At 34.4% G+C, this 144,179-nt stretch overlaps 6 protein-coding genes across 6 annotated transcripts; 4 read left to right on the top strand and 2 right to left on the bottom strand.

Moving 5' to 3' along the window:
* The first annotated feature begins 60,442 nt into the window (after positions 1–60,442).
* On the top strand, positions 60,443–85,518 carry LOC132544694 (cholesterol 7-desaturase nvd-like). The gene is made up of 6 exons (XM_060208328.1): positions 60,443–60,893; positions 76,339–76,527; positions 81,954–82,141; positions 82,380–82,625; positions 84,873–85,046; positions 85,328–85,518. The coding sequence occupies exons 1-6, from the start codon at positions 60,443–60,445 to the stop codon at positions 85,493–85,495; spliced, it is 1,416 nt and encodes a 471-aa protein (XP_060064311.1). The 3' UTR covers positions 85,496–85,518.
* An 8,437-nt stretch (positions 85,519–93,955) lies between these two features.
* LOC132544651 (eEF1A lysine and N-terminal methyltransferase-like) lies at positions 93,956–108,333 on the bottom strand. Its single transcript, XM_060208275.1, has 14 exons — positions 108,313–108,333; positions 107,412–107,578; positions 106,751–106,979; positions 106,267–106,475; positions 104,742–104,865; positions 104,483–104,601; positions 103,183–103,320; positions 101,679–101,865; positions 98,834–99,014; positions 96,949–97,089; positions 96,284–96,369; positions 95,580–95,715; positions 94,628–94,744; positions 93,956–94,270 (listed from the first exon to the last, which is right to left on the bottom strand). The coding sequence occupies exons 2-14, from the start codon at positions 107,501–107,503 to the stop codon at positions 94,002–94,004; spliced, it is 2,028 nt and encodes a 675-aa protein (XP_060064258.1). The 5' UTR covers positions 107,504–107,578; positions 108,313–108,333; the 3' UTR covers positions 93,956–94,001.
* A 257-nt stretch (positions 108,334–108,590) lies between these two features.
* On the top strand, positions 108,591–112,210 carry LOC132544690 (uncharacterized). Its single transcript, XM_060208322.1, has 4 exons — positions 108,591–108,679; positions 109,756–109,877; positions 111,082–111,182; positions 111,671–112,210. Exons 1-4 carry the CDS (start codon positions 108,662–108,664, stop codon positions 111,778–111,780), a joined length of 351 nt encoding a protein of 116 aa, XP_060064305.1. The 5' UTR covers positions 108,591–108,661; the 3' UTR covers positions 111,781–112,210.
* Positions 112,211–114,949: 2,739 nt separating this feature from the next.
* LOC132544686 (surfeit locus protein 6 homolog) lies at positions 114,950–119,503 on the bottom strand. The gene is made up of 5 exons (XM_060208309.1): positions 119,417–119,503; positions 118,517–118,761; positions 117,847–117,918; positions 116,437–116,586; positions 114,950–115,920 (listed from the first exon to the last, which is right to left on the bottom strand). The coding sequence occupies exons 2-5, from the start codon at positions 118,704–118,706 to the stop codon at positions 115,277–115,279; spliced, it is 1,056 nt and encodes a 351-aa protein (XP_060064292.1). The 5' UTR covers positions 118,707–118,761; positions 119,417–119,503; the 3' UTR covers positions 114,950–115,276.
* Positions 119,504–126,726: 7,223 nt separating this feature from the next.
* On the top strand, positions 126,727–127,944 carry LOC132544664 (alpha-(1,3)-fucosyltransferase C-like). Its single transcript, XM_060208288.1, has one exon. It carries the CDS (start codon positions 126,727–126,729, stop codon positions 127,942–127,944), a length of 1,218 nt encoding a protein of 405 aa, XP_060064271.1.
* Positions 127,945–131,374: 3,430 nt separating this feature from the next.
* LOC132544665 (uncharacterized) lies at positions 131,375–136,016 on the top strand. Its single transcript, XM_060208289.1, has 5 exons — positions 131,375–131,407; positions 132,771–132,845; positions 133,829–133,949; positions 134,451–134,570; positions 135,400–136,016. The coding sequence occupies exons 1-5, from the start codon at positions 131,375–131,377 to the stop codon at positions 136,014–136,016; spliced, it is 966 nt and encodes a 321-aa protein (XP_060064272.1).
* Positions 136,017–144,179: the final 8,163 nt, after the last annotated feature.

A 144,179-nucleotide genomic window follows, 5' to 3' on the forward strand; every position in this document is an offset into this window, starting at 1 on the left:
CCTTTATCACAATTTGATAAAAAATATTTCCTTTCGAAATAAAAAGATTAAATGAACTAACCAATACACAAAAGGAATTTGCACTGATTAGATTTCACGTTAGGTCGTATGAATGCGATGAAAGTAAGACCAGCAGGACACTGACGCCCAATTACAGCTCTTTCCACGTCCAAAAACACGTTACTTTTTCATCCTTATTGGTTTTAAATGAGTCAGCTTCATTGTCAAGTAGTACACTCTCCCACATAAAATAACAGTTTTGATAAGAAATGAGAAATCTTTTCTTTGATAAATACCCTTAACTGTGTTGTGTTGGCTGGTTTCTCTCAAGGGGCCCTTAGAGAACAGTTAGGTTGATATGAATAGAAATTAATTTATCCTCTTTGATGCGAATATAATGGCTTTAAAATTTGCAGGGCTAGGAACAATAGTTATTTTAGATATTGCAGTATACAGATAATTATATATCAAACTGTTTGCTACAAGTATTTACGCGGCAGTCTTTGTCGGCTTCTTTGCACCTTTAAACTTCGTCTCAAATTGAAATGGAAAATACAGACATATCAGAATTTTCTCTCTCTACAACACTTTATCTTCACACGAAATATAAGATACAAACATTATCCGACAATTTAAAGCAATTGTAAAAGTTATTAAAGAGGGAGATGTACTAGATAGAAGATACGAAAAATTAGACAAATTAGTAGCAATTACTCTGATGTATCACTGCTTGCTATTGTATTCCCACACCGACAACCTGTTTTGTAGTAAAACAGTTTTAAAATGCCAGCATTGCCTTCGGAGATTTCTGTTCCAATCTGGATGGTGAATTGAATTCTTATAGTAAAACAGATAGTTGTTAATTGTAAATTGGTCTTTTAAACGTGATAGATGATGATTCTAATACTCAGATTTTTTGCTTTATTAACGCACTAATGTGCAAAAGAACGATGGCTAATGTTGTGTGGGTTCCTCTCTCCTAAATCACAGCTATTAAGCAATCTCGTTAGTGGAATCGACAACTTTAGTACACGTGACATCCTGTGAATCATCTTCTTCATTTTACGGCCATATGTCACCTCTATTTCTAAGAAGAAGTTTATTGAACATGTTTTCACCATGAATAGTTCGCTCATGTCATTTTTTATATAAACTATATATTTCACTGTTGTGTTCAGTGTTACGTTTATACGTATGTGGTAACACACCATGTGTGTTGTTTATGCGATAAAAGATACCAAATTTGCATGCGGTGTTATTGTTGCAGTTGTCAGGTATCGTTAAAGCGTCGTTCCCACGTTTTGTGTCAGCATGGGGACATGCTAACAAAAATTACAATGATTTGATAACAAATTGTATTTTCAGTTAAGGGGGTATAAATTCCTGTTGTATTAAAAGTCATTTTATTAGCGTTATGTATGATAATTTGACACAAGTTTTTCGTTTTTAAGATTAAAATTGTTTGATCATACATCGATCCATGGTTACATAATTAAATGTAGAAAGGCATGTTACAGACACGGATCATGATCAAAGGCTACATTATATATACGATCCAATGACATGGTCTGCTACAGATTGTATATTCTTGAAATTTGGTTCCACAATTTGATCTCAAGTGAATTTTTCATATTATGGAATTGCAATAAGGATATGGAACCGATTTTTGTCATTTTTGGACTTATTAATTTTATAGAATACGTATGATGACATTTTCTTATCGGCATGGTTTGTTTCTGGGATAAATCTTTAAACTTTTTGCAGTGTGTATTTAAGCACCGTTGTACTTATTGATGAATAAATGGAAATTTAAAAAAGTGCTGTTTACCTCTGTATATGTTGTTCGGTCTTCAGTACTTTCAAAACAAATTGTGTTCTTACATACGTTATTATGTCCTCTTAAAAAAAGATCTCTTTCCATTCATATAATTAGTTTTAAGCGGAGAAAAAATGCTAATGAAGCAGTCAATAAACTTAGTATGTAATTGAATTATGTTGTAATATTACATAAATTGTAAGAAGTTTTGTTAGTATTAGTTTAATTAGTAATTGTTTTGAGATGGTATCCGTGAGATATTGGCACGAATGAGTTTATGCTTCAGCTAATCCACACATAACAATAAATCCATCCATTTAATCGTGTAATAAATACCTGGTTTTTGCTACTCGTAGCAAGTTTAAATGCTCAACGTTTAATGTTTTTTTCCGCCTCAATCGGCTAGCTGAGAATTTGGATTGCATAACAGCCGTGTTCATTGATGGAGACGATTCTAACGTTAACGTTTATGAGATCGGAGAAGCGACTGATTTTTTTCTCGATTTGTACAGAGATAACTATACAGAAAAGCTCACGCGTGCGCTTGGGTGTTACATTTTATATTCCATGTAAATTTAGATGCGACACGGTCTTTATGTAATTTCAGGGTTTAAAGGAGCATACTTCACAATAATATTATCAAAGCAGACACGAAGATAACTGGTTTGACTAGAAGGCAAAACACCTCATTTAATACCCTGTGGTTTGACTTGTGGTTCAATACATTCAATTCCTTGTGTCGCAGCAATTCCGTCTCGCTACCGTCCGTAACATTATCACGAAAAGCAAAGAATACCCATGAAAGGTTTTTGGCAATAAGCGTTAAGTTTTGTTGTGGTAATGATTGTTGAAAGTATATACACTAGAAAACAATATAAAAAACTTCTTTTTTTCTGCTGCAGGCATTAGATCATTTGTAATACGATACATCAAATTTAATTTATCCTTCTTCCCTATTTTCGAGTTTTTTTTTTCAAGAACATTTCTACTTTCATGACAATGTGGGGAAATGATACTGGGATTGAAAGATAAAACATAATTTTTGAAAATACTAATCTTTATTTCATTTGACAAGCTCAAAACTACCGAAAACTGGAAAAGTGAAAAATGGCTCAATCCACGAGTTGCTGTATAACATTCACCCATAATCAACACATATTCACACAATATCCTAGGAATAGAAACGTACTGAAGCATTTTACTGGTTCTAGGATTCGAAGAAAGGGATCAACTTTGTAAAGATTCTTTTTTAAATCTGCGCTTCATGGTGATAAAATTTTGTTGACAGACATCTAGCAAAACATTTCATGAGATAAGTATATATAAACACAAATATCTCCTCTGATATAACTTTGAGATTTATTTCATATTGAATTGTTAAGCCTGATTTTCATACATCCTATTTCTTACCGCTGACCATAGTGTAACCCTTCATCTACTTCCCAATGATATATACACGACATCAAGGACAGTGACCTCCTTAACAGAAGAAATGATGTCTATGTTTTTATGAGTACCTAAAGATATATGTTGTTATATAGAAGCAAAATGTTTTTCGACAGTTACAACATTTTAAACCAATAACAATACTAGAAATGTAAAAGGTTGGGTAATCATATTTCCCGGTGGAACAAATTACCATACTGAAATTTAATAATAATAATAAGAAATGTGCCTGTGGGCGAAGAGCTGAGGCAATCGTCAATATGATCTCTGTAAAACTTATTTTTTATTGTCGAATTTCTTAAAAATCGCAAGTCAGGCTAGTGTTGTGAAACGAATGTCGGTATGGAAAACAACGAATATTCTAAATGATGACAAGATCAGAAAGTACATTGCATATTACAGAAAGAACGGTGTGTTTGTTGTTAACATACACCATAGGTTATTCTAGTTTCCACTTCTAGATAAACGAAATTTCATAAAAATCGCTCAAAAAACGGTTGTTCTAAAGTAGTTTTCATTTTGTCTTTGAAAAGTATTAAATGATAATTATGGATATCATTTAGTGGAGCCGTGTCGGTATTCAGCCGCGTTCATAGCCATCAATACGACGGGAGATCATTCATAGTTTGTTATTCATATTTTTTAGGCCAATTCATTCACATCGAAGAACTCGCTACAAATCGTTCTGAACAGATTTTTTCAAGCTTCAATTAGAACAGAAGACATGTGCTGGCTGTATGAAATAGGTTAGGCTGTAAAACATAATATAGACCTAATTGCATTTATTGTGATACCGCGATAGACTTTACGACATATCTAGCCATTTCACAGAATTAAGAGAGATCATCTCAGTCGTTAAGGTGTGTCAGTGCCATGCACGGTGAATGAGTGTATTCCCGGGATGGTTAGAATTCTAGTACTAATTCTTCATCAATTAGTAATGAGAGTATGTAGAATCATTCCTTAGAGTTGAGAGCAACCAAATCCAATGTACACCATTTAAAACTAAGCGTTTTAGTCAAAATGTAATCTGGTCCTGTATTGTCGCTTTTGTTGTACGGAAAGTCAAGCTTTATTATACCTCGCACACAGCTATCCAGTCAAATTATCCTCTATCCTGTACACCCTTTATCATCCAGGTCCGTTATCATCATAAATTTACTCGAGACCATCATATATATCCATATATATATGTCCCCTAAATTCACTTATATGATGTAGTTGTTCCAGTAGCATGAACAATAGCTTTCCCAAATGACACAACCTAAATCTCAGCCATCGGCTCGTGTGAAATACAATCCAGACTGTTGTTATAGCACAAACACCTGTCTATTTACCTATAATTAGAGGTATGTCAAGCAGAGAGAATAACAAGAAGATAATACTAACATATCAACAAAATTATAATCCAAACTAAAATTCAATAAAACTAGGGCAAATGTAAACAAAAGAAGCATTAACCCAGAAACTCCCGAAAAAGGTAAAAGGAGATTACGTCAAGAATTTCTGGAAGAGTAATGTCACATTCGGAAAGTAGAACAAAGTATACCACAACGGAATTAACAGGCAAACTAACGAGCATCAAACACGTCCAACTTCATATCGCAAAAAAGTAATACAGTGTTTCTTAATGAGATCGTTATGACGACAGTGAAACTTCCACACAATTCACAACAACCTGCATCTTTTGAAACCTTGTGTTACGCGTTTGTCCGTCAGATGACGAAAGGAATTTGAAGATAACTGACTTCAAGGAAAATAATAGAAATCAATACAGACCAGATGTGGAGAAAATTTGACTTTAAATACAGATGGTTAATTTGTCCATTCACAATATAACTGAATGATTAATAAGATAACTGGACAATGCAGGAAACCGAATTGGATATTTTGTCGTGAATGGAAACGAATAATTAAGTTAAGCCGAATAAAAAAAGAAGGTCTACAGCTTTTCCTGTAAACGTATCTACAGCGTATTCCACTTACAACCTAGGGTAGACATCATCTAGAACCTTGTTAAGGAGGGGGCAATATCTATCTTTGCATAGATCTAGCATATAATATCGAGCATTTCTATATGTGATGATCTTCCTGAAATAATATCTTATTTTCTTTTTAATGATAGCTTTATGGTACATGAATACTCGTTGCATACGTCCATCGGGATATGGAAATATATAAACAGGATGGGTCTAATGTGTTGAAATGATCTTGCCTTTTTGTCAACGCCAGAAGACTGTCTAGTATCTTCCTCATTATCAAAACCACACGAATTTCACACATAAATATATCAGTACTGTAGGCCTAGACATGTGACTATTTACACAAAAGAAGTCCCTTTAGTACAACAGTGGCGTAGGAATTGTGATTAACCATTGGATCACATAACACTAACACTTTGCACCCCAAAGATTTACCATTGCCAAGATGTCGTATTTACAATATCACAGTGTAAAGACTTACATTGACTTAAGTACTTACATAGCGACAGGACTGATTCCTTGTCTATAGTGAGTTGTTGGCGCACAGCATCCTGGCTAACCTTTGATATGATCGTTTTTACCTGATACTACCATGGTGTTGAAAATGTGATTATACAGCTGTCCGTTATACACATGAGAAAGTAATTTATGATTGAATATTTGTTTTCGTCTGCATTTTTCTTGACTTACAGTTTAGATATTTCGTGGTCTTTGCAACAGACAATTATCCTTTACTACTCCAAACAGGTCAGTTAATTTTGCATTAATTGACAAGAATTTATTTCAGCTCAATACATTCCGTTTCTTGTCATTCATTTTCATGACATGGAACACGTTGATATATATATACACTCAATAAGATTCTACGCTTATGGTAATTGAAAATGAAAACACGAACAACATTTTGTCAAGATTTCGTTTGGAACATTTCCGATAAAATATTATTCTACAAAAGTTTTTAGTGACATGAGAGGCCTCAGATACTACGGTGTGATGAAATGGCAACGACAACCAGGATTTACTAGCACACTAGATGTCATCATAAAATTACAAAATAATCTTGACGCGTTACCACTTTAATACTGTAGAAATACTGATGCAGGTGTCTTGTCTTAAGACGCACAGTCCCAAAAGTCGAGAAAACTAGAGGCTTAATTGCTGGACGATTTACGTTTATGTCCACAAAAAGTGCGTGTGACTGGTACGGAAGGCTAAGTATTAATGGTAGTATCCCCTTATTGTAGGTGAATTTCGGTATCACGGCGTTTCATTGTCTGTCTTCCTGCTCCTTAGCGATAATGACACGTAGTGCGTCTCACTAACAAATGCCTCAGGAACCCTATAGTGCTACATCAGAAATGCCCCTTACCTTTTTCATAACATTATACATTGTAGCATGAAATGAATTCGCATGCATTTGTGATGCAGGATAAATATGAATGTTTTTTAAATTATGTCTGAAAAAGTTTTTTTTTTCACAAGCCATTTAGTTATTATTAATAAGATAGACCATCGTCCGGCTGAATGACGTTTTTTCCCCTGAAATATATGAATGACTGGATCATCATATAGTATCAATGAGTTCCAATTTCTAACGTCCCTCACTTCATCATTAGGTCATACGTTCTCCAAAAGACAAGTGGTTATCAAAAAAAAATGTTAATAAGTTTAATGTCTGTTTCTGTTTTTCACAATACTTAGGGATACAGGTTTAAACATCAAATCAAATATGATAAAGGTTAAATCAACTGTTATGGCGCTGGTTATAGACGGAATATCATATACAGGTGAGAATTCACCATATCGTTTTGTTCTGTAGGTTTTTTGCATATCAAGTCTATACACATACACCTCTTACTTTTGTCGTTCTGTTTTCTCTTTTCTTTGTTTGCATTTTGGATGCCAGTCATAGGATGAAAGGGCTAGGTGATTGTAGAGTAGATCATTGAATGTTCCGTCATCTTATTATCAGGTGACACTGTAGTTGGTTTCTCCTTAGATATATGATATACGATATTATGTCATGATGTAGAAGGATATTTCAAGCCTATCATTCTCCCAAACCTGCGGAATGAGATCACCTCCATTATAACGAATCAATGTAAAACACTTGATTTTGGCTTGCGTCATAACAAAGAGTGAGTGTATGATAAAATAACACTAGGAGCAGTTTGTTAGGTATTTCTTTCTTGTAATTCTCGAATTCTCGACAGCTAATGCTTTGGTACATAACGATTATCTTGATGGTTAAATGGATAGTACTTATTGACTTTTCCAACTCAGTAATCTCAACGTCATTTGTTCTACTTAAAGCACACAGCTCAATGTTAATAAAAGATTTATAATTCATTTATACTATTGGTGGAAAAATGATCAGAACACATGAAAGGGTAACCAAGAAACACGTGACAGAATAACACAGGAACACATGACATGATAACACAGGTCAGCATGATCGGAAAACACAGTAACTCCAGACTAGATAATACAGGAAAACAGCTCAGGATAATACAGGATCTAGGGACATATAATACAGTAAACATGGAACAGGATAATACAGACTTACGTGACAAGATAATAAGGAACACTGGGCTAGATAATACAGGAACACGGGACAGGATTATAAAGACACACGCATCAAGATAATACAGGAACATGGGGCATATAATACAGTAACACGGGACATGATTATACAGACACGCGCAACAAAATAATACAGGAACACGGGACAGGATTATACAGACACACGCAACAAGATAATACAGGAACATGGGGCGTATAATACAGTAACACGGGACATGATTATACAGAGACACGTGACAAGATAATAAGGAACACTGGACTAGATAATACAGGAACACGGGACAGGACTATACAGACTCACGGAGCGGGATAATGCAGAAACACGGGGCATCTAATACAGAAACACGGAGTGGGATAATGCAGAAACACGAGGCATATAATACAGAAACACGGAATGGGATAATGCAGAAACACGGAGTGGGATAATGCAGAAACACGGAGTGGGATAATGCAGAAACACGGAGTGGGATAATGCAGAAATACGAGACAAGATAACAAAGGAACGCGGGGAAAAATAATACGATGAAGTAAAAGGCAAAATAGTAAACAATTATTAATGTTTCACAAATGTGTAAGTGATCTTTCATTTTAAAAGAAAATAAAAGATATGTAATAATAAACAGACCATTGATTAAAATGAATTAAGATGACGACCATGTTTTATTTGTTTTCTGAATGCCTGCTAATGGGAGCCATTTTGCTGGAGTTAATGAATTTGTACAGAAATTAATTGAAATCATGGAGATAAATGATATCCGTTTTCGCAGAAATTTCTCTTGATTGAATTTAGTTAATGTGCAATAAAAACATGACTATTTAAAATACTGCAGGGTGGATTAAAATAACAAAATAATAATATTATGTGTAAAACAATTTATGACTAGTTGGCGAGTAGCTCTGGGTCTTCATCGTCTGGAAATCCAATAACATTAACAAATAGATTGAAGTCTTTTAATTTCATTTGGCAGCGTCGATGGTTGAGAATTAATTACAAATTAAATGTAGCTGCATTCAGTTTGGATTTGAATCTTACGTGCGAACTTTAAACACAGCAGCAAAAACATTTGTGCCAGTTAGAATAGATTGCGTTTTGAATGGAAATGTACATCTACAAGATAATTAACAAATAATTGACATGGAGACCCATGAACGAAATGGAATATTAAAAATGACTATTTTTAAAAGAAATCTGACAATAATCAGTTGTTTGTGGTCAATATTAATGAAACAAAAATGCATTCAATGACAGTATCGTACAATTATCGTTTATCAACAAGTGCTAATCGCCATCTTAAAGGCAAGAAATCGTGTCTCTTGATAAATATTCATCACGATTTGCTTCTGCTGTTTAAAAGATTTATCACAGTTTGAACGTGTAGCGTCAATAGCATTACAAATTTAAGGTCGTAAGTTCACAACTGGGGTCAAAGGAGAAAGAAAATATGCGTCATATAGACAAAAACCCCGGCGGAACATAACATATTCTTGTCCATGTGCGGCGTTTCCGTGTCAATATGTACTTTTGTGTCACTTTTTTTTTTTACTTTTTTTTCATCAGTTGTGATGCAGAAACTCAATGTTTTAACCATGTCAGTGTTCTTTTCATTTTTAAGTCTTCTTATAGAAAATCATCGTAAAAATTTACGTTTCCGCGGGTAAGATAAACACTCTTTAAATGATTAAGGTCTTGCTTCCGGGTAGGAACAATACAAATTCCAAAATTTAAAGTTGAAAATTAAGATTTTTTGGAATTATAACTGTATAACTTTATTGCACCATTGCAAATTACAAATGCCATATTGAATAACTGTAGGCTTATCATTATCATGATTATCTCAATAATAAACAATAACGTTTACACCCAAGGACATTAATTGTCGATATGTTAAAAATTGAAATATATTTTATTTTTTATTTCAACACAGGAACCGTAAAAAATTGACACATAACACTGTGAAATCCACGACACCTAAATGTCATATTAAGACAATTATCTTTAAGGCGAACGCTGGTGCTTCGGGAGAATTTATTCATTTATTTACTTTTTTTCGGAAATAGGGAACATATTACATAAAATATCAATAACTGTAACTGCTTTTGATGAATGTGTGAAAATGGAATCATTAGTATGTTGTATCTTAGATATTTCTAGAGATTTACCATGTCATTTATATGACGAAAAAAATTGATGGTAGTTTTTCGCGATTAATGTTTTAAGAATGCGTTCAAATTCAGGCAATTTGCGTTCTATTACATACTTTGATCACCACAAAATTTGATCAAGAAGGAAAAAGTTTATGAAAACTACAAACGTACTGAAAATAACTTATTTGCATATTACAGTGATAATGGCATATAAGAGCGAAATTAAAGATAGTTATTGTAATTCTAGACAAAACAAGACAGAATCGCATATCAACTCCAAAAGATAACATAGCATCTCGTGATACACTAGATTAAGTTGCAAAATTTGCATGGGATTTAATCTAAAATATATATTATTGTAGAAGTAACATTATTGAAAGTTTTCATAAAACACTTACCTTTGTAAAAATAAGTAGTGATTAATGATAACCACAGAGTTCTCTAAAGTGAGTCCTTCTTCAGTGGAAAGTCCTTTGTAACTGTCTTCCAAGAGTCCTACTAGCTGACTATGAGTCCCTGTTGTGTCTTACGTTTCATCTCAATGCATGTTTAACCGGTGGCAGCTTAATGTGTAAGTCGTACAAAGCTGGTCGTCAACTCCGTAGTTTTATACTGCCTCCGGAAGGCGTAAGGATATATCTTCTCCGTAAAAAGGCACCCTGTGACGTTGTGATGCTACCGATAACATGTGATTTCCGTCCTAGCAAAGCATGCATTGGTAATACTGTGTAGTGATATCTCCGCCACGCTAGGATTGTATTGATCGAATGACAAATTCTATACCCACCCCGATGATAATACAAAAATAAATAGTCTAATATTATTCATGTCGTTTGAGAAGATGACTTAAATTAGGGATAAAAGTATTTAGTTCATCGAGTCGTTAGGAGTTGTTTTGTTAAAACGCACTGTTATGTCCGGTTACAACACTTTTTTGTTTAATTTAATCTTAATTCACGTATTTTATGCAGAAATGTGAGTTCAATTGATGTGTCAAGGGAGCACTTCAACATTATTTAAAAGGTTTGTCCTTGGTGTTCAGAGATATAGCGTTGTAACTGGTTTTAAATTAAATCTTAAGAACATCAATGGACATTTAGGTAAAGTTCTCCTATATGCAGACATATAATGCCTGTGGTGATTTATCAAAGTTACTTTGTAAACATTAAGACACCTTTTTCCTCTAAAATCCCTACCATAACTCTGTATAATGTGATACATTAAAGCGTCTGTTTCTTACTCGTTTGATCCTGAAGCTACCTCTTTATCGTATCACAGTAGTTACAAACGATCGACAAACCTGATAACACCCTGCCAATATTTATCAGATTCCACTTGGAAACTGCATTTAACCCTACAGATTATGCAACGAAAATGTATTGTTTAAATGCATCACACATTTCAATACAAATTAAGAAAAATAAACTTAATTTATTTTACAACAAACAAGAGTAGTGTTTCTAAAGCTAGCGAGGGGTCTTATGGTGGGAAGAAATACCATACCTTTTCTCGTCCGTTCTGAACCCAGGACGCCTGGGTAAAAGACTATTACGTTATCAATGCGCTATCCGACTACGCAATTAAGAATTTGATTCATCAAATTGGTCAAACAGTTTATCAAACTGCATCATACAAGTTTTATTTCGTCCTCCTATTACTCGTCAATATCAATATTAATGTCACAATATAGATGATGACGTGTATTACCATAACATTCGATACTAATTTTGACTTTGAGATAGTTATACACACTTTAGCTGTTTGCATTCGGAAAACCATAAAATATATTTTTGAAATGAAGTATATCTACTTTGAAAAATGTTACATTTTCTTTCATTCGCAGCATAAAATGCTTAATGAAAGTGATAGAGATATCTAATCAACTGTAAAAAAGTCTAAATAGATAATTTAATTACAGAACATTATCGTACCCAAAATTGCCATCATAAAGCATTAAGAGTTTTAGATCCTACATCGTTTGGAAATATCAAAAAACACATAATATATCAATACAGGACTAATGTGCAAAGGACATGGAGTAACAATGCCATTACAGAATTCTAAAATGGTGTTCGCTATTTACATATATGCGGTATTCTATGATGTATCTTATAATATTTTCTAGTATATCATATCGTATAGATTTGATATCTAAATAAAGATTTTGCTCATTAGATAAACCAGTCATTTTAGCTGACCCCGCGATGACAATAAAACATCACAATGATCGCACGAGTAATTGCATTAACATTTTTACTGCTGTCGTTTCTCTTTATTCATACCAGGAAATGTTTCCTGATATTGTACTTAATATATCTTTAGTCTGATTCCGCGATAGTCGTTCTGATGGTATTGATATAAGGAGACCAAAAAGAAACTGAACTTCATTTGCCCTTGAACAAAATACAGGACAACAGAGTGAAGTTGGATATTGTTTCATAATGGTGGCGCGTAGTCATGATACGATCGTCCAAATTAAGAAAGATCATAAAACATTGATTGCCGAGGATACATATACAACTTTAATAACTAGATACACTAGAACAGCAAATACTATTCTTTATTGTCATGATTTCATGATAAAATGGTTTCTAAGAATAGCTAATGTCCTAAACAATAAAATGATATTAATCAGTAGATGATTATAATGTAAAAGATAATAAATATCAGTATGTCTATGTCTGTATAAATGATGCAAATAAACCTACAACCTATTGCTGAAAGATGAAATGCATGTATACGAACATGACTGCCATTCGCCCTTTTTTCGATCAATCTTTAATTTTCCTATTCACTACCTACGTTTCAAAAGTTAGGCCCTTAGCATCACTGACTGCTGTATGATGCAGTTTAATTCATTATCTAATTATAAAAATGTGTTGAAAGATGCTATTCTCTTGTGTTCCTTTTGGTTCATTGTTCGTAATTGTAGGTCCCAGAGGTTTGTCGTAACCTGCATGTCACTTTTTATTACCTTCATATAGTAGTACAGTTCAATATACACATGTACTTGACGTCCTTCAGATATATAAAACATATAAATGATATTGAATTGTTCATCTAGATTAAGACATTATGTTTGATTAAGTTTGACTTATATTATTCGGCTCCTAAGTGATACTCCCTTAGCATCACTGACGAATCACACCCATGGACGCAACAGTTGTACACTAGATTTTAATTCATTATTTGGATCTGCTGTATCTGGTTCTAATTTTGTATTGAAAAGTGCTTTTCACCCCTGTCTTTGGTATAGTTATACTGGTATTACTTTACGATCTTATCTATCTAAAATTACAAAACCTGAAAACTTTTGTCTATATTTTGTATCCGAATTGTCTTAAAATATCAAATGATGTACATTGATGCAGAGAAACGTCGAGAAACTGGCATAACATGAAAACGGTCTGCCGGCTATAGTGTATGGACGACACGTGTCTTTTTTCTGATGTAGAATCCTACTATCACCTTGTTAAATCAGTAGTTAAGGAGAACCTATTAAAACTTGCTACTCGGCCCACACTAAATGTGACGTGGGTCTGGCATGACAATGTACGCGATAACGACCAGTCCGCTGCCACAGACACCCAGGTCTCAACGATTGGTTGAGTTTTACACTTAGGCTAATTGAACAAAAGGTAATAACGGTTGCTTTATGATGTGATTTCACTTAACATTGACTAGTGACCAGTATCGGCGGATCAACCAGGTGATATAATGGGTATCCGATTAAGCTTTATCTCTGTTATCAATGGTTCCGTATCTGCTTTATCTGCTCTATCGTGAAAGACTCCAAAACGTTATGTGTTAAAATGACGCTCCAAAAATGCGTGGACACATTTTAATATTGAACCATATTCACATATCCGTTGATTGATGAATGACAGTGAACGACCCGGGATGTTGTCAATTGACATAGCGATGCATTCATTCAAAAGGCTTAAAGGTAACACTTACAGTCGCTTGGGTAGTTCTACTTATCTTTAAAAAAACCTCTGCTCAGTATACGTAAATCAAACGGAATTTTCAGAAAGTAAATTGAGTCATACAGCTCTTTCTTTCTCTGTAGATGAATCAATGATATTGGGGACTTAAACTATGGATACCCAGAAGGAGTTTAGAGCATTAAAATTGTGACAAAAGAAATATAAAAAGATAAGTGAAAAGATTAGAAATTTCAACAAAATCAATATGTTTACGTTAACATATTTGAGGAATGAATTTCGGATAAACAATAATTGTACAAAGTAACTTATTCAGAACATATGTTATATTGTTACGGGATCTACATTAAGAAAGGTTACATGTTTAAATTACATGTATAGTGTACTGTATCAAATTCTATATTTATTGAATGGTGCTGTTCACCTGTGTGTCATTTGAACTATATCCGTCCAGAGATAATTCAATAATTTGAGAAAAGAATCCTCTAGAAATTTTCAGAACTTTCCTTTGTTTCTTATAATGATGAATTGAGTCTTGCATAAAATACTATACATATTTTTGTATTGTGTCAGCGTTTTAGTTTTAACATATGCAACTGTCTGAATTCCTGGCGGTTGATTTTCTTGAAACAGATTTAACTCACACATTTACCCTACACAAATGTCTTAATGCCTGGCGGTTACCTTCGCAAAACAGACAACATCCACACTTTCACTCTCCACAAATGTCTTAATTCCAGGCGGTTATATTTCGTGAAACAGGAAGCTTGTATTCATCAGGTGTTGAATAACACTACATGTGGTGCAGCATTCCTTTACACTCCAGGAACTTATATTTGTTGGGAATCCTGATTGGTTTTACTTAAGACTCGTAAGGTAGAAGAAGCATTCTTCATCAAAGTTCACATTTCAACAGTTATATATATTGATAGAATGTAAACACGTCCTTTACGGATAAAATGTTAAGTTATTGAATATTCAAAATCCTTCTCGCTTTCCTTAATTGAAAACTCTTACTTACGATGAATCACTTTATCAGTTCCAACATTTCATTTGATGACATTAGCGAAAAACTTTTTTTTTTACATATACTGTTACATATGCATTGAGAAGTTCAATGAAGAGGGGTCAGGTTACAAACGATATATCATCTTAAAACAACTTACAAATTACCTTAACAGATTGGCAGTAATATTCATATATGATTTAAAAATGTAGATAACTAATAAAAAAAATGGTTACCTGAGTAATGAAGGATGCCGTCCAATATACTTACTAATGCGTGATATTTGATAAAATGATTCATGTTTTCTTTCGTAAGAAGAATGCAGGATATAAACAGTGTTATTTAAGGACGAACAAGCTGATGTCGTTGACTGGTCTTATGATATTCATTAAGTTACAATTTAGATGACAGTGAGGGCTACGTTAATGAGAACATTACTAGTATCCCGATGAGGAACGAGAGACAAACTGGCTCGAGTTGCACACAACATCAAAAGTACACTCGTTTCCTAACCTTTACAGACAGTGGCTAATGGACTGAACTTTATAAACATCGGCTATATATTGAATTAAAAGAAACATTTATTTTGATATAATGCGCCATTTGCTGAAACTTTTACAGCTATCTTCGCGTGAATTTAAACGTTATGAATCGATGTTGTCATCAGGTCAAAAATCCATATTTCACAAATTTTTATGACAAAAATAAGAAATGAACAATAGAATAGTTAATCAGGCTTCATATGGGATCGTCTCTTAGATATCATCATTGTTGTTATTGAACCGATGGCAGCATATTTAACAATTTCGAGAGAAAGAAGATGTTCCATAACAACAGGCACTACTATAACAGGGAAGATGTTCAAGAACAATTAACACTACCATAACAGGGAAGATATTCCAGAACAATGAACACTACTATAACAGGGAAGATATTCCAGAACAATGAACACTACTATAACAGGGAAGATATTCCAGAACGATGAACACTACTATAACAGGGAAGATATTCCAGAACGATGAACACTACCATAACAGGGAAGATATTCCAGAACAATGAACACTACTATAACAGGGAAGATATTCCAGAACCATTAGGACTACTATAATAAGGAAGATATTCCAGAACCATTAGGACTACTATAAGAAGGAAGATATTCCAGAACCATTAGCACTACTATGAGAAGGAAGGTGTTCCAGAACCATTAGCACTACTATAAGAAGGAAGGTGTTCCAGAACTATTAGCACTACTATAAGAAGGAAGGTGTTCCAGAACCATTAGCACTACTATAAGAAGGAAGGTGTTCCAGAACCATTAGCACTACTATAAGAAGGAAGGTGTTCCAGAACCATTAGCACTACTATAAGAAGGAAGGTGTTCCAGAACCATTAGCACTTCTATCGTAAGCAGGGTGTTCAAAGACATTCAGAAAAAATGTGAACCTATCTCAAAATATAAAATGCACAGTCAAAGAAATGTTCCATGTCTCTACATAGATAATTTAGATAGATAAAAGATGGCATTTGTTTAATGATACAGTCTATTCAGTTCTACATTATAAAATTCTTAATTCCGTTTTTACTGAAAAGGTGCTACTCACAAATGTATTGAATAAATCAGGTGATTGATGTTGTTTCTATACAATTGACATCAATGAACGAGTTTAAAGACAAACTATGATAACACAATATCAGACCAATGATAAAGTGAAGCGTCCTAGAGCACGTGTTATGTTATCTCAGCCGGACAGGTGATTTCACCTTAAGACACTTGGTTTACTGATACGAACTTTACCCTACTCTATACTGTCAGACGCTGTTATTGTCCTCCATCCTCACCTTATAATGCAAATAAGTGACAAATACTGCGTTCTGACAGATATTTTTTATTTATCAACAACTCCATATGCCAATCTCCATTTTTTGATATATGAGTTCTATCTAATATGTAAAATACCAGTGGTTGCATATGCATGTCAATTGTACTAATCAATTTTATTGAAAACTGACAATTAGCCACAAATATTAATTGAGAAACACAGTGTGACTGTTAGATGGTCGATGGAATATTTTCCTATTGAACATTTGTGGAAATATATGGATAGAAGGGTTGGAATAATTTTTAAACTATTAACAATCATCACTTAGCCCACTTGTGATACACATTGCATTACTCACGAACGTAACAGGATAACAAATTACATGGAATTTGAAGTAGTGGTAATAGGGTAGGATGACGAATGCAAAAATGTTAATTGGTATTTTATAAATTTGCTTTTTCTGGTAATCTTAAAACCTATGCTACAATGTCCTTGACATCCTGTACCATGCATTTTAAGTATATAGGAAAGTCAAGTTCGACTACAAGTAAGGCATGATTCAACATAATATGAATGTAGAAGGTATCAGCATAAACCTTTGTATTTATATACTAAGTTATTTGATGCGTTACAATAAACTCGATATTACGTTTAGAAGAAGATTTGCTTGTAGCTTATTTTTGACGTCTTAGTTGGCGTCATAGTACTGTTATTGTATCAATAACTGGGATACATATTTTGATATTGCAGATTTATCTATCTTGGGTGTACCTGTGGAATTCTGAGGATAGATTTCAATAAAATTTACATGGATCATCTTCACAAATAACACTTGTAAAATACATTTCGAAATACATGTTCTTTTATCTTAAAGAAACCATTTCAGATAAAATTACAAAATCAAATCAATAAATAGAAAACAGATTCGTGAAAAGTTAGATTTTTGAAAATGCTATTATAGAATTTTCGAAATTTTCACTTGTTGGGTTGCTAGGAATGATAAGTTTTACATTACTTTTTCTCGTTACCCATTATCATTCTGCAACAGTTAAAGATAATCCTGAACATATTGAAAAGTTATGTTTAAATCAGTAAATATTCAGTAGAAACACAACTGTGAAAGGCTTCAAATTAGGCCACACGCTTTCGAGTAATACAGCGATCAACACAAAACTCTCCTGTATAAAAGCATCGATCATACGACGGACAGCGTACATTATTTGCTTGTACAAAAGACACACAAGTCAGGGGGTGTAGGGAAGGGGATGGTTTGCTTTTAAAAATGTTAATATGTGATAAGTTCATGTACATTTGTAAATTTCGTTTATGAGACACTGTTTTAAATTAATTATTGAACTATTGGTGATGATAACTTTGCTATAAAAAATCTGCCTTTTTTGCATATGTGAAAAATTAATACATACCTTTTATCAGATAATAGTCACAATAGTTCGATGTTTGTATAGTTCAAGAAACCATCGAATCTGGAATGGTCCTCAGATAGATTTGGTTGTGGTATTAACTCATACTGCTCTCCACTTACTTGTGTTGCAGAATGAAGCGGTGTTCCTGGTTTTTATTTTGTATGTTTATGTAATTTTCGGAAATTCATGTCAACGAAATCTATCTGCATTGGGCCAATCTGTATCATGAGGTACATCCAATAGTGAAAGTTTACAAACGAACAAACTCTGGAATGTGATTTACAATAATACTGGAAGTTTCAGTTATTGTTTTTTTCCTTCGGAAAACATACATCATTTTATTATACAAGTGTACGTGCATATGGTTAATACTTTTAAGTCACGTGTTGCTATTTTGATATATTTGTAGAATTAGGAATGATGGACCTACCTTCAGTTTGACTAAGTAATGACACGGGAGCATTTGCTCCAATTAGGTTAACATTACACTATGTTTAAATCGGGTTACACAGAACGTGCATTGTAATACAAGTACAGCAGTTAAGAACGGATCAGGGACCTGAATGCTTTAGGTGGCTATCAAATAATTCGTCATTCGGAACAATGAATCTTGAGTTTAGCCAGGGGGATAAACTACGTCCACCACTGGCCTTTTCTTCCCATGTTAATTCCTTAATTAATACTAGCTAATAATTTGTTTTCTGTAATATGATACAGATTCTGGTAAAGAAAAAGTTTGCTTGGATTAATTAATGAGACTTGATCAATATTTGAGCTTCCGTTGTTATATTTTGAAAGACCATGTGTTCATTCACTACCGAAGTTTTAAATGGAACGTTTGATTACATGTGGGTGGTGTTTAAATGATTTGTTTAGTATTGAAGGTTTTGTTCCCATTATCACGATTATCGTACAAGACTTATCAAGTTACCTCACAACACGAAGTTTCGAAAGGTATAGGTTATCTGAGATTATATAGGGCCGTGTATTGGTCGGATTTCATTGGTAAGAATATTTTAATTCATTGTACTATATGAAGTTTGACGTGTCCGATACTCGTTAATAGGGCCGGTAGACCCGTTATTGTTTACCTTTTTGTCATTGTTTGATATAGCGAAGGTCGTTGATGAAGCAGAAGACGCTTAACTTTCCGAAACATTTAGTCTTATTTCCCTTGCACCTTGGCGTTTTTTGTTTTTCCTTTTGTTCATATTTTGTCGTAGCTTTTCGAATTAGAAGTTTGAAATATGATTCTGTTGAAATCTTTTTTTGTTTGTTCTTTCTTTCTTGTTTTGATTAGATTAAAAAAGTGAACTGTTGCTAATTCCGTTTTGAAAAAGCATACTATATTCAGTGTAAAAGCATAAATACAATATACAAATATACCTTGTTTTATCTCCGATTCTGTTTTCGTTTACAGTGCTAATCAATGGCAATACTCATTTGTAACGCAGTCTAATAAAGCAAATTAATACTTAAGGTAGTTGCCCTTGAGAACGTCACTTTATTCAATTGTCAGAGTGTTTTTATAATCCATTAGGATTAACAATTAAACAAAGTGAAACTACTTAAGGGAAATAAGCGTCACTACAGAAATATCAACATATCCTGTGTATTTCAGCATAACAATGATGACGACTTCATCCAACAGATAGCTGGAAGAAACTACTTCCTTTCACACGTTAAAAAATACCTTGTCAGTCAATATTTTGTTTTACTTTTCAATATTCTATCAAACAGACTGAACCTATAATCTCTATAAAATTACTTCCCTTCGTCACGTTGTTTGCACGTCGTCGTTTAGTGTACAGCAGACTTCGTAAAATAGCCGTTACAGTATTTTGTCAAAAGGATAAAAGTCATGCAATACTTTTGCCTAGATATGATAAGTTTTAAACAGGACCGTCAAAAGATATGCTTGAGTCTAAGAGTATTATAACAGATATTTCAAGACATTTGGTCAGTAGTTAAAATTAGATTCGATAAGATATTATAAAATTCTTGACAGGTATGTCAGACACTTACCTGAATAGTCACATTGTCGATTTAAACGAGATCATTCCACGTAAGTTAGAACGATCAATAGACATCTAAGGATTGTGGAGGGATGCCGGGACCATCGTTAATTATGGAAATATCTCATGTTGTATCACTTTGATGTCTAAGGTCAGGAAGGAATATACTAAATGTACAATTATCCAAACGGCGATGTTTTTTTGTATCTCATTCGTTTGACATCTTAACAAAATACATCTGGACCCTTTGTTAAATATAATTGAAAGAAACTGTTCTTTTATTGATAGTTCCTTGAAAAAGACACATTTTCAATTTAATCAATTGCAATTGCAGCTGGATAATTGAAATAAGGGCGTATGTACTTTTGCAGTGCTATATTCGTCTTTTGATAATATGTTCACACAATTTAAATTGGCGAAAACAATTTTTATACTGTGGTTTTTGACCGTATTCGAAGGTTTTCATAAAGTCACAAGTTGATATTGATTACTTTGTCGCAATATTTTTCGTGGTGATCATCCAAATATTTGACCTTGTGTTCCTCGAAGTGCTTTCTACGATAACATTACATAATATTTACAAGGATTCTACCAGACTGACTGGTCCCGATTGTGCGATCATTCTCTAAGTTAGGAGGTCTGGAAAGTCGACTTGCACATTTGTCCGAAAATCTTTATCGTCTCATCAATTCCACAGTAAATAACCAGTAAAGAAACCACTAGGGATGATTTGAAGTTAGAAGAGGACTGTTAAGTCAAAACAATATATGATGCATACGCACCTAAGGACTATAAACCTCAAGTAGACTCATAAAATGATGCACCAGACGTAAATAGACTTTTCATCAACCAAGGTAAGGCCATCAAATTGATAATAAAACCGTCTGATGGAAAGTCATCTTATTTTTTTTTACAAATGTAGTATTGGAATATTCCGTCATATTGCTGATCTCCTCCAATGCATTGTTCTATCTCGAAATGTCCCGACATTTTAAAGTCAGCTGCAGACACTAACACTGGTGTGTGTCCAAAAGTAACCATATATCCTCCCGTTTTCACGGGCTTTGACAATGGACCTATCATCGTCCGCGAGTCGCTGGTCTTTAAGACCTCCGAATTTATAAATCTAACAAACTCGACATCTACAGTTCCGTCTGGTACTTGAGGATGAAGGGCATTTGCACACCTAACCTCGTCTACGCGATTTTTTGCGAACTTCACCATACATGGGCTTAGGTCTTGTCCGAATGTGTAACTGTTCGGAAGTCCTGCTTTCATTGTTGCCAGAAACTGACCTGTTGAACATGCCGGGTCAAAAAGGAATAAATCATCACGTGCTAGAGAACTCAAAAACTTGACGGAAAATTCTCTAAGGAAGACTTCACCTTCTCCAAGTTGTAATGCCAGTTTCTCGTCAATTTCCCAACCTTCTTCTGGGCAGTGAATCTCGGTCTTCATAAGAGTATGAAGAGGTGGAAACGGAAAAACAATCTCGATATCTCCGAGACGATTGCTGACGACGTCATGCATATAGAACCTCTTTTCTTCGGATGTCAGAGGATAATAGTATACCAGGACTCCATCTTCTTGCACGCGTTGATCTATGAGCACTCCGAGTAGCATACCAGCCCTCACGTGACTGCAGTGAAGTTCTCTTATTTTATTGGCAATCCATTGATGTGACAGTAGACGACGTCCCACCAAGACGTTGTTCTCCGCGCGGCGCCAGCACTTTAACGTAAATACACTCTGAGGTATTTCATCAAATTTTTCAAAGTACATTTCCGGTTTCCGCTCACAAATCTCCAACCAGTTAATGCTAGATGCAGACGGGCTTGCCATGTCTAGGTGGAAGGTTTGGTAACGCTCCACCTCACGAAGTACGAGCTTAAGATTCCGTTGGTCGTGCCCTTCCGGAAGACTACCAATGGTTTCCTTTAAGATAGTTTCGGCCTCTGTCCATTTTCCGTCTTTGACACAGGCTTGTGCCGAGTACAATTTTACACGTGTATTTTTATCATTGACATCTCGAAATACTCCATCAAAACTAAACGACTCGTCTCCATCAGTGGCCGTCTTTAAACTTCCTCTCCTTTCTTCATTCATTTTCTAAATTAAAATTATATGTCCGGAGTTCAAAAGAACAGGCTGTGACTTTGTTGGCGATAGAGTTATTTCACAGGATAGTATGGAACAATGTCAAGATATCCTAACTTACTCAAACGTAATCACCGCACAGTGTTACTACCGTACATATACATCATTTCTTACATCATTGGGAGACAATCACCATACTTATATAACAAATAATGATAAGATCAATGTAGGGTATCTACTGTATGTACATGTGGACACGAAACTTGATAACACGAGGTCACACAGGTGTTAAGTGATATAGATTCTCGTCAACGAAACAAGAACATATATAAACGACATCCAATATACGTACCTACCTCAGGATACAATTCTGTGCTTCTTTCTTAATAAAACCATCCTTGTATGGTTTTTACTTGGTTTCCGAATATGTTTTTGTATCAGTTCAAAATATTTCCTCTCTCCTTTTGAAGTCTTAAAGCCATCATTTTTATCAATTCATTTGTACGATGACGTGCAAGTCGATTTTGGGTGTGTAAGAAAGTAAGCTATTTTTATATACATATTTCCAGTTTCACACGGATAAATTAATGTTTACGCAAATTTTGAAAAATGCTGTTGATTTTTAAACTGACATTCGTCTGAAGTTTATTCACATTGCCATATGCAGGTATCTACAGCGTTTTATTTCGTTCTCTATCGGTTTTAAATGTGACGACAAATACATATGTAAAACAAGTATAATATAACCAACATGCAATTATAGACTCATCCAGAGGGTTTTAAGGTATTTTACGAAAAATAATTATAAATAAACAAGCCCGCTAGAGATGTACAATTACATTGTGATACATATAACAACTTATACTGCACGAATATCAAATCGCTATATATCTTTCCTTCGGAGAATTTTCGTCAGTTTGGAAATGTCAATAGAATGTGTTATAAAAGCTTCTATTTTATCTACATGTATATCGAACAGTTATTTCTCAATGTTTAAATTTATGTATCCGTATCTATAACGCTATACTTTGTAATATTGATAAACTTTCTAGATGACCTTGGTCAGCAATCATGGACAGATACAAGATATAGAAATTTTCTCACGACACAGTTTGATCAATAATCCTTCTATTTCAAAGGAATATTCGACACAAGTCAAAGGTTGTTACTCTTAGTATGAACTTTGTCGATATATCTTACTTTTGAAATGATCTGGGTTCTAATAAATTCTTAAGTTACAAGAATATTCGACCGTTGACGTTTAGGATTTTGATTAATCAAATTTCCAAAACTCAACTACCCCATTTCATGACTAGCAGCCATCTGTACATTTATCTCCTTCCTCTTCTTTTTCATTTGAACACTACATGAAAATGAAAACGCTTTATTTTTTATCTTTTCTGTTTCAAGACCTTTGTCATAAAGTTATTCGCAAAATACATTAATGGTATTGATAATTGCAGAAGATTAGAAATCACAAATAGATTAACAAAAGTCCTGTACGTGTACAAGTACGTATTGTTTTGTTCCACGTAAAAAGATTAAGACGGACAACCGCTCTTAAAATATGATTAAAATACATATGTTTTAGTACACTGCGTCATGAACCCATAAAAATAGAATATAATCCTCATTAGATTGTCGTTTTGTTCAGTTGAAAAGAAGCGGACATCTCCCTTATGGCCTCTCGAATGAGATTAAGTTACACACATATATATATACACCATTGTTTTCGAGTATAAATGGTTTCCCTAAAATCATTGTTTGAGGTCACTGCTACAAAGTGTTTTGGACATTAAAGCTATCAACGAGTTTCGTGACTGCTTGGACTTCCGGTTAGTGGTTAAATTCTCTCAATCAGACTGGGATGTTGGATAAAAAGAAAAAAACCCACCTAACTATGTTAGTATGTACATATAAGTATGCCCAAGTTGAAACGAATCCTGATCAAACATTCACATGACAAAACCCCGTCTCGTACATAAAATGTCATCCTTTTGAAATGGACGCCAAATTGAACATCATAATTTAATACGTTGAAGAAGAGATCTGCGATTTTAAAGAAACCATTCAAAGCGAGTTATCTAACAGTGTCACTCTACAATTCCAATTATTAGACGTACTTATGCAAATACGTTTCAAACAATATGTATGATTAGTTTCCCTTTAAGGTAATGAATTGTATCTGTCAGGGATGGCTCCATTTACCAAAGCTTGTAGGAACTTCAGCGGCAAAGGTAATTACACTGGAAGTTATAAAATACAAATTGATTGAAACTATATAGATAAACTAATTGCGGTCGTCGAGAAGTATTTTAATTTCCGTTTACAATAAGTCTTCGAACTAATGAACAATATTTCTCATTGTCAGCCTTTATTGATGTTCGGGTTACAACCGGTACAGTGCCAGCTTTCTGTCGGATGATATTTTTGTTTTAATTTTTACGCCACCCCCGCTTCCCATTATTATGATTAATTCGTTCATGTTCGCACAATACTGGGTTTAACTTTATTCAATGATGAGAAGATAGGGAAAAAACATGGAAAATAATAAGAATGATGTATTAAACGACACCAACATAGGTTTGTACAACAAATAGCAAGAAAATTCAAGCTGATTCATCAGAGAAAATACGAACTTCTTTTCCGGTTAGGCTTATTTATGAGGTCAGGTTTTATCGTGTTTTAGGTTATTGTGGGAATACCCCGAACTTGACTTTCCAAAACACACACATAAATTGTACTCTGCACAAGCTCCGTCCACGAAAATGAGACCGACACTATATAAATATAACTATCGTGTACTGATAACATATAGATAAATATATGTCAAATGATCAATTTGTGTTGGAAAATGTCAAGTATTACCTAAAATGTGTAGTGCTATTGATTTACTGAAACATTTAATTCGTTAATCAGATGACTTAATAACCTCTTTACGGCAAAAAGCTATGAAGACAATGCCGCATTAATGATAAGAATAAGGAGTGTCACCTATGCATAACGAATGATACTGATTGATTATACAAAATATATGTAACACGGTTGGTCAACTCTGTTATCTAACCAAATGTAAGCATCAGAGCTCATACTGTAGTAGAATAATGGTGTAAGCAGAAAATACAGCTAAAATGTGTGTTTGATTTCCACTGCGCACAGTCGTCCAGATAAAAAAATAGCTTAAAGAAGTAGTTGGTCATTAGCAATGACAAAGGCAGGTAATTTTTGGCGATGAGAAATGATATTTGCTCGTCGCAGTGTCAGTATTTATTCTCCTTGATGTCAAAATTGGTCATTTTTAATGTCAAATGTGTTCAGACATTATGTCACACGTAATTTCAAAAGTTGATCACCAATGTTGGTCACTCGCGATGTCAAAGGCTGGTTACTACCAATGTAAAAGGTTGATAATTCGCGCTGTCCTCCCGATGTCAAAGCTTGGTCATTCGCGCTGTTAAAACTTTGTCTCTGACGATGTCAAAGAACATCAAGAAAATACCAACATGGCAACATAATCCTTATCCAAACTCAAATTCAATAACACAAAATATAAACAAAAGCAAGATTTACACGAAGACTCTGGAAAACATACATGGAAATAAACACCAGGTATTCCAAAAGAGTACGCGTCTTCTGCTTCATCGACGACGCCCGCCATATCAACCTTGGTCAATCCAAGGGAGTGATGGCACGTTCTAAAATGAGAACTAAGTATCAAACAACGGAACCAACAGTCACAGTAGCAAGCAATAGAAAAGTTCCCAATGAGATCAACATTGCGACTATAAAACTTCACCATAATTTTCATCAACCAGCATCTTTTGAACTCCTTTGTTGCCAGTTTGTCCGTCAGTTGACGACTTCTTGTACAAAAATTGTGATAACGGGTACAGGCCCTTGAATATCGAATCACCTGTGACCGGTAAATACCATAGGTTGGAGTTGCAGGGAACCGCTATCCAGAAATGGAAAATTCACAATGAGGAAATTAAACTTTCATGGGTATGTCAATAGTCTGTTGGAAGAGCTTACTACCAAGCAGATCATTTTTATGATTTCGCCTCCGTATATGTCTTCTTTGATTTTGGTATGTGTTTACAAAATACGCTGTAGTATAGTTCACAACTATATGTTTATACAGCCGTTCACCTTTCATGGAGTAGGAAGCTCTCAGAACTAGAGAACAAATACGTTCCGACAGTATAAAATGTTGGTGTACAGGGTGGAAAAATCAAGTGTTCTTATAAAAGAAATGCTTTTAGAAGAAAGTGTTAAGATAAGTCAACAGCTCTTAGAATGGTGGTTAGTAATTTTGACAAAGGACTGGTGGAACAGCTAGACAAGCCAACAATAAAAAGTTGTTTACGTGGATTCTTGTGAAGTTGAGGGATCTAATATCAACGTGGGAGGTCCGTGGCCTTATCATTTATTGGCATTCTAAATGATTGCAATACCGAAGATTAGATAGTATTTTGTTTTCTGAAAGATTGCAAAATGTATAGGTTGGGTTTTATTCATTTCATTATCAAGCAAGCCCAGTTCGTTTTGTATTCAGGAAATGTATTATTTTTTGCAGAAAAGGATCAAGTTATAAGGTCATCTACATTCAGTTGCTGCAGTGTTTGTTTGTAGTTGGAAAGTTTGGATTAATGGGCTATGAGTAACTGAAGGAAGTTACAGGGGGCTTCTTATATGAAAGTATATTAAAATGTTTGCTTCAACAGACTTCTGTTGTAAAATATTGCTGATGTTTATACCTTCAATCCCTTATTTACAAACTCGACTTTCCTAAATTAGCGAGTTGTTGGAGGATTGCACCCATTTGTACGGACAGGTTTTAAAAGCCTGATTTGTGTCACATTATCAATAATTATATGAATACTCCAAGCTAGTTTCAATAGGTCACCAGAAGCAGTATTAGCTGAATTCACCTGAAGTTTTCGCAGCACTGAGAGCGGAAGTGAAGATAATGTTGTTCGAACATAATGGACACCTGGTGGTTTCTGTAAAGTGAAACGTGACGGTATATCTGCAAGATTTATTGTAATGCCTATGTCTGTGGCTACGATTACGTCTAGTTTGAGGAGTGAATAAAAGCATAACGTTAGTGTTACTGCATCAGGGAATGAATAAACTGCTTACAGAGTCCACGCGGTCATATCAGTCATATGGCGCAATAGTACCAACCAGTCTAATAAAGTATTCCTCACGTTGCCTACGGAAGGGTGTGGTCAGTGTGGGGTCATTTGTACTGTGGTAAATTTTATCCAAAATACGGACACTCATCGACAGTATAAAATGGTCTGAGAGATTGAAATGGTGATACAACATTGATTCTCTCCGCGGTTCACTGCTGAGCGATGCGCATTAATTTGTTGCCTTAATCGTCCTTTTGTTTCACCAACATATATTAAACCACACAGAGCGCACTCATAACCATAAACAACGTTGGGAGTTTTAAAATTTAGGGGCTCAAAGCTTCTGGTAGTAATCCTAAGACACATAAATTGTACATCCAGTTAAAAGTTAAATCTAGTTAAATAGTGGATGGTTGTAATAAGTTATATATATATATATATAAATTTATCACATAATTAGGTTGTTATCAGTGTATTTGACCGTATCATATAAATTATATATATAACTAGTTACATGTACCTTAGCACAAATTTGATTGGTCAGCCTTATCATAATTCCAACGGTTTGTAATATTACTACGCGTCGTAGTACTACAACTCGCATCGTAGTAAAATCAAGGACGACGCAATATTGTCTCAAGTGGGCAAATCCGTTTAAATTGACAATAATTATTGTGTAGGGTGACACTTCAATATCAACAATTGCTTGACGCACAGAGATAACAAATATCTTTTCAACATATTTAATGTGATGATGTAACCAATATCATAGTAATTTGCAATTTCGTAAACTATATAAAGTCAAAATCATAATTTGTTTTGTTTTTATGATTTTTTTTCCCCACCAATATGTAGAGCAAGACCTACTTGGAATGGCGGACGCATACCTTAACCGATTTATCGGAATTTTTTGATGAACAAAAAAATCGTAATATTTTATTTTGCAATAAAAAGTATTTTATATTCGTTTCCATCATTTTATATGAGATTTCATGAAACTTTTCTCGGGGAGACTCGCTTCATCAGATTTCATGTGAAATGAAAATTAGTTTGCGATCCTATATATTTGCGATGTTCATTACTCCCATATTTTCCTAATTAGTCAGCACGTGGACAGAATACTACCAATACGTGTGTCTAATTTTAGCTATCGCTTTAATATTTGTTCCATCTGATTGGTCCACAGTCTATCCGCGTTCCCTTGGTCATTGTTTTGATTTATTGGTCTTTGAAATGCTCTTCGCTGTTGATATAGATTCCTTCACATTTTGTATACCATAAGGTTTTATTTCTTTTTTTCCCGAAAAGAAAAGCATCCCACTTCGTGTACGTCACTATTAAGATAAATCATTTGTCCGACAATCTTTAGTACCTCTGGTTGAAGAATCCACAATGTTTCTCGTTCCATTGCCAACGCTTGACAAGATACCTTGGGTTAAGTGCCATGAATGTGTAGGTAGTGGAACTACTCATGTCCAAAATCACTTTTGAATGAACTTGAAATGTTATTGGTTCAACTGTAAATGAACTTTGGATGGAGACCGATATGAATAATAAAACTTCAATTATAATTTTTAGTTCGATTTTTATTTTTTAATCAAATCCTGCTGAGATTACTAGCATTTTAGCCCTTAGCACATCACAGATGAGTTTTAGGAGAACGCTAAATATAAGGCATACAATTTATATAATGTTTTCATATACAAAAGTGCTAAACGTTGTATTTTGAAAAATTGATTGTTTAAATAATGTTAACACTGTTGAATTAATAAAGCGTTATATTTTATTTGATAAAATGTCATAAATACACCAAACATTTGGTGCTGCCGACTTGGATTTTTCACAGCCATTTTTGCTTTACATGTATCCTGTTAGACATTTGTTTATTTGAGATAAATCTACATAGCAGACAGATCATCACACACGAGTGATTGACTTTATAGTGTCATTGTGCCAAGGGCGTAAACCCTTGACGATAACGAACACAAACAGACACATATAATCGCTAAGGGTTCCCTGGGGAGGATAGCAGTATTCTTCGAAATCTGTTATATTTTTTCTATGCCCAGTAGTCAAAAGTTGTCAATGCCCTAGGAGCACCATTCTGCTATAATGGAAGTCAATTTTCTCGCCGTGATCATGGATGTATGTTATTTTACCTCGAGAAATAGCCCTACACATTTCATTAAGGCGTCATTTTCATGACTAAACTGTAAGGTAAAACCTTGGCATATGACTTAGGCGCAACGTGTCATGAAAAGAATTTCTATCTTCTACATTGACATTGTAATCATGAACTTGCTTTCATATCCGGATGCAGAGTGGAAGACAGAATTGGTTTGATCAACTTCCTTCAAACACATATGGGTCAGTTGAAGACTTTACCTATTCAAGTGAAGAAACTTATTGTCTATTTTACGGTTCCAATTCACTAAATTGTCATGTCACAGACTCATTGACATCACTCCAAGACCATTGTACTGACATGGTAATGGACCTATCAGACAAGACAAGCTTTTTACATCATCAGCATTAGTGTTATGTGTCAGGCAGGCAGCATCGAGTACCTAACTATGCTAATAACTGCGGTAGGTTAAACTCTTCATACAGAATATAAAACTAACACAGGCGAATGGTCACTTAGGCTAAAAGTCATGTAGTGTCAAGGGACAACGGTCGTCGCTAGCGATCATGTGATGTGGCCAGAAAACAATTATTTTACCTGATATGCAGAAACAGGTAAGGCAGCTCGCTTTCAGTCAGTATATTGTACTACGATGAGAGATCCTGACTGCTGATTTAGGGATGCAGATATAGCAAGAGAGACATGTTTTTGACCACCTTTGGAAATATTTCATGTCCTTGCACGATATGAAGATTAATATTTTCATATTTTTGTCTCTATTGTCACTTACACGTTCCACCCGTATAACATTAACACGAGGATGATTCTCCTACGAGAAAATACCGGTCATCTATCGTGTTGTGGTCGATTTTCTTTATTTTAAATCACATTCATCTAGAATTACTTTTTACATCTGGTTGCAATTTTCCAATAAAGTCTAATTTTGCTGAAAATTCCGTGTTGGAATCTTAGAAGAACTTAGCCTTTTGGTAAACGTACAAAAACATTCATCATGCATTTATCTATGTGTTTAACAATGTATTGTGTAAAATTAATACATAAAATGTAAGTGTCTTTTGGGTAAGGATATATCAAACGAAGGATATTATAGGTTATTGATATAGTGTACTTGATAAGACTCACACAACGCTCGATTAGATGTAAATACAATTTCCTACAAGACATATCATTTATTTTCAGATTTGATAATAATATCGTTTAGTTCCATGCAGGTATATAATAAAAACGATTTACAAACTTATAAATGTTTGTATCGCATTCATCCAGTTTATTATAGATTTCTCAGATTCTTTTCAAAAATAAAACAACAATTTGACAATTCAATGAAGGATTATATCATAACTAATCATTAAGCATAACAGCTCGCGCGACATGACGTGACGTGAATGACAGTTAACTTGCGCCATTTTCAGTCATTTGGAATTCATTCATGAGTGAGCCCGTCACATTTCAAACGGAAATATTTATAGTGTCACGCAGTGGATGGAAGAACTCCGAGAGCACATACGGCACCGGTGGTTTGTTTATATCGTTGGTCGGGAAAGTGCCGTTGGATTAAAAGCAGTGTTGACTCTGAGAGGAGCAACTTGGCTTACACATCTAGCTACATTCTCATCTAATTCATCATTCAGAAAATAATTTTTGGCATCAAAGTTAAATCCAAATCGAGACTGAATCCCATCTTGTAATCGTAAGTTGGACAAAAGATTTATAAGTAGACGACATTTTGATCTGGTTGTGTGATATATTGTTGCTTTCAGCCCGATTTTACCCCTGATATATCCGTTATTTATTGCTTGTGTAAATTGTAAGATTTTCAAATATTTTTTTTATATAGAAGTCCGTTTTTTACCTCTACACCACTGAATGATAGAATGACACCAAGTGTATATGTAAAAAGATGTTCCCTTTATACGAAATAGAGGTTCCAACAGACCCGCTACAAGGTAGTGTCTTGTCATTTACTTTGCCATCATTGTCAAACGGGCTAGTTTTTTTTTTGTTTTTTGTTTGTTTGGTTTTTTTTATAGCGAAATGATTCCGTACAAACAATGAAAAAATAATTATGCGATAGATAAGTTGTATAATGATTTTTGGATACGTAGAACAACACGTCAGATGATATGAGACCACTAATATGTAAAGATGTGTGATTCGCTTGATTAACATTGGTTAGCAGTTGTTACACTTATATAACAATTTGTACAGCCGAAGTGCAAGAAAACAAGAAAAAACTACATACAATGTCGTAGTCTTACCTTCTTACATGATCTTGAGTAAGTGTTACATGTATGTGAGGTAGTTATAGACTATCTATAAAAGGATCGTTAACCCTACAGATGATATAAGGAAGTCTTTATCAATGTCTAATAATAACAAATATGATCGAGAAATATGAGTTATCGGTGTGTGTATATCAGTGCGGGGGCAGTTGGCCGGTAATGTACTCCTCCAGCACAACCTGTGACGACATAACGATCACGCCCTATTAAGATTAATTTGTATCAGCCCCAGTCTACAGATACCGATCCCATTCTCAAAACACAACACGTTTTAAGATATATCTATGACGTCATTTACACTTTGTAAAACCAAAAACGGAGTTTCAAACAGGCGTTCTATCTACCTCAATATACGCACAATGTACATGTAGTTAGCTAGTAAAGTGGCAATGTCTACTCGGTAAGGGCATCAGAACAAATCCACCCACCACCGCAATTGGACGAGAATAAGTGTAAGAAGCCGCGGGTGTATGGCGTATATATTGCCGCCTACAGACTATACAATCTATCGATCACTGCTGAGATCACAGTATCAGAAGGACAAATACATGATAGATTCGTTAAAAAAGATAACAAGAAGATATCAACAAGTCAACGTAAACATCATCCAAGCTCTAATTAAATGAAACCAGGGGAAATTATGAACAAAAGAAACAATTACAGGAAAACTCATGAAAAAAGTACAATGAGAATAAGACCAGGCAATCCGGAAGACGAAGCGTTTTCTGTTTCATCGACGAAACTCGCCATATAAATCTTGGCCAATCCAGGTAAGAAATTAGAACAAAGTACACAACAACGGAACCAACAAACAATCTAACCATCATCAAACACGTTCTGGCAATTTTGAACCATTGTGTTACGATTTTATCAAGTCAGTTGACGGCTTCATGACACAAAAATCGTGACATTGGCAACAGGGCCTTTAATATCGAATCAACTGTGACATGTGAATACTATAGGCTGTAGATGCAGAGGTATTGCTATCCAGAAGTGGAAAATTCACAAAAGGGATATTGAAATCATCATGTTTATCATACAGCTTCGTGAAAAGATGGTTTCGTTGTAGAAATAGATCGAGATAACCGGTGGATGTAGAAGGGTCTGTGTTCTTGACTTCCAATTCTTGCAGGTATATACGATGGCCATGGCAAATAAATCGCTTGACATTTAAAGACAAGATGACATCACTATATCGGAAAGCCAAATAAAACGACTTTGGAGGGTCTTCTTTAATTTGGACGTATTTTACACGATATACGCTTCAGTATAGGTCACAGCCATGCATATTTACCGCCGATATGGAAACGAGAGCTCTCATAACAAGAGAACAAAGGTGTTTTTCCAGTTTAGAATGGAATATGGTGGTGTACAGAGTGGTAAAAAAACCAAAATATTCTTATAGAAGAAATGTTTTTAGATATGTTGATGTTTGTTCCAAATCAATGACGCTACAACCATGTACGTTTACCAAATACAATGTCATGGCAACATATCGCACTATAACACGACTACAAATGCGCTTATTAAATACTAGAACAAGCGACAAACATGTCGGTACCCGCCTCGATCCTAATTCCATTGACAAATGCTAGTATATGATTAATATGTTCTACTTGGTAAACTGAACAACGATCATAAAGGTTTCAAACACCTTGTTCCTGGACTCAAGTGAACACTTTGCTTAAAAAGCCATTAGCTTCCAACATGTACACTACAGAGCGAATTTCCGAGATTACGACGTACAATGATCGCCACAAACCCTCATTCATAACACTTGTTTTAGACTCCTAGAGCGCTTTTTGGCAGTAGTGCACTTTAAGTAAGATATTGTAGACTATAGAGACGTGTATTAAAACGTAAACGGTGAAATAGATCTTGGATCTAATGGAACAGGAAAATTTATAGAGAATGTTAAACTAGATTTATCGTTGGTCACTAGTTACCGTAACATTTCAGGTGAAGCGAAACACGCCATCTTTTTTTTTGTTTTTGTTTTTGTTTTGTTGTTGATGTTGTTTGTCTTTCAGAGTATGTTCATTGCAGATTTTAAAAAAACACCCATTTCATCCCTGTTCGAAAGAACTTTTTAATTTTTCCTTTATTCATTTTTCCAAAATAGTCAGTTTAACCTTCAAAATAAAACTTCCCCATAATCGATATCTTACACGAAAATCGTGGTATTGGGAACAAGCCATTGAATATCGAATTACCTGCATCGTGAAATCATTACAAATTGGGGAAGCGGATATATTGCCATCTAGAAATGGAAATTACACTATTGAAAATTTGAAATAATAACGTTTAACATACAACTTGATGAAAGCTGTTCCTTAGCTAGAAGAGTCTGTCGTGCCCTTGATTTTCAATTCACGTGAATATATACAATGGAAGCTAGGGAGAGAGTCCTTAAATTAACCATTGCTGTTGACAGGACGCTAAACGATCTAAAACTAAACAAACACATAACTGACATTCAAATGTGTCAAATGGAACAGTCGGTCACCTGTCAAGGTTGTCATGGCAACAATAACGACGAAGAGAGGGCTTTGAAACACCACACACTATGCATACACACATATCTTGCATATTACTGTCTTCCAATTACGTGCATTTAAGTAGTCTGTTCGTCATTCATTCATTTATTTATTCATTCATTCATTCATGCATGCATTCATTTATCCATTCATTACTTCTTGAAAAGATTACTGCGGCAAGGACTTGCCAACCAACTACCCAGTTCTTACACTTACAATCCAAAGTTTTGTTGCCTTCTTATTAAGAAGACAGATTTTCATAGCAAGAAATAATTCGGTTATATTTGTATCGACATTGGTTCGACTAATAAATAAAACATGTCATTGTGTTCCTGGTCATTATCGTAGACATGATCTGATTGGTCAATTTAAAAAATCACCAAGAGAAATCTTGGCATGTAATCGGTCGATCAGTTGACGGTTCCAGTGTGTATTATGCAGTACCAGGCCGAGACCTGTACATTAGTAACAATATTCAAGTCATGATGAAAATTACGAATTTACCCGATGTTGAACATAAGGATGATGTCAGTCGGTACATCCGTAGTATTTTTCATTAAGGGCGGTATATCCTCTTCATAAAGAGGCACTAATGTACAATGATGCAGACAAATTTGGATGTCGGTCCATGTACATGAAACGATTAGACCAATCATCTTATGTTCGTAAAACAAGAACGGATCTTGCCTGCATTTTTTAAAAAAAAATCTATTTTTTACATAATATCGTTTTGAAAAGACCTTTAAGACTGTTAATTCATTTTCCTTCCGTGTTTGATACATTAAGATATTGCATTCCAACTAGGATCAAATAAGTCTTGAATAATGCTAATCCTGCATGTTCACTAGTTGTTTTCGCTTAGTGGGTGTATTTGGAGTAGGAATCAAGACTTTGGTGGTATCTTTCATTGATCGGAAATATTGGAGATAGATTATCACTATATTACAGGAACGAATCAGACAAAAGTATTCTTTTGATGTCGACTTTGTGTTACACCCACATATCCATGATGTTATTTATCTGTGAGTTGATAAAGAATGAAATACACAGACAAAGCCATGTAACGTGAAGGTGAAAACAATATCAATTAATACCGATAAAACGACGCCGTACGTGTCATTGTTAACAACTGCTTTTTTCATGTTAAAAGCCTTACGTGGGCATACTCCATGTCTACCACCAGATCTACATCAAAACCCTGAGTTCGACGTCGCCTGTAGGAGTGACAGTCATACTTGTTGTTGTTCTCATTGTCTACCCCATTTGTTTCACTTCAAAGGAATACATACCCAATCCCCCGGTCAATTCAACAGACCGGAAACACCATGTCAGACTTGTTCGGCTAAAACCTTCCACCACGTCATTTCCGGTGAGGGTCAGTCACTAATTATCCAACGTATTGTCCGTTAAGCGCGTGCGACCTAATCATGTTACATCTGAAAGAAAATCAATCACCCCAGCTAATCCGGAAAATCGTCGTCAGTCGCAAAAATCACGCATGGTTTCAGTATAGCTTTAATTAAGTGATGGGAGCCCCCCTTTTTCTTTTGTCTCATTTAAACCGGATGCTGTGGATGTACGCTTCACTGGCTTTGAATATGCTTCCAAATCAAAATTTCCGCTAATATATAATGGCGCCCTTGTGTTTTTTCATGTATTTCCATGATACTTTTTTTTATACCAGTCACTCTTCAAATGATTGGATACAACGTCTAAAGATTGAACTCAGTCAATGTACTCAGTCAGTAAATTGAATTAATCGGAGATCGATATCTCGGTTACAGAGTGTGTTTATCTCTTATCCTGACTAGGGTGTTTTTTCCCTTACGATGGATACCGACACACCTAATTTAAGACTGAACATGGTCGTTGCTATCTATCCTATATTGAATGTAAGTTTTTTGGTGTAGTGGAGTAAAAGTGTTCGTATCACTGACACTAATGGAGGTGATTTTGGAGATACAACATATAGCTTTAAGTGTTTTCTAACTCGCTAAAAATCTATTTACACACAACCAAGACATGTACCATTTCCACATTTTTCCAAATATAATTCATTCATGAACATCATACATAAATAAAATTATATGTAAAGTATATATACAAGACATACGTATATGCAGATATATTCAGAGATAATGTATTGATATCCTGTTTTATAAACTGTATTTGTGATGACTACACGTAAACACTTACTCCATTTTGTTCAACATAAGAAAGAAGACATTTATGTGGTACTAATAATGGGGCTCGTTAAAACATAATTCTAATATCAGTTTAATTGTCGCAGTCAAAACAGTGGTATCTTCTTTCTGGTTAGATACCATACACGTATGTTTAATGTACAAACCTCTCCAAAAAGTGTGAGCAGTCACGGCTTTCGTGTCCAGAAGTCATTTAGGTGATCTCGGTTACAACCGGCTAGACATTATATAAACCGGACACTACCATTAGGAGACATTAACTTCACTCATTACTTATAAATTGATGTACTTTTTAAGACAAGACATCGTGTCCATAGGATAGAACGGCTACTCGCAGGCTACGTAAAACAGTATGACTCTATTATGATATCCTCTCGTGACTGAGCGATAGATTAAATAAAAGTTTTCTGTAGAAAGCTGAAACGAAAATCTATAAATTCAGAAAAAAAATGTTGTAAAGACTGCATTGCATTTGAAGTTCATTCATCTTTCCATAATACACAATCCAGTACTTTAATGTGGAAAGTAAACACAGAAAATACCAACAGAATCTTTATTCAAACTCAAATTTGATAAAACTATGATAACATAGGAACAAAACAAGAATTAAATGGAGACCTTTGAAAACATACACAGAGAAGAAGTGTCCTGAAAGGGTTAGCGTGTTCTGTTACATATCCTCGATTCTAAATTGGATTGGAGTGAACAACAACTGAACCGCCATGCATTCTAACGAGCTTCCCAATAGTTGTGACTTTATCTGCCAGCTTTCAGCATAACAATGATGTATTGTGCCGAAAGACACAAAGGTAACACAAACAAATAAACTTCCCCATAATTTTTATCATCCTGGATCTCTTGAAACCCTCTTTTACGAGTTTGTCCGACAGATGACTACTTTCTGCGCGAAATTCGTGATAATGGGAATAGGCCCTTAAATATCGAATCACGTGAGAGTGATAGTGGTGATATCTTGCTGTTTACTTTCTCTTTGAATCCTTCACAGTCAACGTACATGTACGTGAATTAAATTCATTTACCAATCAAGGGTTGATAACGACATACAAATACCAACAACAACAGCAATCTAATGGCAGGCCTGTTTTTCCAATTGCGGGTAAAATCTACTTGATCTGCTGCATACCATGGTCTAGCATACCACCAACAATACCAGCCAAAAAGGGACAGCCTTTACAAAACCGTTAAATGGACAAGATGTCATACGCTAGATACAAAAGAAATATAATTACGATTCTACTTTCCAAACGCACGGTTTTTCAGCACCGCGATTTCAAAGGACGTTTCAAATCTAACAGAAGAACAAACAACGCAAGATTTAGAGAGGTGAAGGTTGATGAAGACTATATGAAAATTTCCTGATCACTTGAACCATTCCGGAACGCCTGATCTTCCGTAAAACTGACACCAGTATGATGACGTTTTCGCTCTTCCAGTATACCGTTGGTGGTGCTTATTCTACATAGATGTTAATTGAACACAGATGATATAAGTAAGAATATTTCACTGATAGACAAAAGCTTCTGCCTCCTGCTTCGTTCGTATTAGTGTACAATTTCACGGTTAACATGTTATCTGATTAGTCTAGGGTAAAGCAGGTCAGCCAACCCAGTCAAAACATATCTGTGATGTAAGGCTTTACATTAAACAATAGCATAGTATAGAAAATGATTATTGCTGATATAGACGAAATATCTTCTAAAATAAAACAGTATGTACGTATATTTCTAACACAGTATGTTGTGCTATTCCACGCTTAGGCCATTGTATAAACGTACTGACGGTTGGTTAAATACAAATTATGATGTATACCTCTTGTGGTTAATGAGCTTCCTGTCTTGAAAAGTGTGACGTATGACCGACAGCGCTCTTCACGCACTCACGGAAATTAAAACGCACAATAAATAGCTTACGATCGTTTTATAAAAAAATTGAATTTCTATCAATATTTCAATATAACAAAACCAATTAATTATTTTGTAATGCATTATGATATTTCTATATAGTTCTAGAATGGTCAGTTTTGCATATTAATCAAGGCATTTAACTACATGCTATATTATACGCCTCTACATAACAGGTAAAGTTTATTTCATGCGTGGTATTTCTTTTAGCCGAATTACAAAAATGTCGTGTTCACTTAACTCTTAAAAAAAAACTAAGTTAGGTAAAACATATACCAAATACAGCAACCACTCGTTGTTTAACCTTTATGTATATCGCAGGTGTAGATAGAGATATTATAATGTATAACATCACAGGTGTAGATAGAGATATTACAATGTATAACATCACAGGTGTAGATAGAGATATTACAATGTATAACATCACAGGTGTAGATAGAGATATTACAATGTATAACATCACAGGTGTAGATAGAGATATTACAATGTATAACATCGCAGGTGTAGATAGAGGTATTATAATGTATAACATCACAGGTGTAGATAGAGATATTACAATGTATAACATCACAGGTGTAGATAGAGGTATTACAATGTATAACATCACAGGTGTAGATAGAGGTATTACAATGTATAACATCACAGGTGTAGATAGAGATATTACAATGTAAAATATCACAGGTGTAGATAGAGATATTACAATGTATAACATCACAGGTGTAGATAGAGATATTACAATGTATAACATCACAGGTGTAGATAAAGAGATTTTGATATAAAATATCACAGGTGTAGATAAAGAAATTTTGATATAAAATATCACAGGTGTAGATAAAGAGATTTTGATATAAAATATCACAGGTGTAGATAAAGAGATTTTGATATAAAATATCACAGGTGTAGATAAAGAGATTTTGATATAAAATATCACAGGTGTAGATAAAGAGATTTTGATGTATAACATCACAGGTGTAAATAAAGAGATTTTGATGTATAAATATGCCCATGCTATACATGTGCCGTTATGCAATAATATTACATCATACAATGGTCAATCTCATCCAAAGAGCCTCCAATGGCTTTCAAATATTTGGTATCGACAAACATCACCTATCAGTAAGGTCATATATACCATCTGTTAGAATTTATCACTGCAGATTCTACAAAGACTGGACCGGCAAAATATTTTTTCTGTGTCTGTGCGTTGATCGACATTTACGAATATTTCCCCAAGATATTGAACAATGAAAGTGAAAATGTAAATACAGATTTAATTGAATGCCATTTTTGAATTAAAACGGTCCATACATTTTACAATACCGAACGCTTCAAATGTGATTGCAAAACATTTGTATTTAAGAAAAGGTGCGATGCTTACGCTACTTTTGAGTAAAGCGGAAGTAAATCATCAAGCACATTTGTATACAATAGTTATTAATGTACAGAGTTTCCTCTGCTAAAGTGCTCACCGGAAGTAGTTTGTAAACGGTGTTAGTCGGAAGTCCATTCAGCACCACGATATAACGGCGGGATGTGGAACATGAGCTGTTTCCGCATAATTAGACATTTCAGTGTAATTTTTATTTAGGTTCCTTCAACACAATGGACTGATTCTCTATTTAACGACGCTTAACCTCTCATTGAGAGTTGTAAGATAAAGCAATGAATTTGTCAGCAGTGACAAAGGAGCAACAAATGTGTCCACTTAAAAGCAATGTTCTTTAAACGATAAAAAACATGATAATTCATGGTAGTTATGTAAACATCCACACCTAGGAGAGAAATTCATTCAAAGTAAAATTGGAGCAGAAAGTTGATATATAAGTGATTGAATTATAAATACCACCAGTGCCTGATCTTTAAATAGCATTAATTTATGTTGACCGCGATATCATCGTATTTAATATATACCATGACCACCCTTTAAACTATATTCTGTAATTTCCCTCCGCTTCACGTGTTTCTCATTATATTCATTGTAAGTTATTCTAAATATGATTTGACAATGAAAGGTAGTGTCGCTGTTCTGGTTAACTACAAAAACAACAGCATATATATGGTTATTTACTTTATTACACATCAGAATGATAGGTGCGGAAAAATTACAAATATTTTGTTGAAATGGATGAGGAGAAAGCTTGTCAGTCTGTCAGAATGCCTTACAGTTATAGACATAGTCGTACTCAAGAAGAATTTCCGATTAGTGAAATGACACCATTTATTACCACAAATATATCCTGCATATTGACGTAACGGGAGAACCCGGAAGCTAATGGCAGTGATCAAACCGGAAACGAGGACATCAATGACTGCAAAGCATGTGTAAATTATGCCATTTGCATGAAATGTGACAACTTCCAACTTCCGGTAATTGCGCGTAATTACACGCGCTGTTTGCCGAGTCAATTTATGTGTATATCGCGTTCCATGGAACAAGTGTAACTATTTACGCATTTAGAAAAGACTCGAACCATATTTAACTTTTAATGCATTCCATGTCTATTTTCCTTAAAAAGGGATCAATAATGTGGGTTTTATGGGATTCTCACAATAGTTTAGTTTCTGATTTTTATCGCATAAAAGTCAATCACTTTTGTGCATAACCACAATTTAACCTTCCAATTATTTTCTAGTTACACTTTTGACCAGAACTTGATACGATTAATAATATTGTTGAACACAACATCCTTGCATTCTTGGCGTAATTTGGAAGAATTTAAGACACATAATGTAAATATGCCTGCCCTGTTTATTCATGATATCCCGTTAATAAAGAATGGCTTGGTGATAAAACGTTCACATCATGTATCAATATCACATTGTACTAACAAGGTTTAAGGTATTCTCATTGCGTAATGCATACACTTGGTGAATGACACAACGAAAGGAAATAAGAAATTTGTGTACTACATAAAACCGTAGATCAAACTTCCAATCAAAATACCTGCGCAAATTTATGTATCGTTGTGATAGGTGGTTGATTAATACTACCTAATCAACGCACTACCGGAAGTTAATCTTCAATAAAAGGAGATAGGAAACATAAACATTTCCTATAAAAAAAAATAGGTAGGAAGGAAAGACAACGCCAAATATAGATTTGTTGTTTCTCATTTCTCCCTGTAAATAGTTTCGAACTATGTCATGTAATTATGTTTTAGGTCGTATATCGTAATTAAACAAGTGGTATCTACGGAATGCACATATGCGTGTGTTTCAGAAGAAAATTGTTTCTTGAAATACAACCTATATATATCTACCTATCTCACTGAAGATTGAGATAGAAAGAACAATTCCAGAAAGAGAATCCTCAGTTGACAATATTAAAATCTTTCGCGGAAGAATGAAGTCTCTATGGTAAGAGCAAATAGTAGAAGTATCAGGATTTTTTTCAATGACCTTGTTGATCTTCCCTCACAAATTAATCACAGTTCTGTCTATATACGTGTACACAGTACTGACGGTATATCAATGATATGATGTCTGGAAATATTGAAAACTGAAATTATTTATTGTTAATAATCAAATAGTTAAACTTTTTGTGTACTCTGATATAGTGTTCCTTTCACAACAACTTGCTGATGACTTTTGAATTATCATACAATGCATTTCGTGAGGCATTGAATTTTTTGTCAACTAAATTTCGGCCCATCACGTCATTGCAATGGTTGGTCAAAGTAGACCGTAAAAATTCTGTGTAACTCTGCCACAAAACACTTTGACAATCTCTGATATTTATATATATATATATACCGTCAGACATGTACACTCCCAATATCGATTTTATACTATAATGATCTTAGCTTTCCTACCTATTAAGTGAATTACCGAAAAGTATCAATTAGGATAGTGTAGAAGATTCATTGATACAAACAATCCTTCGTGCCGTAAAAATTGTTTTATGACAGATTCATAAAGGATAAGAAATAACTTGACTGACAAGCTACGAAGACGTCATTGTATTCACCAGTATGTACCATATTGGCATTTAAGACCGCGCAGAATGTTAGATCAGGTCAGTACCAGTCTCCCTGTGTTACCTTCCCTTGCCAGGAGACGATGGTATCTGGTATCCGATAAGTCAAGCATAGAAGGAAATAGATCTAGTCGTATTAAATGCATGTCTTGGACTAGACGCCCGGAGCAATCAGTACCGCGTAAAAGCATTGCTCACATTTTATGAATTATTTTTCTGTGATCTGCAGTAGGATTCTAGCCCAACAGACATCAAATTTTATTGTGTTTTTATAGCATATACCGAACACTATTAGTTATATACATATATAAGTATAGTTAATATTGTGTTGTTGGAGTCCCAGACAGAAAGACAGATATATATATTGTATTTATGAACGATAATCAAAAGGATTTATTTAGGAACGGGCACCATATTTCTCACGCACTGTCTAAACATTCACCGCTGTGGCGAGACAGATCAGTGACACCGTCACGTATAGAAGGCCAGGACAGCATTAAATATATAAATTTAATAAGATACTAAAATTATTTGTTTCTCTGTCTGCTGGATGTTTTGTTCCGTGAACAGAGTCCTTTCAACGCGTGATTTTCTTCTACAATGCAGCAGCTAGTTGCTACCCAATTAAACATAATGCGGGATGTCCGCCACGAATTATCCAGTCAATTGAAGTAATTATTCTTGTCCAATTGCACAACCTTATGATATAGCAACACAAGAGGTTCCGTTATCTCAGCTTCATGAGAAACCCAAGCTGTCGTGTACTTTTCCACACATATTAGGTATTCATGAGAGGCTACATTAGTCCGTTGTTATACCGACTGAGTCAAACAGGTCCGTTCAGAGCACTAACCATGGGTAATGTATAGTTTGGGGATATCGAACCTTCAACAGAGTAATACTGTGATTACAATATAGTACCTGTGTGGTAGGTTACACTCCATCAAAAACAGCACTGACCTAATTAAGTCACAGTATTTCCCTAACGAAACATAAGGAGTATATTTGGATCTCACCTTTTATTCAGCTTCTATTTGGCTTTACAAGTAACATTTTTTAAAGAACAGAGACATATGAATACGACTTCGTCAACAAATACATCAAGAAAAAAACACAATTAGCACACAGATGAGTACTGCATTTGGAATATGTTTGTATACCGTAGATTGCAATCCCCTTTTGACATCGAATATATTTCACAGGTACGTGAATTTATAACAGATTTACAATAAGGTAGTATCGTACAACAGAACTGACATTTCATGAGAATACCTACTTTTTCATAAGTTAACGTCACAAACATTATTGTATACACCTTATATACATGTCAACTACAAATAACAAACACAATGGCGTGTCACTATCATTCAGTGTGCTATCAACACATTCAGACACCCAATTTGATAATTTCCCAAGGATGTTTATATTACTATCATATCTACACAGATTCTGTCTATATTCCTGTCGTATCTACACAGATTCTGTCTATATTCCTGTCGTATCTACACAGATTCTGTCTATATTCCTGTCGTATCTACACAGATTCTGTCTATATTCCTGTCATATCTACACAGATTCTGTCTATGTTCCTGTGTATATACACAGATTCTGTCTATATTCCTGTCATATCTACACAGATTCTGTCTATGTTCCTGTGTATATACACAGATTCTGTCTATATTCCTGTGTATATACACAGATTCTGTCTATATTCCTGTCATATCTACACAGATTCTGTCTATATTCCTGTCATATCTACACATTCTGTCTATATACCTATCATATCTATAGGAATACAGATTTTGTCCAAGTCTTTGTCCTATATCACTGGGTATAATTTGAATCTTAAATAAAATTATCAGTATGACGTTGGAACTACCGCGCGTGATCTGACGTATGCTTTTAACATTTTCGTAATAGGATTGACACCAATGCGATGAGAGTATTCTCTGTTCTTTCTATTGAAGTTAAGCGTGTTGCAATGGACTTAGTAAGCATTAGACTACGTCATTCATGGTCATCAAAACAGTAGTACGTTGTTGTGGGTGTAAACGAGAGCTTCCCTGACCGTTACTTGTCTCTTTGTCAAATACGGCAACACTCTATAGGACAACACACAGGTTAGTAAACATAATTTAAGAAGTATATGAGAACATCAAATTGATACAAACAAGAGCGGATGTAGTTATTTTCAGTTTTGAACATTCAGAACGGTGTTTTGTTAATATGGTTTAAGAGCTCTACTTATTCGTGAGCACAAAAGACACTGCCAATAACTGTTTGTGTTAAAGATTCGGGTTATTTGTTTTTTTCTAACCAACAAGAAGTATACAGCTTGATAAATACATTAAATGAGACAAAAGAAGGATGGTCATATTAATAGGTCGGCACTCGGGGATACAAGGGCGGTAATTATGGGGAGAAATGTAAAGTGATTTGATATATAGTTAATTTACTCTTTATAGTATAGTATAGTATAGTATAGTATAGTATAGTATAGTATAGTATAGTATGGTATGGTATGGTATAGTATGGTATAGTTTGGTATGGTATGGTATAGTATAGTATAGTACAGTACAGTACAGTACAGTACAGTGTAGTATAGTATAGTAATAGTATGGTATGGTATGGTACGGTACGGTACAGTACCGTACAGAGTACAGTACAGTACAGTGCAGTGCAGTACAGTACAGTACAGTACAGTACAGTACAGTACACTACAGTGCAGTGCAGTGCAGTGCAGTGCAGTACAGTAAAGTATAGTATAGTATAGTATAGTATAGTATAGTATAGTATAGTATAGTATAGTATAGTATAGTATAGTATAGTACAGTACAGTATAGTACAACACAGTACAGTACAGTATAGTATAGTATAGTATAGTATAGTATAGTATAGTATAGTATAGTATAGTATAGTATAGTATAGTATAGTATAGTATAGTATAGTATAGTATAGTACAGTACAGTATAGTACAACACAGTACAGTACAGTACAGTACAGTACAACACAGCACATTACAGTATGGCTTCCTGACACCATGTCTGTTCATGAAACGTTGGTTTCATAACTCATGTTCACAAAGCTAAAGAAAAGGTGCTTTGTATCGATATTCTTTATTCTTTGATGAATAATTCATTTTCTAAAAAAAAGGTTTGACTTTGATTTGCAATGAACCTCATCCCCACAACATCGGAGATGATTTGAAGTATAGTTGACAGAGGCATAGCAATTGTCTATAAGGAGTGTATGCTTTTAAGAGAGTGTCCAGGGTCGAGGCCCCGGTAGGGGATCTGGGGTCAAAGTAAAAACAAAACTAAGAAAAAATAGCTCAATGGAATTTGAGTGTATGTTTAAGCATAAAAGCAAGCATTATTGCTAAGCCACTGATTGAAATACACAGTGTCAAAAAGAGGAAATTGTAGATTTTATTGTTGTCTGTAATCTCAATTGCATTGCAAATGGAATCCTTATCCTTAGATTTTCCAAATGTATAGATGGGCCGGCAAATATGCAAATGGCATTTAATCCCGACATTTTATCAATTTTCATTTAGCACTGATTATTAAACTACATACAAAACTTTATTCAGTGTGCAGATTTCCCGTCAAAGATTCAGTAGAAAATTATAGTAAAAGGGGCCATCGTAAGGCGTGAAGATCTATCAACAACAGAGAGCATGACAGTTGATAATGATTTTATAAGGTTCTGTCCATAATATAGATAATGAGACTTATATCATGCTGAAAACACAAGATATTGACAAACGAACTGTTCTATATATGTGCAAAATACTGACATGTGTCCCAGTAGAACAGTATTCTATATGTAAGCTGTGTAGAAAACGGTTCTCTGACACTATAACATATCGTATTACTGAGTGTGTCAGAACACTTATCTTGTGAAATATCTTCTTTGTAAAAGCGGTTGATTAATATTAAGTGCAGCCATATCTGACCAAGCAGAAGAATTTCGTCTCCAGTCTATATTCAAAGGGAAAAATTCAATTCTTAAATTTGAGAGCGATGAGATTTGAGAGGTTGTGTGTACCTTTTAAGAAAAACAGCACAAATCTACTTCCGTTCTGATGGGATGTAAAATCATATCTGAATCTCCATCGCTACGTGTATTTACTTCTGCAATTAATTATGTATATATGTCAATCTTTTTTGCTATTTTGTACTCTCAATCCTTAGGGTGATTACATGTATTTTTTACTTCTATGTAGATAACTAATATAACGTAAATTATACAACAGTATCTCTTTAAAGAATATCATTTTACTAAAAGGTTTCTGAGCACGAAAAATGTTATGTGAAACAAATATAGAGAAAAAATCGAATTACCAAAACCAGATTGATGGAGATATAAATGTACCAAGGAACAAATTTGTACATTCGGTTGCGTGTCAACGTTAATTTTATTCAAACTCTGACTTATTTGTTTCCTTTCGACATCGTGTTACATGTAAATTGTACGCAAAACCAACAAAAATACGTTTCGTCTGTACGTGAACTGTAGCAACTTAACAGGCTGCAACCTGCGGATAGTTCATCATTTACATAACTTTGCTGTTGTAGCGATACATGTCTTAACAAATCAGATTCGAGTTTTCTGCGGAAATACGTGGATATTGTTCCAAACTTTTAAGTTCAGTTATATTCTGTAGATTAACATAGTAACTGTATTGATGTATGATTTATTTCGTTGCTATCATGTTGCTTTTCTCTACAACAGTTATATGAAACATGCATATCTATAATGTAACTGAAGTTATCATAATCAGATCATGGACTTTTCGACTCGCCCAACGTCCATAGTCCGTCCGTCCGTAGTCCGTCCGTAAACCATTTTGTTATCGCTATTTATTCCGCAGTACTCGATTCATTATTCTCAAATTTTCTTGGTAGGTTCCCCTTGATCATTTGTTGTAACTGCTTGATTTTGGGACTTATTGGAAAAACAAGATGGCTGACCAGCGTCCATCTTCGATTTCAGTAATGACAGTTTGTAATATGCTATTTCTTGAGAAGAACCTAATAGATCTCTCTCAATTTTCCTAGGTAGGTTCCCTTTAGTTCTTCGTTGTGTCCGTTTTATTCTGGAACTGATAAAAAACCAAACAAGCCAACAAGCGACAATCCTAAATTTTACAATGAAATTTTGTTATCGCTATTTCTTGAGAAGAACTGGATGGATTTTTCTCAAATTTCAGTTGTACTTTTCTCTTTGTCCCTAGACTAACCCGATTTTTGGGACTAGACAGAAAAAAATCTTGCTATCGCTATTTTGTGAGAAGTAAAGGATGGATCTCTCTCAAATTTCATGTGTTAGTTTCCCTTTGTCCCTAGTTGTGCCCGTTTGATTTTGGGATTGATAAACAAAACCAAAATGGCCGACATTTGACCATCTTGGATTTGGCAGCTAAAGATTATTATCGCTTTTTCTTCAGGGGAATGTACAAATTCCGTACAATTAGGATTAAAAACAAAGAAAAAAAGGGAAAATATCTAACTTTTAAAAGATATGTAAAGATCAAACAATGGTAGGCGCCAAGATCACTCTGGGATCTCTTGTTTCGTTATGTTATCAATTAAATGTGCACGCTTTGATACAATTCAAGGGGTGCACAATGTAAAAGTACACAGCCTTAATTACTAAACTGTTTGTATCTATTTAGATACTTAAGTATTTGTATATTATAACAAATGATTAGTGTATGGCGATGTATGTTGAATGGTCATCCGATTAAGTTTATTGTCAATATGCTTACAATCTGAATGAAAGATATACAAAGTTAATAGATGTGGAAACAGTGAGTGACATCTGACTTACTATCCAGATTGGATTTTTACTGACGACAAACATACGAACATTTCATTTATTTTGAAATATTACCATGTTAATTTCATGTAAAAACGTTTCCTAATAGGTTTTGTCGTTCGAAATTTTTTTGATCGAGTCTCCTTAATAGCTGACGCTATCTGTGAAAAAACCAAGCTTAAAACGGGAGAGACAAATAGCCATGTATATACATGTACGATTGCTATAGTGCAATATGACATATAATGTTCGATACTATTTCTCTATGTATCCGGATCGTATTTCTTCAATGTATTGCTCTCATATAAGTTACAGATGTGATGATGTCTTATGTATCGATCTGTTGTGTCAATGTCTTTGTGTTATCCACCGTATGTCTGTAAGGGATATAGTTTCATAACGTGCTTCTTAACAATATGTTATACATGTAGATTGTAACAATGTTACAATGTTGTTATTTAGCTTATACTAACAATTTGCAGATTTTCCCGAGGTAAATACCCAACTCTCTACTAATATAAACCTTAAAAAATATCAAATTAGCAATGTGACGGGGAGCTGTTGTTCGACATGTGTACAACGTACAAAGGGAGATAATCGTATCCTAGTTTTATCAGACAAGAACTAAAACGAAGTACACTCCCTTTCAAACAACAAGCAATAGACTGTGTCGGGGGTTCATGTATAGTGTATCACGTGATAAAGGAAGAAAAAAAGAATTACACGTGTATATTTGTGGTATCATGACCAGTGGATAATTCAGGTGCAGATATCTCCGTGTGTGAATGGGGGCTGAGTTATTGTTGTCTTGTTGTCATATCTTCTATGAAAATTCCACAAGGAATTTCAGGACATCCTAGCCGATGACTTCCTCCTGTTCCTTGAGAAAAATTTATGCAAGCCGTTTTTGAGGAGATATCAGCTGAGGAAAATCTCGGCTTGATGGAATCTCAAGTTGAGATGTTTTATACAAGTGGGGCCAGAACATCACCACTGCTTCTGAACGATTTGAGTTGTTTGTTCCTACACATACTTGCTCAAAATTCTCTCAGTTACGTTACAATTTTCTCTTTGTGTAACGTGTGGATTTGAAGGCAACATCAATATCACTTACTAGTATATTGTATATCGTCATGTCTTTTAGGAAAAATCATTGTCATTTTATATATAGAAAGGTGTGAAATACAGTGCGTCATTGACGAATATAGGAAAATCAGCGAAGGAATTGTTCTTTAAACGTTTGGAGTTAAAACATTTTCACAAACTAGCATAGTATGGAGATACATAAACACATTGTCTGTTCCCTTCAGCTGATAGAATGGATACTGAGTGAGAAATATAACCTCCGTTTTGCTGACATGCTGGAACTGAAACTAACCTGTTGATTATATAATTTGGCTTCATTTATTTAAAATTAGCTTCGATCGACCCAAGAATATCACAACAGAACATTGCTCCTTTAGGGTTTTATCTTTTTGTCGTTAAGTGTGTGTTTGTGTGTGTGTGTGTGTGTGTGTGTGTGTGTGTGTTAAGTATTTGTTTAAGAGCCCGTAGGTTGTTAAGCCCATATAGTAATGATAAACGAAGTAGATAAGTTAGAAACTAACACTGTGTGCTTTACACATGCATTAAACATTTTCTATGTGGGTGTGGCTTAACAATACATATATATACACATATGAGACTATTCGTGTGTCACAAATAGCCCGTTGTGATATATTCATGACCTCATTGTAACATATTTATTTAAACCATATTTTCCATATGTACCTTTATCATTTAGTAAAATGTTTGGCTGCATTGAGGACCAAATCCGACCAACCGATCAAGGGTAGTAAGCGTTCAAGACTTATAGCAACACGTTTCAGAGTTGTCTTTCTTGAATCTTTTATCTGTTAGTGTCACGTTCTGATATATAAATATTTCATTAACGATGGAAATACGAAAAAAAATGTTCAATACATTTAAATTTCAAATCAATTAGCAATACAACGTAAACAATATAATTAAAAAGTTTGATTAAAGAAAGCAGATAAACAGGACTTTACTGATACATGTCGTTATTGTACAGTGTACACACGTGTATTTCCAAATAGACAACAGTCTGCCTATCAAAAAGATTTGTGTAGTCTATGCACATCATTCAGTCTTCAAGAATGTATAAGTCACAATATTGAATATGGTTCCAACGTCCATGTTGCTTTCTTAGATAGTAACAAAGCGTTCGACACTGTGTGGCACGCTGGACTATTGTACAAAATTTATGAATTAGGATTAAATGCGGAGACGTGGATTTTACTAAAATGTATGTATACAAATATTCAATGGGTTAAAATCCTCCATGCTCAAAATGGAACGTGGAATATTACAGGGAGGGGCATTGTCTGCCAAAATGTACCTAGTATTTATTAACGATTTACTAAATGAAATAGAGAATTCTGGCCTAGGAGCAGTAATTGTTGATTTAAATGTTAATGTTCCTACTCAAGCAGACGACATCTGTTTGGTCAGTACGAGTCTTAGAAGTCTTAAGAAAATGATATCAATAAGTGAAAATTATAGTAAAAGATGGCGTTTTTCATTCCCAGCTGTAAAAAGCGAAATTGTTACCTTCACAAACCCAAATAGTAGAACTTGCATTGTGTATAATGAGCTTTATCTGTACAATTGTATTATACCACAGACTGATGGCATTACACATGTTGGTATCTTATTAAACTGTAAACAGAACTCATTCGAGAGAACAGCATGTGCATGTAATAAGTTAAGATCGGGTACGATGTCCCTTGTTCGTTCTGGTGCACATCCTTGTGTTCTAAACCCTTTAACAGTGGCGAAGCTTATCAAAATTAAAGTTTATCGATCAGCCTTATACGGATGTGAGCTTTGGCAATTGACAAAAACCGAAATAATAATGCTAGAAAGGGCGCAACATTTTATTGTTAAATCTATTCAAGGTTTTGAAAAGAGAACCAGAACAGATATGTGTACATCTTTACTTGGTTGGACCTCTATCGAAGCATATATAGACATTAGAAAGTTGTTATTTTTTGGAAGATTGTGTAGATTGAAAACAATGTCTTTTGTTTATAAAGTTTTCATTACCAGACTATTTTTGTTTCGACTAGGTAGACCATACCAGATCGGTTTCATCCCAGACATAGTCAAAATATTAAAAAAGTATTCACTGCTTCAAAATCTAGATACTTTTGTAGAAACTGGAATTTTTCGAAAGAAAAGCCATTGGAAAACAACAGTATATAATGCTGTAATGAAATATGAAGAGTACAATCTAAAGGAACGTATGAAGTGTGATGATGATTTTACAAGGTTTAGAGAAATACATAACCAACCCAAACCTAGTATTTTATGGAAGTTAGCACTTCGATTTCCTCAATACAGAAGATATATACATTACATAATGAAAATAGTGGCAACCATTCGTAGCTTGACTACTATGGAATTATGTCACAAATGTTGGTTTCTATATCAAGACCCTATGACACATCTAGTGCTACAGTGTATTTATACTTCCGAGTTGAGGGACCAACTGTGGTGCTGTATAATTAATACCACTGATATACTGTTTAGTGTTTATTTACACTCTCTCCCAGACCTTCAGTTATTACATATATTGATTGGAGGAAATGTAAACTATCAAATTAGTGCAGAAGAGCTGAATGAATTCAGGATAAAATCCTGTATTTGTGTGTTCAAGATGTGTAAACTATATCATAATTAATATATATAATGATAAGGATAACAAATAGTCCATGTACATTTTGTAGGAGTCATGTGACTTAACAATTCATTATAATTTACCTGATTTGTGTCAGAAAATTGTATTTTGAAACTCTTTGGGTATACCTTAAAATACCCCCTTTCGCTTAATTTGCACTTGATATGCCTACTCCTAAAGCATAAAGTGTGTATCTATGTTATTCATATTCTGTAATCATTTATATATGTATCGTACGCTTTGTATATATGTTCAACATTCTTCTGTAATCTTCATCTCTGGAGGCAATAAAGAGAATAATGATAGCAATGATAAACGAAGTAGATAAGTTAGAAACTAACACTGTGTGCTTTACACATGCATTAAACATTTTCTATGTGGGTGTGGCTTAACAATACATATATATACACATATGAGACTATTCGTGTGTCACAAATAGCCCGTTGTGATATATTCACACGTTTGCATGACCTCATTGTAACATATTTATTTTAACCATATTTTCCATATGTACCTTTATCATTTAGTAAAATGTTTGGCTGCATTGAAGACCAAACCCGACCAACCGATCAAGGGAAGTAAGCGTTCAAGACTTATAGTAACAAGTTTCAGAGTTGTCTTTCTTGAATCTTTTATCTGTAAATGTCACGTTCTGTCATATAAATATTTCATTAACGGTGGAAATACGAAAAAAATGTTCAATACATTTAAATTTCAAATCAATTAGCAATACAACGTAAACAATATAATTAAAAAGTTTGATTAAAGAAAGCAGATAAACAGGACTTTACTGATACATGTGGTTACTGTACAGTGTATACAAATATTATGTACAAGAAAATAATGATATTGAAGAATAAATGGATTCATTTCCTGAAATTGTAATAATTCAGCAGGAGCTCACAATGTCATTTTGTTTTATTCTAAAATATCGTATTGTATAGATCTTAAATACTTCGTCATAGTTTCATTTAATTTGTTAAATATTCATTAATATGATTTCTGAACTTAAAGTTCGATATCAGTTCACGTCCCGAGATACCAAAAGTGTTCAGTAACGTATTGCGCTTATGCTGAACAAAACTGAATATCTCTGAAGCACGTGTAGAATGAGTGAATAATATTCAAGTATATAACAATATTTTACACTTGACCCCATCAAGAACACATCATAATGTTCGAGGTCCCATACACACATCGGCGCTATTTGTTTTATATCCGGTAGATATTCACAGACCTAAAACAAATATACTGAGGTATGATGAGTGTGTATGTGGGTTCAAAGGTCAGCGTTTGGTGTAATACACACGGCTGTTTGTATTGTTCAAATCCCTTTATCTTACTCTTCTTTCCACTTTAGTTATGCACGTAATCAATTATACATAATTATATCATTTATTGTAAGGTGATGCATACGTTTATTGATTTCTCACTAGGAAAACAAAATAAACCCTGCATTAGCGTATAGTTAAAAATTAACCAGAACAACGGTGTATATTTATATAACGCAAAACTACACGTGCCAATCACATTTTCGAAGATACCGACAATCTATTTCCTCTGTAATGGACTTTTCGTCCTGTAGAATAGATAAAAAAAGTAACATAACTGATACATGATATTGAATTAAAGTGTTTACGGAACTATAACGGGAACGTGATAACGGGACGGGAAGTTCACGCACTTACCAGGAAATCAAATAATCACGTTTACAGTGACTATTTTTTAAAGATCGTTATTGTTTTCAGCAGTTTATTTTTTTCAATTAGTAATTGAGGATATAATTTGATTAGATTTTATTGCAGAACGATAGAATTTGTTTTATCTGTCATTGTTATGCAAACTGAATGAGTCTATGTGTTCAACTATGAATGTATTTGAAGGTCAATGTTTGAAATTATATTTTTTACAGATATTATATAAGCAATATTGTTTTGAACTTGACCTTAAACATGTTGCGATGTATGTGTTTGTTTTGCATTTTGTTACTGTCATGGTTTCAAGCTAAACGACAGAATTTGATAAACAATGTAAATTCTAGTAAAGATAAAACCCCACCTTACATCTTCATAAAATCTTCAGGAGAAGCTTACTCTTCCGGAACACATGGTCTTATTCCCCTTGTACTTTTAGCATTATAGTTCAATATTGTACTAATAAAAATACATGTAAATTGTTAACATATTGTAAATCTTAGTCAAATATAACATTGTAGTGTTATAATATACAAACTAAAATATAACATTGTAGTGTTATAATATACAAACTAAAATATAACATTGTAGTGTTATAATATACAAACTAAAATATAACATTGTAGTGTTATAATATACAAACTAAAATATAACATTGTAGTGTTATAATATACAAACTAAAATATAACATTGTAGTGTTATAATATACAAACTAAAATATAACATTGTAGTGTTATAATATACAAACTAAAATATAACATTGTAGTGTTATAATATACAAACTAAAATATAATAAGTGTTATAATATACAAACTAAAATATAACATTGTAGTGTTTTAATATACTAACTAAAATATAACATTGTAGTGTTATATTATAAATACTAGAATATAACAGTATAGTCAGTGATAGTGTTATAGTATACTGTAGCATTGCTATAGTAATGTACTGGATTTATAAACATCCATCAGCCATACATAAAAATCTTGATCGTGATTAAATACATGTCTACAAAATTTTAATATAGAAATCAAAACAGAAAATGCCATTGACAAAATTTCTTTTAACATAATCTTATTTCTCTTGCTTTGTGAATTGTAATCGTTTTATGAAGCGGGCACTTGTATTTGCTATTAATATTTGATAATCTCTTCTTATCACAGCTCTACATGGCCTGATCAAACAAAAGATGCGAGATCCTGCAGTGCTTACGCGTGATTTCGACGCTGATGGACACACCCCTTTGTAAATACACCTGTATGATTGTCAGGGGGATGACACTGCTTCGTGTGTTATGTTTAAGAGGACCACACGTAGTGATGAATCAGTGCGGTCTACGTGAGAATGTTCATGTTTTACGAAAATATTATGATTACACTTACAAATGCCAAACTTAAGCCACCGTCGTCACTGATTCTATTGTACTGTGAACCCGTTTGTATCAGAGATTGATTACGTCATTATTTATGTATATTTACATAAAGGAAAAACAATTGATAGGGTTGGTAATTGATTTTAGATAAAATTCTAGAAAGTCGAAATGCTTTGTGTGAGTCTATTCTATTGGTGAAGTAATGTCTTTGTCTTTCCAAACACTCTCTAAAAAACGAATGCCATGTTGTTATAGATATCCAGATATGCATTTAATAGGAAACTTGACACGAAAAAATCCTCTAAAAATGATGAGATGCGGCATTGGAGAGCTACGTAACTCAGCTGACCAGTGCGGATGTTTTTGTCTGTTACGAAGAAAAGTTTAGGATATCATCTTCGAATAATACTGAGATGAGAGACAAACTAAATTCCGATGTTTACAAGTTAACGAAATAATCAAATCTGGAAACTCAGAAATGGTGATAAAAAATAATGATAATCACTCTCATAGTGATAGCAATCCTCACGTATGTAGATGATACAAAATAAATGGAATGAATCACTTTTAAGTCATCGTTTCAGGTACATTCAGTGGCGGAAGGTGATGTCATTTTTTCCCACAAATATGTCAGCAGGTTCCTTCATCTCATTGTAAAGGGGATACATGATATTTTAAATATATCTTATATGAATAAAAGGCTAGAGTCATCAAAAGTATGGTATGAAAGAAATAAGAAAGCGAGAATAATCAGTTCTCGGGAAAAGCGAATAAATGATATAATTTGGGGTGTTATATAGATATTGTGAATCTGACACTGTAGAAATAAAAGTGTTTAGAGGTGACACATTAAGTATCAGTATTTTGACTTATAAATGATTCCTCACAACCCAGACAAAAGAGGTCAATTCGAGAGTTGGTCTTATGTAAGACATATCCGCTGCCAGGGGTGTTTGTTAATGAACAAAATCGTGCAATTTACAGTAACAAGTGAGAAACACCTGTCCATGGCTTGGACACCTAAGCCTCACCTGTCAACAGAATCTTAGTGCACACTTACAGTCGATGAAATTGGGTCAAACCGTGGACAAAAGGAGACTAATGGAAGAATAAGTGCTATGTAAATTAAATTTGGGTAAGTATCAAGCGATATATGAAAAAAGAGTAAACTTCCATTTCTGCAGGATTTAGTGTAAACACATAAAAACAAAAATTAGCATAATATGACTGTACCGTGCAATGATTACGACTTTTTATTTGTTCAGGCTTATAAAAAGACATTTCAACTTGCATACCATAGCATGACCTGACGATAAATACAGAAGTTAAACGATCATACGACAATTTAACAAGTCATAAAAATATCATGGCATTTTTAGAATTTTTTGAAAAGAAGAACAATTGATAGCAATTTCTTCAGTTAATTTTAGTTAATAACGAAACTCGTCACATTTTAGATGTAAAATCATAAGATTGTCATATTATTACATCACAGCACGTGGCGAAAATATCGGTTAAAACGTTTGATCATATGAGGGATTCAAAATGCAAAACATTTGTCCTCATGTTTAATAGAAAATCATAGGTGGCACAATATCTGACACAAAGTCAGCCATAGTTATGGTTTGTATTAGACCTATATAGGTCACACAATTGTATATAAAGACTACAGACTTACAAGACCAAAGCTCGATCGACAATATGAAAATCGTGCACAATCTGTTCAAAATACGTTTTGTAAGTTGTTAGGTCATTCACAGTAATTACAGACAGAAACATAATACTTTACCCTTCAGTGCTATTGTACGAATTATAATGGAATTACACAAATACTCAGTATGAAAGAGTGGTATGCATATTACAGAAATGACAAATTATCTCGTTTTTATCATTTTCACGTTACAAACTTTGGCTCTATTGTACCTAACTCTACATTGATTTAAAATGTGTTATTCACTTGTTTGTCTTTTGTACGACATTTGAAATAGAAGATGATAATTATGCACTGCTGGTGGACTGCATGCAACGTGTTAATACTTTTAAAAAATGACACGGTTCACAATAAACACCTGTTGTTGAGGTTGTTCTAAAATTAACTAATATCTGAAAATTACGGGGTTTTTTATGAGGCTAGTGCACCTCTCCGTCTAGATTTTGACTTTTCTTTCGATCACTTTCGATTCTCCTCTTTCATCTCTCAGGCTTCAAAGTTTAGGCCCTTAGCATCACTGACGAACCCTAGAGGGACGAAACAGCTGTATGATGCAATTTCGTTCATCGTTTGGTTCTACTGTATCAAACTCTATATTTGTTTTAAAAGATGTTTATTTACCTGTGTGTTTTTCGTAAAATGTTTAGTATTAAAGTGACTTTATAACAATTACTGTAAAAGGCAGTTTACATGATATAATGCACACTATTGGTGCCAAAATGAGTTTACTTTGATTAATAAATCTAACAGAAGACAATGTATTGTTTGTATTTACACGTAACAGAAAAAGATGTGCCATTACGAGTTTTACTTTCACTTTACCTAGGTCGGAGTATTAAAATCTGTATCCTCGTTCTGAGAACAGAAACAAGGGGTGCGTTTCTGAATAATCTAAATTTGATTGGTTTGCTGTCTGGTATCAGGTTATCGACATTCACATACCTAGGTTGTGCAACACCACAGCACTTAAAACAAGGCGATACTCTTTATTATATTGAATCCCTGTTATTCTCTATCCCCTAGTCTTTTCAATAAATGTAAAATCCAGGCCCGTAGCATCACTGACGAGACGTCGAAAGACGTCACAGTCGTATGATGTAGTTTAAATCATAGTTTGGCTCAACTCTATCTACCTCCTAATTTCTATTAAAGGTGCTCTTCACTTGTGTGTCTTTTGTCTAATCTCTCTGAGAGAACGTAAACACTTCAATCAATTTTTAAAACGAAGCGTCAAAAAATGTTTCCCGGATATGCAAACAGATATTATCGAAACATTTTTGACCTTGAGATTCATACCAGGACTGATATATTGACTAATACCGTGTAACGTCAACACTGTTTGCGTTTTGGTGAATGTTATCGCGAAAGGAGTGGCATTATTTGCGTCGAGGCGATATAACCATGCTGTTCATACACTGGTGACCGAAATCCTATGCTAGCGTATTAAATTTCAACATTTATTCAAACTTCACCTTAACTGCACATCTACAAATTCGTTACCAATACTATACATATAGCATTGCTTTACGTTGACCAGATATCAATATTTCTTTACCATGACCATACATCCAATATTGCATTACCTTGACCAGACGTCCAAAATTTCTGTTACTTGACCAGACGTCCAATATTTCTGTAACTTGACCAGACATTCAACTTTGCTTTACATTGATCAGGCGTCCTGGAGTTTTACTAGACGTCAGCTTTTTGTTTGTTTTGTTCGACATTTATCCATGATTTTGATTTCGACTCTCAGAGAAACCATGGATAAAGATAACGGCAGAGTTTCGTTACGTCTGTAGACGATTGTCTCCTAGGAGTACACGTGTGTACTTCTGAACCAGTATTTAGGGGAAAGGTGGTAACTTGAATAGTTTGTAGGATAAACAAACACACATAATTGGAAAAATTCAAATAGGCGTGGCGTTTGAGCTGATGACTGCATAGTTATATAAAGTAAATGTTACGTTGTGTGTTCAAGTTAACAACTGTTAGGAGACTCTGGGATTTAGGATATGGCTTGATCTGAAATATTTTAACATGTTTACAATTATTAACATCTAAAACGTTCTATGGTAATTATTGCATTTCTGTAACGTGTAGTTTGCCGGGTATTCAAATCAAAATAGTCAGCTCATGTTTTAAAACAATAAAAAAATAATGTTAATTAAATCAATTGTTATTGAAATATTCATCAGTATTGATAATCAACCAATATCTTGTGGTATCTGTCACTAAATGTACAAAACAAGTGGTTCAAATCCGAGCAGATAACTAGTTATAATTGATTCAAGGTTAAATTACGGGACAATAAAGAACAAAGTTGAATCACTGTAGATTTAGCGATTTTATAGGATTTGAAAACAAATATACAGGTTAATTTAGCGGTTAAGTGATCAAGGCTTTCGATAACAAAACTTGTTTCAGGTGCAAACTGACACCATTTATAATTACTGTAATCTGAATTGGTGTAACGCGTTGACATTTTAAACGGTGAACATTTGTATATGAAACTATTATATTGGAGTGGTCGGGTGGCGCAGTGTTAACGCACTTGCCTTTCACCAACGGAATGTACGTGAAAACGTCTGGGGTTCACTTGCCCGACCGCAGGGATTTTCCCCGGGTACTCCTGATTTCTCCCACAGTAAGACCTCTCGCGCGCTTCCATCTGTGCCAACAAAAGTGACTGATATAAGCTTGAAGTTAGTTTCTCAGTTGTTGTAAAATAAATACTGTTTATACATATGTATAACCCATTCTATATGCAGTTATTATAACACGCCGTGGTGGTACTTCTATACACAGTGCAAACAAACTCATTATAATCAGAGTTTAAATATTGAAATAACGTTTTAACCCTAAATGTATATATAGTACGTGATTGCTATCATGTATTAAACTGGATTGTTTGGTGACCAATATAAGAGAATTACTGACTTCGTCACTAAACGGATGTCTTTAGTTTTAAGGGTAGTACAGTAAAGAGCAATTATAAACGTGTTGATAACTTTAATTTAAGTGTAAGTGAGGTTACCGGTAAGCATGACAAGACAATATTGGACAAGTTACGACACACACTAGTGAATGGGCATTTTTCAATAACGAGAGGAACGCGTCACGTGTTCTTTGATTACACAAACATAAAAAATACACACTATCCTTGCCAACGCATTGAAGACTTCAACGCCACTGACATTTTAACAACGCTGTTGTGTAGAGTGATTACGACTGTATTACTTAGGCAGAGAAAATGTGAGGAAATATTGATTGAATGGTGGTATTTCCACAGTCAATGGCGGGTTCCTTTTGAGTGAACACCGTTTTACAACTAGTTACAGCAAGTTAAAGATATCGGATTATTGTAACCCACGTTAACCACCGCTACACATGTGCTCTCCGGAGGTCGTGTATTTATAGTCGATCGAAAGAAAACTGGATTTTATTTTAAAGTGTCAACGCTTGAGGACAGCTTATCATAACGAGCTGGAGTCGGGAGGTGTGTGAGAGAGTACTTAGATAAAAGTTTAATAATTCATTAGTAAGGTAATTAATTAATAATATTCAGTGTATTTACTGACACGTGCTTCCATTTTTTTTCGTTAACATTAACTTTCACAATGATTTCTAAATCTGTCTTGTGTGGAGTTTCACTGTCCGTTTTAGTATTAGCCGTATCGGCCAGTGTCACAGAAAAGTTACTTCGAGTGCCCCTTTTCGAAGTTGGAGAACTCTGGTACCGGTCAGTTAGTACCTTAACTGGACGAGTGGTGTCATTGCTGACCACATGGCCGGACTTTTATGCATTGACCACTTATATAACAGTAGCCTTGTTAAGTATTGGATTATATTATCTCTACATTTTACTGTTTGTTCCGTTAAACCGGATCCGGATTCTTGGAGATCTTGGATACCGAGCGGAAGGAAAATTCACCATGAAGGAGATTGCAAATTCCGTACGGAAAAGGAGAATGGTGGGAAATGTACCAGCGGTATATCCAAACGGTTGGTTCGGGATAATGGAATCCCATACACTCGAGAAAGGCGATTCTACATATGTATCGATTTTGGGTAAGTACTATGAAACTTGTATAAATGATTAAACAAAGATCATGATTTTACGATCGTATTGTCTCTTTAGCTAACACACACTCTGATATACACATGTAATATGGAAAAGGCTCCCTGCCGCTCTCCTCGGGCCTTCCTCTTTTGATACACCCTCTTTCATTTCTCCCTTTACATCAATCGGATTACCCCCTTCTCTGATACAAGTCTGTCGAGCCCTCGATCTTTTAATTAACTTAAGCTTACCGTCGAGGTCTCTCATAGCCCAGTATAGCATAGCATTATCAAATAACATGTTTCCCGTTAGGTTCCGAAAGGTTTCCCTTAAACTACCCTTTTTAGTCGAGGGTATTTTTGCTCCTTTCCCCAATGAATGATTACAGGTGTGTAAAAATGACCCTATTTATCATCACGACCCCTACGCTTTTCCTCTTTGCTTTCCCTTGTCTCACAACCTGAAACGTGATAGCCCAAACAAACAAGGGGATAGCCGAGTCCCGAGTTATTTCCCCTGTCCATGTTCCTCTCCTCCTTCCCACGGAAGTAATTCACTTTCTTTAAATTTACGGCATCACCAGGTTAATAGGTTTGGCTTGTGTGTCGCACCTCCAACTCCGCCTCCTCACATCAATGTTTTGTTGTATCATATTTTGTGTACTCGTATGACCCTTATCGCTCCGATCCCCTCACGATAGCTGCTCGAATGTGCATCTTAAAACTGTAAAGACATCGCTCCTCTCTCAAAACAGTGCTTTCATCATGATGAAGCACAGAACATTTTTCTGGTCAAATTTCTGCACTTTAAAAGTAAAACAAGAAATGTTTTGAGACGGTACAACGAAACTAGATCTACCTGACTCCGATCTAACAGGGGTTGTATTGTACATGTATACATGTTATCGATCAGGGACAACAGCTACTGAAGGCAGACACCTTCATTTCTATAAACCGAATCGATACATATAGACAATGCCAGGTTTCTGCCTTACTTTCTGGCTAAATCGACACTTCCATAATATACTAAAGTGGCTAGCTTGGGACCCGTGTGCCACTAATATTGAACGGCCATGTCGGTTGATAGTTTCATCCATAAGTTATTTCATTATAGCGATATGTATCCCTATATCTATTAAAATATTAATCAGAATAAAACTTTAATCGTTTTTTCCTTATATAACTCTAAATGTATATGATATATTGTAGTTTATCATGCTTGCGTGCTAAAACTTGCCGTATCATTGATTATATACCCAGCTATGTTTGATTATTTGAGAAGGTTCTAGACCACATAAAAACGCGGTACTAGTATATACTTTACCTGTGTGATCCGAGTTTCCTTCGGCCTCAGCACTAGTGAGACGCCACACAATTGGACGGATTCATGATGGTTTGGACTAAAAGAGATAACCTATAGTATAATTTTAAATCATGTAACACTAGGCATTGGGTCCTGTTTTACAATCTCCCACGCAATCAAGATTAGATTCTCAAAAATGAAAAAATCGTTCGCAGTTTATTTTAAGGAAATAGGATTGGTTTCTTTTCTTTCCTTTTTTTCGCTCAGTTAAGAACGTTTTCGCCGCCGTGGCCTCACGGCTCCAGATTTGGTAAACATAATCGACCCGAGCACAGGAACACGTTACAATAAGAATATATGCATAAAGCAGGTTGGATCTTCTTTGCTTTGACAACTAGTCATTTAGATAACTTATGAAGTTTGCGGAAAACCCTATATTGCACTGGTTATATAATTATATCATATATTTTCTAAATGTGAATAGCGATCAGCATTATTTGACAGTAGTTCAACTGGCGCGGATATTTCTTAACGTTCACGGTTATTTATAGATCCGACTAGTACTTTGTAATAAACACGTGAGTTATGACATCATTTTGTATAAAATTATATCTAATGATCCATTAACTAGTCATCATCTAAGCCTACATATGAGTTGTATAAGAAACCTAAAAATAGTCATCCTCTTAGTTGAAATATCAAACTCCACCTATATACTATTGGTGTGAATTCGAATTCTCGACGTCACTGACACTTATAAAACTATATTAACGACACTCTCAAAATACGATGTATCATAGACATTGATATCACATGTAGTTATGTAGTTTTTTCTGTCATAATGGTTACTTTCTAGTACATATTTTGATTAATACTTAAGATTGTCGATAGCATATTGTTCAGTGTTCAGAACACCGTTTTTGATTCTGTGGTATCACAATCTCTTTGACCTTATAACATAATTAATGTGATGGTTACCTAGGTATTTCAAAATTCCCTATTTAGACTTACACTCTAAACAAAATACTTAAGCCCTTTTAGTTATCTCCACTTTCACCAATCGCGTGGACCTGTGTCCCCTGGGGGGGGGGAATCATTTAAACTGGTTCAATATCTAGTACACACTATCGCGTTTGATATGCAAGTACAAGTGGACTGTCGGAAAAATTTAAGACTGACCAAATTTGTTAACGTTTTGAACGTATTTATAAGTAAGAATGACCCGGTACGCTGTTAAATATGAAGATTTAACATTACATAGGTGCACAGGGACTCAAGCCGTGTTGATCATAGCACGATATATATTAAATCTTGCATGGTTCATACGTATGAAGGCGTGTCCATGTTGGTAAACACCCTAACCCCCTTTGCTTGTGTTTGTATTACCTGTACAAGACTTGGTTATGTTTCATTACGTATAAGTACAATTGTACGCGTTTTGTACGCGTTAACATGCGACGACATCTACGTTACATGACGTAGGTATAAACATGTAGACAAGGTAAGTATGTGTCATCAAAATGTATACACATCGTAGGATTGTCCCCAACATCGTCCCCTCCAAACCATAGCACTCTTAAAATCATAACTGACTCTCGCCAAACACGTGGTCAATTATTACACATGAGCTCATGTGACATTCCTTAATTACGTAATATCCGTTAGATATTTCGTAATGATGACCACAAGATGGACAGGTACATTTGTTATGATCGAATGTACCTGTAAGGCGTGTAATAAACAACAACATCGAAATAGAGTCTGGTTACTGATGTGAATGAAAACGACTAGAAGTTGAATGTATATTTCGTTTTGGATTTGTTTTTGTTTATTTTGGTTTTTTACGGCTATCTTACCTCAGTTGTGATTTTTATTATATAGAAATAAAAAAAATGATAAGATTGATTTTGATATGAACAAATTTCTAGCTTTAAAATGACACGTTTAGGCCTGTCTCGTTATATAACGAGAACGGTATTGTCGATCAGTGTGTATTGATACGTGACCCGACCATTTAACCGGTAAATAAACAAATGGTATGACAGCAATCAAAAAGCTTTACTACCAGTTCACGCGTGGTGTAATCAATCCGCTGAGGTCGAACCATTACCGAGTCTAGCTCACAGATCTACTCGCCTAAGGCGTCAGTGTGTTACAAAATAAACAGAAAGTGATCCATTCTGCAATTTAATGTTGTCAAGTAGATTTAAATATACCATCTCATGTCGAGGTTAGAAGTGAATACTTGAGAGTATACACATAACACCATCCAAAATAAAATATCGTTTTTATATCTGTTAAATTTCTTCAGAATCTTTTTAAAATTAATTACTTGTTCTGTCAGCCATGATCAAGGATATGTAAATAATCGTAAACTGTGCTATATAAATGATTAAAATTGTAAATATTTAATAGAGCGCGTGCTTAATCTTATATCCGGGTTGATAACGATATATCCGTGAACCTGTTTACTAATGAATGAGGAAACATGGAGAGCTATTGTATTCTGTTATTGATTCCCAGAACGTGTTAACTTGTTTTTTACTAGAAAGGTGATGCTTTGTTCGGAAGCACGTATATTAGTTGACTAGTGAAACATATCACATTCCATGCGTTCATTTTTTATATCTTTTTACTATACGAATTAATTTTATCTCCACCTAGCAGAAATTCGCTTATTCCATAGCAGTTTTTGGCTTTTTGTATTCTTTCATTTCCTTTTAAACAGGAATTGCAGGATTAATTAGATTCTATTTCATATAAAATTGATCAGAAACGGCAATCGCCTTTTGAAGACTCATGCCATGCACAATGAATGAACATTGACAAAGTGCTGAGCTGTAACACCGAAACTACCCATGGGTTGCATCCCATTGCGAATAGAGCAGTATTCTATACCACGCGCTATTAATGTAATGTTTCCCAGAATGCATTGCAGTTCCCAGCATTATGTTTGAAAATAAAAGAAATACATATATCTAATGTTGTTTTAAAAATTCATTAACCCTGGTTAACAACTTAGGATAAAGTCGCTTAATGAAGTCCATTCTTAAATCTTTAGAATAAGAGTTCGGATTGAACATTGAGCATTTTCTTCAATGCGAAAGTTCATACATTCATACATTATACAAATCTGAAGTGTTCGTTAAATCTGACCGTGACTGAATTATTTTACATTTTTTCTATCGCTCAACTTGACATATTGTCACTACAACAACAGACGAGCACAATCTGTGTAGCTCAATCGAGATCTGTCTGTAGAAATATTTGCGTCGTGCAACAGGAAACACCACCATTTGCGTCACTTCTCATGATCACCAATACGCTTGACATCATTGTCGTAAGAGTCAATTATGCGATGTTTGGTTTTGTCACGTGATTATATTGAAAATTGAAACAATGTCAATATTAGCTGTGGTGTCAATTGATGTTTAAACACTTGTGGTGATGTAACTAGAATAGCGAGGCTGAAGAGTTGAGGCCGCTGATGGCCCGTTTATTGTTATGACGTGTTTGGGACACATGTGACTATTGATTCCTGACGAGAACACAGCAGCAGGTCATCAAATAAAAAACCCAGTTAATCTTAAAACGACAAACATAGTAGCAGAAAACAATATTCACAAAGATATATGGATTTAATTACATTATATCATATCTAAAATCGATATAAAGTATTTTCTACCGTTGTCAATCATGTTAGACAGGTGATTTTACTTATAGATTATGTAGACATGGATTTGAAAGTTACGTATACGAAGAAGTTGGATTTGGTTATGTCATAAGTGCTAATTACAAAAGACATTGTGCAGTTGTAATCACCGAAATCTATTCCAACCACTGCCTTACAGCCTTAACGGTGAGAGAATTTCTGGTGCTACCTTCAGACAAGAAATTTACTTAATATGATTTACAACTATATTTTAACAAGACAATTGAAGATATACAACGTATCTTCATGTGATATATATGTTGTTCACTTTAATTTTTTATACAGCCATAAACTGATAGTTTTGTATTGATATATTACTGTGTGAAGTACAAGCACGTGAGGCAGCAAATACGATATTGCGATGCACTTCTGGCAGTTTCGGCGAAGAGTATGTTGACTGAAGACCGACTTTGATTTGCTTGGGGATGTCAATGACCTTGCGATATTTATGACCGGATATACTACTTGACATACGTAACACAAACGCAAATCATCGTGATACTGGCTTATCAGTGGCCTTTTATGTGACAAGTACTTAGCACAGAATATATAATAATGCTCCCAGTGATAAGACAAGGGATATACTCGTGTCGTCTCGGGATCTCAACATTTTCCATCCAGTTTGATACTGTATGAGAACAGATTGATTTCGAGGTTACGATTACTGGCATTTTAAAGATAAAGCTTGTGAATTGATATTTCGAGAATCAAAACTATACACTGGTGAACTAGGGAAGGCTAAATATTGCCCCCATCTCTGACCTGGTATGGCTTTAGATTGTAGATTCTTGGCACGGTAGATATGTCGAGTACTATAACGTTGTGTGACTGAATGCAGACAAAGAGTAACCGACATTTCATAGGAAAGTTGAACTGTGAAATAGCAGCTTTAGATACGAGACTGGCTATCATAAGGGGTTACTATAACATCTAAGCTTGTTTTCTCATTCCATATTAATGGACTATTATCATTAGTAATATTGTTGAATATTGAATATATTATTGTTTAAGATATATACAGTCATGATGCCGGAGTAAGGCGTATTAGTATCATCTCTAACATTTAGGAGAAAAGACAGATACGCCACGATAAAATTTAAGTTGGTTGATGATAAAAAATAGATATAATGAACAAAAGGTATATATGACATAAAAGTACTTTAAAGAAGCTCCGTCCGTAATAGTCAGACATAATTTGTTATATAATGCAGTCTATAACATGTCGATCCGTCCATTGACGGTTTGTTTAATATCATTGGATGGTTGTTACGGGGTTGATCTCGAGGTAAAGGACTAATGTGAATATCCTTGAAACTATAGGAGGTCATATGTTGTCGTCTTTCGTATCCTTTGTTTGTTGTTGAAGTGAGAGGTCAGTGGATATTTATGTTAGTAGGTCAACGGTCAGCGTTTATGTCAGGTGAATGGTCAATATTAGTCAACAAGTCAATATTTATGTTAGTGAGGAAAAGGTCCGTGTTTATGTCAACAGTTGAAAGGCTGTAAAATCAAATATTAAGGTCAGCAAGGAAAAGTTGATGTCAGTCACTGAAATGTCGCAATATAAATATCAGTAATTGAAAGGTCAATGTTGAGGTCAGTAAGGAAAAGGTCAATATTGATGTCAGTCACTGAAATGTATGTTAAAGGACAGTTTAATTCCTGTGTTAAAGCCAACGTTAACCGCATTGGAATTCAGCTATCATTTATCAATGAATGACGTTGCATCGAAACTAGCAAGACAAATAAACGACGACGAGATCAGTTTAAACTCCTCTTGTATAATTGTGGTTGTGTTGACAATAACAATGCATATATCAAACTGGTCACGAATACTTGCCAAATGTTTAACACAAACACGTGCTACAAACAATAAACAATGGCATGTCATTGTCTTGTGAATAGTTACGTCAGGAACAATGAGTATGTACAATCCCAGTATTGAACACTTACATCAGCAAACTGACCCGTATTTTGACATAAGAAGTCCATGACCTAGACCTCGTGAATGATTAACAAGTCTTCGTAACTGAATTTTGCTATTTGAAAAGTAACGTAATTGAAATTAAAGACAAAAAATATCTTATATAAGGACATTTTCATTGAATGCTTACATGTGTAGTATCATCCTGGATTACCAGGTGTCATAATGTAATCAAATGATGAATAGTTAATAAATAAAACTAGACCGGAAATATCCCGATAAATGCATGGCCCTCGAACCACAGGCAGCGTGCTGTGCCTGTTCAAGATTTCAAGTGAAATAAAGCGCGAAAGATTTTCTTGGTCACATAAATCGGCACCGTCACTAAATTAATGTGTACCTTCGTTTTTCGCTTTAAAAGGTAAGCTGAATGCCTATTCATTTTGTGTTCATATCGCAGAGTGCTTATGGTTTCTAATTATGGATCAACATTATAGCAATTTTTATTTATTTTGGAGACCAGGTTGTCGTCAGGTCGTATCTTCGTTCCGCGTCAAAGAACATTATTCAAAACGCGTTCCATTGTAAAACAACGTTGATATTTTAAAAAGTTTTTTAAATGGCAATGAGATATGACGCGTTTGTGTATATATAGGCATTAATGATGGTATTTAAATACAAAATACGATTGCAGCGTTGCGAGCACAGAGCAATAGTGTTCTATATCACGAGATTGACTGCCATAATGACACGTCTTGGTGCACACACCGATCTTTTTCTCGTGTTCATTAAGGCTGATTTTATTTCTATTGATGGTCGTTCGAAGAAGCTAATAATACGTATCGTGTGTTAAATTCCTAATCGTTAACACAATTAATGTATTTATCGTTTAATTTTGAAAGATGTATAAATGTACATAAAGTACCAAATGTTGAGTATAATGTGTTCACAGTAAAATTTAAACAACAGTTTCCTTACACCTTCTGTAGAAATTTGAACCACAGATTCTGGCTATTTACAAAATCAAACGTTTTTAAAAGTCTATGATGTTAATATTTAATCTTCTACTATATTTAAAATGCTTCACAGAAACTGCCATGGAAGTGTGAAAGGTAATAATGCTATGCCAGATTTCTTTAAGGTAAAAACCCATTTAAATGGGAATAATATCACCAGTATTTTTTCCTATGTGTGTAAATGACATTGAGGTAAAAATATTAATATGTTGTATTGATTAATGCAGATGATATGGTATTTTTAGCCGAAACTGCAGTGTCTACAAAAGATGAAATGTTCGTTATTGTCGTACACTAACAAATATACTTGAACTATATATATGTCACTTGTTTACTTTGATCCAATATTCTAGGACTTGTTCTACGTAAATCGATTTTCGAACAATAAGTCGTCAACTGACAAACTCTCAATACAGCGTTCCGAGAAATAAAGATTGACTAAGTGGAAGTGTTAGAGTCGTTATAATGACCTCACCAGGAAATATACTAATTCTCTGTGCAGTATGAAGCTACACGTGTTCAGTACTCGTTAGTATACCTGGTGGTTCCGCTGTTGTAACACTACTTACTTGGATTGACCAAGATTTACATAGCGGATGTTGTCGTCGATAAAGCAGAAGGCGCTTACCATTCCGGAACACCAGGTCTTATTCTCTTTGTATTTATCAGGGTTCAGGAGTTTCCGTGTAAATATTTTTTTGTTCGTACTTTGTCCCAGTTTCATCGAAATCGTGTTTGAAGTTTGATACCGTAAACGTGTCGGCATTCTCTTTGTTATATATGCACTGCTAATAAAGACTGTACCAAATTGTTAAAGAATCAAAGAACAGATCTGTTTGATATTTCGAAATACACGTGTGTGCAATAACCTTATTCAGTTGTATGATTTTGTCCAATATTACGATCCTTTACCGCTTGAGCCCGTGGCCCTACCCAATAACATGGTAGAGCAGTTAATGATAGTGATATACCCGGTCACAAAAATATCTAAACGAGCAAAATTCACGCATTTACATCAAACCTGTCCGATGTATGGGTAGAAATATGAAAAAGATTACCCCTAAAATTATGTATAATTGAAAGCTGTTTAGTTTCAGTTAGATGCAGCTACCCGAAACAAGGAACGTAATTGGTCGATAACTCTCCGCTTGCAATACGCTGATGTTTTTGTCGTTGCCCCGGGAAAAGGGAAAACACATGTCAATATCAGGTAAAACACCCTGAGTACATAATCGGTGTTGATGTTTTACTTGCGGGAAAATTGATCGTACAGTGTACGTAATGTGTAAGGTAATATGTTCATTTGTACAATATACAGCGGTCTGTGTTTATAGGGAAGCTGAAAAAACGGACCGCCGTGCCTTTGGACAAGAGTACACTGGTGACCTTGTTGCTGTGGATGGCAATGGACATCATGTATGTTGTTCAGTAAGATAACCATCGACTGCTGCAAGGAGACCTCGCCTTAAAAGAACCATGGCTGTTTATGAGGCGATAAACAACCTCCCCTTGTCCCTCCCTGCCCCACCGCCCCACCGCCCCACCACCCCCCGCCCCCTATCCCCCACCCCCCAAAAAACGAAATAAAACAAAAACATAAACAAACAAAACATCAAATGAATGCTGAATTTATTTTCCCGTAAACTGGTGGCATTGCCTTTTTACTTATAATTAGAATCTAATATACATTTCCCTATAAGATGTTGACTTTACAGTGGTGAACTTACTCGAGAGGTCATACGAATGTGGTTCAATCAACCGTGAGCCTGATACATGATATTGGAGACACGTTCGTCAGTTAAGATATAAGAATACGTCAGTAAAATGTGTCCATTGTATTCTTAACGGGCGAAATGATATTTATGCTATAAATATATCATATGGTCTCATGTACTACAATTTGATATACTAATGACTTACAGGCAAACACATCTGATAATGTAAATACATTTGTCAATCGGCTTCTGCTTTGTACAAACATGCATAATGTATAATTTGTTAAAAAGAAATATCAGATATTTTATTTACACATACCATAGTAACATAAAATACCGAGAATGTAATATATGTTTTATGTGTACGTTCTAAATGCGTGCAAATATGTGAACAGTTCGGTAGAACGATTTGATTAATTAGAGAGATAACTGTAACTACACTAATTACTTAATTACCAATAACACACGTTTCTAAGAGCGCATTTATCGTGCGCGGCAGGCGACCTAGCAAAGCACTTTAAAAACTGGGAAATGGTACATGAACATTAAACAGAAGAGCGTTTCTTATTTTATGTGCTACCAGTGATAATCGTCTGGTCCTTAAACTAGAAATAGTATTCCAGTAGAAAAATCGTCTCTTTCAACTACCTCTTAACAGTTTTATAAAGAGAGTAGCGAATGAATGACACGTTACGACCTTATTCATTTATACAATGATATTCCTTTTTATTCGTTTAGATCATATTTCACTTTCAAACTTTATACAGTTTGCAAAATACATGAAAATTAAATAGTTGACTATAATAGACTATGCAAAAAGTATGGTACCATAAGGGTGATTTTCCATATAATTTGATGACAGAACTACACGAACACCACATCATTGTATGACAATCAGCCGATCAATACTAAAACCAACAAATCAATACTCAAATCAGCCAGTAAATACTAAACTAAACTTTTATTATACTTTGATAAAGCTTCATGACTCCTAGTTTATATTATCTACTTTATCCACGTATGAAATATAAATCCGTAGATACACTGTCCATGACTAGGTACATTATACCGTCTTGTTTCAGTCCGATTAAACAGTTCCAGTAATTATAAAGCTTCGCTCTCTTTAGGCGATGCCGTTTAAAATTTATTACTGTTAAAGTCTTCATGCATACAAAATTATAGATAAAAAGATAAAACTTCGTTATGCCATTCAATATGGTCGATTATAATGCTCTTGTACCGTTTTCTTTGATAAACTGTCTCGCCCGCAACACTATTCTCCCAATATAGAGACATACGCGATTCCGTCGTGTCGTTTGTAAATACGAGAATGCGCTATGTACCCTTGTGATTACAAGACTACATTTTGGTGGAGCTAAACCAGCAATGTACTTACAATAAATACTTTTATTAGTTTCTAATGTGAGTTGAACATGGTTGACTATGTATCCCCTCCAGGTACATTGTATTTTGAGCTCTTGAACAAACCAATCGTCATATCCTCGATATGATTTATGTCGAACAATACAGCTTCTCTTTTATGTCAAGGTAAACATCAAATAATTATTCAAAGATTCATTATTTAACATTACAAGCGGATGAAAGTGCCCTATAACGGGATACTTCTAAGGAGCAACGAACCTCACATCACTCGAACAATTCTATGATTCGACGCAGGCCATCACGTGTTTGATCGATGGTATTTTATCGACGGAAAGTGAGACATCAGGACCTATTGACCATACCGTTCTGTTTATTTACTGTATAGTATTTCGCTGTAGCTGGCAAGTGACTTACCACTGACAAACATATATCGAAGTCCGTGGACTTACTGGCTCCAATTTATATAGTTACAAGTAACATACAAGTACATAGTAGACCGCCACTTCGTCAAAACCGCATAAACTTGAGACTAGAGTTGTCATCCATCCTAACTATTAACGTTTTATGAAGTAGGCGATATTGAAAATAAATAAAAATAAGCTAATCACTTTATTGATGTGAAAATGTTTACCGATGCCTTTGAGTGTAATTAGATACACGAGTCGGTTAGTATGTCGGTACATGAAGATTTATATCTAGAACTGGTTTTGATGCCAGCCTTTGTAAACAAAGTGTATCCGGATCCGATGGTAGGTACAAGAAAATACACGTATTTAACTCAATAAATGTGTGGTTCATAGAGCTAAAAGGCTGCACTGTTTGCAAGCTTTATGATGAACACGATGATAATCGAACGACCTAACTCCATCCACTACCAAGCCTCACAAGCTCTCAAGGGTAACTGATTGTTATCGTAAACAAAACTGTTTGATAAATGTTGATCATTTCGCGATAAACTTTTTCATTTGTATGAGATTGATTTGATATATACACAAACGAGTTACATGGCTCATATGTGTCTACAAAACTATCCTGCACATTTATTAAGGATGAAGTGAGTCACGGTTTATATCAATTCACAGCAGGAAAATTATCATTGTAATTAGTGAAAAGAATATGGAATCTTTCACTTAATATACCTCATTACCCCGGACATAGAATACTTTATCGTTACTTCACACCATGTCATATTGTTTTACGTCATGAATAAAATTTTCGTCACATTTCAGGATATAAGTATTTTTTACTACAACAAGTTTATGATACGATACAACTTACTATCACCACAACAATTTTAGGTAGGCTAGAACTTATCATCATCACAACAATTTTATTACATGATAGATGCTTATCATAACCCTAACAGTTTTATGACAGAATATAACTTTGTTTCCATAGCAATTTTATAACATAGTATGCCAATCATCATAAATACATATGATGACTTTATACAAACCTATATGTATGGTTAAGATTTGTTTTTAATGTTTGAGGAGTTTCGATGTCACCCTCGATGCACGATTTTCTTCATGTATGCTTGAAGATAATGTACTGAAGTCGGGATTGCGTAATTTTAATGTCAATTTTAGATCGAGTAAAACACACCGTCTCGTTTATCATTCATACTTATACGAACATGATGTACTATAATGGATGATTATACATGCTTATACAATATCTATTTTTAAATGTGTGTGTAAATTACACCACAGTTATATTTAAGGACACAGGAGTACGATCTCTGTTAGGATATAAGTGTTAACCATATACTCTTTATATAGCAACACACCATACCAGACAGGCGTGATTGATATTCAGAGAAAATCAGGCAAGCTTTGAAAAATGTGGTCGACTTGGACTAAATATTTTTCTTGTTGCTATTGGTGATCCTGCGGTAGAATTGACCGTTACTCTCTGTGTGTACCTGTTATTGACGTTCCATGCCATTAAGAAAACCCTTTTCAAGTCCATGAGCCCTATACATGTACATGTAATAGGTATTTCAGTCTGTGTGTTTACATTTTGGCTTTTGTGAATCTGTGATACACTAAATGAGGTAGCATTAGGTCGGATTCTTTCCAGGGGTCCGCAACCTTGCTACCGAACTACCTGGACCATAATGAATACATTATTTTCATTTCATAAAAAACAATATCGTTTTTCAACTTAGATTTGAATTCAAGTGCTAACAATGGCATGACAAAATTTAACGGGTATCACTTTTTTCAGTAACAAACCTATGTTTATTAAAGACGTGTTTCCCTTTTTCAATTTCATTTACTATCTGAAAATAACACGGAGATCTATTTAGATACACCTACACAGTATAAAGATGTCTTAAAGGAAGATTATTTATTATACCACGATCTTTACCTTCGAGTTAAGCGTATAAAGGATGTAATATAGACCAGCTAAGTATAATTCTGTTATAGGCACCATGACAACAGAAACCGGTGTTAATACATAAATATCACACTTAATTGAATCGTATATATATATATATGAGATGTCGATCAACTCAACTTTGACTTCATGATAACGGATGTTATTTTACTTACCAACAGATAAATAAACATGCACATGCATGAAATATATATGTATATTTATGAGGTCTGAGTTGGATGGGTGTCATTGGCAAATGAGAAAACATAACTAATTTGTTCATGAACTTTAGGCGAATGTGCTTTCAATTAGGACCACTTTCAGTCAATAGCCCTGTTTAAATTCTCAGACTACTGTCTATAACCCCGCACGCTTTACTGCTTTTAGGAACAATACTACATACACAGGAATGCATAGGTATCCAAATAGTTTATACGATGCACAGTTTGTGTAACAGATTGTCACGGGCTACATTAACATCAAGGGTTTAAACATCGTTCTTTTGATATCTTTATTTATGTTTAATACTGCTGTATTATCAGTTCATTAATCTCTTCAATTTTTCATAAAACACGACTCAGTAATAATCGAACGCGTAAAAATTACAACTGTATGAATGTTGTTTCCACAACATGCTGTCATCGTAAAATAATATACGATACGTGTTTGTGGGACCAGATCAACTCCAGCTGATATGAGTAGATGTTTATCGAGACGTACTGCAGATTTGTTAATGTCACAATCAACCTATTTCGTCAATAGGCAAACCTGAAACAATAGAATTGCATACAAATACAATGGGTTCCATGTCACTATTCCTTTGTATGTATCGGTAACGGTATTACCTTAACCCTGGATATGTTTACTCGTTAAGGTGATCACATTTTGATAATATCACGACACAAGATTTCGTTCAATGGATATCAAATTCAGAATTGCTTTGTTTCGCAATAATACATTTTATGACAGCATTCGATGAATAGAAAAGTTTTATTATATCATCCCAAATATGGCGCATTTAGAAATTATGAATTTTAGGATTTTTGCCTTTTATAAAAGTGACAATATAAAATTATGTTATTCAGAGTTTCAAATGATTGTGCTATAAAGTACAATTTAAACCCAAATTTGGAGTAGAATTGTATGAAATAACACTGACCTATACGGTAAGTATTTACAGCGAAATACCACCTCTGTCTTTATGTGTTTTTAATGTGTTTGCCATTTCATGGAATCAGTTCATCTTATGTATTATATACATGTTTTGCATGTCTGCAGTAAGCGAGTAAATACGTATTTATGCCATATCGTTTTACAGTACTTTAACAATATTTCTGCTGAGGCAGCATGCCATCTCGCCCCTTCTTGAAATATTTAATTTAATAACCGCTTTGAGACAGCTATGTTTCATAAAGAGATACGAAAACGTTTTGCTGATGTTTTTATCTCTTATACATGACGAATTTGTCAATAGTGGTTGAGATTTTCATGCTGCAATTACATTTCAAAAACTCTTCCTTTCAGTATTCATATGTTTTCACCGCATGTCACACTGTACCACTTCCATATGGATATATTATACAATTCAACTTTTTCCTGTCTCTGTTTTACTGCAGTACAACCATTCCTTCACGAGGTTGTTAAATCATTTCACTTGTTGTATGCAATAAGAGTTATTTAGGTCAAGTACGGTTATTGACAAGTTGATTTTTTTAGATGTCATCTACATATCTTTTCATCGACTAGTTTAGGAAGTAATTATAATATGGTTTCGTCGTGATTGCAAACAGTTGCCATATGTGACAGCTTTCTACCATATCTTCCATTTTATTTACCACAAAGTGTTAAGAAATAACAGATTATCTACACTAGACATACCTGTACTGCTCGATCCATCTACCCCGTATGGATGTCAGACTTTTCTTTTTTCAGTTGTTACACAAATTTAATCACGTTTAGTATTGAGAATTTGTTTCATTCTCGCTAAAAAATGATTGTTTCACATTTTTATTTTTCCAGGTCTTCATTTAGCAATATTTAGAGGAGAAGATGGCGAAAGTCATGTTCTTGATGCCTACTGTCCTCACATGGGAGCCAACCTTGGGATCGGAAGTCGGGTTGTCGGTAATTGTATCGAGTGTCCCTTCCATGGCTGGCAGTTCCGAGGAAAAGACGGAAAGGCAACTAAGATACCATATGCTGACAAAGGTAAGGTTGCAGAAAGTACATGTCGTCCATAACCACAATAAAGAGCACAATAGGACATCTCAAACAGTACCTTCCAAACATGACTAAACAAATTACCCTATAGAATGTATTATAATTTCATTCCCGATATCCTTGTAAACATTATGATATATATGTAAAGCTGGTCATTTTTCTACTATGCAAACCTTGTGATATATATATTTTTGCTAGTATAGAATAACTTTGATATGGATTTTCTGCTTGTTAAACGGTATGATTTAATGGTGATCATACGTACACTTTATATCAACAATAGGGTTTCATGGTAGTCCTCGCTAGTGAACTGTATACGTGGTATTAATAGCACATCTGTTGTACATTTTGCTGATGTTACAACGTTTATTCATCAATGCTGATATCGATACGATGCCAATGTCACATTACGTCATACTGTGCAATTTATATAGAACTCGAATGGTGGAAATGTTCACCTAGAACACAATTATACAATATTCATGTACAATATATTTTGTAATTACGATTTTTAAAACAAAAATCTCTCTGGAAACCGAATAGAATGAGTAAGGAACAGTACTTGTTTTCCTAATTACATGTTGTATTTAAAATGAAATGTGATGACAGATCTTCTCTAAGCCATGTATGTCTGGAGTAAATCTGCAATCAAATGAACGTACGGGATAATTTTGACTTGGCGATGTGTATAACTGGTTAACTGTACTTGTAAAATTGACGGATTTATGTCGACGCCGTTATTTTAGGAAAATTGTTCCTTCTGTATGTGTTAGATTTCATGACAATCAAACACACATTCCTTCTGATCTTATTAGTAAAATTTAATGTAAACATAGATATATCTATCTCGTACGGATGTTAATTGTCATAGTGCTGTCTTAGAAATGGTAAATTGGTTCCGGGCCTCTCTAACAACGATATTTAAATCTTTTTTATGTAATGTGAGACAGACGCACATGAAAAGATAAGTATCATTACATTAACCTTTTCTATGGAGTATAATATTCTAGAGTATTAATCGTATTTAGAATTGATTAAGTAAGCCATGTCTCACGCGCAGTGTCCTAAATATAGTTCAGTTTATTCATTCATTGACCAAATTACGCTTTCACAAAGCCTTTTCATGGGAAACGAAGTAGTTTCTGTTCTTAAGATACAATCTGTGACGTGTTTTTCTATTATATAAGTACCTCCACTCATGGTCACCGACATAATCGGTTTTACTTATTATAACTGGCCGTAGGTGTGGTCATAAGCTGGTCCGTTTCCACTATGACATGGGTCAAAAACTAATTCGATATGACTGAGGTTTATATAAATAAAAATGAAGGTATAATTTTATCGTATAAAATGAAAATACATAGAAATGTTAATTGGTTTTTGAGATATTTTTAATGACAATATCAAGATAATAATGAAATGGTTTACATTTGGATATTACGGATTAAGGTCATAAAGTAAATATATACAATATCATAAAATAATTATAACACTATGATAATGAAATTGTTATAACATGATAATATATAATATGTAGATATTCCACCTTCGTATCAGTTAGAGGCTACACTCCATTCAATATTGTCCTAAAAGATATTCATGTCTATCAGCCGGAAGACTTTACGCTGTATATACATCAACATAACCCTGGGCCTGGGATCAGGTGTCAGGAGATAACAAACAGCAGCAAACCAAGGATTGGTCAGATACAAGTCGATTGGCAACAGACAAGATCAAAAGTAGAATGGAGTTTAATGTCTTATTATTAGGCGATTCATTGAAGAAGGGAATAAAACGAAATAGCCTATCGGCCAATGTTTTTTTTTTCTACGGATAGTATATCTCAAAGGAAATGGCAAGATTCTGAAAAAACAAAACAAAGATGGATTATGTGTAAAACAGGATATGATAATTAACGAATTAAGAGCAATTACGTGTTGTATAGTTTGATAGCTAACAATTCGGAAAAAATGACCAAAAACGAAGACCATTTTGGCTCTATTAGTGTAAATAGACGGAAACCTATTAATAACTAGTTTCTTAATCGTGTGGCGCTTTCTGGAACTGATACTAAAGAGGGATGGGTTGTGGAGTAAACAGTGGGATGAGTTGGGATGGTGGTAGTTGGTTTGTAAGCTGCTGCTAAAAAGGCGAGACGATCGCGTCACGTTTGTCACATTCATCATTTGTATCTACCTAATTATGATTTTTGTAGCGGTGTTATTCACCTATGATTATTTGAAGTCAACAATGTACCAGAATATCCAATATAATAAGACAGAAGACCAAATCGTTGTATCATATGTGTACAAAGTTAAATAGGATTTTGAATTGATATTTGTAGTTACAATAACATAGAAAATGTACGCGTAATGCTTCTGTTTACCATATCATCTTCGTCAAACAAATGAACAGACGAAGCGTTTTTGGACGAGATAAAATCAGAGGAATAGATTATTTATATATAATAATAACAGGAAGTCTATGATCTTCCATACATTTATAATATATATTACAGTGTAGTTTACAACCTGGTCATAAATGTGCGAGTGATTATTGGCCCCCTCGTCTCGCCCCTGTCTGATGATTGAGACAGTGCAGTCATTGTAACGGCACATATAAATTTTCTTGCTGGTTAAGTTAAACTCTGTAGGAACATCTATTCAATAAACATAACCATTATGAAGGAAATATACTGAAATGTGTTAGGAGTGTGTAGTGTTTTTTTTAATCATTGTTTTATCGAAATGATATCGACTCCAAACTGTTATGGAAAATATATATTTTTATACACTTTCTGAAAATACCGTAGCTTTTATTTGGTTTGATAAGAACACAAAGCCACATGTAGTGCGTGTTGGGTATTGCATGTTGAGTAGTTTATGTATCACACACTGATCACGCTGTCAATAGGCATTCATTATTACAAATACTGTATACATTGCATTAATGTCACCCTGTCTATGCCACAGATCCAACCGTTGATCTGAAGTATATACTACTTCTGTTGTGTTTTAAAGGTCGTCTCCAGACGCAACATGCACACAAACAAATTTTCGGTGTATATGTATATCAATAAAAACGTCCAATGGTTTAAGTGTGACCTTTATTAATTGCAGGTCTCTTATAAAAAAAGTTTGTACTGGGATAGTCAACGAGTTAAATCTGGATTTGCTATCGTTAGATATTGAACAGAGCAGAGCAGATAGTAATAGGTTTTAACCCTAAAAGTCCCGAGGTCTTACCTAAATTACATCCATATATGTATTCTTTTTTATCATAAATTATAATATATAGCATGATTGGTATTCAAACTTACCTTATGATTATTCAGAACAAAATTCATCAAGTATAAGGGTATAAAGTACAACGTTTCAAATAACGAGAATACATTTAAGTAATCATAGTAATCTAGATGTGATTACATACCATGTCACTTGCCAACGCTTTTCCGATGATTATAAACTGTGTTCATCAACAATGTGATCATGGAAAATAATTGGCAAATTATTATTTATTTATCATGATGTGTTCATTTATATTTTATTATTTTACAGTGTACATGTACTTTGAATTACCGTATCAAGCACTATGTGACATGTACTCAAGCATGAAACAGCATATCTCATATAATTAAACAAACACAAAATCGTTATAACGATGCCAAATATTGTGTTTGTGATTCATTCATGGAAGGAAGGTTTCTAATTAACACAGGACCGTGTCTTATTTTATGAATGGACTCCCTCGTTTGATAACGTAGATCTGTTCTGATACAGATTAATCACAGCGATGAAATAGACATGCATAGACTATCCCTATTTTGACTGGAGCAATCCGTCTCAGGTGCGTCAGGGGATTAGCCGTTGCTTATTCTTCTGTACTTCCTGTGAGCTGTGAGCTTTTAGTAGCTTCAACTAGGCTACTAGCACGTCGCTAGGGAGTCTGCTGATCTTCATGATACTCGCAGCTCAAACAAAACCTCTAGATAGGCTGTTTTTACCGTGAAACCCATACATTTATACACTTGCTACTTGTTTCGCAGAATGCATCAAAGATGTTGTCTTCTAAAATTACATATAGATCTGAGATCATACAATAGAAAACCGATTAACTAAATACTCTTGTCTAAAAGCCAAGCACATAACCATGATGTGCGTCATTATATACGTCCCACATGGGGCACCTCACACTTAGACCAGTTCAATCGGTTTATTTCTAACTAAACTCAGCTTTAACAACAATATGACATGCAGAGCACAGGAAGGTTTATTACAACAGCAGATGCGAACAATTATATTTTTTTTTGTTCTGACATAGAGCTACTACATCGTGTGTTTCGATATTTAAAACAATTTTCGTAAACTTGATTCTTTAGTTCCAAACTAGTAATAGAAGACATTCACAACCTTTATGGTATTTTCCTGTGTTAAATTGTATTTGAATATTTGGAATTTTCTCTTGTAATTTCTGATTTACAAAGGGCCAAAAACAGTCATGATTTTTGTGTGTGTTCTCTTTCAATTGTTCACAGTTACTGTGATTACGATGAACATTCTCATTATGCCATTGCCCTTCGTGAAATATTGAATTACATACTTTTCTAAAGAAAACAAGACCTACACAAATAGATAGGATATACATCAATAGATTAAGTCTTTTTATGGCTATGAATTTATATATAAGCAAGAATTCATGAATGACTGTTGATAGTTTATCAAGAAAGATAACTCTTAAATTATAGAAGTCATGGTGTGTTGAGATAAATAGGCTAACTGTTAATTCATGCGATGAAAATACAAATACCACAACTACCGTGTTAATAGGGAACTCTCAAATGAATCTTCAATACAGCACATATATGTATACTGATATTGGAAAGCCTTTCTTTTATAATGAAATTATTATCATCACATACATGAACAAAAAACTGTATTTTCTATTTTAAGAGGAGACACTTAGGAACAGCATACATTTAATGTTAAAGCGATTGTAAAATAATATTTTATCAATTTTCTGTGCAGAAACAAATTTAAATGCCTATTGTTGCAAACAGTAGATATATGATAAGGCAATATTTGTTTGGAGGAAGAATTAAGGTAAACAAACTTTGAGCTTATTTTCCCATCCCATATATAATGAATATATATGTGTGTCATATCAATGAATTAATGAATATGATATTGGTCAGATTAAATCAAGATCATCGTCTCGTCAAATATATCATAATCAATTGAATCACCAAAATTAAGAATCATTTTTTTAAAAAAATGCACCACTAACTGATGAAAGGAATATAGAACCGCTAGTCACGCTCTATATTTTGATACAGGAATTATTTTACCCTGCACTTAAAAAAAGATAACAAAGTTTCCTGTTTGGCATATACATGTGTTTATGATATATCATTGCAGTGCCAGATTTTATCAAAGTGAAATCCTACGTTTCCAAGGAAACAAACGGTTGGATCTATCTGTGGCATCACGCGGAAAAAGAGCAGAAAGAGGAGCCTGACTGGGAGATCCCAAATCTAGAAGATGTTAACAATGGCAACTGGACGTACCGTGGACGAACGGAGCACCACATCAATGCACACATTGAGGTAAACCATACGTCAAGACGTGTGACCTTGTGGATATTTCTCTTCGTGGTAGCTTTTAATAACAATGGCCGTTTTGGTTAGCAGTTTTAGTACTAAATTCATGAGAAAAATTCGATCCTTTTTAACTAGATTTAAGTTTATTTTATATCGACAATACAGGTACATTAATTGTATGTGTACATTTTACTCTCACGGAATCCTTTATTTATTGTTATATTGGATTTTCTGTTTGTTTCAGGAAATTCCCGAGAATGGTGCTGATGTGTCGCATTTAGCCCAAGTACATGGTCCTATGCTTACTGCTGGCGTGGATCTGAAGGAGATGTGGAATACGTTCTGGTCGTTTGGACATCACAAATGGACCGCGGCATGGGAACAGAACCAAGCCCCCGAGAAACATATTGGAACCCTACACCTCACACACAGCCTTAATCTGTTCGGCAAACATTTGTCAATCATAGATATGGACGTGAGAGCACGACAGGTTTGTTAATATATTAACTCAGATCAGCTCAATATTACATCCTACATCCTGAATACGGCATTTTATCTATGTGCGTAATAAATGTGAAATATGTAGTATGTGATTAAAAGCTTGTGACTTGTTATTACATGATAAGGATTTATATTTATGACGCTTCGTATATTCATATCAAGCTGTTAACTCTCATAGTGACAACACGTATTAAATGCACACCACAAATGGAATATGATGGTAATTTTGAACCTTCAAAAATGATGTTTGAAATACAATTCACACCTTTGAGGTTGTTTGAAAATTGTTTGAAGTAAAATCATATTCCTCGTTAAAAGCTTATAATAGGAGATAATTTCTCACGATAACATGTATATGTTTTGATAGTAATGACAATTACCGCTTCTTTTTTATCCCTATGACACTACTCTGGTATCCATGAGACACTTCTCCGGTGTCGTATCCCTATGACACTACTCTGGTATCCATGAGACACTTCTCCGGTGTCGTATCCCTATGACACTACTCTGGTATCCATGAGACACTTCTCCGGTGTCGTATCCATATGACACTTCTCTGGTATCCATGAGACACTTCTCCGGTGTCGTATCCCTATGACACTACTCTGGTATCCATGAGACACTTCTCCGGTGTCGTATCCCTATGACACTACTCTGGTATCCATGAGACACTTCTCCGGTGTCGTATCCATATGACACTTCTCTGGTATCCATATGACACTTCTCCGGTGTCGTATCCCTATGACACTACTCTGGTATCCATGAGACACTTCTCCGGTGTCGTATCCATATGACACTTCTCTGGTATCCATATGACACTTCTCCGGTGTCGTATCCATGAGACACTTCTCCGGTGTCGTATCCATGAGACACATCTCCGGTGTCGTATCCATGAGACACTTCTCCGGTGTCGTATCCATGAGACACTTCTCCGGTGTCGTATCCATGAGACACTTCTCCGGTGTCGTATCCATGAGACACTTCTCCGGTGTCGTATCCATATATCCATGAGACACTTCTCCGTGTCGTGTCGTATGGTATCCATGAGACATGGTATCCATATGACACTTCTCCGGTGTCGTACTTCTCTCCGGTGTCGTATCCATATGACACTTCTCTGGTATCCATATGACACTTCTCCGGTGTCGTATCCATATGACACTACTCTGGTATCCATGAGACACTTCTCCGGTGTCGTATCCATATGACACTTCTCTGGTATCCATCCCAAGGACACTAGACTGATATCAATCTTAAGCTACACCGTAGGCGTATCCAAAGGACGCTTCTCCGGTGTCGTATCCATATGACACTTCTCTGGTATCCATATGACACTTCTCCGGTGTCGTATCCCTATGACACTACTCTGGTATCCATGAGACACTTCTCCGGTGTCGTATCCATATGACACTACTCTGGTATCCATGAGACACTTCTCCGGTGTCGTATCCATATGACACTTCTCTGGTATCCATGAGACACTTCTCCGGTGTCGTATCCATATGACACTACTCTGGTATCCATGAGACACTTCTCCGGTGTCGTATCCCTATGACACTACTCTGGTATCCATGAGACACTTCTCCGGTGTCGTATCCATATGACACTTCTCTGGTATCCATGAGACACTTCTCCGGTGTCGTATCCATATGACACTTCTCTGGTATCCATGAGACACTTCTCCGGTGTCGTATCCATATGACACTTCTCTGGTATACCTATGACATTTTTCTGGTATTCATATGACACTTTCTCAACTATACCTGTGACACTTCTCTGGTATTTTATCCTTCCATACGACACTTCTCTGGTATACCTATGACACTGATCTGGTTTCCCTGATATACATCCCTTGTAGCCATTTGACATACTCTGGTAAATATGTAAACTGAGTGATACTGAAAAAAATCATTTCCAGTTATTTTGATAAACGTGAGGGTTTCTGATGTCCAGATACGAGGGCCTTTGTATAATGACTTTAAGCATTAGAGTCCTTAACAAGAAGTCATTATAAGACAAAGCTGAGTCAAGAAACAGACTACTTAAAGTAAATCAATTTTGTGCATGTTGCCGTAAAGATAAAAGACATAGTAAGGTACACTGTATTTTCAAGTCAAAATGTATAACTTAGAAACCCTTCTTGTCAATAATTTTAATTTAAGCGACATAAAACCAGTTAAGAAGCATTACGTACTGATAAACATCTTACCTTTGTTTCTTACATTTTGTATTTCAGATTGGTCCGGCAATTGTTTATTTAGAATTTGACTCGCCTTTTGGAAAAGGTGTTTTTATCCAGTCGCTCACGCCTGTTGAACCAATGGTGCAGAAATTAGTTCACAATATCTATATGGAGAAAAAAGTACCGACAGTTATTGCCAAATTTTTCATGCTTGGAGAGGCACTCCAGGTAAGAGAAACAACTGATAAATCTGGACTGTGTAATTATGTGCAGTGTCTTCTGTCTTTTTTACGTTAGATAATAATAACAAAACCACGAAGCGCAGAGTGACAAATACTCCATAATGTACATACTTTGTATACATATTTCAATATTAGTGATACTAGTACACTGAAGTATTTAAATATATCGTTTATGGTAAATAGTATATACATGTTACTGATTTTGGATGATTATGAAGTTTTCTTGCATCGTTTTTTTTAAAACTACAACTGATTATAATCTTTCAGGTTGAACGAGACGTGATGATCTGGAACAATAAGACGTATGCGGGCAAGCCCACTTTTGTTAAATCGAAGGAGGATGCTTTAATTGCCAAACATAGGCGGTGGTATTCACAGTTTTACTCAGAACACAGTCCAAAACTAACATTTCAAAAAGAATCTCTCGAGTGGTGAGTTGCTGTACGATATAGATACTAAAAGAGGAGTTGCTCAAAGAATATTTTTAGGACCGTTCGAATTGGTGTAAGACTGGGGCTGTGTACAAGAGAAATGACGCGAACACGTTTATAGCACATGGTCCAAAGGATTACGGCGATTGTGATGGTAGAAAGTACCAAGACATGGTTAGAGAACATGTTTTGACATAAAAGGTTCTGTTCTAAAATATCATCCTTACCAATGGAGGATTATGGAACGCATCAAGGAAATTAATTCAGACACACAGTGATGATCAGCAATCAACAACAAGTGTAATAATGACATAATTTCAGTGTCAATCTTACGTCAACAATTGTCGAAGACACCGGTGTCAATATAGGAGAAAAAGGTGAATCAGAGACGATCCAAAGATTACTTGGCTAGCGAATTGTGATGTGTTGAATATGTACGGGATATGATCTATTGTATAACTGAGCGACAATGGAAGCATAATCGTACAATGTGATATATAAACACTGAAGACATAGTTATCATATATACCCATATATAATTATTTATTTATTCAATTACACGTTTGTAAGTTATCAAGATAGCGTCAATAGAACACACGTGTAGATTTATTAGTATTACAGAGAATAGAATCTACATAATGAACACCTATTTGAACACGGAATATTGTTACTATAGATTTGATATCGGCTTTTACATTTCCATTGCACGGTGTCAAAGCATGTGACAATGCAAACTTGTTATGAGAATACTTTCCGCACAAATTGTTATTGATTGGAAGACCAGTATGTTTTCACATCAAATGAAAATTTTGATTTGAATTGAAGAGCACATTCTTTTATTTTATGTAACCCGGTTGTTTATGCACCGTGCACCTTGTTAATAGCATACATTCCTATCCTGAAATGAATCCAATGTTCGCATTTAATGTTTTTACGGCAGTTGGTACAGAATATAATATAAATAGTGCATTTCGAACGTTTATTGTAAAATAATGCCCGAGTGGTCTCCTACATATAGCGCCAAGAATGCAATTTAGAAGTGTACACTGGAAAACAAAAATGATAAACAAAACTCATTTCCGCAAAAAATATTTTAATATTTCCTTGTTTTGTAAAGCCTGGATTCAGTTTCAATACATTGTGATCTGCAGTGTTAAATAATCAAGTTTTTACTTGATCCTATCTGTTCTAAGTATTTAACAAATATTATTAATATTGACTGAAGCCGAGTATTCTATGGGAAACAAAATAAAACCAATATGATTGGTATTTGGCTATATATATATGAGTGTGTATCCAGCGATATATGATTCGTTCCATCTTACCTTATATTAAGACAAGTGCTGTTTATGACAACTGTCAATCTTCATTGTATCAATTTCTACAGCTATTTTTTACATTAAGGCGACTACTGTTGAGGACTTAATGTTCGACGACAAATGATTCTTTCACACCATGTTAGATACATTTGATCACATACTGGTATCTCTGATCATGCTAAAAAAACATGGTTACACTTGGAATATGAATATTCTTCACTTTACCCTCAGCATTTATAAAATTGTTAGTGAACACCTTCTTAAATATCGATACTTAACTTATTAAAGATGAATGGGAGTTTTGATATCAAAGCTATTGTGTGCAAGTTTAATGTGAAGCAATGGATACCCATTACAACAAATCAATATATTAGCATTTAAAACCTTACCAGCTCCCTGCCACTCTGTATTAACCACTTTGTATTCATTGTCTGTCATTGTCACAAAATGCAAGTGTCATCCTTGTACCTCCCTCCCCCTTTTTAATGTCTTCTCTATTCACTTGCCTGTGTATGATAAACCCCTCGTCTTTCAGTTGATGTTAAAATACTATTTTTATACTACTAGAAAAAATATCTTGTTTCCCCCTACAGTATTAATTAATACACCATATCAGGGACGTGTAATATAGATTAAATTTGTATAATACGTCCGTGACCATATATGTAACCTGTTCTGACACCACATCATCACGTATGATACTTGTACCTTTACACATATACGTCCATCACTGACTATAGGGCGCCTCCTGGTGGCATGCATTGATTTATATATGTTGTATCTTAATATGAATGTTCTCATTTATTACGTGTTTGATGTTTCCTACTTTCTTATCACTGAAAATAATCAGTTCCCTGAAAATCACGTTTTAGATTTGAAGAAATTTTTTGTAATTTGTTTTATTTTGTATTGGGAAAAGCATTGCTTGTCAGTAAAGTAAGAGTTACTTAATAATTACAACAATAGATAATTATCATCGCAAACAAGGAAGTGTTTGTCATGATAACGGTTCGCTCGATAGCCTATTTATAGATTGATTTTAATTTTGGATCTATAAATCGGCCAATCAGATTAATACAAAAAAAATCCCGTGAATTAAATTTGAGGATTATCGTACATACATAATCATACAAATATTGATTTTATTTTCATCGTAAGTATGGTGACACGTACAGTGTAAAAGTAAAAATATACTGAACTATTTGTGCAAGATAAAGATATATTGATAATTTGATAAATAACCACCATGTTTGTAGAAAATGTAAGCCGTGTGTGTGTTTGTATTATTGATCGAAGCTTTCTTGTAATTCCCCATATTTTTCGAGAAAATCATGTTGCTTATGAAGCAAAATGTTCAGTCAATATACATTGTTTTTAAGTGATTAGTAATCCCATGTTTCCTCTGACGTTCACACCAGATGTCACACACTTTGTCAGATATATCGGTATGTCTATTGTGGAAGTATATGGAGTATGAAGTATAGGAGCTCGGGCTAGCGATTGACAAACGTTTGAATGAATATTAAGCAGATATATAATGTTTCCCAAAGTGCCGAGCATAATTAATTCTGACATTTTATTCTATAATTCTGACTTTGCATTCCATGCAGTTTTACATATATTACAAAGAGCGTTTGAATCTGTATTGCACATTTCTTATGTTTTATGTTAGTTTTGTAAAAAAAAAATAAGATTATGTTTGAACTTTCTCAGAATGTTACATGGCAAATTTCCTTTCTCTAATAGGCTTGATATACATACGAACGGCTAACCCCTATTTATATCAACACTTTTTGTTTATGTTTTGCTTTAAATATATATACGGTAACGAATGTTGAGTTTGTAGTTTAGAATGTAAATATATGTTAGGCGTTTTACTTCTACTGCCCTTCTGTTATTAGACACAATAAATAAACTGTATCAATATAATCAGAGCTTGTCTATACCTTTTAGAAACAACAGTGTATTGAGCTTGACAAACGTTACCATGGATATACCATAGTGTTTACAATCTATACATAGAGTTTGTTCATAGATTTACAGTCATAATGTTCCAAATGTGTCATTTGACTTACTTTACGTTACAATAGAATATTTTGAGTACAATATCACACTTTTGTTTGTTTGTGTGTTAATCTCGTTTATTTCTAGTTATCTGGCCTTCTTTAAATAAAGGGTTACATTAACAATCATAATGTTGTTCATTTTTATTTTCTAGATTCACGTCCATTCATTTCTTATAAAATACACACAATTCAATGGTATTGTGAATACGGCGTACATATAATGTACACACACACCACATACACACACACACGCACACCACATACACACACACACCATCACACACACACACCAAATACACACACACACACACACACACACACCATCACACACACACCAAATACACACACACCATCACACACACACACACACACACCCACACACACACACCTACACACCATCACACACACACCATCACACACACACCACGTACACACACACCATCACACACACACACCATCACACACACACACACACACACACACACACACACACACACACACACACACACACACACACACACGCATACACATATATATAGATATATACTAAGGGATACAGAAACGCAACTTCTTCAATTGTCAAATATTTTAAATTGAATCTACATAGTCTTATGAAAAGGAAGAGGAATATTAGAGCACCTTTCTAAATCATCCAATAAAGTTAAACCCTTGTCATCGGTGACAAAAAACTTATCCACATCCGGTGCGACTTTTATTACCAATATACCGTGATTGTACAAATACACGCGTTCTTTTCCATTCAAACTAGTAGTGTCAATATCTGACTATCACCAAGACGCGTGATGATCGATACATTAGCAGTCAAGAATTGTTTTACAAATATGCAACGGCTAGTCCAACTTGATAAAGGGCGGACTCTCAAAATGTTCATGGGGGTAGTACTCAACAGCAGGTCGCTACTCACTTCGGAGTAAACAAATCGACTATAAGCCAGTCGGTTAGTTTTAAGTCTCAGCGCCGAGATTCGGACGTCCGCGTGTAACGTCGGAACGCCAAGACCGGAACAATGAGTGTGTCCACTTGCTTGAGAGATAATGAACGGCGTGAAATATCATTGGAAACCGTCGAATCCACCCAGGACTGTGAGGAATAGACTGCGAGAGGCAAACCTACGCCCACAAGTCGCATGTACGTTGGTTTGCCAACGACACCTAAAGGTCGAGTACGTCGCATGCGAAGGTTGACGGCACATGTGTCCAGACGTTTCCCTGTGAGATTTGGAGGTCAATGCAATTCACGGATGAATCTCGATTCACGTTATTTCGATTAGAGTTCGGAACCCAGAAAACATCACAAATAGCATCCACCAGCTGGCCAATACACTTCACAATTCACATTCCTCTGCGGACTGTCATGTCCGGATGAACTTCATGCCACGCAGTATTAGAAACGCTACAGCTGCCGCTATTTCAGTTTTGTGTCCATTCGGATACATTAATATATGGCGGCCTCTTGAAGTCCTAAGTCTCGGAAAATTTGAAGACGTATGATCCAGTATTCGAAGTTAATTTTTGCAATCACATTTAGGCATATTGCTCATTGAGGATATTTTATCAAACCGGAAAGTTGAAGTTGTAATTCTTTTTCATCACAGTGGTACCGTTTCTGCAGATATCTTACCGAAAACTAAATATATAATGTCATTTCATAATTCGATACAGAAGAATCTATCAATATATTTCCTATCAGTAGTGTTCACCAAACATTCTACATTCATACGAGGATTAACTTGGGTTTCGTGCTTATGAAAACTGGTTACAAAAACCTGGCCAATTCTTCATTTTTTCCTTTGTTATGTTGATGATTTCAAGTAAATAAATAACAAGAAATTTACTGATCAGGTCCATCTGATATACCAGTCTGAACTGTAACTAAAAGATAAGACAAACTCTTCTACATAAGCTGTTTACCTTGATCTTGAGAGGGACAGCTCTATAACAAGCTGTATTATAAGCGTGATAATTTCGACTTTCCTACAGAGAATTTTCCATTTCTCGATAGCAACATTCCATGCATCTATAACCTTTTTATGATATGAGGTGATAGACATAAACAGTATTCCGTAAGATGGAAGCTAACAATTTAAGATTAAATACAGCAGAGGTTATAGCCACCAAACAAGGTAGATAACTATGAATAAAGGCGCCTCTTTAACATATTCATTGACAGAAAAGTGGAATCTGACTGAGGGATGAGGTTGCAGAGAAGCAATCCCATACATATGTAAACTCGGAGGCGCTGAATGTTGGAGAATCTCTATAACAAACCCAACAAAGAGACGTCCAGACACCATTAATAAAAGGAAATATCTCAACAACACCTTACAGCCGACAACGAAATCGTGCAAGACTTGACCAATTTGAGATCTATACCACCTGCAAAATCTTTTATTCTCAAACTGTATCTGGATTCCACTTCATTGCTTAATGCGGCAGACTGGAGGATGTCGGAAACTCATATACATCATCGAAGCAACAAAACACGCCTTAATGGAAGTTCAAGAGAGCTTTGTCCTTCTCATGATGGATTGTTTTCGTTATTGCTCTGAATAGTACATGCAGAGCAATTGTAGAGACAATAGACAGGATCGAACTCTGCTCTAGCGAGTTTATTTCCAATTTACATCCAAAAGAATCTGGGACTTATCTACAATCAATATAAGGGAAACGTGTGCAATACATTCCATGTGCAGCAGTGTGTAATATATCTTCTAAGATCTCATCAACCTAACGACTTAATCAAGGACCTACTTGGTTGTTCCGTGATATAATCGGAGGAATCTGTTAATTGAACTCAACTGAATGAGAAGGGGTAAACAACAGAATTTTATGAAAACTTTGAGATAAAGTTAATAGATGATGAAAGTGTAATGTTCTGGAATACATTTTTTCTTAAGTGACGACAGTGCTTATGGAGCATGTCTGTCAATCTCTACAGATACTCAGTACGATATGCAATTATAAATGGATGCCATATATTAACATATGCGCATGTGTACTAGGCACTGGTGGGAGCCGCCATTTTGATATAAGGTTGCAGATTCATCAGAATTGACAACTGCACTTAACATAAAACTCTTTCACGACCATAAAAACAAATGGTATATCACTTGAAAGTTTCTTTAATAGGACCAGTGTAAATGTTTGGCATTATACACGTTTAAAGGAATACCTGAAATGTCAGGTAAAAAATGGGGGCAAATATATGACTTTTGAAAATTTGCAGGATTGAACGAATTTTTCATGGCCTGAAAGCGGAACATTTCTAATTCATTTTCATTGAAAACGACGCTCACTAGTGGCGCTAATGTTCTGAAGTCTTCCTTTTTAGTGCAACCACAGTAATAGTAATCTGTTGTCTAACCAACGATCATTAATGTTCATTTTAAAACATGTTTTCCTTTGTGAGAGTTACAACCCTTGTCATTATGTGGACTACGGGTTGTAAATCTGTGTCTAGTTCCGGTGGTTTTACCTATAATGTATAGCAAAAGAGAATACAAATGGAAATCATGATTTATCCCTGTGTATGGCATTTGTTCCAGTTCTCAACATCAGCATATCTGCACAGTAATCAAAGTTTAAAAACAAAGTAATCAGTGGTTTCAAAGATTTTAATTTCTAATGAATCATGTTTGTAAAATGCCATATAGCTTTTAGCAATTAGCTTTTCGAAATTTTTTTCTTCAAACCCACTGGATGTAATATAGTAGAATGTTAGTCAGGTAATAACCTTGTAAAATAATAACTAATATAACCACATCAGAACATGACCTTGGTATTATCATTATACAACTATGTATGTACCAAATTACAGTTCCATTTCTGTATCCGTTTACAGGTAAATGAGGGGAAACGAAATCATGACAGAATGATAGAGTGTAATACTACATGTCCCAAACCAGGAAATTAAAAAAGTTTCCGTGTTATCAAAAAGTCAAATACAACTGTTTGCTAATTATACATCCATTGGTGTATGATGAAACACAGGAGTTTGATTGTGGGCTCTAACTAGAAGAAAAGGAACTGATTAAATTATTTGTTATTTTTAGATTTAATTTTCCAATACTAAATATCAGACCCCCACCCCTCCCCCCACCCTTCAAAACAAAAAATCCATGTTCTAAGAACCATAACTCTGAAACAAAATATAAACACGGAACAAGACACATGCATAACGTTTTATCTATAGGTATATAAAAAACATAACACTGAGAACAGACAATATTATAAAAATTCCAAATCCAAAGACTGTAAAAATGCTATTACAAACATACCATACTTCAATGCATTATATTAGCACGCAAAGGGAAAAAATAATGGAAATCTGGAGTTTTGTAAAATTCAAATGTCAAAAGTAGGGAATAAGGAACTGAAGCTAATATTTAACTTATCAAAGCTCACATCTGTCAATTCAACTCATTAAGTACACATGGTATAACAGACGGAAAGGAAACCTTTTGTTTCTCCCAGTCTCATTAGGATGGGACTTGAGAATCTTTTTTCAGTTATCCATCAGTAAAAACTAAAACAGTCTGTTTCATATCTTAACATTTACCAACAATAAGGCAATGACACCTTGGCGTATTTTAGCAACATTCAAACACAAAAATGGTATCAGAGATTTATCAATTGTGGCACATGTGCTTGACATATAACCCATAGTTATACTTTTGCATGATGCCATATGGTGAAATTCTACAGTCAGCAGTACTGGAATGTCTCTTAAAAGAGCTGTAAAGATATCTGAATTTGAAAGTAATATATGTCTAGCAGATTTATTTGTGATGCTATGATGAGGTATATGTAAAATAAACAGAAGTGTCAACTGAAGTAAAACCAAGATGACAACGGAATAACAAGGATGTCGTCAAGAGATTCATACAAATAATCACCAGATATTTTAATTCATGATTGGTTCTCTTAATGTATTAAGGCAAAAATAAATATCACACAAAATACACGTGATTTTCAATATATTGAGCCATATGCTACATGAATATGCTTTCTTTCTTATATCAAACTCATTGTTGTACAAAATGAGGCAAGTAACAAAACAGAATTTTCATGTTTGTTTATTTTCTGTCTAACATTCTCTAATGATATCAGGGATCAAACAATGTGAGGTCTTCCATGGTCCTTGACAAATCTAAATCAGTGTCTCTTCTTTTCAATTTATTTTCTAGATATTTACAGTTTGAAGTCGCTGTATCTAATATGTCTCTCTTTTTGTCACAGCATAGTGCATAGACAACAGTGAGAGACATGTCCTCACAGTTTGTTGAGTAAATCTTAGGAAAATGTCTGTAAAGTTGATGTAACAATGTTTTCTTCTTTTCCTCTTCAGCACACTGACATTTGCATATTAAGACACCTGAAATAAAATTAAAACAATATCATTAGCAGTCTGATTACTATATCATACTGATGATTTTTAGTGAGGTGAATTCTATTAATTATACACTGTATATAACGAGGTTCACAATGAAGTGCTACTGTCCCCACTAAACACATACTGGAAATATGTATACATGGACACTTGACATAAACACTTTATCATATACTGTATGAACAATAGATTTATCACATACCAAAGTTGTTAAAAGTTTTAGATAAATGAAGCAAGAATTCATAAATAGTACTATCAAAAATCTTTAATTCCTTTCCTACAATATCACAGGTTGTGGAAAGTTCACCAGAAAGAAATCTAACAAAAGTTCCTGATACATACCATTTGGTGATAGCAACTTTTTAACATCTGATAAAAACGATTCCTGAAGGAAACTCTCCATTGTAAGTGATGACTTGAGATAATCAAGATCTATAACAACAGCATCAAGTAATAACCCTGAAAAGAAAACATTTGACAACAATTACAAGACTTGTCAATACAAAAGGCACTTTATAAATTTATAACAAAAAATCTGTATTGTAACAACATTATCAGTAAATGTGGATGATCTCTTATGAGGGGGGGATTTTCATATTTGATCAAAAAGGTACATTAAGCCTTGTAACTGCCCGAATAGGCATAAATGTGATGAATAATGTAACGGAAAGAGAAACCTTCTATTTTTTCTGATAGATAATTTCAATGAGTCATACCCAAATGCTTAACATCAGAAAAATATCCATAGTATCTGCATGGTAAAATGTCATCTCAATGTTCAAGGTATCTTTATGGTTACATCACACGTTAATCAGTAATTCAGTCATTATTCTTTTAATTTACCAGTACATTTCCCAGCTTTAAACAAAATATTATTTGAGAGATAAATGGTTAACACATGATCTATATGTAGACAAAGTGACTCTCAATGCTGGTTTCCCAGTTGTCATTAGTCATATATTTTTTAGATTGAGAAAAAGCCCTGAACCAAAATAGGTTCTCCAGCATGGTCAAAGGGCAAACCTCTTTCTCTTCAAATGTATAGTATAGAGCACAACATAAATCATAACTAAGGCTATCATATATTTGTCATTTGTTTTGATATTGTTTTTATATTTGTTGATATTGTGACTTAAAGAAATGAGAGTTATCCCCCTTAGAGAAAGGACATGCTGTGAAATTTTTAAAGTAAAAATTCCCCAAATCAGGCCTTACCTATGTTTATGTATAGAGTAAAATATACAAATAGCAATATGGATTACAAATAAACAAGCTAAGAAGATGAATGATGTACCTTGCCCTTCACTACTGCTGACAAATTTGGCAGGGTTATCACTATAACCTTGCATGTTGCTATCCGGTGAAAAGTCAAACCAGTCTGTGGCTACCTGCTGAATTACTGAATCAGGAAACACTACTGTCAGCTCCATCTGTAATGATCAACATCCCAACATAAATCAACTATCACATGTACCACAATATAAGGAAAATGATTATAACTGAGGTAAAGTATCACAAAAAATTTGAAGCCTTCAATCTACACACCAACATTAACAAGAAACTCCAACTAAACCTTACCTGATCATGCATATCTACAAGATGTTTAATTTGTAGTTTACAGCTTGCAATGCTATCATCTTATTACATTAACAAAATAGGAAATAACCATCATGTTATTATAAAAATATGTACAAATTTGCGAATTGCAAGTCGGTTTTAAAGACTCCGTTATACAAACAGTTTCAGTAGGTTGAACTGTAAGTGTGGGAAGTTGTGAGGTATAACGTTTTTTTCAGTAGGTTGAACTGTAAGTGTGGGAAGTTGTGAGGTATAACAATTTTTTCAGCAGGCTGTACTGTAAGTATAGGAAGTTGTGGGGTTCACTGTTTCTTTTTCAGTAGGTTGTATATTGTATTGGCAGGAAGCTTTGGGGTATACAACTACAGTGGTTACACTGTACCTTTGAGAACTTGTGAGGCATATAATTACAGAAGTTACCTGTGGAAAGTTGTGATGTAACAATGTAGGAAGTCCTCCATTCCTTCCCTCTATCACTAAAACTTTGGAATCTGATAAATTGCACTCTAAAAGAAGAAAAAAACAGAAATGGTTCAATTTTTGAAATATATTGGTCTTAATTCACAAAAGTAAGAACCCAGGAACACTTTATTATGCAGTCACAGGAATGCAGACTTATGATACAAGATCTTAGACTATTTTCAGTTCATATAAAATTGGTTAACGAGTCTTAGAAATTTTTACTTTGAACTCTCTGGTGTAGTAGAAAATCTCAGTTGAACTGGAAACCAATGTAAGATTCTGGTTAGAGTAACATAAAACACTTCTACAAACATATGTGATAAAAAGATTAATTCTTAGATTTGATATCACATCCTTCATCAGCCCTTTACCAGATATCAAATTTCAACACTTCTGCCTCATTGGACTGTAATCTTGGTCTCAAACTGAGTAAGTGTATGACAGCAATATGCTCTAAATATTCAGTATTGTAAATAAGTGTTTAACTACATGTTAAATTTAGATATTCAAGGTCATCCATTACATAGCTTATATTGTACCTCTGAAAAAGACCTGTTACAATATAACCATTGTAGCATGGTATTCATTCAAGATATCAATAAAACAAACTATAGATAACTTACCTTTAGCCTGATCAGTCTGCCCCGTTACAAATGACAGACCGGCCACCATGGTTGTCAGATAATCACCGTCCAAATATGATTTGTCCAAAATTAATTTTTCAGTCTCTTTTGTTTTGTGCTTTCCTTTTTTCTGCTTCTTCTCTTTAATTAAAAACAAAAAAAACAAATATATCATGATTTTATAAAGATTTTAAGCTTGCCTGCTCAAATAACATTAACGAAAGGGTTAAAGGGATTGAGTGCACAACAGATGCACCTCAATACATATTAATTGTTTGAAGGGAATTTGCTGGGAGAGCTCTTGTCTACTCAACACATCTGAATGTTTTACAATAACATCAGTAATAATATCTTAAGAAATGGTCTATGGAATAATAATGGTTATCTGATCCCTTAAGAAAACATAAAGAAAATACTTGTTAACAAAATTTTAATACGAACTTAAAATTGATGAAGTGAATATGTGAGCAAAATTAAGAATAAAATAAATACACGTATTTACACGGAGTCCCTTCAACAAGAGGCCTCATGGGACAGCATTGCTCAACGATGATATTCAATGCTTTTCACAAATACATTAATATTTCACATCATTGACATTTTCAAAACATTAGTTTTTCAAAAGAAATTGTATGAAGGATTTAACATATTTGACCTTTGTGACCTTGAGTACTGCTGGTTCCTGGCTCACACCCAGAAACAAACTAGCAAATTATCAAGGTTCTAAGCCTCTTGGTTTATCAGTAGAAGGTGCCAGTAGGTTTTACTATAGTTTCCACAAATTTGACCCCTGTGACCTTGAATACAGGTCAACATTATTTCTTTTTGAAAACTTTTTAAGACTTCATCCAAAGAACCTACCAACTAAATATCATAATTCTAGGATTTCTGGTTGATCAGAAGAATACATTTGAATGATTTAATAAATGTGAACTTTGTGACAATGAATGTTCCTTAAAGTGATTTTTTGTAAACTGTGTTGGGCTTCATCTCAAAAACCTGTCAGCTGGATAACATGCTTCTAGATCCCTTGGTTAGTCAGAAGTTGTTATCAAAGATCCTAACAAATTTAACCATTATAACATGAAAATATGTCAAGATCATTTCTTTACACAACATTTGTCTGCCTTCATCAAAGGAACTACCATCTGAATACCATGTCTATATATATTCCTGTCAGTCATAAGAAGCTGTTTGAAACTATTTGACAAATTTGACCCCTGTGACCTTGAATATGGATAAAGTTTATTATTTTCTCAAACTTTCTAGGGTGTCATGCCTTCACCCCAAAAATCTACAATGACAATTAAATACTATGATTCTAGGCCTTAAGGGAAATAAGAAGGATTTGTCTGAATGTTTTCGTGAACTTAACCCGTTTGACCTTGAATATTGCTCTAGGTCATTTCTTACACAGATTCCTTTTCCAAGGAACCTATCATTACCTCTGAGCTAAAAAATACTAGAACAAAAAGACCAGGAGTTTCAAAAAGGCAAGCATCTTTTGTCTAACAAATAACACATATCAAGTAAATCTTTGTCAGTTCAGTAAGTAATGTCAATGAACAAACTTTACATTGAACAGAGAACTGAAAAAATGAACAATGATGTTATATCATGTACTGAAAATTACACAACAAAATAACTGCCTCTGTTTGATTTTGTTCTTCATGTTTTTACTTTAAAACCTGTCTTAATGTAGTTTTTCTGAGTTATGTTACAGAAAGTATTTAAAATTTGTTTTCATTTAAAAACATATTTCATAAAACTTGGCTCAAAGTTTTAATATTTGTTCCGAAAGACTCATGAAAATAAAACCTTCATTAAATCTCAAATGAAAAACTAATTCAAGATTCTATATGTATATTTAAACTGTATTAAATACCTCGTTGCATATTAAGGATAGCCTCACAATAAGGAAGACCTTCAGTGAACACAAGTCTCCGTCTATATTGCCCTGGATCTGTGACAATGTCCTCAACCACCAGCTCCCCCAAGGTAGGACTGTTACCTTGAAATCTGACAGTTCTGCTACCCTTCTGATCACCTAGTGACAAGAATGGCACCTGGAACAAGACGTGCTGAATATTGTTAACCAATGATAAAAATATGCTACAGAAAACAAAGTTAACACGTAACTGATAAAGTAAGCCATATATAATGTAGGATCACCCATTAAAATTATCTTCGTTTGCTGTAACCTGACCAAGAGGTGTTCAATGTGGGCAGGTTGGAACAGTTAAGATTTTTATTGATTTCTTCTCTTTCTTTTTCTTATTTCACAGTGAATGTATAGAATGCATATGGTTTTGCCATCAGACTGAGTCTAAAATACTTCGTAGAATTATTTCTGAAAGTTTTTCTTGTTTCATTCAATTGTTTATCAATGGATATAACATTCACGCTCATGAAAAAAAATACTGGTGTCAATACAAGACAGTATTGCAGAGGCTTCCTTAGAGGCAAGGGCACAGTGATGAGATGTCAAGGTTTTATCTAATATCTTATTGTGAAAAAAAATCAGATAGGTCTTGGAATAAATTGTAAGCTGAGCGAATTTGGTTGGAGCTGTTTGTTAGGAAGGAACTCCAAATTGGCTAACGAATTAACCAACCTAAGCATGGACCTGGTACAATTCAATTTCATTTAAAACCAAACTTTTCTTGCCTCTGAATGCATCACATTTGTGATATTCTCATCCAACTGTTTATAGTGAAGTGGTTAAACGGTACATCGGAGATAGTTTGTCAGTATTTCTATGTGCCTGGTCACCGTGTGTGTGCACATGATAGAGGATACCTTTGTTGCCACAAATTTACCAATATCGGAATTGTGAAATCATTCTTATCTAGATTCAATTCATTATCTTTAATTAAGCTAATTTTCAATTTTGATACACTACAACTTCAAATTAATTTCAAAGCCATGACTGTTATGCCAAATTAGTGTACTTTAGGAAAAATATTGAAATACCCAAGACTATTGTTTTATATTTTTTCATATATGTGAATCATGGTCCACACAGTATTAAAGAACAATTTCACGCATTTCAGCACCAACTTGTGCTTATCTCATTCTACTGATCATGCATGTTTCTGATTATCCAGTTCACTTACTATGCTATGGTGTCTCAGAAAAGGCTGAATGAAAATGCATCCAAAACAATTGCACTCTTTATATTTCAAATAGGAAAAAATGTAAATCCATATGGAATAACTGTGCAAAGTTATTTTCTATTATATCTAAGTATTATCCTATATGGACTTAAAAAGGCACAGATTTATCAGTTTATTATTTGTCACATTACATTATGTAGGTCAATTATGAGGCCAACATGAATCTGCTGCCAAAACATTTTAACTCACAAAGGCTCCAAAGTTATGGAGCAAGCCTTTCTCCTTTTGACAGACACAGACATTGCATTAATCTATACAATTTAAAACAAGATTCTGAATTTTCATGTGATTATGGTTTAGAGACAGTGCGTAAACTGTTTCACAAAATTCAACTGAATGAATCTCAAGTAAAGTGAAGAAATACATTTTGTTCTTTGAGACAATATTTGAATTTCACCCTTGACTAATTTCACTGTTTGTAGCTAATCTAGAGATTCCTATAAAACATGTTATGAATTGGAAAATATCTATAATCAACCAACATTTGGTGTACCACAACAAAACCTGATAACCTTTTCTTATTAAGTATACATGTTCAACATTGTATGTAACTTGAATTTTCTTTTATTTCTCATTCATGTAAATTGGTGTGTCAATACCTGTGATACTGAGCCAGAATACCTGTGATACTGAGCAAGAATACCTGTGATACTGAGCCAGAATACCTGTGATACTGAGCCAGAATACCTGTGATACTGAGCAGGAATACCTGTGATACTGAGCAAGAATACCTGTGATACTGAGCCAGAATACCTGTGATACTGAGCCAGAATACTTGTGATACTGAGCAAGAATACCTGTGATACTGAGCCAGAACACCTGTGATACTGGAAATGAATACCTGTGATACTGAGCAAGAATACCTGTGATACTCAACAAGAATACATTACGTGCCTGTGATCTTGACCAAATAAACACCTTAACCTGTGATCTACTCCAATATTGCTAGAGTTTTAAATTCTTAAAATGCTATATTTGACAATGTTATGAAAATGTTCGAAAAAAATTCATGATTTATGGTGATAGATCATGCAAAATTTTGCTTTGTTCTTCCCAAATCTTATAAGGGTTATACTCAAGAGAAGTACACAAGCAATGGAAAAATATTGAAATTGTTGATGCTAAAAACCAAATTCATTTGGAACATTTAGAAGAACATTTAGATGGGATAAGGAATACCTAAACTGTAAGTACACATATTTGTATCAAGTTTTAAAGAGATATTCCGTCCAAGTTGCAACATTTATAGCTATTCTGTACCAGAATTGTTTATAATGACCTTTGGTACTATTAGTAGCATCAAAATATATCTCCTTGGACAGGCGAAATCGTTGGGAATACTCCCTGGCAATCTGTTTAAATATAGCGCATTGGAAAATCTAGAACTTGTATGGATATCCATTTAAGTCATAGATAGATAATTGAATCTTTCTTCCAGTCTCAATTTCTAGGCAGAAGGAGGCAAATGTGCTTGGGAAATAAGAGGTTGCAGTCAGCACAGTAAAGTTAGATAACAAATCAGGTGACCAGCAGCCGCTTATGTTATAGAAGTACCTGTAATCCTAATTTGAAGTTGGGTGGCGCCAGTTCAAGAACATGAGGAGATAACTCTGACTTGATAGTATCCAGTGTTTCGTAAGTATGAGCTCGGTTGAGTGTGACCACCACTAGTCTACAAAATCCAGCTGATTTTGACAACTGTTGTCTGCCTTCATCTGTACTGAACATCCACTCTGTTTCCCTGTTCAACAAATATCTCAATAAAACTTTCATTGTTACCTTAATAACTTGAATAAATAGAAAATTAGTGATAAAAGTTGAGTGGATGGGGAATTATTATAGAGAAGTTCCATTTGTCCGGTCTTTGTAACAGATAAATATTCCGTAAAACTTTTCACTGCATTCTCTTCTACAGATGGGTGAGAAAAAGACAGTTTTAAAATTAAATAGGTATGAATCAATCCAACAGACTGGAGGCGGGTTCTTCAAAGATTTATTATAGGTAGTCGGTCTACCGGTTTCGCCCTTCTAATTGGGCTTCATCAGGACAACATTACCTTGAGAAATATCCCTAAAGTATACTTAGGACGGGCAAATTTACATTGTTACTTATGACGTGATTAATTACGATCGTTAACTCTATAAATTATTATGAACATATAATGTCTGTCAGTATCCTTCACAGTTATATCTGTACAATTATAAACAATAAAGTTAGTATGAGCGATTAACTCAGTTCATTGATTCTCATCTAAGCACAGCGTTGACATGGATTCTGACTGGTACTTCAATTCCCGGTAATTCACGCGCTTCTCATCTTCCACTTCGGATGAATTGGGGGTCGAGGCCGTGCTATCTGAATCGCTTAAAGCCAAGTCCTGCTTCAATAAATCAATGGCTTCCTCCAATACTGGTCTCATCGGGGGGCCACTGATGTTGATTTTGGTTGCTGGCCGTATTCTAAATTTAGCGTTCTCCAGTTGTTTTTTGGTGAGTACTTCGAACGGTCTTTTGCTGTCTGGTTTGACCACTTCCTGTCTAACTTTATCCTCGTAAACCTCAGGTTCGACGACGTAACCTGGATGGAAATTCTTCATATGTCTCTTGTAATCACCATCTCTGCCAAATGTTTTTTTGCATATTTTACATTTGTACCAGGTTTTGATGGCCACGTGGGCCACATTAACATGTCTTCTTAAATTCCTTATGGAGGCATAAGATTTACCACATAGAATACACGGTATTCTTATGGATCTGGTGGGTTTGGTTTTGGTTACCTGCTTCTGTGGAATTTTCTTGAGGTTCGGCATTATGATATCAAGTTTAGGCTTTCCGGCTGTCGTGTACGTAAGATCCTAATCCAGCTTTCTTCAGTCCGTAGACGGCAGTTGATGTTGTTGACGTCGGTCACTATGCCGGTAACTATAACGTCATCGGCATTGTGTATCCAGGCGGAAGGCGAATAACCTGCAGACCTCTATTAAATACAACAGCGGCATTGGCTCTATCCTTTACTCATTTTAAAATTAAAGAAACTGTTGTGAATAAAAGAACTTACCTGCCCTCAGGTACGATGAATATACCAAATTTGTTGGTAAATTTCTGGTCACCGCTGTCTACTATGAAAAGAGTGTAACGTGGCGCAACAGACACTTCACTGTACAGACTGAATGACACCTGTTCTCCTACCATTTCTCTACGAAAATAAAAATGTAACTCATATACTCTTTAACACAAAACTCATTTCTGATATGGGCATATTTATATATTTTTGAACCACTTCAATGCTGCAAAATGCAGCTGAAATTCAACGTTATTTTATGGCATGTACAAGAATTATGTACAAGGTATGCCAACAAAGTATCAATACAATAAACAAGATCCTGAAAGATTTTTAACAACAAAACTGGGCAGGCCCACTCACAGAAATATTGAAATACAGTTAATACTTGTGTGGGATACAATTTAATAAATTCTAAGAAAATCCAGTAGTAGAATAGCACCACGTTGATCATACAGGCCTATACATTTTTGCTGTTCTATCTCAGATAAAAATGCTACACAAAAGCTATGGGAGTGCTATGGTTTCACCATGGCAATGGTACACGAACGGTAAGGTAGTATGATGCCAATGGTACGACAGTATGACGGAAGTGGTATGGAAGTGCTATGGATGACATTTTAAAAACGATTAACGTAACTGATCATATATCCAAATATTAATTTATAATTAAGTTGCCTGAGATACCCGTTTTTACAGTACCAAGTTCATGTTGTCGATGGTTTGGTCATGTAAATGCTCCTGGGCATATATGCTGTACAGATACATGTACCTTACATATCAGACAATGATTATCTCAGCTGACTTGCATTGAATAATCAATCTGTTCATCTCTGACCAATAATTATACACATATCAGCTATTATTTTATGAACTATCATGCTACAACAGAAACATGTCTTAACGGATATGACACACAACTGATAGGGTAATGTTATCTAATCAATGTAATTAGCAATTTTATATATACATGTAGACCCTGCTGAACAACTTCCTTCAGAATAAATGATATTTTATGGATTTGATAAATTGTTTTTGTTTCATAAATTGTACTATCCAAGAAATAATAAAAAATGTTTTTTGAGTACGAAGCCATAGTGATATGGTAGAACCTTGGAAATTGTCTGAAAATGCTTTAGGAATGATATGGAAGCACTGCTATAGAATGACGCAAATGCTGCAATGGTACTACAAACATGGTATGGAAATGTAAGGCTGAAACTGGAACAGAAAGCATAGACATGTATATACATGTGTTACTGTAATTAGTCTAATGACAAGTCATAAATCTAATTACCTTTTCTTAATCTGTTGTCTCATAATAGCATAATACTGCATCTCTTTCAGGACTGTGTGCATCTTCTCTGTGGAATCCATTCGTTCTATCTTGTCATCACTAGAACCCACCTCTAGGATCTGTAGCCACAGATGTACATGGATCAGTACACAACATCAATGCTGACAACAATACATACCAACAGCCATGTCTAAACATTGGAGTTCACGATAGAAATTCTTTTAAATGTAAATGATAGAAATTTCTATAGCTTACATACCTGTTTCATATTTGGTAGCTTCTTGAATTTCGTAAAGACCGCAGCAAATACAGGCATGTTGAATTCTTTCTCTTTATTTTCTGAATCTTCGGTGTTTACCTTGTGTACCCGTACTGGCCATCCTCTAGAAAGTCATATCATATAGTTCTTTATAGTGACATATACATTGCAAACATACAAATACAGAAACAGGGAGGTGATCACTGTAAAAAGTACCAAGGTATGACCTCAAAATACAGCTACCACTTATTACAAGAGATATAAAATGTTATAAACAATCAAACACTGTCAATCTTTTTTCAGTAGGCCACAGATATATACAGAGGTGTGACTCTTATTATTCTTTCAGTCGTGTTTACCCTTAAATTCTCAAAACTGGCTGGTCATAAAGTTTCTAAAAATTCTACTTGCTTATTATTAGAAAAAGATAAAATTGAATCTAATACCCACCATCTATTTCACAACTGTGCCTAAACTTCTGTCCCAACAACAAAACATACAATTTTGTGTAAATGCAATTTTACCAACAATAGGCTTTACAAGTGAATATTAATGAACAATAGAATTATAGAAAAGTGTTTATTGTTGTTTATAATGATATAACTGTTCATGTTTTGTTGATAATAAAAAGGCACATCTACTCACATAACTTCTGTGTGTACAATGTCACAAAATGTATGTTTTTACAGAATGAAATGCTCAATTAAACCGACAAATATGAAACAATTATAACTGTTCATGTTTTGTTGTAATAGGCACATCTGATAACTTCTGTGTACAATGTAAATGTATACAGAATTATGGATATAATTTTAACTGTTCATGTTTTGTTGTAATAGGCACATCTGATAATAAGCCCATCCATGTATTTTACAGATCAGTTACACCAACTAGAACTATCATCCTGAGGATAATTAATATCTCTCACAGATACAAAGTCCTCTATATAACTTTCATGTGCCAGTAGTTAATTAATTTTTATCATTCCCTAATAACTCTATTTACAAAATTAAGTGAAAATCAGACAATATCAAAATTTCAACCAATCAGAGGACACCACTTAGCTTAGCATGGTTGTCATGGCAATGGAACACAGAGATATTTGGCATCCCCTTATACCCCTATATACAAAAATGGATGAAGTTTGTCTAAAGACAGATGGATAAGGTGTTTCCAGGATACCACCACCAACCCCTTCCTCTCCAACTTTGTTTTGGGGGTACAATAAGTACCTCTATCATGTCCCCTCCTCTCTAACTACTCTGACTCAAGGAATGTTACTTAAGTTCCAACAGTGTCAAAACTTCAATGAAATAGCAGATCTAAATTTTGATGAAGATCATTATTATACTCATATATCCATATCACAATTTAAAATTGAATTGTTTTGGGTTTTGTTTTTTTTCAAATTTCAAATAGGTTTAACAATTTTATGATAAAGTGAAAAAAAAAAATGTTTTAACCTTCTCTGGTAAATTTCTTTGGATTAACTAATATTTCTTAGCATCTGAGTTTCAATACTAACATGAGTGGGAAGAACTGAAGGACTTTGTTCATGATATGATCCTGTAGAAGAGAGATACACATGTATCGTCCTCCTTGTTTTAGAACACGTCCAATTTCTGTAAACATGGCATCAATATCAGCCACCACCTCTTTACTGTCATCCACCATCAGAGCATCAAGTGTCCCTTTGTCTAGAACCACCCCAAACTCACCATCTGAAAAATTTGTCTGAAGAAAAAATAATTAGTCATTACTTTTGTATGACAGCCTAAAATAAATTCTAGCAAACAAAAATATCTGTAAGAGATGTAAAAGACTAATATAGTTCGTCTAATGCATACTGCATAAACTTATTAAAACTAGATTACTATTTAATAAGCATTTTTTCTTGATAATGAAACTGTCACTTGAAAGGATTGCTATAAGTTTATTGTAAAATAAATCTGACATTGCATTTCTCTGGTTCATGATGTTTTTTTACAATCATAAGATCACTTGTTTACCTTCTTGACATCCATTTTGATAAATTTCATATCAGGACGGCACTTCTTGTTTTTATCAGTCATCTGACGAATGACTGTGTCGCTGATGTCAATGTTGATGATGTTGTGGTAGCCAACATCATAGAGATTTTCACTGAGCTGAGAGTTACCACATCCTACCATGAGTATCTTATCTGTCGGCTTGATGTACTTGTGTAGAATTCCACACAATTCGGGGTATTCACCATACCTACAACAGACCAACGACATGGGAACAACAAGGCAGTATCAGGACAGCAACCCTGACAATACAAAAAGCTCAGACAGTTTCATTGAAAACATCAATACTACAGTTCCCACCGTAGTAAGGCCATGCAGAAATCCAGAATTAAAATTCAGGTATGGAAATGAGCTTTTCACAAGACAATAACATTAAACTTGATCACATTTCTAGTGCAACTGCAGTACATGTAGAGGAGATATGCACGTATCGATTATCGAGATACATCCAGCATTAACTTTTCCAGCAAAAGTAACTTTTATTCAAGAATAGAAGCATTCTAAACAAAATATACACTATGTATGAACTGATAATCTATAACTTAAAATCAATTACATTGTATGTGCAAAATGAACATATATATTAGGCAGTATATGAAAAGTACAGATGTGAGAATCATACCATTCAAAGGCTTTTGTTCCTCTTTTCTGGAAGAACTGATCCCAATATTGAGGGGAGTGAAATTCACTGTGGTTCCTTGGTAAGAGATCCATGCCAGGTATTCCTTACAGGTTACAACATTCGTCTTAACCTGTGTTATCATTCATCAAATAGGAGAGGTCACATCGCTATACACAGAGAAAAAAAACCATATAAATTATATGATATCAGCCAATAAAATATGTTAACGTCTTCAAATTAATTGATGAGGACAAACAGGTTTGACAGCATGAATTGTAAATCTCAGGCCTAAGCGAGACAGACCTACAGATACAAGCGAAAGATGAGATTCGTGGAAAAGTTCAATAAGACATATGCATTCTGGCCATTTATACCACTGTATCCTCCAATTGGCAGCACCATTGTTGGATTGTGCTTGCCACATATATTTCTGTTGTATTCGGCAGTGCGAAAACATCTGTATTTTAGCATGAGTGTGAATTTGATAATGTTGTAGGAAAAAATAGAATACAGGTCAGTGTCTTAAAATATAAGCTGCATTTTGGCGAGGGTGAAAAAGACAAATGTGGCACTTAAATTTTAAGACGATGACCACTAGGAACTATAACTTCCCCTGTCAATACACTAATGATATTTAATGGGTATATAAGTTAAACGTGTGTTTTAATAGTAAATCCAGACATCCCTGCATATACAATTGCAGACCTAAATGTAATTACTGATAACATGAACATACTGAAGATTCCAACATTCACATCATGTAAAAGGACAATCACAAACACACGATCGGTGTGCCAGTGAAGTTGATAAAGGAAACATCACAATGCATCATAATCATCAAAACGGTTGTCAACTTCCATAAAATCAATACAAAGTTTTAAGATTCTTATAATATTCTTACCAAACAGCATGTGTACAAAATGTTTAAGCGTTTAAAAGATGACGATTTCCTCGGTGCGTTCGCTTTTGCTATGAGTGTCCGATTGCAAATTTTAAAATGTAGCTTGAATATCATTGTATGCTGATGTAATAAAATTGAAATCATTATGTTTTGATAGCTTTATTTCACCAGTAAATTAACGAAAACTCGTGCCTTTTTTCAGCGGTGTTACAACAGAAATTAAACAATTCCGGAATTATTATCATTTCGTTTTGTGATCGTTCACTTGTCACATCCGGTCGACCACGTGGTTTAAAGAAAAACTGTAAACAACATCATTACTACTTAAGTCCATTTTATTTCTAAGAAGATGGGAAGCTCGAGTAAAGTAAGTTCTTTTCCCTCATTTGTTTTATTGTAAGTATTGACAAATGTTCCTTCATTCTTAGAGCACGCATGGTTAATACACCCGTTACATGGACCACAGGAATCGGACGTTCTGTCTATGTGAAAAATACTTTATGTACAATGGTTTTTACTTCAGTAGTATATAGCTATGTTTCACATATAGAATACCGAGAGCTCTCACAATGCCCCTGTGAACCAGATGATAATCTAATTAATTAAACTAAAAAACCCTAAATCACAAGTCAACCTGAGAGATATAACCAGTCTGATAACAGACTGACGGTATACACTGTCGCGTGCAAAACGTATTTGCCGAATAGTCAATGTAAAATGAAATGTTTCCCAATTGTATTGTAATTGTTTATGCAATTTCTATTTAACATGAATTGACGAAAATCATCATACATGCGGCATATTAATGTGTATTAGTTCTCTCTAGTACAGATTAATCAGCTAAAAAAACATGTGCATGTGTAATATTGTATGTTGTTTATTGTGGATAAATGATTTCAAATACTACCCATAATGTGGACATATGCATACAATGACTTTTATACTGCCCTAGTAAAAAGGTTCTGACTATCAGGGTTTTGACTATCTAGTCAGAACCCTTTGAACTATTACTGTCCAAACACTGTCACAATTAAGACTTCAATTTTGATTTCCAAGATAGATTTTCTTGAACCACTTATGATACAGAGTACATGCAGTGTGTATTTACAAGCCGTTTTTAGTCTCGGAATCCTTAATACTGTGACCGAGACTGAGTCAAATAGCTCAATGACAAAGCAGCACTGGCTTTAACCATATATGTATAATATGAATGTATTGTATGCTCAGATTTTTACACCTGGATGAAGTAATGCAGCAAAGATGTAGATGAAATGTCCACTTGTCCTAATTAATCATTTTAAGATTGTATAGAAATTAGGGTTGATTTGATAGGCATTACTGTTCCAAGCTTGGTTCCTCATTAGTATTTACACAGTGATGCTGGAGTATTTACTAGTTTGATTAATCATTAACTTTATTGGTTATGCATCATTTTCAATCTAGGAGAAAAAGAGACGAAAGAAGCAAAAGGTTAAAACTGCAGAGAAAAAGAAGAACCTCCAGATGAAGTTGGCAAGGATAGAAAATGTAGAGATGTTAACTAAAGATCAAGTGAAGAACATTCTGTGAGTGTGATAACAAATTAAAAAAAAATGTCCCTGCTTGCTGTTAGGATGTTTACACGGGTGTTTGGAAATGCTTATAGCAAACCTGAAATACACTTATGTAGCCTGAGATTACTGTCACACAATACATTTTGGACCGATGTCGATGTCAGAGAGCTGTCTATCAAAATCTATCAACAAACTTTGAATCTTGACTCTATAAAAAAAGCTTTCAATTTTATTGTAGTTTATATTACAAGAGAATCTCTCTTTCCACAAAATATACAAAGAACTGGAGAACAGATAAAAAAAGCTTAGCATAATCAACATACAGTGAATACCATTCTTAAACATATATACACACATGTGCAGCTTTCCAGTCTTACAAATAGATAGATTATACCCTTATTTCACATTCATGTACCAGGTTAATGTTTTTTAAATTAACAGATTTATGCCAACAAGGATGCATGCATGCACATTGGCCCAAACACTAAGCAAAAAGTCACATTTTTTACCATAAATTTCATCTCAAAATAATAACAACTGTGTACTGTGTATGATTGATCTTGGTTATCTCACTGTTTTTATTTACCAACACTGTATCATTCACTTGAACTCAGTAAAGATCTAGAGCAGTTACTGGATGTAGCAATTACACTTGGGCACTAATTAGTGTCATACAGGGGACACTTATCTGAGATATACCACAGATTTTGGTTAATGAAATTTTGATCTTGGCAAAAACAATATCATAATAACCAATATCTATGTTGGATGATATTATAAAAATTCATTTTAGGTAAAATTCAGTATATGGAAAAAATATTATAATGTGTGAGATATGATATCTGATATTATAATAAGTTGGCTCAACTGTAATTTCAAAACAATAGAACCATATTCTCAAACTGATGTTAATTCTATACAACTGTTTAAAATTGTAAATGTTGTAATCTATTACCTCGCTCTTTTTCATCATACTTTTTTAATTCTTTAATCAATGTTGCTTTACTGAAACCCAAACCCTACGGATAAAATACCAAAATGGAAAGTTTATTGCATTTTCAAAGGTAGTGACTCCATTCTAAGAAACAAACAACTTTATATAGGTTGCTTGACATTCCAGACACAAAGAATGCTTTAGTGTTACTTAACTCTGTATATAGAAAGCAGATTATATAATGTAGGACAGAAGTTGACACTATTTTCCTACATTACACAGTGTACACACCACCTGTGCATCTAAAGTGACGGGAAAGAGGAGACGAAGAGTGACAAAGCGACTGAAACATCTTGCCAAGAAAGCAACCGAATCACAAGATGGTATTTTGAAAATTAATCTTTGTCAATTGCTGCTATAGATTTTTTAATAATGAAATATATCACTATAGATTTCTTGATTATTAATTATGTCATTTTGGAACCCTTAATGATAGTGTTCTCCAGTACTCCTGAGTTAGGGTACACCCCTTCCACCCTAATTGATGAAATTGAAGACTTGAACACAAACGTGAGTCTTCTGTGATTGTACTATAGAGACATGTACTAGTCTGAATCTCATGGGACATTATCATTAAACCTCCCCCTCCTCTGCAACAAAGATATAAAGTGAAAGTTTACTGCAATCATGCTAGATGTCTGTCATCTAGAAACCTTGTCCTGATAAACATGGGAACCAGTTCCAATGTATGAAGATGTGCATGCTACATTTTTCTAAAATTTTTGGTGCCATGGTAACCTGGTCGTTATACATAATGAGTTGGTTTTTATATAAAGATATGTTCAGCTTATGCTTTAATTTTCTTTTGCAGTTGACATGGAAACAGTTGATGAAAAGAAACAGAAAAAAATGAAAGGGAAACCAGCTACAGCTGTAGAGGAGGTGAATACAGGCCAGAGTATGGATACAGAAGACAACTGAGGCTTCAGTCACGGTTTTGAAGCAGACTTGTTTGAACTCTCAAGATTATGTGTGAAATGATGAGATTTCAGGTTTTTCACTTGAAAATCAGATTGATGGTTTAATACATTAAGATCATAGTTGATGGAAAATAAATATATGATACATCCTTGTAATTTCTTACGTTATGAAAACATGTTGTAGTTCAGATTCTTAACCTGTACAACACTTTACATTACAAGTGTTCAAATCATCAATGCTATAAGGTAGACAATTTGGTAATTCAGCTGACCTTCCAATCAACTGGTGTCATATGTGTTTGATATTTGGTTTTGTAACTTGTATGTATGCATAGCTTGGCATATGCTTTCCCAATATATCCACAATGTATTTGATACATTGTTGTTAAACTGTATCTTTATTATTGTTTTAATAAAATCAAGTTATAACACAATCATATGTTGAGCAGTATTGTTTTGTTAAAAATTTTATTAAATGCATTTGTCTCCTAACAACAGTATTTTCTTGAATGATTTTTCATATATATATAGTGTATGATTGGTTCATGTTAGCTCCAGGGAGGTAGCCCCAAAGAAATGACTTCAACTCATATTTATGATTACAGGGGTCAAAATTATAGAGAACACTTCAACAACTTCTTTTGATAAACCAAATTAAATCCTAAAATCAAGATACATGTACTAGTATTTAGTTTGTACAATGTAGATTCAATTGACATTTCCCAACTAAATTTGCAAAATGACAGATTTTTGAAAATACTGAACTTAAAAGGTATAGCAAGCATGAAGCCTGACAAAAGTTTCCTAATAGAAGTGACCTTGACCCATATTGATGGTCAGAAGGGGTCAAATGTGCCTACTAGAAAAGAATTCCTGTCATAGATACTTGTAAATGCTTAGTCGTGTTATTAACTTGCTAGTTCTTGAAATTGTTGTGAATAAGAATTGGATAAGCCCACATAGAATGGATGATGCAAATGTATTCATGAAAGACATTAAAGATAAGGTGGTCCATGGAGCCTTTCCTTGAGTTTGACATGCTTAATTTTCAAAAACAACCTTCAGTGTACACTTACTGTGTATATACCCATATTACAAAAGTAATGATAAAATACATTGTGTGTGTTTTTTTGGGTCATCTAACCCGCAAGGTCATGACCTATAGCCATCATGCTTTGTCCGTTGGGCGCGTTCTGCAAACTTTCGACATTTCAAACTTCTTCTCAATTTCACTGATGGGATTGAGCTCAAACTTGCATGAAATGGTCCTGACCAAGTGTTGTTAGTTTTTTGATATGTCTGAAATCCAAGATGGCTCCCATCTTGAAAAACATTTTAAACTTCTCTAGTTCCACTGGTGCCATTGAGGTAAACATTGATGGGAATGTTAAGGAAAGGTAGCCAAGAAAGTGTGGTTAATATGGCAGCCAAGGAGGCCATTTCATAACATGATTGTGCATTCATGGTTTTCCTGTGCAACATCTATTTCAAACTTCTCAATTTTCACACGGTGGATTGAGCTCTGACTTTACTGTCAAAAAATAGGTAAAACCTGGTACAGTTACCTAATCCTCACTAAAACAACCATTTGCTTTCATTCAAAGTAGAAAGATTTCATTCAAAGTAGAAAAATAACCCTGCTTAAAGTTTTTGTGGTCAGATAATCGTTAAGGCCCATGGGCCTATTGTTCACATTTTTTTGAGGCATTCAGTGCTGTACCAATAATTTCATGGATTTTTATTCGCTCTCCTGATCTGAAGGGCCATTGATCTTTTGCCATACCGTGTTGTCTATCCTTCCCCAACATCTGTCAACTTCTCCTAAAAATCCCTACTAGTCATTGATGATTTAGTAGTGTTTAGGGTTTCAGCCTCCTGGGGAGGGAAGGGTGGTCCCAACAGAGGAAATGGAACCAAATCTTGAAAATCATTTCTTATCTGTGAGAGTTCCTGCATTCTATCCTAAGTTGGTTTGAGGTATGCTTGGGTGAAGTGGATCAATTTTGTAAAAATGGTGGATAAAAAGGGGAAGGCCCAATGAGGTAATAGAGCAAGTTTTTTTTTAAAAATCCTTCCGTTGGAATAGTTCAATTTTGCCCAAAGTTGATCAGAAGCATACTTTGGTGAAAAGAACTTGATTTTGTATTAATGGTACAACTGAAATCCTTTGGGGCAGAGGGATTAGGAAATAGATACAAGTCTAAAATACTTTTACTTTAGTTTCAATGAAGCAATTTCAGCAAACTAAACCAAGTGAATGGTTCAGCCTTTATGGGCTTCATGTTGAAGTAAAGTTTGTTACCTATTTGTTTAACATCATTCATTCTTATGTGACTATTTTTTTTATAGTAAATGGAGCTTGTCACATTGTAATGTATATAAATGTATCATACACTTTTACTGTAAATATACATAATTCAACAAAATCCAATTTTAAAGCAAAATTGATTTTTGGCAAATTAGCACAACAATAAATTGATGCATCAACAATGGGTGATATATGAATAGTATTCAAAAATTGCATTTAGTGAAATCCTATTACATTGTAGGGCAATATTTTCAGCATGAAAGGTATTGAAATAAGATTAAGTTGAAAATGTATACATTTAACAGTACAGACCATGGGACACAGAATTTGTCCCTGTGACAGGAAAGGACACAATGTGGCAATATTTCTTTTCATCATTTATTTCCAGGGTAATAAAATCATACATGTACAAGTACTAAGTACCATACATGTATGTAAATGAATGGAAATGATACAAATGTTATGGCCACATCATGGAAACACCAATCAATCCAAGGACTGGTTGAGTTCCTAGATTGTTATTGTCACTGTCACAGGTTTTCTCAAGACAATCTAAATTCCTTGACTAGAATAGGAGTTATTCTCAAATATCTTTACTAAAGGTTTGAAAAATGGGTACATTTTGTATAGCATATCTGGAACTGTTTTTAGATATCTGTTAGACATTTTGATGAAGTTCTGACCATACCTGATTAAGAAGTTAAGCACGTCTTAGCTGAATGAATGTAAAACAGGTTTCTGTTACAAATGACTAGCTAGTGAGCAATAAATCAGACACCTGCATCACATTGACTGCAGATCAGTGACCTCACTAACTGCAATGATATACATAATTACTGAAAATTAAAACTAAAAGTTTACACACTTCCCTAAAACTCATTTATTGCAGATGACCAATGCAAATGTTAATGATCAAATAGTATAATTATTTAGAAGCCCAACAATAATACATAACCATTCTGATTGCAGATTGAACGATTAATTATAGAAACAATTTTTCCTGATTCATTAGTCTTATTACAAAATCTTTTTTTGCATTAAAGTCTCTGGCAATGAAGAACCACTTGACACAAAAATAATTAATGGTCAGACTTCAGGACCATTCAATGTTCAGTTTGTTACAATGACCGTGGTATGTCCTCCACTGGTTGTAGCTACTCAATAAAATTTACTGCACAAACAGGTGAGATCAAAATCCTGCAACAAGTCGACCCTTTTTCTTTGCCCTTTTTAATTTTTTGTCCTTCTTTTGCTGTTTTCTCTCTTGAATATTTTGTGTACGTTTTTCGATTTTTGCATCCATCCTCTTTTTCACCTGTTCTTCTCGCTGAGACCACTGCTTTTGTTTTTGTTTTTTCATTTTTTCTTTCCTTTTCATTGACTTCTTTACAAGAGCAGGGTCATCTTTGACCTTTTGCCCTTGGGTTCTATACATGGCACTCTCCCATGCCATCTTGGTCTCCATGTCTTTTCCTTTCTCTGCATCTTTTTCCTTCACTTTGTCAACTCGTTCCTGTCGCTTTTCGATTTTTTCAAGAAGTCTTTTATAGTCCTTTCCCAACAGGTTACTTTTACCCCTATCTTTCCCTGCTGCTTCTGTAAAGTCAAATTTGCTAAACACCAGCTTTCCTTCTTTGTTGTAGACAGGTTTGGCTGGTTTAGATTTCGGACTCCCTACAACCCCATTTACCACTTCCTCTTGTTTCACTGCCAGGTTTCCTTTGTTTTTATTTTGTTTTTCAAACTTTTTTCTCAGTTTATTTTTCAGAAGGCTCTCTTTTCTCTTCAATTTCTTCTTTTCTTTCTGTTCATCAACACTAAGTCCTCTTTTACCTAAAAATGAAACAAGAAATTAGTTCAATGAAAGTAAACTAAAACATTACAATGACTTCCATGGAATAGTTTGGTATACAGTAACCACTAATTCTAATAAGCATACTTCAAAACTTTTAATCAAGTAAAGTATGTAATCTTAAAATTGTACAAAATTTTTGTTAAAAAAGTGAGAAAAATGAAATGTTATGCAATGACTTCAGATGGTTGACATTATAACATAGAAGTATTTTGCTTATGTTTCTCTGCAGATGTTTAAGATGTGTATGTACAAAATGCATGCCGCTGCTTGCAACCAAAGAAAATAACATTGATATTCTGATCAAGTGCACTGTATGAGAAAATAGAGTATTTCTTTAAGTGTACAAGAAAAGTTAATTTTGGAAAAAACAAATTAACAATCACAAAAGACCTGCATCCTCTCTTCATTCAACATAAATGGACTATATCAAGATTTTTGCCCTAATTTGCAATGTAACATGATCAATTAATTTATACAGAAGACTAGGTACACACCTTGTAGCTCCTCTATCCTTGCCCGAAGCTTCTGTTGCAGTTCTTCCTGCCGTGGGGTGATTACGTTTACCAGACGAGCATCAGTTTTTATCTTTCTCTGCTTACTCATCTTGGAGTTTTTGTGCTTCTGTTTTTCTTTCAGTTTGCTGCCTGTTAGATAAAAAGAAACCACTAAGTGACATGATACTAAATTATTCAATTATAAGATAAAAGACACTTAACATGATGTCATTATTTTCACATATTAAGGTAGGTATTCAAATGTATTAAAAGGACAGAATAATGACCCATTATGACTAATTATAATTGTTCTACCTCAACTGATGCAATTTTTCATAATAGATCATTTATGTAACTGTTTTCTTTTGTTATAACTAAAACAATCTTTTCTCTACTCATTTGAGGCAGGACCCTTTTTTTATCTCATTTTGGGGACAAAACTGATCAGTTGTGAAGGAAATTCTTAGGTGTAAACTATACATTTTGGGAATTTGGGCATATTTTACAATTATATAGTAACACATTGATGAGGTAAAACCATGATATCATCACACCAGCTAAGAACAATATCGGCCAAGGACATTTTGGGAATGGGGCCCATATTTGGCCCCACAAACCCTTGACAAATGTTATCCTAAGCACACTAAAAAGACACCAATTGTCATTACTTCTTGCTATGTTGGGCATTTTAGATTAATGTTATAAGAAATCAATTACAACAGCAATAACATTCACTTTCTATGAATACACTTTTCACCCACGTATATAATTCGTTTTATGTCTACCTAAAAAATTATTCATTAAAGATTTTAACATATTTCCCATCATTAGTTAATATGAAATACATTTAATCGAAACACCCTTGTATGTACCTATGTAACATTGTGCCTAAATAATTCAGATTTTAGAAATTTCATTCATATTTAAATCTGCAATGAATCATCAAAGTCACTAATGATCTAGTTTGAAGAAGAGAAACTTTATCAGTAGTTTTCAGAAGGAAAATCAATGGTGAGTACATTAAAATAGTATATTGACTTTGTTATTTATATAACAGTAACAATGTTGTTATACTGATGATATATACATGTATATACAGGCTTGAAGAAAGAAAGATATTTCAATGTAAATGACAGTTATTGATACACTTAAGAGGTCATCAATGTAAAAGTAAGGATTTATCTATAAATAAAACATGGACACACCATCCTAAAACATTAGCCATTTTTTATAGAACTTCATTGGAAAAGGATAAGCCTTTTACTGGTACCGCTATATCAGTCGGCTATGGGTTGACAGACAGTTCTGATCACCAGAAAAAATTCAGTTATCTTGTGATAATCATTTATTGCCCGACAGTCAGTCGTAGTTGTGGTGTTGTCATTAAAATTGTGTCCGTGTCATACTTACCTGGCTCTTCATTTTCCTGTTCTGGTTCCTGTTGCTTTTGTGATGACAACTTTTTAAATTTTTGGTTCCTTTCTGAATACAAATATATAAAAAATACAAATCAGTCTTTTAAACTCACAATGACTATGAATTGTAGATAGAATTAATATCTCTTGTTTACCTCATATCATTACATTTGTAACATTGTCATTAACTGAAAGGTAAGTTACTGCAGTATATACAATGGATAATATAAGATATACAGAAATTAATCAAAAAAAAACCCTTTCAAGACTTAATTTCCTATCATCAGTAACAGAAACAACATATTAAACACTGGTTTACATGCATACATTCAACTTCCTCTTTCCTATTGTATTACAGTAGTCTTTCCCATTTTTTTTCTGGAGATTCCCAAAAGCTGGAGACTAAACACTACAAAGCAAGGCATGTCTTTGGGTTTTGGGTATTAATGTAAAAGCAGAGAAAACACATTCCTGCAGAACACCCTAACTGGAATCAAGTTTTTGGAATAATTCTCTTCTCTATGATCAAATAAGCCAAAGAAGCGTGATCTATCATCCCCATATTGTAGTTACCACTATAAACTACACACTATTTTTCACCACTTACACTTCATGTATCTAGATAAAATACATCAGATATAAGAATTAGCAAACTTTATAAGCACCTTGTTTTTTACTTGTTTGTGTCATTTGATATTCATCTGATGAATCAGATTCTTCAAGGTCCATTGAATCTGTGCTGAACACTGAACGGTCAATTGTTGCTAATTGTGCTTTGAAAAAGCTGAGATCCATTTTTATTGAGGAATGTTCATCATGAGTATCAGATGCCATGGCTTCCATTTTCATCTGCATGTTAAACTGTCAGTTTGAAGGGTTGTGTCATTCACTAGGAGTTAGTTCTGAAAATCTATAAAATTGAAGACTAATTTTATATCATTGTTAAAGCATCATTAAAAACTACAAGATATGGAAAAAAATGAATTTCCCCATTGTGTTACAAAATGAAGTGAGTACCTCATAATTGTTTGTTATAAAAGATTTTAACTAAGGGATTTCTGACACAAATTTTCACACTGTTTATCCTATCAAGAGACCAGGATCAGTGCACTGCCAATCAATCTATCTATTTTCTATATAGACCTATATATTGTCCATAATATATCATCAACCTATATGTATCTGACATAATACTTCATTTGCACCTAGACATATGCAGTAGATGTATTTTCCAAAATTTTAGATTTCATTAAAGTAAACTGTATTTATTAATAACACATGCATGGGTTAAAAAGCAGAACAAAATTTCAGTTATAAACTATTAAGACGACATTAACATTTATGGTACTTCTTTCATTGCTAAAATAGCAGTAACCATATATATTAGATATATAGATAATGGCACAGTTATTTCAGTGGTGCAATAACTGTATTTCATTTGTATTCGAAACGTTATTCTTGCATGTGAACGTGTTCACCAGTTGCTGTCCAGGTTGTAAATTTACAAAACAGCCATTCGTTTGTCGCTAACGTTTTTTTTTTCAACAAGTGCCATTAATTCTTACCCGTATTATATTTAGCGTTATCTTTTATCCATTGTGTCTATCAGTTATGATATTAAATCTTCAGCTTTTAGCAGCCTTTTCACGTGTTGCAGAAATTTCGGATCCACTTCCGGTTTTTCTAATAATGAAACCGAAGAAGCGGAAAACAAAATACGGAAATACATCTGACTGAAAATAGAGGAATATCAAAGGCTGTCGTTGACTTATATTTTTTATGCCTCCTGATCGAAAGATGATTTAAACCCTGAATTACATACATAGAGCACCATTTCCTATATGTACATGTCCGAATGGGAGATATTTGAACATTTTCACAAGTTAATGTATCTGATCATTGTTCCTTCATGAACATTTTTGTAAGGTTTAAATGACATGAGAAATTCAAAAGACGAATAAAGAAGAAAAAAAAACGATAATGATATCCCCCCTTAATATCAGAGGTTTATCTATATTAGAGGCAATGGGAAATTATTATGTCATTTTTGTGTCCCATCTAAATGTTTTCATGTTTCAAATTGAAATGTAAAACTTCGATAAATAATATGATAGGTGTTTCTTTTGTACTAAGGACCAATTCGGCCTTAGCAACTGTAAAATATGTATATATTTCGTCAAACGTAGAGACTTAAGTTGAATTAAGTATATCTAAATCTTCATTGTGAAAAACAACTCTTTAATTAATCATTAAATTTAAACATATTTTTACGTCGTTAAAATTACTACTTTGAACACTACACCTTAAAACATGCAGGTTATCCAAGTAGCAATTATAGCACCATGAACTTCTTTCATAAGCTAAAATCTTAGATCCTGTTCTTAAAATGTTGTTACGGGTGTGTGTTAACAATGGTGACGGAACATGTTTGATCAAACTTGAAAAAAATGGGCTCTGTAACATAAACACTATGAAGTCAGCATCACAGAAGTTCTTTTATCCGTGACAAAACTGGCCTGTTGCGTTATGATGTCATGTCAAAATATCGTAAGACACATGTAACACAATTGTGACGTCACTAATAAAATATGTTACCTGTAACTGATTATTGTGGTACAGCACCTTAGCCCTCGACTGAGATACTCCAATCTCGTTTAGTGACAGGTAACAGATTTTATTAGTCACGTCTTGAAGACTTTACATGATTGATAAAGAAAAATGTACCGTCTGCTTCGATATATTTCCTTCTGAAAACGAAATTGATTTGGGAGTTTTACCCCCCGAAAATTTGGCTTTTATGATATGAGAGTTGCTTTTTTTAGAAATACGGATTACTCATGATAAATAGAATTTTGCAAATATTAAACACGTTGAATAATTTGATGTCACTTGTCTCCAATTGTGGTCATATTGTCCATATAACATTTATAACATCTGGAGGTAGAAGATATGTATCCAATGTCCTCCTAGTGTGTAAGCCTAGCACGTGAAAACGACATGTTAATGTCAGTTCATGGATACAATTATTAAAACTTTCACATGCGATGAAGAAGTCATTGTGTTATGCCCTTCTTATAAATATAGACGATCGAAGTCAACTATTTACTATGCATAGTAAAGATAACCCCTTACACAAGAGATTTGACGTTCCACAAAATATTTGTTTTGTAGATGATATAATTGCCATAGAAAGACACAAAAAACTGAATCACATCCGTGTTGGCTTTAAATATGTGGTATTTTGAATGAGCTATTCAGAGGATGAAAAAGCAGCTTGAGAAAAGAAAAGAAGATTCATCAAAGAAAAATATAAATGAAAATTGTCACTCCCTACCAGTGACTACCCAGAGGATATGGTGTGGTCATGGCATAAATATCCAAGTCCATCATTATTCTACAACAACCAAAGAAACCGTTGCGGAATTGTATACATGATCGGAACGGAGAATATTGAATCGATGCACAGGAAAACACCATAGGCTGGGGATGCAGGAATATTGCTCTCCAGAAACTGAAAGTTACACAATAGAAACTGAAATCATCACTCTTAAGTTCGAGGTAAGCGGCTAATTTAGAAGTCTGTTGTGTTCTTGATTTCCAATTCTGGTATATATACGATAGACATAGTCAATAAACTCTTTGTTATTTAGATTCAAGACATCGCCATGTATCTTATAGTGAAATTGAAGGAATTCGCAAGTCTTTGTAATTAGTTTTGAGAAACTCTTCCATAACTTCAGTCTGGCATGAAAACAAAATCAACGCGACCAATAGTTAAATCACCTAGGTATTCCAATAGTCTGTTGGAAGATCTTACTGAAAGTCGATAGAATGTGAGAATAATTCGAACTGATGACCATTGCGGATCACGCATTTAATTACTAATATTTCTGGATAGTATTTTTCCATACATTGTACGTGCGTAGTGTTATCTGAATAGGTCCTATCTGTTCTGCTTGTTGTTTCTCGGCTCTTTCGTGCCTTGAAACCTTCTTAGATAAATATTTGCCACATTTTATCCTTTTGTTTTTTTTTATTATTTCCTCGCTGTAGCTATTTGTCTGTCTGTTGGAGGCAATTCTTTTCACAAACAGCTCGACATAGACAATGGTCATACCATTTGGCACTAGTAATTTGGAAACATTGTGTTAATTGGGCACTGTGCCTATAGTCTAACAAAGTGGCATTGAAATTAACAGTACAATGTTTGATGGGAAATGAAACACATGTTCACAGAGATGTTTACCTTTCAACACAACCAAATGTATATAAATATTTAGAGTAACCCTAACTGAATTTCTACCGTAATTGATTCCTTCAGTTAGCACCATTTCAGTTTCACTGGCTACACGGAGGCATATTTCACCGAAACGGGGGGATATTAATTTAGGTTCGTCCTTCCGTCTCGCCTTCCGTCACACTTTCGTTTCCGTGTTCTGACTTTCCCAAATACCATTCAATTTGGGTGAAATTTGGTCAGCAGATGCATCTTGGGGTCATTAAGACCGAGTTTGACAATCAGTGTCATCTGTTAATAATTATGCATACTAATGAAGTATCCCTTGATTTCATTTGTCGGTTCATTTCCGTGCTCTAACTTCCCTAAATATAATCCGATTTAGATGAAACCTGGGCAGCAGATGCATATTAGGGCACATAAGACTTCATTCAGCAATCAGTGTCATCTGTTAATATATATACATACCAATAAGGTATCCTTTCATTTCATTGGTCGGTCAGTTTTTGTGCTCTAACTTTCCCAAATATAATCTGATTTAGATGTAACTTCAAAGTCCCACAAATATTATCCAGTCCCCTATACTGATCATCATATTGTGTGGACTACTATACCTGCTGATGACCATGGATCTGCTTAGCACCATTATAGTTACTAGTATGTAATTTTCTTCAATTAGTTCACTTTATTGGTTAATATTTGATATGTCATCTACATCTACTATAATCCTTTACATCTTTATTTGACTTTAAAGCAATACATCATAGCTCAAGAGAATATATCATTCTACATAGCATTATGACATGCTTACTCCTAACCTCTAAAATATTTACTTACAATATGTTTGGAAAGCTGGGGATATAAATTCCATGAATTTGCTTGTTCGTTATGCTTTTGATAGTTATCTTTCTATACCATATCAAATCGAAATAAGGAACGTTTCAGCAGCTCCTCTCAACATTATATAATTTGTATATAAGGGTTTGATACATCAGGCTAACTCGTGGTACTATTTACTTTGGTCGAATGCGTGATGTAGAAATCGTCGAGACTGCAACCACTGGATATTTACAACAGTGTTACTTTGACAGATCTCGACTTCATTACAGAAATGATAATTATTATTTAACTTGTATACAAGACCATGTGGCTGAAATACTTGCTTTTGTTTGCTTCGATTGAGGGAAGTTTAGAACAGCTATGTTATGTGTTTGTCTCTGTTGTACAGGTATTTAGACGTTTGATTTTTATGGTGTGTCGTTTAGTGTGTAATAACTTTTATTTTAACACGTATTCTAGCTACAGTTTAATTTATTTCAGCGGTGTTGCTTGAAGTTAATTTTAACATAGATCTGTTCCTTGGGAGTTCTTTTTAGTAGTAAAGTTCACACTCTTACTAACAAGAATCACTGCAATAGACTGTCCATACATGTAATTCAATACTTGTATCAAGACTACTGGTCTGCTTTGCAAAGTTCCCTGATGTAGTGTTTCAGGAACGTGATTAATTTATTATCTTCGATGTATATTAGAATTCCCGATACATAAGAGATGTTTTCATTTCGTCTGTACTATATCACAACAATGAATGTTGTTGTAACGGTTGAATGGAAGTACCTATATGACAAGCTATGTTCCAAGTTACGGACTTTGGATTAGAGAGATCGAACCTAGTGGCCTTAGTGAATATTCTACTTGTTGAAGTTAGGGTGACATCGTTGTCGAGGTAAGTTTGAATGATTGTCACATACATTGTAATATATATTGTCTTGCACATTGATTTTAAAACTCTTTTATTCTCGAAAGCGAAATCTTTTAATGATATTTTTAGAGATATGTCTGATAGTGATAAAGTGTCTTTCGTTTTATCAAGTTGTGAAATATGTAAACTCACGTCTAAAACCTGCTTTAATATTTTAAATAAGAAAATTATTTAAGTAAGTTTATTCCAAACATGTTATTTGACTTCGTTGTACATAGACCTATTAACTATATATGTGATAAAGTAACTATGTGTCTGAAAACATTTACCTTATTGATAATACTGCAATATGTCATGATTTTAAGTTTATGTTTAATTGATTTTCTATTCATTTTTAATGAACATGTAAAGATGTAAACAAATTATACAAAAGACACGCAGGTCAATAGCACCCTGGATAAAAATTTATATTGATATACAATAGTGCAAAACCATGAATTAAACTTATCATGCATAGCTAATTCGTTCTTCTAGGACTCTTGTAATTATTTAATCATTCACCAGTTGTGCTGACAAACAATGTAAACCTTCCTAGGCTGTAACTTTCCATTACATTTACCTTAACTAAACGCATCAAGAAGTAGCCTGTCAACAAGGGATATTTTGAGGCCGAGCGAGGCGGTTTAGAAAACTCAATGTCTTATGAAGCTAAAGATTTGACAGTGTATTGTAAATTAGTAACAACGTCGATTTATTGTATTATTGTAATTTATTTGTTGAATAATAGTTGGAAATAAGTTGGAACACTTAATTGTGTGTCTCTTTTGGGACAACATCAACATGCTGATAATAAGCCTACCAATAAACACATGTCGTTATTGCCATCGAAATAATACAATATAAATAGCACAAACAAGTCTTAGGGGTGTGTCTTAATATAAATAACACACTTTGCAAACAAGTCTTTGGAGTGTATTTAGGTTTTACGTAATAACAATTTTCTATCTACGAATATTTCCTCATATGTATATATTGGTAATTATAAATTCACGATCCATACCAAATTGATTTCTTTTTTAAGGAATTTAAATGGACGATTGCGTATTTTCGTTTAATCCGCGTTTTATATACTGTCGGCCCGAAAGTAAAGGTTTCCACTTCATTTGCAGACATTCAGACTATACACACGTGTATACCATTTCTACTAGTGTTCCGAATATATATTTACAATGGTTACCATCGGTGGTCAGTGATTGAGAATACGGACTTTAAGCCCTCATGTCAATATCTATACATGATCTTAACATGTCCAATGTGTAAAATCCATTGTCAATACTGCTTACACTAAAATGTTTACATTTACATTTAACTTTTAACTGATTCGTTAGTTGGAATCAGTAAAAAGCTGTGTAAGTAAAGGGTGTTTGAACTTCTATTCTCCTAAATGTCTTTTATATCAATATTTCAATTATAGAAACGATTTTCAATATAAATACACACATATATATAATTCATTTAGTAGTACAGTCATGGCGTTAAGGGTATAGATTTATCAACAGTCGAACATGTACTCAACTATTAAACGGTACTTTTATTCTGTTGTTGGTGATTGTAGAACATTGTAATATAACAATACTTAATTAGTGCAGTATAGACCAGCCACAAATTTCCTTCAGGGGCTTAAAGAAACCCTTCAAGTAAATTAATTTATTGATTGCAGTTGCACGTGTCCAGGATTTCTCTAATCGCAGTTTTAGTTTAGATTCAGCGTTTTGATTTTGTTCCACCATACACAATTAACTCGGGCTAAATTCGTTTTACATACTTAAAAAGACTAGTACAAAAGGGGAGGACAATGTGAGTTTTCTTGTAGATCAAAAGTTGTAGAATTGTTTTTTTCTTTTAATCATTATATTCAGACAGTTAATGCTTCTGTTGTTAACATAGAAATGATTGTTAGATAGAATACACGCGAAAATAATTATGATAATAATGTTCGGAAAACGTTATTTGAACTAATTTTACCGTATAGTCAAACAAGACAGAAAGTGACATGATTAGTCCGCAACTTAAAATGCTAACGATGCAAAACGACGTTTACATGAAGAGGTACACACCGAATTGGTATCAAATTATATATAAGATATGCTTTATCAGCCCCTCTAATCAACTGTGAATATTTCATTGTGTGTGCTGGTATAGGAAACATAGGTAATGACTTAGTTTTACACAAACGACATCCAGAGGCACAAATGTAATGAAAATGATATTTGCCAATCGAATCTATATACATATCGATGATATTCAATGTAAGACATTGAAGAAACGAAAGTGGACAGGTTTTTGAGGTTTCTTTTCGTGTTAGAAGGTTGATCATCTACCAAATTAGAATTTGTTGTTTTGAAAATCTTATTTGTGTGTCAGTATTTATAGTTTTCAAGTGGCAGATAATAGTTGTTAGAAACTGGTCCAAGCCAAACACTTAATCATGAATATGTTTGCTTTTTATTTATTTATTTGCGCCCGAATCTATCTCGGATGTTTGTTTGTGTTGTATTCTGTGTCAATTAAGAACGTTGTTGTAATAGTTGTTATCTATGTTAATCGGTATATATTGATGAATATGAACACTTTATTTACTGCATGCTGTGGTTGTTGAATCTTGTTCGTTTAAACTCCTTGTCATTCGATGAAATACTAGCAATTGTACCTTGCACAGGAAACAAATACAGAAATCTTCTCGAAAGAATTTTCACCATAGATCGGGAGTTGTACAGAATGATTTAGCCCTATAATAGATAGAGTGTTCAATGTATGATTAGTCTATTTCTTTTGATCAAATTATAATTTCATTTTTTCGTTCAAATCAGCTCTGCGTGAATATCGCGAATTTAGTAAGTAATATTGTATGTATATTTTTCTCTTTGCAGTTGGAGATGGCGTTTAGACAACTTTTACAGTCACACTCAGTACAACGCGGTGTGTGCCTGATTTCTGTCTTTGTTACAGCGGTCCTGTTCGCCCAATTGAATTCATATTCATATTCATATATTGTTGCTGCAACAATGAAATCTGAAGAACAAAATCATACCAGCCTTGATTATAGGACAGAAAACGATTTAGATTCTATAAAGACTATCCTAGCATATGGTTTAACCAGATGGCTTGACGAGTGGGTTGGTGATAAGTGGAATACCCCTGATGTTTTTGAAAACTGTCCGGTATCAAAGTGTGTTCTTACCAAAGAAAAAGCAATGCTCAATAGAGCAGATGCAGTGATGTTCAGATGGGACGATTTCGGAAAATGTAGGACAAAAAGAAAAGATGGACAAATTTGGATATTATTTGAACACGAATCCCCAGATTATAAACACAAGTCATATAGAAGCTGCTATAATGACAATGTGAACTGGACATGCACGTACAGGAGGGACTCCGATTTCAACTTAGTGTACGGTAAGTTCTTTCCGCACGAAACTGGATACAATATTACTAAGACATTTCAGTTACTGAGATCAAAATCCAAAACAGCTGTCGGCTTTATAAGTCATTGCGGTGCTCCTTCAAAACGAGACAAATTTGTACGGGAGCTTCGATCCTATGGAATGGACATTGATATATATGGTAAATGCGGGAATCTTAAATGTGGCGGTCAACCTGCCCAGAAATGGAAGGGCGTGTGGAATTTAACCGCAAATCATCAGGACCACTGCTTCGATGTATTGGATACACGCTATAAATTTTATCTATCGTTAGAAAATTCTTTATGCGAAGATTACGTCACGGAAAAGTCTCTTCACCTTTCTCTTTCTCATCAGATTGTGCCGCTGATTCGCGATGGTGCTAAGCGTTCTATATTCCATCCTCCAAACTCTTATGTTGACACAAAACAATTCAAAAGCTTAAAAAAGCTTGCAGAGCACATCAATACTTTATCAAGAAGTTTTAACAAGTATCTAGAGTTTTTTGAGTGGAGACGACATTATTCCATTGAAACAGTAAGTAATGTGCTGCAGTCAATATTCTGTGACATGTGTCATCGCTTACACCATCAACACCGCTACAAACGATTGTACAAAAATTTGAAAGATTTTTACGTACAATCGCATTTAATACACGGTGGTAAACGTATCTGTAACAATAGACTGATATGATTTAAAAGAAGATGTTTATGTTTTTAAAATAAAAAGCAATGCGTGGATGTAAAGAAGAATTATATTTTTCCGGGTAGGGTGGTAACATTGCGTACTCGTGAAAAATGTCAAAGTTTACATCCGATGGGATGTAAGATACGTGTTATTTATGAAAAAAAATAGGAATTCTCTATCTGTTACATTTTACCATCATTTACTGATGTCTGCTTTGTCGAGATTGTTATCATTACTACGTTAGACATTAACGTTTCACATCCAAGTCTACACGTTATTTAACATCATATGCCAACTTCCTTCCTGAATGAGAAACGGAATAAAAAAATACAAAACAAAAACAAATCATGAAATGATTAGCTAGCAAGTAAACACAGAAAGAACATACATACATGTTAACACGCCTGATTAACAGAAACAGAATAATGAAAAAAAACAAAAACAAGCAAACAAAAAACGAGTAACACAGAGACTCGTGTAAAGAACTATGAGAAAAAGACCATGAGTTTCAGCAGTAGTAAAGGTCTTCTACTTCATCAACGACGCTCGCCATGAAAATCTTGATTAATCAAAGCAATTAATGTCTCGTTCCCAAATGACACGTTAGCAACATCGGAACCAACAGGTATACTTTCGAACACTAGACACGTCAAACTTCATATTGCATAAGGAAACAGAATATTTCCCAGTGACATCTTTACGACGATTGTGAAACTTTCCCATCCTCTCCATCAATCTGCATCTCTCCATCCCCGTCTTGTGAGGTTTTCTAACAGTCGCCGACATCTTGCACGGAAAGTTTGATTATGAGAACAGTCTATTGAATATGAAATTAGCTGGATACATAAACACCATGGGTAGGGAATGTAGGAATGTTGCTCATTAGAAATGGAAAATTGATAGTAAGAAATTTAAAAACTCACGCTTAACATAAAACGCTGTCCGGTTTTTTTCTTGCTAGGAATAGATCTAGGTAAACGGCTGATGTAGAAGGGGTATCAATTATCGGCAGATCATATCAATACATTTACCAGCAATCAAGATCTGTGTAAATCTAAACTATGTATAAGAAAACAAAGAAAATACCGACATGAAAAAAAAATCATTATTGGACACATTTTTATACTTAAAAGTACTTGCTTTTCACTCATTGTTAGGCGCATATGTATTCTTTTTTGCCCCATGTGGTTGTTTGCTTTCCTAAACAATGTTAATGACCATGAAAGTCGACTTACGGGGGACAATTTATTACATGTTTGTGAAGTTTAATTGGCCCCTGTGAAGCTGATTATTTAAGCTATCACTACAAAGAGATATGAACTCTGAGCAATGCGGGTGGAATTTGCTTTTCAAAATCTCCTTTCAAAAAAGTTAAAAAAAAAAAAAAAACTGAACTGCCTTAACGTAATTATTATTTCGTCTGCACTTTCAATCATTCTCATACCGTTTTTTTTTTAAGTCATAACGATAATGACAGGAAAGTCTCTGAAAGCAATATAAATGTGTCAGAGAGTCGCTCTGGAGCCGCTTTACTCCTCGTTATTTCACGAGAGTCGGAACCACCTACACATCAGTAGTAGTGAAAAATGACGTCACATGAAAAAAAGGACAGTTATAACACTCCCTGGCGCTGTATGACCCATTATAGCTGACCGTATAGATGCCCCCGGGAGATACATGATGTATAACAAATTCATAGACGTTAACTGCCCATTACAAGCGTTTGAATGATGAAGGTACGTACAAACGTTTGTATGATCTGTCAGATTCCATGTATATTTGTAAAGAAACCCAATGAATTAATGCCAGATATGACGTAATTTCAAGGTAATTATGTTAATCACCAATATTTGTGACGTTAGATCTTCCTCATTTGAAATAACTCGTGAATAATTATGCGTGATAATATCATGTTTAATGATTCTACAGAGTTCTACAAATGCTGCGATATATATCAATGGGGAAGTGGATGAATGTGCAGATGTATTTTATCATTTATTTGCGGAGCACTATACATATCAGTCTTATGTATTAAAGGGCTTGAATAAATACCCAACACCGACACACTTTATTCACACATCAAACCAAAAACCAAAATGATCGAGACTGATGTCTCCACTCATTTTAAATGTTGATTAATATTTGTTACAATAACAATACAAAAGAATGAATTATTTTCCATTATGGAACGAAAAAGTACCTTGCAAAAACAAATGTACAGATATTTATGTAAACATAGGCAAAAATGTTTATTTATTTTTCGTTTGTTTGTTTATTGTTTAAAACTTTGTGTAAGTCATTTTCTGTACAAAAACTTAATAAGTAGAGATAATGTGTTCAACAAAAATACAATAAAGATGTACATTTTTCTCCGTAAGAAGTCGTTTAGAACCCTTTCTCGTTAGTGCTTATATATAAAGCTATATATATAGATTTATAACTTTACATTTGTTTTATGTTCTGTGTATGTGATGTAATTTATGTAATATTTGTGTCTTGATAAAGGGGCAGGTTGTCCGTAGTGTCGCTATTACTTGATCAAATATCTATTCTAGTAATCGAACGAACATTTGTTTATTAGGATCCATTACCAACATCGATGTAGATTCTCTATATATCTATGATCAGTGAAGTACTAACGACAGCATTTGCAAGTGAATTGTCAAATTTTGTATACATGTTAGTAATCAAAGATATTGCACGACACCTCAAACTAAAACTTGAAATGATTTAGACTGGCTTTTGTGTTGACAATAATCAATCAAGGTGCTGATAAATAACTTTTAACAATAAACCTGATCAGATTATAGAAGTAAAAAGTCATTTTCGTTGTGTATTTATTTGAATAACGAAGAAAGTTTTTTTTTAAAAGGCAATTTGGAATGAAGTAAAAACTCTAATAGCAGTGAAGAAAGTCTAATAGTATACTAGTTAAACACCAAATAAGCGTACACTTGACTCAGGATATCAATATCACACTGGACAGGGTGTGTAAATTACATTCAATTTCAGGATGCATTGAATCTATCATATATTAAAACGAACAATTTACAAATGTACTTTCGTCCAAATTATATGTAGAAAAACTTTTGGTGCAACTTAAAAATCAAAATGACAATTATGAAATAAATGTTTATAACACAGCTAGTGTCTGTTTGCTTATCACATTATACCCATAGGAGACAAAAATCATGTAATGTCGCCGAGGTCCAATGATATCAAGGACACTGGTCATCATACTACTATGTTAGCCTGAGGCTAGTCTGATTGACCAAGAGGCTATAAGTCATACCTGTGAGTCTTGTACCTGTCTGGTTTCCTTTGACCACATCTTGTCCACGGTTGATTAATGTAAAAGGTGTTGACATCGGAATCGAGGTGTTCAGCAGATCAGCAATATCGTGACCATTCTTTGGAACAGGTTCAGCTGGACAAGATGCAGAAATCACTTGTGAATCTCTTCTTCGCGGTATGTTCTATAATTATATATAATTTTCTATGTTTAGCAATACTTATATAAGTGAATACCTTCATTTGAAGCAAATATTGCGCTAGTGTCTATAAATGCATTTGCAAGGATTTATAATATTCAGTTCTGTTAAATTTGCAGTATTCATGAGTACATTCTGTAGATTCTTGGAGGTTTTTTTTAACTGATCTCAATATTGGGAAATTCTTTAATCACAGATGTAGGATTTCCAAAATAATGATACAAATGTGATAATAACATATTAAGAATATGATATTTAAATCATGTATGTTCGTTATAGAGAATGCATTCTTTAAGATATATCGGGAACGCATTCATTGAAAAAAAATAGTTGCGAAATATTAATGATTGTGTTAATGATACAAACTTGGTTCAATATGAGACTTGTACACGCCCAGTATAACTAGTGTGCTAAAATATGCGTTACAATTAATGAATGGGCATTTTTCTGCAATAAAAAAGATGTAAGTAGGTCAAAGTCCTCGTAAACTCCCAGGTTGTCACTCATCCTGCACCATTCTGCCAATTACTGGTAAGGGCATTCTATATCCGGTAGCTTCGTGTATAACATTCTAACTGATGTCACAATGGTAATGAAGTGACACCTCCATCATTACAAGGACATAAATATTGTATGAACCCAATGCATATCCAGTTTACATATTACATTCTCACCTCATTATTTGGATGTATAAATATATATGTGACTTTATCAATCACTCGTTTCCTTGTAATATTAAAAGAAGTGGTGTGCTTGTACGTTTTTTCGTAATAAAAGCTGTTAAGTTCAAATTATTGGGAAAAAAATTTTAAAAATGGAAGAATTCTACACTGGAAAGATAAAGATAATGATGATAAGCATATGTTCTAAAAGAAACAACCATATGATAATTCGAGGGGTTTTTACCATAAATCAATTTGGTTTTATTGAGAGAAAAAATAGGATACCTGTAGTTGTTTTATATACATTTTGATATGAAATATCACAAGATCGTCTTCAATATTACTAATTCTAAAGTTGGAAGTCATTATAACCAATCCCTAACTATTGCTATTATTTATGACGTATGCAGTTTTTATTATAAACATATTCCATTGTTACACCTGTTTCGTTAAAAACCCCTTCTGCCAACACAACCACTATACAATGAATAGTTATATATTTAAATATTTAAATATTTCACCTCTATATAATTGTTAAAATTCTACATTCATACAAATAACTGATTGAATAAGATATCTCTGTGATGATTTTTTTCACAAGTTGTAACAACGGATTCTCGTAATCACATACGAGCCATGATTTACAAGTGATTAATAAGAATACGTTTTGTCTTTTTAGTTTGTGTGCGGTGTAACTGTTGTTTCCGCATTTCACATGCAAAACGACCCGTCCCAAATAGCACGAGTGTGCACGGTAAGTCCAATATCACTACTATCGTCACTATAATAACTATACATTTGTTACGTGTCTGGTATTGTTAGTTTCTAAATGTACAGCTGTTTTCTAAGAGGTACTTATATTTTCTAAAAAAAGTATAAATATGGTTATTGATTAAGTGATAGACAACGCTAATTAATGAGGTATTAGTTATGATAGGAAATATGATCAAAATACTGGTAACAGATACAGAAAGCAATTAAATCGTGATGCTATTGCTGAAAATAAAAATTAACACGAATTTGTGCGCCATACATATTCAATTTCTATCCGTAACACTGGACACATCAGAACTAGGTAAACGTATCAAATAATGAATACTGTCAGAACTATCTGTTTGTAGTGATACAGTTAATATTATCATTGAAACTGGACAATTTCTTGTACATCAATTTATTATTTTATTTTTCTTTCTTTTCTTAAAACAACACATAAATCTTATTTAGTCCGTTTATACCGTAGCAAGGTGCAAGGACTGATTTATCAGTTGTGAGACTTGCATTGAAGAAGTTAAGCGGGGATGTCCCTTTTCGTCTTTTCTGTTCGCTGACTATTAAAGGCTGTGTACTTGAAGACTAGTGTAATTTGGTCAGTTTATGTCGAACCGGTAGCACTGTAAAGAAGGCAAATGAAATGTTGAAAGAGAGCAACTTTCGGTCAGATGATGACGTCATACATGCAGCGGAGGACTTTCTGAAATGTCACGAAAGGACTTCGTTGAAAGTGGCATTGGGGCCTTTAAACATCGCTGGCAAAAGAGTATATATACTGAAGGGAATTGTGTTGAAAAATAAGGCAATATGTCCTCCACAAGTCAAACCCTTAGATATGAGTCTCACAACCTATCAATCAGTCCTCGTATGACACATGAACATCGCAGGATCATTGTCAGACAAGATTTCCCAAATAATCACGAATGACTGAATGAAAGTCTTGCATTTATTATATTTATTCTGCAGGGACGAATATCACAAATCTGCCAATCCGCTGGTATGAGATGTAGAGCTAACCAGGCCTTTGATGCTGATATTCCTCATGCTGTTTGTGATAGGATGAACGGCAGGACACGTGGTATCAGACGTAAGTTTCGTATCATTTATTTTCAAAAATGAATCAAATGTCAATTTTTTGCAGAACTACATGTTTCCGAGATCATATTTCTTTTCAGGAATTCTCTACAGGTGCATGGTCATTAAAATCTGTACGTATCTGGTCCAGTTTTGAATCTGTATCATAGTTTCACATATTTGCTTGCTTTATACACGCTTTCCATCCACATATAGCTCAGGACCATCACTTTTGTGAAAGAGAGATACAATATTTCAGCCCTCCAAACTTAGGAATCCTCATTCCACCCCAGTGGCATACACGGGCCATTCTCTCCTTCCCAGTCCACCCTGTGTTCATAGTGGACTGATCAATTACAAGTCAACACTATGAGAAAATGTGTTGTGGACGTGATGCCCATCAACACCCCCGGTAGGATGATGTATAACTTCAATCTGATTTTTCTAGGCTTTTTTCTTGGCATTCCGTTACGTCAGCATTTCAACACAATTTCACCATTCAATGTTTCCACAGCGGCTGCTCTGTTAGCCAGACAAGGAAGGATGAGACAACAGAATATAGGAGGACAGTTCGGAGGAATGGCCACTAATATTGGGCGTACACGAGGCTTTGGAAGAGGGACAGCCGGACTAGGTAAACAGTTATTTAGTAGGCCGCTAATGTTGGATTTACGCAAGGCTTTGGAAGGTGTGGGGGGAGGGGCAGGTCTAAGTGAAATGTTATTTAGTAGGCCGCTATTATTGGGCTTACAAGATGTTTTGGAATGGGGGAGGGGAGGGGGAGGTCTAGGTGAAATGTTATTTTGTTGGCCACTAATATTGGGCTTCCACGAGGCTTTAAAAGAGGGGCGGCAGTACTAGATAATCAAATTGCTTAGTTTTAAGATTTGGTAAGAAAGAGACCTGTCTGATGTTTGTATTATATTGATTGTGTGGTATAATCTAACCAAACAAAAGAGAGGCTAAAGAGTTCTTTCCTGAAAAAAAAACACTGGGCGGGTAACAAAGGTTTCATAAATATATAAATAGATTGAATCAGTATGCCTTGCTAGCTTTATTTACTATCAGTATCATAGTAAATAGCATACATACTGAGTATGACAATAGATATATAAAGCGTGTACTCTTTTATATCATTTCCACATAACATAACACCATACTTTTCATTTTCGCACAAAACGCTTTGATGAAATAATTGCATTATTTCCCTTGAATAAAGATTGTTTTTATATAAAATACATGACTTAAATTGCTAATAGTAGCTTTGCTGATCGTTGAAATCTTCTCTGTTGAAAACAAAACAATATAAACACACACAATAGCAAAAGCTGTTGAAATAACGTGCTATATTATGTAAATAATCAATATATGACGTCACTAACAAGATGGTAAAACCCTTTTTTATTTTTCCTGGTCTGCGGTATACTAATAGTCATAAAAAATCGTTTGCGTTGGTTCCACAGGTGTTGATGGTCAAGCATTTGGCGGACGGTTAGGACGTGCGATGGGTAACGGAATGGCTGGAGGACGGGGAATTCGAGGAGGTATGGGAATCAATGGGCTGGACCAGATCGAATTCGGAGGACAAGAGATAGGAAATGGACTGGGATTTGGTGCTGGTGGACGTCAATTTGGAGGAGTAGTGAACGGCGGTCTTGGGCGCCGTCAACAATTCACGAGGGGATTAAACACAGGCCTCGCAGGTACCGGAAACGGTGGAGTTGGAATGAGAGGGGGCGTAGTTAACCGTCAGTTGACTTCTGGTGGTGTTGGATTGAATGGAGGAATAAATGGATTGAACAGTTTGAATGGTGGACTGAATGAGGGATTAAATGGTGGCTTGAACACTGGCTTGAACAGTGGATTAATCGGAGGAATGTCGGGTAGATTAGGAACGGGTGGAACTACAGCTAACCGTCAAGTAGCTAGTTCCTTCCAAAGTTCTGGACTAGGAGGGCAGCAGTTTGGGGGATCACAGCTGGGAGATGGACTCAACTTGGGACTATCACAAGGACAGGGAGACTTTGGAGGAACCAGTCAAACATTTAACAGCGGAGCTGGAAACAACCAGTGGATTTAGGAAATCATAAATCCAACATCTTTATAACAATATTCATCGTCATGAACGCCATAGCAGATAATGAAGCTAAGATGAGACTGAAATTAAACATTCGATCGTGATGCAGATAGGTAGTATTAAAGGGAAATAACTCTACCGAACTTGTATCACAGCACAGAGGCATATAGAAATACCGTGGGCTTTGTTAAAGAACGATTTTGAGTCTGTATGCTTCGATAGTATTGTAAAATATTTCAAACGGACAGAAAAAAAGAGAGAAAAAAGATAAGTGGGGTCGGGGGAGGGGAGGGGGAGGATAGGGTTGTCAGGTATACCCAACCCAATTTTTCAATTTGTTATCTCGATCAAACCAGAAAGCCATCTTCGTGACGAAATGGAATGCCGTAACGTGCACGTCACCTTTTAATTAATACAAATGTACCTACCGTTTTTACTTGTTTTACTTGAGAAGTTAACTGATGTGTCTATGTGTTTTGTAAATATCGTGTATTAATTGTAAAAGTATACCTACGATATCTACCTCAATACCTGTATAAAGTTATTGTTTATTCCCGAAATGACAGTAGATGTCAAGTAACCAATTGACATAATCTTTGTTGTGTCGGGAAATCTGATTGGACGTCACTCCCGCGTTTTGGACGTCACTCCCGCGTTGTGGTGTGACGCAACAATCGTGTTATTTTTTTACAATTTGTTTGTACTACTCTGATAGCCATAATTTGTATCGTACTAATACCTTACTGTAATTTGCTGGTAAAATGCCAACATGATGTACATATTGTTTCTAATTTCATCATAATGTAAGATTTCCATCGTCATCGTTATTTTGATTGTAGAGTTGTTTATTTGAAGTAGATTTGTACAGCTAACAGTCTGGTTGTTTGTCTTTTTCTTGTTTATCGTGTAAATGCCGTGTAACACCTGAAATGAATAAAACAATGGGCCAGAACTAGGAATAGTAATACAAATTACAATAACTGGGAATACTTCTTCCAATGGACTATAACTGAATTTGCCAAATTGAATGGGACATACCTAGCTATAGATATATATATAAAAAAAACAAGGGCAACAAGTTGACTTATCCAATACAATGGACCATAACAAAGCATGTGTAATAAAATGGGCCGTAGGTCAGCATACAAGTGTACGTACATGTAATATAACTGGCCATATATCGCCATATCTAGGCATATGTAACACAATATGCCATATCTAGGCATACGTAACACGATACGCCATATCTAGGCATACGTAACACGATACGCCATATCTAGGCATACGTAACACGATACGCCATATCTAGGCATACGTAACACAATACGCAATATCTAGACACACGTAATACAAAACGCCATATCTAGGCATGTGTAACAAAATACGCCATATCTAGACACACGTAATACAATACGCCATATCTAGGCACACGTAACACGATACGCCGTATCTAGGCACACGTAACACGATACGCCATATCTAGGCACACGTAACACAATACGCTAATATCTAGACACACGTAACACAATACGCAATATCTAGACACACGTAATACAAAACGCCATATCTAGGAATGTGTAACACAATACGCCATATCTAGACACACGTAACACAATACACAATAGCTAGACACACGTAATACAATACGCAATATCTAGACACACGTAATACAAAACGCCATATCTAGGCATGTGTAACAAAAAAAAACATATCTAGGCATGTGTAACACAATACGCCATATCTAAGCATGCGTAACACAATATACGCCATACCTAGGCACACGTAACACGATACGCAATATTTAGACACACGTAATACAAAACGCCATATCTAGGAATGTGTAACACAATACGCCATATCTAGACACACGTAACACAATACACAATAGCTAGACACACGTAATACAAAACGCCATATCTAGGCATGTGTAACAAAAAAAAAAAACATATCTAGGCATGTGTAACACAATACGCTATATCTAAGCATGCGTAACACAATATACGCCATATCTAGGCACACGGAACACAATATGCTATATCTAGGCATGTGTAACACATTATGCCATATCTAGGCACACGTAACACATTATGCCATATTTAGGCATACGGAACAGAATACGCCATATCTAGGCAATCTTACTAAAATAGGCCATAATTTGGCAATCTTTATTCAATACGTCAAACCTAGGTAAACATTATACAATACGCCAGACATGGGCTTGCATATGACAATTGGGCAGTACGCGCAGTTTGAGTCAAATATTGTTTCCAGGAGTAGTCTCCCCTACACTATAGAAATCCGTGTTCTGCATCGTACATTAGATTATCTAACAGCTAAAGCATTAGATTTAACTGACGTAGATGGAAGAACGCTAAAAATGTTAAATGCATACTAAATTTTGAGAACTATAGTGTATTAAAGAAAACTATAAAACGGAAAATGAATGACAAATGTTCTGGATTGACAAACAGAAACTGACAACTGATGAAGGGTAACCTAAATATTTATTTTGTGGAGTGAGAAAATAAAACAACTGATTAATAACAACGTAGGGTCTAGACATAGATAATGTTTTATCGGCTGAATGCATTCCTATACGTCATTACTACGGCTATTTATTTATGCGGAAAAATTGTCGATCTAAAAGATAATCATAGTTACATATTACATACATTTTCCTGTTGTTTATTTCCTTGTGCTAAAATTAAGAACATAACACATATATTTCTATCAGCAATCTTCATTTACCATGCTACCACCAGGGATATATCACCACCTATCTACAGGTAAAGCATACAGGTATATCCCTTTTTCTAATAGTAAATATTTTGATACCTACCATCTATAATGCCGACATGTCACAGCTGATAGTATATTCAAGGAATTTCTGTTTTTATCATGACTGCAGTTTCATTACTGAGTAAGGAAGATATACGTTTGGACTTCACAAGATATGTAATTGAATATGGAATGAATTTACATGGCAAGTGCCATGTATAAAGCTGAAGACGCTTATCCTTCTGGAATGCACGTTTGTTTTCTCTTGTGTATACTCCGGGTCCACTTATTTGTAATGATTTAGTATTAAATTAACGGTTTATTTACTCTACATCCTTACAATACTTCTATCAGAAAATAGAAAATTCAACAAATATAAAGAATGTTTATTGACGTTATGAGGAAAAAAATTCAATCATTGACAAGAATTCGAAAGGTTGACTATACTCGCTGCAATATATTTTTTTATTCTAAAATGATAAAGAATATACACATACATAGGATCTTGCCTGGGGTGTCATTGTATTCCAATTTTATAAATTACGTATTAACATTTCTCAATGAAGCTATTGTCATAAAAATATTATGAACAATTTTAGAATATAAGCAATCTCACTGACACTTTTTTTTATATTGAATTGAATTGAAGTGAACAAAGAAAGAAAAAAATATAGGGAACGTAAATATAGCCACTGAACTCATTTGATATGGAATTTGTTGCTGGAGGGCAATACATTCATTTCCTGTATTCATACTGCGAAACGTCAACGTAGCAATACGTTAAATTCTTTAACTCGTACATTCACCGATTAATGTACATACCAAGACATTTCCGGAACAAATACACACGTGCCAACTTATGAACAAAATTTCAGTTCAAACTTTAATTCAAATATACTTAAGCCAAATATGAACAAAAGATATATTTAAATGGAGACACCCGATAAAACATATTCGGCCTCTAACGAAAATAGTAACAAATCAGACAAGAGAAAGCCAATCGTCTGTCGGAAGATCATACCACCAAATCTGGTGAAGATATTGACAATCAAGAATTCGATTAATTTTTTTACAATTTCACTCTCGATTTATTTCTACTTCGCTGTAGACTAACTTTTACGAAATACCCTCCGATATAGTTCACAACCTTATATTTGTAGCGCCGTTCATCACTTAACTCCGTTAAAAAGAATTAAATGGAAAATTAAAAATCCCCCTTTGAAAATAGAATTAAAAAGACATAAATTATACAAAAAAAAACATTTAAAACATCTCAAGAAAAGAAAATAAACCAATATAACAGAAACAAAATACAAAAAAATGAGAAAATAGTGAAAAAAATCACGGCTTACTTAGATGGAAAAATCCCAAATACTTAAAGGGACTAAAAAAATGAGGTCGTTTTACAAAGTAAGAATTGAAACATGGCTGGCAATTCAAGTTTTGGCTAATTACATAATCAGACATAGTAAGAAATCATATCAAAACGACGGGTGAAAACGAGGCTCGGAAAGGTCACGTGAAGAAATCGGCTATCTCCGATCAAAACAGCGATGGGTGGTAGGCCCAACAGCGAATGTCGACTAGTGTTAGTTTGAAGCCGATAATATTTTTTAATTACTCTCTGAGAGATTTGTAATTTTGTGAAGTGTCCAATTTTAAGTATTTCAATGTTTGCCAGAGATCAAACACACGGGAAAATAACGTAGTCTAACTATTTATTCCCTTTGATTGTTTTACAGGTCTGTATACTTCATATCTATTGTCATAACAAGTACATTAATCTACATATATACACACATATATTATAATGATAAAATAGTTGTGAACGTATATTAAAAAAATTATGTATATGTACAAAGTACTTGCCGTTAGATATATATTTCTATACATATATTTCTATCTAATATTATTTAGCGATATATAAACTAATATTGAACTATGTGGAGAAAAAGCTAAATGAAAATAATAGAAACGGATTGTATCTTATAATCTGATAATATAAATATATAATAAATTAGGCCTACTAATGTAATATAGTATATCAAATTATTTCTACGTGAGTTAGCCGAACTATCAGTGACAATTTATGCGACATGGATGGGGTAATAAATGCTTTATACTTATTCACACCGACAGAAATATTACTTCGTTATTCTTCACAATAAAACTGTCAAGTTATCTCCCTTCAAAAAACAAAACTGTGTATCAGTATAGTACTGTCATTTTATTTATAGACTATGCCAGCAGACCTATTTTCGGGAATGGGTACTTGTAAGTTAGATAATAAAAAAAGTAAAGACGGTTATTATAGTTTTGTGAGGTGAAGCGAAACACTTATTTTAAAGAAAAAGCTAACATTTATTTATTATTTATTTCAACGATCTTAGCTGGATGAAATACAATAGGCAATACATCATATGAAATGAGACGATGTGTGGGTTAAGACTTGCTGCCCCAGCTGTGATACCCGTCATCATATGTATTGTTTCAGTCACATTACCTTTACACTCTACAAATTAATTAACGGTATTGTTATGTGCTGTCATATCAAAAAGTACATTAATCAAAATCATCCCACAGAAGTATTAGTACAAAGTCGGAACAGAGCATAAATCTTATTAGCGATATGTTTTAATTAATTGGATGTTAATAATGTCAATCATCATTCCTTAGTATCTAATCATCAGTGTCATGTTAATATATACCTGATTATAAATCTGTCTACCGTAGAAAGGTGTACAGTTATATACTATTTATAATATTTAGTCAACAGTTGTTTATGCACGTGCGAGCTCCCCTCGATGAATAGTATAAAGTATAAAGTATAAAGACAAATGTTTGAAAGTGAAGAGAAACTCATGGGATGTGTATATAATTTTATGGAAACAGGTAGATATTATATCTGTTCTCGTTTCTCGATTGTGGAACCGTTCAGTATGCACCTTTCAACGGTCGATAATCTATTTTCAAATGAATACTTTTGATTCCTTTCCACTTTGACTGAAACCTGTTTACTAAAGGTAGGAAAAAAAAAAACTGCACGTAATTAAATTCAAGTACATATGTGTATAAATAATGTAATGTAACGACATGATTTTAGCTTAAAAATGTGGCTGAATCAATGTTTTAGTCTTGGTTGGTCTCGTTATCATTGAGTTTTTGTTTTTTTTTTTAAAAGAACTTTGCCCTGATTTCATTGAATTTTAGTTTGCTCATAATTCTGTTGACATGGTTTTTCTTTGTTTCCTAAAAAAAACTACCAATTAATTGTTATATATGAAACGTGTTGAACGAATAAGATATTTTATTAACAGAACAGCATAAACTTTGGAAGTTCTTTTAACTATCCCAACGTTTGTTCTATTCAGCAACACTTACTCAAATGTGTAATGTAATAAAGAGGATTCTATTTGCCATATAGAAATTTATCATTGGTATGAAATATCATGTAAAGAAAGCGCAATTGAGCAATCATCTATTAAATGTATTTCAATTCTTTGAGAACCAATTGTCCTTGATTTGTTGACCATAGTAAATGACAAATCTGATGCCAGAAGTGACGTGTTTTTCTCTAGCTTTTCTACATAAACTTGTGTCATATTTCCCTTTGTTTTAACGCCTTTTTAGCTCCTCCAGTTGCTTCGATATCAGTTGCTATTCGGTCTTGATGTATTATTGATTTGATAATTTTTGAAGCTACTTACTCTCATTGTGTTGTATATAACTCGAAGTTGACTATTGGACAATATTGTCCTTTTTATAAATAAAGCGTCCAGGATGGTGTTTTGTCAATGTGTTATATTCTTTTTCTTCTTTTTGTTAACCATTTGCTACGTCATTCATTACGTCATAATTTACGTCAGGTGGTAGATCATGTGATATTTTACATAATACGTCATTCGACATAGTAGCCGCCACCATGAACATTTCCTTGATGTGAAGGATATGATACACAATGCATTCACACAAATATTTACTCACTTCATATATTCATTTTGTCTCCGTAATAACACAACTGCTTATTGTTCTCAAAATATACAGGATACCGAGGAGATAAAACCGAAACGTATCTGATAAATATGTAAAGTAAAAACGACCTTTAATAGGCTATCGTGTTCTTCTATTTCATAAGACTAACAAACTGCTGGTACCAGTGTATTAATTATACCGTAACAACAGGTTGATAAGAAGTATACACACTTCCAGCACATGTACAGTTGTGAATGGCTGAATGTGGCCGTGTTCTCATGTTATCCCACGTGCTAATGTAAGTCCGTTTATCAGAGCGAGGCGTCAGATTTCGTTTGTTTGTTTGTTTTCATCACTCGATATCGCGTTTAATCACTTGTTTTATTTATTCATATACTTGACATTCATGACCTGCAGCAGTAATGAGGTCGCACAAGACACATTGCAGGATCAACGTTGGTTCTAAGGCATAATCAGCTGAGTTAGCAATTACCTTCAGTCTACATAGAATCTTGGGTCATAAGTTATGCTTTCACCATATAACAGAAAATTCACCATTATTACGAAAGACAAGAACCAAAGGATTTTTTATATGAAATTATTGATGTAGATTTACAGGTGGTTAAACCACATTATTAAGCTGGGTATGCTTTGTGTCGAGCTATCATCAGATGGAAATAGTGAACATGTAGTTGTATGTATGTTACAAACAAGCGTCGGTAGCGAGAAGACACATACATTTCATTCAAAACGGCGATATTTGGTCCATAGACCGTCCTGAAAACTAGATAAGACTAGCTATAATCATTTAATGATCACACAGGGTTGGAGCCATGTGTCGGTAATTGGCCATTATTGTCAGTGTTACAACGTTACACGGCAGCCATGCACTTTACACTTACTGAGTTTCTATGAATTTTGTTGTCTTTATCATGGCATCTAACCTCTTCACTTCAGGACATAAGAAAATAAGAACCGCAATGAAATGCCTGCGTTGATATATACATGCCCCTTGGATCTGTAAGATGGTTTGAGTAATGAGCCAGCCTATCATCTACTGTATGGTCGATAAAATCCACCTATGTCATTTTAATGCCTTCCTTGCTGATTATCAATAATCGGGAGAATTTTAATTTATTTCCCACTTAAATCTGGCGGGAGATATCATAGACATTTTACCAGCTGATCGGTATAAACCAGTGTGGTGATTTAACGTATTAGATGTGTTACAGATAAGACAAACAGGTTGACATGTTGGCAATAAATCATATACTTGTTAAGAGTGAATTGATAATATGTTAGACTAGTAATTTTTTTGGATGGTACGACTAACCGTTTTGAAATAGAATACTATCTTACGTCATGATGTACTTTAAGTTTTTGTGAAATAAATGGAATTGTTTGAGAACTAATCAC

Source organism: Ylistrum balloti, unplaced genomic scaffold (assembly GCF_031769215.1).
Source record: "Ylistrum balloti isolate Yb309-2 unplaced genomic scaffold, AGI_CSIRO_Ybal_v1 Utg369806, whole genome shotgun sequence".
In the NCBI taxonomy this organism is placed as follows: domain Eukaryota; kingdom Metazoa; phylum Mollusca; class Bivalvia; order Pectinida; family Pectinidae; genus Ylistrum; species Ylistrum balloti.

Excerpts from the sequence above, each read along its gene's own strand:
- LOC132544694 (XM_060208328.1), top strand. The coding sequence starts at position 60,443 with ATGATTTCTAAATCTGTCTTGTGTGGAGTTTCACTGTCCGTTTTAGTA. Across the intron at positions 82,626-84,872 it reads TGGACGTGAGAGCACGACAG|ATTGGTCCGGCAATTGTTTA; the intron begins GTTTGTTAATAT and ends TTTGTATTTCAG. Across the intron at positions 85,047-85,327 it reads TGCTTGGAGAGGCACTCCAG|GTTGAACGAGACGTGATGAT; the intron begins GTAAGAGAAACA and ends ATAATCTTTCAG.
- LOC132544651 (XM_060208275.1), bottom strand. The coding sequence starts at position 107,503 with ATGGATCTCTTACCAAGGAACCACAGTGAATTTCACTCCCCTCAATAT. Across the intron at positions 106,980-107,411 it reads GGAACAAAAGCCTTTGAATG|GTATGGTGAATACCCCGAAT; the intron begins GTATGATTCTCA and ends GGTCTGTTGTAG. Across the intron at positions 101,866-103,182 it reads TTCATCGTACCTGAGGGCAG|GGAAACAGAGTGGATGTTCA; the intron begins GTAAGTTCTTTT and ends TTTGTTGAACAG.
- LOC132544690 (XM_060208322.1), top strand. Across the intron at positions 109,878-111,081 it reads GATCAAGTGAAGAACATTCT|TGTACACACCACCTGTGCAT; the intron begins GTGAGTGTGATA and ends TACATTACACAG. Across the intron at positions 111,183-111,670 it reads AGCAACCGAATCACAAGATG|TTGACATGGAAACAGTTGAT; the intron begins GTATTTTGAAAA and ends TTTCTTTTGCAG.
- LOC132544686 (XM_060208309.1), bottom strand. The coding sequence starts at position 118,706 with ATGCAGATGAAAATGGAAGCCATGGCATCTGATACTCATGATGAACAT. Across the intron at positions 116,587-117,846 it reads ACAGGAAAATGAAGAGCCAG|GCAGCAAACTGAAAGAAAAA; the intron begins GTAAGTATGACA and ends TTTATCTAACAG. Across the intron at positions 115,921-116,436 it reads AAGGATAGAGGAGCTACAAG|GTAAAAGAGGACTTAGTGTT; the intron begins GTGTGTACCTAG and ends TTTCATTTTTAG.
- LOC132544664 (XM_060208288.1), top strand. The coding sequence starts at position 126,727 with ATGGCGTTTAGACAACTTTTACAGTCACACTCAGTACAACGCGGTGTG.
- LOC132544665 (XM_060208289.1), top strand. The coding sequence starts at position 131,375 with ATGCAGAAATCACTTGTGAATCTCTTCTTCGCG. Across the intron at positions 132,846-133,828 it reads AAATAGCACGAGTGTGCACG|GGACGAATATCACAAATCTG; the intron begins GTAAGTCCAATA and ends TTTATTCTGCAG. Across the intron at positions 134,571-135,399 it reads AAGAGGGACAGCCGGACTAG|GTGTTGATGGTCAAGCATTT; the intron begins GTAAACAGTTAT and ends TTGGTTCCACAG.